The sequence below is a fragment of the Emydura macquarii genome, unplaced genomic scaffold (assembly GCF_026122565.2).
Source record: "Emydura macquarii macquarii isolate MOO-44397 ecotype Brisbane River unplaced genomic scaffold, CSIRO-AGI_Emac_v2 contig_1551, whole genome shotgun sequence".
NCBI classification, from domain to species: domain Eukaryota; kingdom Metazoa; phylum Chordata; order Testudines; family Chelidae; genus Emydura; species Emydura macquarii.
The window spans coordinates 17,338,273-17,462,436 of NW_027131688.1; the positions used below are offsets into that span (position 1 = coordinate 17,338,273).

Consider the following 124,164-nt stretch of genomic DNA (forward strand, 5'->3'; position numbering starts at 1 on the left):
GCACTGCAAGCTGTGATCAGTCAGGCACAATGCAATTCTGGCAGCCTGGAATAATTTGGTTACCATCCAAGAAAGTACATTTACTGGTGGGTTAGGGAGTGTATCAGCATTTAGTGTCAGTCTAGCTGCACTTTTCCTGCACCACAGAATCACAAAGTCTGCGTCTCCTCATCTGGACTGGGACTGATTCGACACTCGCATCCTCTGAAAAGACAGAGTATTCCTCTCTTATTATTGCTGTGCCACCGCAATCTACCAAGATGTGTGACTGCTTTCATCTAGTTCTTCCTAACTGGCAAGGATCTCCAGCCAGTGGTGGGCTCACTTTTTCTATACTTTGCTGTATACTGCTTCTGCTTTACTGTGCTCTGCTAGCTGCAATTCCTCCTTCTTTGAAGCAAAGCCTGCAGCTCCTAGGGTGTGGCTTTCTCTGATGCTGCATGAATCAGATAAGAAGGAATAGAATTAAGAGACGCCTGTAATTATTCAGTCTAAACTTATGCTGAAGTCAAGTTTAAGGAATCCTCCAACATTGCGTATGATTAAGTGAAATTCTTTCTAAATTAGCTGTTTTCAGACTGCATGCCTTAAATTAAATGTTTGCCCTTCATTTCTCATAGCTCTTAGAAAGTAAACAGCAGTATGCAGTGCATGATGCAAACAGGCTGGATTTTATTATAGCTAAAATCCACGTTATATATTGTGAATTTTTAAATTTCAAAATGTCCTGTGCTTCCCATCTGATCTGATGAGTGAACGGTATAGCATTCCAGAAGGTTTTTCTCTCTATTTCTCTACTACAGAGTAGAATGGAAAGCAATCAGAAATGTACACTTTCTTTTGAAAGAAAATATTGTGCAAACTTTAGTGTAAAATATTTCTGAAACAGAACATCAGTGACCGGATGATTTAGTCCAAAGACATTAAAAAACTATATAAAATAACAAGAACCAAATTCTAAGCTGGCAGAAGCATGTTGATATATCAGAATTTTGTCCTCTAGTGTGTAGACAAAGTTAAGTCAATACTATGACAAGCAACTAGTAGTCTTAAAGTTGTGTCTTCATTTCTTCCCGGGATCTGAGAGTCCTGTAGTACCTCCTTTTATCCTAAAGCATAAATAAACTGCATTTACCTATGTGCTGCATTAAATTGCCCTTTATTCATTCGGGGGGGGAAGTCAGAATTTAAAGACCGGGTGTAAAAGTGTTGAACAGATATAAAAGGGAGTTGTTTCTTTAAATTAACGTGCTTGAATATTTCTGCTTTCTGTTTTGTAAATATTTTAAGATTCTGTTTTCCATAGCACAGGCTCTTCAGGAGTAGCTCGTTTTACCCTTTAGAACAAAGTAGTACATTACTCCTTGAGTAGTCCCATTGAAATGAGTGGAGCTGCTCAAGGTGTAAATTATCCCTCAGCACGAGTAAGGGAATGACAGTCTAGTCCTCTATCAATCATTGATGTTTTGATTAGACTGTTGAGTCAATAATTGAAGATTCTCTTTTAGAACTGTGCACAAACACTAATTTCAATTGGTTTACTTAAAATATACCTTACCTATACTGCCAGAACATGGTTTGATGGTGTTTAAGGGAAGATTTTCCTTTATAAATGTGATTCTTTCAAATAATAACATTCTGCTGGTATTTGCTAACATGTTTATCTCCTTTATTTATTTAACAAAGTCACCACCTTTGTGAATATTAATATTTCCCACTGTCCAAAGTGTATTGATTGTGGTCTCTAGGTAATACAACTAAATAGAAAAAAATACAAACACACCGTTCTCACTTCACCATACGGGCACCACCCACTACTGACTCTCCCCAGAGCCATTATCCTGAGAGATTTTTGCTTTAGCAAAACAATCATTCTCTTATGCCAACAGTGTGGTTTCCATAAAACTGCTGTTGATGTTCCTTAAAAATGAATGACCATCCATACCTGTAGCAGAACCTCATATTCTGTCTCAAATTTGTTTATCAGATTTGTATGGATTTCTTAGGCAAACTATGTAAAAAGTCATCTTTCCTGTCTAGCATATGACATGCCAGATACCTTGCCAGATAAGGAAGGGAGGGGAAAGATTAGTTGATTAGGGGCAAGCATATGTTGAACAGAGGGTGGGGAACCACAGAACAAATAAGAGCAAATAACACATGTTCCTTCCTCTGCAAAATTTTAAAAAGTTGTTAACAACAGATAAGGTTCATAGTTCTTCGTCTAGTTCATTGCATTTAGCCTAGTCATATCTCATGATGATCAGGGCTGGATTTAGGGCAAGCAACCCAGGCAACCACCTGGGGGGGCAGGCTCGGGGGACGCCAGGCTCGGGGTGCTGTTTTTGTTGTTAAAAACAGATTGACAGATTCTAATGTGCAAAGTTATCATCTTATATGACATGGAGAATTCATGCATGCAAATCGTGCATCAAAGTCGTGAAATGGGCTACAAATGCAATAAAAAAATAAGGTATTGAAAAGTTTAACAAATGGAGGAGGAGAGGGCATCCTCATCTGGGGTGCCATTTGGTCTGGGGCTGGCCCCTCTAGGTTTGGCCCTAATTATGATGATATGTAACCCAGGTGGCAAAAAGATAAACAATAATTTGCATGTTTCCTGTATCAGAAAGGCAAGGACATGTTTGTGGCCAGAGATCAGATATCTGTGGAAAGTCTGGGACATATCCTTGCTGCACATTTTGGAATTGCTGATGTAAATTGAGGCAATGCTTTACAAGGATTCATTTTTTTTTAAGTTTAAAAAATAAATCAAAGAAGAGAAATGCTGTCTCAGCAAAACAGGGAAATCTACCAAATCCCCAAATAGCAACCATTAGAGGGATTTTCAGCACAATGTTCTTTTAACTTACCTTCTACTGAAACTGAGATGACTTAGGGAATGGCTGATGGGATGGATCACTTGATGATTACCTGTTCTATTCTTTCCCTGTGAAGCATCTGGCATTGACCACTGTCGGAAGACAGGACACTGGGCTAGATGGACCATTGGTCTGACCCAGTATGGCCATTCTTATGTTCTAACTTCTTTTGCGGCCTGATCCAAAGCATTTAGGCACATTCTTAATTTTGAGCATGTGCATTTCAATGTGATTTAACCAAGTGCTTAATGTTATGCACATTCCTAAGTGCTTTGCTTAATTGAGGCTCTGGTCCTCAATGTTGTTGCCTCTCAACCGCCAGCTTCATATTTGTACTCTATGAGAGAAGCACACAACCAGATATGCCAGCACACATGTGGCTGATGTCAACAGCCACTGTGAACGGTGCAAGAGACAGAATTCTAATGCAAGCAGTAGAAAACAAGGAATGACAAATAAAAACAGAATTTCCTTTTCCACTTCAAGCAGATTGCCTCCTCCACTTATATCATTGGCCCACTGAATTCTTGGATGCCCACTATGAGTGAGAAGCTATTGATTATGGGGCATCCATTTTGTGGATCTAAAACAAAGTAATAAATAAAGTTGATTGAATGCCCTTTTTCTCTGAAATGCCCTTTGCTGAGGTTAGTCTATAAGAAGCAATGAATTAACAGCATCTATTTCAGTCTGGTTAGGAGGCAATGATAAGCAAAAATTTTATGCTACTGTAAACTGGCATAACTCCAGTGACTTCAACCAGCAGAGGGTCTGGCTTTCTATGCCATAAGAGTTCCCTTTTCCTTGTTTAATTCATTCCCAGTGAGTAAATGTATGAAAACAACATGGATACTTTACATTTTCAGCAGAAACATTATTGAATCTCAACTCCCCACCTCTCCAGTAAGCCGCCACAAATCCATGCACACTCATATTCATGGTGACACCAAAACAATTGTGGTGTCAGTAGAAACTGCAAGAGACTCTGATTAATTATGGCTTCTGGTATGGTGACGGCTGCCAACTCAGTGGAGCAGCCCATTAAATTATCTCCCGGTGGGTTCTTATCCCCTCCTTCCAGGGTCATCTCAGCAGCTTGTATTTTTTTCTAATGATTTTATGTCTGTGTTCCCATTGGACACCATCAGGTTCTTTTGTACATTATAAATGTATTAAGTACCATGGGGAATAGAAACCTCAACACCACAGAGGCTCATAAGCAGCAGGGCTTTGTTTATCCATCGTCGCTGTGCAGTAAACACTATTACTATTTTGTACTTAATTGGGCAAACAAGGGATGGTATGTACTAGTTAGTGGAATAATAGGTTGCCATTGCCAAGATTTCTGATTCATAAGGGAAATGAGCCTGACTTAGGAAAGATTCCAAGCTGAGTGAAAACTAGGATTCTCCTAAGCATTTTGTTTAGAAACTTCAAGAAAGGGGGACAATTTCTAGAGGATCCACAATCAGTCCTGGCAGCTAATTCTCCCAGGACAACTTGTCATTGAGGTGGCAAATGTTCAGGCTGTCCCACCTGCTCAGGATAGGACACTGCCCTTTTAAGTATTGTTGTTACTGTGCAAGAGGTCTAAGAATGCAGGCCAAGGGCCAGGGTTAGTGTTTGCCAGCTAGAGCCTCTGGGGCTGTTGCTATGGCAACTGGTGATGGTGACTGAGATAACTGGCACCCTTGGTTCCCGTGACTCTTTTCTGCCAATGGAAACAATCACATTTTAAAAATCTTAGGGCCTGCTCTAAAGCCCACTCAAGTGAACAGATGTCTTTCTATTGACTTCAGTGGGTTTTGGATCAGGCCTAAAGTGAATGCTGCAGCATTAGCTAATGCAACAGAAACAGCAGAAATGGTTACATCTTAAGAACATACCTTTATTTTCCTCTTTATCATCGAAGAACTCATGGATCTAAAGGTGGAGGAGGCTTGGAATTGCTTCAAGTCAAAGTTGCAGGAACTATCTGAAACCTGCAACCGAAGGAAGGGGAAAAAACTCATAGGCAAGAGTTCTAGACCAAGCTGAATAAGTAAGCATCTCAGACGGGTGATTAAGAGAAAACAGAAAGCCTACAAGGAGTGGAAGATGGGGGGATCAACAAGGAAAGCTACCTATTGGAATTCAGAACATGTACAGATAAAATGAGAAAGGCCAAAAGCCAAGTAGAGTTGGACCTTGCAAAGGGAATTAAAACCAATAGTAAAAGGTTCTATAACCATATAAATAGGAAGAAAACCAAAAAAGAAGAAGTGGAACCACTAAGCACTGAGGATGTGGTGGAGGTTAAGGATAATCTAGGCATGGCCGAATATCTAAACAAATACTTCGCCTCTGTTTTTAATGAGGCTAATGATGATCTTTGGGACAGTGGTAGGGTGGCTAATGGGAATGAGGCTATGGAGGTAGAAATTACCACATCCGAGAAGTCAGACTCAAACAGCTTAATGGGACTAAATCGAGGGGGCTGGATAATCTCCATCCAAGAATATTAAAGGAACTAGCACATGAAATTGCAAGGCCATTAGCAAGGATTTTTAATGAATCTGTAATCTCAGGGGCCGGATCATATGACTGGAGAATTGCTAACATAATTCCTATTTTTAAGAAAGGGGAAAAAAGTGATCCAGGTAACTACAGGCTTGTTAGTTTGACCTCAGTAGTATGCAAAGTCTTGGAAAAAATTTTGAAAGAGAAAGCTGCTAAGGACATCGAGGTTAATGGTAATTGGGATAAAATACAACATGGCTTTACAAAAAGTAGATCGTGCCAGACCAACCTGATCTCCTTTTTTGAGACGATAACAGATTTTTTAGACAAAGGGAATGCAGCGGATCTAATTTACTTAGATATCAGGAAAGCATTTGATATGATTCCTCATGGGGAATTATTAATTAAATTGGAAAAGATGGGGATTAATATGAAAATTGAAAGGTGGATAAAGAACTGGTTAAAGGGGAGACTACAACGGGTCATCCTGAAAGGTGAACTGTCAGGCTGGAGAGCGGTTACTAATAGGGTTCCTCAGGGATCGGTCTTGGGACCAATCTTATTTCACCTTTTTATTACTGACCTTGGCACAAAAAGTGGGAAAGTTTGTGGATGACACAAAGTTGGGAGATATTGCCAATACAGAGAAGGATCGTGATATCATACAGGAAAATCTGGATGATCTTGTAAACTGGAGTAATAGAAATAGGATGAAATGTAATAGTGGAAAGTGCAATGTCATGCATTTAGATACTAACAACAAGAATTTCTGCTATAAATTGGGGTGTATCCGTTAGAATGACAAAGATGGGGAAGGACCTGGGCGTATTGGTTGATCAGAGGATGACTATAAGCCGCTAATGTGGCCGTGAAAAAAACTAATGTGGTCCTTGGATGCATCAGAAAAGGTATTTCCAGTAGAGATAGGGAGGTGTTAGTACCATTATACAAGGCACTGGTGAGACCTTATCTGGAATACTGTGTGCAGTTCTGGTCTCCCATGTTTAAGAAAGATGAATTCAAACTGGACAAGTGTAGAGAAAGGCTACTAGGATTATCCATGGAATGGAAAACGTCCCTTATGAGAGGAGACTCAAAGAGCTTGGCTTGTTTAGCCTAACCAAAAGAAGGCTGAGGGGAGATATGATTGTGCTCTATAAATACATCAGAGGGATAAATACCAGGGAGAGAGAGGAATTATTTATGTTCATCGACAATGTAGACACAAAAATTAATGGATATAAACTGGCCATCAGGAAGTTTAGATTTGAAAATAGATGCAGGTTTCTAACCATCAGAGGAGTGAAGTTCTGGAACAGCCTTCCGAGTGGAGTAGTGGGGGCAGAAAAACCTTGCTGGCTTCAAGACTGAGCCTGATAAATTTATGGAAGGGATGGTATGATGGGACAGCCTAGTCTGGCACTTGACTGATCTTTGACTACTGGTGGTAGATATGCCAATGGTCTGTGAAGGGATGTTAGATGGGGTGGGTTCTGAGTTATTATAGAGAATTCTTTCTTGGTGTCTGGCTGGTGAGACAAATGCTCAGGGTTTAACTGATCACCATATTTGGGGTTGGGAAGGAATTTTCCCCCAGGGCAGATTGACAAAGGCTCTGGGAGGTTTTCGCCTTCCTCTGTAGCATGGGGCATGGCTCACTTGCTGGTGGATTCTCCGTCCCCTAAAGTCTTTAAACCATGATTTGAGGACTTTAATAACTCAGTCATAGGCTAGAGGTTTATTACATGAGTGGGTGGGTGAGGTTCTATGGCCTGCGTTATGCAGGAGGTCAGACTAGATGATCATATTGGTCCCTTCTGACCTTAGAGTCCATGAGTCTATGAGTAACACAGATGTTTATGTTATTTGATTTGGCTACTAGACATAGGCAGGTTTTGAAATGCCTGATATGTCTTGATTTGGTATACTTACCCATAGAATACCAGGTAACGGAATAAACTGGCTTATGGGTATCCAGTACCAAACTGTGTCTGAGACAGATAGTAACTGATCATATTACTGCGTCTCAGGGCTTTACATATACTGGCAGAAATATACTGATATAGTAATACCAGTATAATTCCCCATTTGGATGCTCTTATTCTGGAGTTATATCGGTACTGCTACAGCAACATAAATAATTATAATGGTATGGTTTTACTGGTACATTTCCTCGGGTAAACAAGCCTGAAGACATGAGCATCTAATGTCTTCACTGCTGGCTGTGTGGTGATCGTTGCAGCGGGATCGATTGAGCGAGTCATGTAGACCTGCTCAGTTGATCCCAGATGGGCTATCTGGTCGATGTCGGTAATCCACCTCCCCGAAAGGAGTTAGGCTATGTTGATGCAGTGCCATGTCGAGGCTGCAATACGGCAACGTAAGTATGTCAATGGGAGATACACAAGCTACGTTATGTAGCTTGCATATCTCCCGTCGATCACTGGTGGTGGTGTAGACCAGGCAGCTGTCCTGTGTTATAGTGGGACTTTCTGTCTCACCTCTAAATGGCTTCCCTCTTAGAACATGCAGCTGGTGTGTCGGGTGCTGTCCTGATGGCTCAGCTGCAGCACACACACATGCAGATATGCTAATCTGGTACATACTCATACCACGCTAAAAGAAAAGGAGAAAACAGTCCAGTCACCTTCATCATCCTCTGAGGTATAAATCAGAGGTGGCAGGTACCCTGAGTAGTCTGGGAAGTTTTCCAGACTCATTTTTTTAAAAGAGAGGTCAACACAAGCAGCCCTAAACAGAGTGCGTAAGTCCACAGCAGCATCCTGAGTAGCACTGGAGATTTGCTCTGAATATAGATGAATATAGAAGGCAGTTTCTCTGAAGTGTACACAGTCAAGATCTCAGTTTCCACTACACAAAGGTCTTCTCTGACACATGGAGACCTTTCTGCATGAAAATATTATTCCACTTAACCCAGGCTTTTTTTATTTCACCTGAGTATTTGTACTCCATGTTGGGATCAGAACAAATCTGTCCCTATGGTCTACAGCATTGTCGTTTACTGTGTCACGGAAGAGACACTAGCAGTTTTGCTGCAGCCATTGTTCCAATGGCTGTTGACGGTGGGAGTCGATGCTGCATTTGGTTGAAACAGGGGACTGGGAGTAATGACTGCTGAATTCCCTTGTTGACTCTGCCACAAACTGTGAGCCTGACCTTGCTCCCAGTAAAACCAATGGGAGTTTGACCAATGACATCAATGAAAGCAGGCCTGGATCCTCAAAGTGTGGCTTTGGCAGTGCTGCCAACTCTTGCGATTTTATCATAACTCTACCAATTTTACTTTTTTTTTTTAACCTGTCTCATTAAAAAAATGATGAAAGGTGCCAACTCACTTCCTTATTCAAAATGGCAGCCATTTCCTGTCTCACCATCTCATTACAGTCCATGGGGCTGAAGCCAGCAAGGGGGCCGCTGTTTCCCTACACTCTATCTGCCTGTGGGTGTTAATAAAGTGGGCTGCAAGTTCCCACTGTTTTGGATGAGATTGAAATCATGCCCACGAGCAAAATGGTTGCCACTCTACAGTTCAAGGGGCTAGATAAGACATGTTCACTGCTATTTTTAGTTGTGCTCGCTACATTAAAGCTGGTGTGGTATGCCTAGTGAGCTGCATTCACACCTTTGATTGCAGTATAGACATACCCGTGGAGAAGAATTTGTCACACAATGAGATTGAGTTAGGCAGAGATGAAGTCAACAACTAGGAAAAAAGACTAAGATTATTAGATTGGTAGCAAGAACTGTGGGTGTAAATTGGTATAAGATGAAGTCACTGAGGCTAGGTTAATTCACCACAGCTGAGGATCTGGTCCAGTTAATTGTAATGGTATCTATACATTCAACAGCTGTTCTCTTATTTAGAGAATAAAGCAGAGAATCTTGGTGAGGTGGGAGAGCAATGGTCTCCAAGTCCAATGCAAGGGAAGAGAAGCAAGAGAAAACTTCAGATTCAGAGATCTCAAACAATGAGCAATGCAAACAAGGGAACGGTGAAAGGAAATAAGAATAAAAAAGTCCTAGAAAAGTTCTGTCATGGTCAGTCATGCATATATATGTCAAACCATCTTAATGATTCTGAGTAAAGAGAGAGATGGCAGCTACACTGACAAAAGCCTAAGAAAACAGCCTTTCTTCGTGTCTCTCTTCCGTCCCATCTGTGTTGTCTCAGCTTTGAATCACATTAGTGTAGCAAAACAAGGATGCTCTAGCACCGCCCAGCCAACTCCCAAGGTGACTAACCTTCCCTGCTGTATTTTTATGTCTCAGCTCTCCTTTACTTTAATGGTGTGTGTCCTTGACACTCTTTTCTGCACCTGATGGGTGACAGCAGTAGATAGTGGGGAAAGGAAGACACTTCAAACTTTCCCCAGCTGAACTGAACAAGAATGGGGCAGGTCCTGCAATGCCTTTGCTTGATTAATGAATTTATTCACTACTCAGAAGGAGGCTGTCATTTGCACATGAATATTTTGTTAATCAGCAAAGATGGAAGAAGAAAAACAGAAAACACCTACCTACCAGTCCATAGTGTTGTAGCAAAATGTTTGCTGGGCTAGCTATATAGATAAGCATCAGGACTGCTTGTGAAGTGGTTATAATTTTCACTCCAAAGAAGGTTTGGTGTAGAAAGCAAGATGGGCAATCCTCAAAAGGTTCAGAGTCAGCCCTGCTCAGGTAAGCCCTTAAAATACTAGATGCTTGAAAATCTTCTGGAATCTCTCTAAATTTTTTAGGTCACCCTCTCCTCCCGTGCCTCTGTGCTATCTGTTATTGCTCTCTCTTTCTCCTCACACATCCTCCTGAGCTTTCTCACATCCTTGATCTCAGAATTCCATCCCCAGGATCTTCACATCTACTCCTTTCACTTCCAAAAATCCCCTTGCCATCAAGAGGCTCTATATCACCTGGAGATGGTCCATCATGATATGTGAGTCAGACGCTGTTGAGTTCCAGTCACCTGTTCTATTCAACTGTGCTCCAGGGTTTCCCAAGTTAAAGATGCCCCAGAATGTGTTGTTTCAGTGTCCAGAAGCATCCTGGAGCTCATTGGCTTTGAAGACAGCACACAATTCCAGCAGGGATCACAAGGGATGCCCGCAAACCTAGGAGGCAGAGAGTTGGCAGAGGGAGTCTTGCCAAAACTGATAGAAAATTCTGTTTTGAGATTTGGGCAGAGCTTCAGGATGGCTCTTCATTTCCTCAGACTGCTTTGCTCATCTCTGGTGCTAAGGAGCAGCTCTGTGGGTGCCAGCGCAGGCTAGGCATTGAGGGTGGGGCCAAAAGCTAGATCCCCTGAATCCACACCTTGCGCTACCATTGACAAACTGAGTGACTTGGACAAGTCACGTGACCCCTCAAGGACTCAGTTTCCTTGCCGTTAGCCTGTGGATTATACCACTTACTTACCTATCCCACAGGGAGGTTAAGAATTAATTAGTTAATATTTGTGCAGTACTTTAAAATGTAGGGTGCTGAGCCTTAATATTAACTAAGTGGAAGCCCTGCAAAAAGAGACAAAGGATTTTTGAAATCAAGGAACAAATGAACAAAAACCCTGGCTTGCTTTCATGGAGAATATAGACACATCTGTGTTCTGTTGTCTTCTTTCACAAGAACAAAAACTCATCAAAGCCAAAATGACTTTAAAAAAAATCCCTGGACAAACTAAAATGGCTTTTGAGAACTCTGTTAAATCACAGCTAGTTCACATGCTGCAGGGTGTGGGTTCTAAGATAAAAGCACCCCACCCCATGTTACCCCTGCAGGGCAACTGCAGATGAATGGCTAAAATGCCTATCTCTTCGGGACAGGAACATTTGGTAGAGAGTGGCTAGAAAGGTACCTATATCTCCCCAGGTAGAAGGTCACTGTTCACCTGGACATGCCCAAACTTTTATGAACTGGTTCAGGCTATGATGCTGTATTCACTCTTGTAGGTAAAAGGGCTAGAGAGACATCAGTAGCTCTTGAGAGATGTTGTTTCATGCCTCTCCGAGTGAACAGCATATTGGGTAAGTCACCAGTGATTCTATCTGAGTGTTAGATAGATTCAATCTGATTCTATCTGTGTTAGAGCTCTTGATGTTTGTAATTCTTAAATGCATTTGCTGGCAGGTTGGCATATTTTGCTGGATATGTGCCAAGATTATGCGTTTTTCTTTTCTTTTTCTTTTCAATGTCACTGCTGCAAGCTGTGGAAAGGATAATGTCCCTGTTCTGATAGATAGATAGACTCTACCCATTGCTGTGCCAGGTACATTTGCTTTCTGAAAGAGGAGAAAGTGGAGAAGAACTTCTTTAATTGATTATGAATCATTGGCATTTAGCCATACCCCAAACTGGGGGAAAGGTAGCTATTTTAAAATATATTTGTACATTCCAGTAAAAATATGAAGTACAAGTTATTACTAGTTGTCTGTTTTTATGGGCCTAATTCAGAGGCAAGTTTAAGAAAGTCAAGGGGGGTCAAAACTGGAGTTGCTCACACTTGCTTCCCCTCAGTGAGTATGTTACATACATTTTTACTCCCTCTGGACTTGCTTAGACAACCTGGGACTTAATTGCTTATTTAGGCCATGTCTACACTGCAGTTAAGGTGACAAATTATGTTGCTGATCATAAGTCACTTTAATAACATCGGTTGAGCACGTCCACACATCGCTTCTTTTGTTGGCTGAGTGCGTCCACAGTCATTGCTTTTGCATCGACAGAGAGAGCGTTGTAACCTACTGTGCAACTTGCCACCCTCTGTCACCTTCTGCTGCTGGGAGCTGTGGGAACGGATCATGGTGCATCCCAAGGACATGCTCGCCATCCTGTAATGCAGTTCTTTCCGTCCCATCATTCCATGGCTTCCAACTTCATTTTGCACAGTTTTTGAACAACCCCTATGAACTGTGCGTCTGCCACCTCTGCCTGACAACATGGATCCTGAGCTGCTGACTACTGTGGTGATGAACGTTATGAACATATCATGGCTGGTCCTGCAGTATTTCAGGAGCTGCAAGACAGAGAGTGAATCGCTGATGCCCGCCTGCTGTCCCCCATAGAGACAAATAATTCAAGATTGCTGCTGGCATTCATGGAGCAGCTTGCACAGTGGACCATGGGTATCGGGTTCAGGACACGAGCACTGAGTGGTGGGATCGCATCGTGATGCATGTATAGGATGACGAGCAGTGGCTGCAGAACTTTCAGATGCACAAATCCACCTTCCTGGACCTGTGTGCGGAGCTCGCCCCAGCACTGCGGCGCAAGAACACCAGAATGAGAGCTGCCCTCACGATGGAAAAGCAGGTGGTGATTGCCGTGAGGAAGCTGGCAACTCCAGGCTGCTACCGTCGGTAGTGAATCAATTTGGAGTTGGAAAGTTCACTGTGGCTGTTGCCGTGATGCAAGTGTAAAGGCCCATTAATCGCCTCCTGGACTGCGATTCTTGGTAATGTGCAGGAAATAATTGATGGCTTTGAGGCAATGGGATTTCCTAACTGCAGCAGGGTGATAAATGGAACACATATCCCAATTCTGGTCCGCGACCACCTTGCAACGGAGTACATCAAGCGAAAGTGCTACCTCCCCATGGTCTTGCAGGTGTTGGTGGATCACTGGGGCTGTTTCACAGACTTCAGTGCAGGGTAGTCAGGGAAGACGCATGATGCATGCATCTTTCGGAATATTGGCCTGTATCGAAAGCTGCATGTTGGGACTTTCTTTCCACACCAGAACATTCCAATGGGGAATCTGGAAATGCCTATAGTGATGCTGGGAGAACCCACCTACCCCTTGCTCCCATGGTTCATAAAACCTTACACCACGAACCTGGACATCAACAAGGAGAGCTTCAACAACAGGCTCAGCAGGTGCTGAATGACTGTTGAATGTGCCTTTGGGCGATTAAAAGGGCGCTAGCGCTGTCTTTTTAGCCTGTTAGACCTCAGTGAAGAAAATATTCTCCTGTTCATTGCGGCCTGCTGCATTCTCCATAATATTTGCAAATCGAAGGGGGAAAAGATTCCCCAGGGGTAGTGATTTTGAGCAGCCAGATACAAGGCATTAGAGGGGCGCAGCAGGGGGCTATTTGAATCATGGAGGCTTTGAAGGAGCATTGTGACAATGATTCCCAGCAATGTGTCTTTGTGTGATCCATTGGTCCAGGCCGTGTTTACTTGCCTTGAATTGCCCCTGTAGTGCTTGTTTCCTGAACGTTAGTTGCAAGGAGCAAATACTCCTAGCTATAGACACCGTGTTTCAATGTTAGCAATGTAGGTATGTATGTATTTCACAAATAAGACTCATTTAATTCAAAGACTCAAGTTTAATAACTGGATCAAACACAAACTTTTGGTCAGCCAGGGGACGTGACAAAGAAGAACACTCTCATGGTTAGGTCTCTCACAGCTGGGTGTAACTCCAGCTTTCGTTGGGAAACAAGTCCCTAGGCGTGGAGTGCACGGGGTACTGTGAGGGACCAGGAACTCGTGAGGAATGAGGTGGAGGAGTTTGGAGAGGACATGGGCCAGAGTCCTGCAGTGGCTGGAGGGGCGGTCTGGAACAGATGTGCTCAGGGAATGTTACTGAGGGGCTTCAGCATCTCTGTCTGGCCCTCCAGGAGCTTTATCATCTGCTTTTGCCCTGGTGTCCTTTCCTGGCTATCCAGGCTGAGACTCTCATTGATTGTCTCCCTCCATGCTCATGTTTCACTATGTGCTGCAACTGTTGACTGCAGCACTTTGTGAAACATATCCTCCTTATGCCTCCTGGATCTGCACCTTATCTGTTGGAGGTGCTCTGCCGGTGTGGAGCCGTGGATCCTCAAGGGCATGTCTGCAGAAGGCAAAGTTAAAACAATGAACAGAGACAGTGTATTGTGAGTGCGCTCACAGCCGAGAATCAGATAAGTTACACACACCTATTTCTCACTGTTGCTTGGCCAGCACACAGGTCAGTGTGAGTCCCAAATATGGAGAGTTTTTTAGGTGGGGAGGAGGGAAGCAGAGGGGAATGGGCATGAAAGGACAAAGGATGGCTTGCGAAGGGGTTATTATAAGTGGCTAGGAAGCCTGTTCTGAATATTGGTACCCTTTTGCTATAGCAATCAAACCCAATATCTCACTCCTAAGGATAACCCAGGATGCAAGGGTGCATCTCCTGTGTGTGGCTTCAGGCTGGCTCTGTATGCCACTCACCTGTGTGCCGCTCTTGTCCCTGCAGAAATAGTTGCTGGGTGACATGGCAAAGTTTCCTACAGTGGGGGAAGAAACCAGGCAGCTCTCCCAAGGAAACTTCAGCAGAGGATTACAGAGTACCTACAGGATAGTTTCCTACAGATCTCTATGGGGGATTCCCGGGACATCCCCATGTACATTATATAACAAACATTTCTGCTGTGGCCCTGCTGCATAGATGGACAGGCTCTGTTCTTAATTTCTGTCCCATATAACAAAGTATATGAGAGCTCAATCTCCTCTCACTGTGCAGTATCAAACAAAAGGAGTACTTACCACTGTGTGATGACAGCTGTGTTCAATTTAATCTCTTCAAACAGTTCGTAGAGCAGGAACACACTTCCCTTGTTTATCAGATCATACCCTTATAATGTGTATCCGCAGCAGCAAGCCACATCTTAGTTCAGCAAGGAAAGCAGATGGGGACACCAGCCTGGCAATTTCTTGCCACAAGATCATTTCAAAAAGCGATCCTCTGCCATTTTAGCAGCTGGCAGTAGCTGAGTTAATAAAAGGAGACTAGTGTAATGAGAACGCCAGTAATTGATGCACAGCAATCAGCTGTGTTAACAGTGTTAGAGGCAAGAAGGTTTTTAGACACCAATGTATCATAAGGAGAACTGAGCACATTCAACAACTGTAAATAATTGCATGGATAATCTTTATTACATCAGAATAAATAAGCACCTGCTCTTGTAGCTTTGTTCTCCTGCACTAGGGGGTTTATCCTGGTTCCACTGACTACTGCATGCACTTCTGTTGATTCTGATGGGGCTACATGCAGCCATGTGCAGGACTAGGTGCTAAGTACTCATGTGTCAAACTGAGTCAGATGACTTTGATGGTAAATGTTGGTAGATTTAGGTACCCTTAATGTGTATTTTGTTGTAACCATAATATGCTTCTCCTGATGCTTGTGTGTAGTCTTAGGAGTTAAAGGTCTGTAGCATCAGATGATTAATTCTTAAACTGACAACACAGACTAATTAAAGTTTTGCATACTTTCAGCAAGCAAGACATGGGATTTTCTTTTCAATCATAAAATGTTCCTCTTTCATATATTTGTTATTGCAGAAAAATGAGTATTAGGAAAAGAAAAATGTCTCCATGAGTTTTATAAGAATATTTCAGGAAATGCAGGAGATTTTATTTAATATCTCAAGATTTTTGCTTCTGGAAACATATGGTCTGATCTTCCAAACCCTTGCAAGAGGTGTTCAACACCTTTTAGAGTAAGGCGATCAATCATACTTATTATAGATGGTGCAAAATGGGAAGCGTTAGTTTTTGAATGTTGATGTGTGTTTATGCCCGGAGTCATTCTAGTTCTCAAAAGCATAAGCTCTGATCCTACATGTTTCTGCACAGGCGGACCCCTTGCATTCATGTCAAACCCTACGGGAATCAACGGGGTTCTGTGTGAGCAGTCAGGGCCTGCCCGGGTGTACCTGATTGCAGGATGGAGGATCTGAGGAGCACATGTACACACTGGCTTTAGTAAATTAATAAGCCATTAGAGCTGACTGAAAAGTGACAAAAAAAACTGAAATTTTTAAAATCATTTTTGTTGTGTTGGTTTATGAACAGGGATGACTTTTCATGTTGTGACATTATTCACAAAATTTGTACTGGTATTTTTTATTTTTAAAAATTGTGAATTTTTCAGTTTTGAAACAGGAAATTTCCAACACTGATTTTTTTTAAAGGAATACCTAAATTTGAAGAAAAAAAAATCCCCCATGTGTCTAAGATGATTATCAAAGACTTACACAGCAGTAAAGCAAAAAAAGTAGGGAGGAAAGTGAATCCCCAACCTCTTTTCACTGTGCTATTGTATAACTTTGGATTGATCAGCTTAGGCACATGGTGGATTTTTTTAATAAATAAACATAATATCTGAAAATTTCCTGGTTTGAAAATAAGTAAAACATTAGAAAAATTTTAAAATGATAAACACTACTAAATTTTTTGAATAATAATTTTTTTTGCAAGAAGTTGATTAAAATATTTGGAAAAAATCATTGATTCCCCTCTTCAAATACTGATATTAAAAAGGTGGTTTTTGACAAAACCCAAACGTTTGAAAAACTTCAACCAGCTCTACAAGCAATAGATTATATATAAAAAAACAGTAGCTATCTGGCACTGTATATCAGAAAGGGTATGTCTCACAGTTATGCTACCTCCCATTTTATGAGACCCTTTCCTTTGAAAGTAAGAACTCCTCTTTGCTTTTGACTTTCAACCCCGTCTGTATGGTCTTTTCATAAAACTCCATGTTCATGAAGTTGGTGTAAGAGACTGATATCAAGCTGTTATACTGGAATACTTCTGAAATGTTCAATCTATCTTCCGGAAACAATATAAAGTCACTCTCTCTTGGTTCATTGATTTCTGTCTATGAACAATGTCAGCCAAGCCAACATGGCAGCATGCATTATATATAATCATTAAACATTAGCTGAGTGTACCACTGCCCTATATCAGCAAATCATGTTCCATTAGTTATTAGCTCAAGAGACTGTTCTAGGGTGGATAACAATGTCCATTCAAAGGTCACTTACAAGCAGTGGCCAATAGACAAACTGAAATACATCATTGCAAAGAATTTTGAAACAAAACAAAGAATTTCTTGGAGGGAGAGAAAGTGTTGAGGAAAGGGGATTTCTCAATATGTCATAATTATGAGCAGTCCCTCTTTTTGGTGCATGCCATCTGACACAGGTTGTGCCACTCATAAGCATCCCACTTTAAACAACATGGATTCAATTCAATCCAACAGACGCTATGATCGTTTTGTGGTTCTGGCAGATAGCCAGTACATTTAACTTATTACACATAATCATGGCTTGTGTGTCCAGTCATAATCAGATCCTGAACCTTCTACTTACAATGTACAAAATGACTCTCATTGCCAGCAGCATCTAAAATAGAATTTCTGGCTATATATGTAGCAACCAGATGTGATTCCATGCTAATCACAATAAGAATATTTTACTCTTCTATAGCATCTTCCTTCCAAGGATCTCAAAGTGCTTTAAAAACACGAATGAGGTAAATAAATATTGTTATCCCTATTGTTCAGATGGAGAAACTGAGGCAGAGAGAGCAGAGGGCTCAACCCTACTCCCATTAAAGTTAAAGACAAAATTCTCATTGACTTCAATGGGAGCAGACATACGACCATAAGGGCCTGGTCCCACAAGGTGCTGAGCACATCCTGAGAGAATCAGTGCCCATCCATTTCATTGGTAACTGAAGATGCCTTAAAACCTCACAGGATCAAGCCAACATCAGCAAATCCATTGCTGAGCAAGCAATCCTATCTTGACTCTGTTAGCACTTGCCCTCCCCATTGCTATGTTTCTTACCCTTGGATGTATATATATACCTCCTATCTGTGATTTCCACTTCATGCTCAGGAAAGCTTATGCCCACAGAAATGTGTTAGTCTTTAAGGTGCTACAGGACTCTCGTTGTTTTTCCTATTTGGACTGCAACTGCTATTTCCTACAGAATGGTCTCTAGCCAGTCCAGTCAAACCAACAAATCAAACTAACACCCAGAAAGCAAGGAAATGTATAGCTCTGAGCTCTCTTGCACAGGGCCCTGTCACCCTGGCTTCTTCCTCCAAAAGTGAGTGCCATGCCATCAGAGGTCTTGGAGGCACCGCAGAGTTTATTTACAGTGTGTGATATTCAGTCCAGGCTGGCCCATGTCAAATCATGTCCTATTTTGAGAGCTTAAGTGGGACATGGGGCTTTGGGGTGCATTTCACCCAATTTGATTATAAATTTCAGCTCTCAGGGAATCAAGACACCTACAATCTTCAAATCTAATTAATTAAAATCATATCCACATCCCATGGGTGTCCTATACACAGAAAATTAACAAAAGCAGTGAATGTCATATGTAAATTTCACAGACACCCGAATCTACCCAGTTCCATGAATAACAGAAGGACACCTGACACTGCTTAGGTGGCTCATTTTATTATGCAGTAAATCCTACGTGAATTGCTGACTTCAGAAAGGGAACAATAAGTCCTATTGTCAACTCTTGAATCTTTCCACCCTATTAGTCCAGTGTTCACACACACCTAAAATGCATGGGATATAAAACTGGCAGCAGCTGATCCTCAGACCCTCTTTTCTGTTCTGTATCTGCTTTTGTGTCTCCCACCAGCTAACAGTCAATCAGTGAAATACCTCATCTAGTGCATGGGCTCTGTGTGTGTCCACGCTATACATTACTGTAAGGAAGACTCAAACTAGGCCCACCCGTCAAGGTCTGTAGGCAGCCCTTTTACAGGGTGAACCTGGACAAGCAAGAAGGAGCTGTGTTAAGCTGTTCTCAATTAGAAGTTGCTCCTTTCATTTCTCTCACTTTCTGGAGCCCCTCTTCACTCAGGGGCTAGTCCCTTTCTGGCCACCGTTGCCAAGTCTGCCAACTCATCACCCCACACCACAGCAAAATGATTACCATTAGTGATCCAGTAATAAGTGAAAGGCCTTGCTAGGCTCTGTGCTAAAGCTGTCTCAGAAAGCAGTCACTTTGGGTGAAATTCAGCCCTGTGCAGAGAACCACCACAAAGGACCCTATTTTGATTGGGCCTTAAGTGGTGCCTAGGCCTGATGTTTGCTTTCCGCATGGGGAATCTAATTCACCCTTGTTGCATTTATAACACCCATTCCACTGCCATGCCATGTCCAGATGAGACTTCCTCTTAGAGTAATCTCATCATTTTCTCTCCCTTTCCCAGTTATTCCTTTGCCTTTCTCATTTCAGGCTGTCCTCTATAGATTTCCTGGAAACCCCACTGTTTAGCTTCTTAGTTGAGCTCTTTTGGTTTAGGGAAAAGAATGAAGGAGGGTTAGTTCTGAATCACTTGGTCTCCTGGTTACAGTCTTTGTCACATGAGCTGATGGTAGCTGCACCATGGTCAGCATCTTTACTTGCACAAGAAGCAAAATATTTAGTGCTTTGTAAAGTCTGCAAAGGCCAGGTGAGTTCAATCCCATAATTTGGTGCTTAACTTATTCCTACACCCCCCTAACAACAGCTTCCATGATTTATAAAAACAAAAAAGGGAAGGAATAATAGATCCATAGCTTATAAGGCCAGAAAGGACCACTGTGCTCATCTAGCCCAAGCTCATGCATAACACAGGTCACAGGAGCTCCCAGAATTCATTCACTTTTGAACTAAAGCAGGGGTTCCCAAACTGCGGTATGCAAGACATCTCTGGGGTTCACATGGGAGAAATTTAGTAATGATGGATTTTATTTATTAATTATTTTGTTTATCACATTTTCATAATAGGCTACTAAGACGAAGCTTTAAAACTCTGTGGGAATTTGTTATATGAAATGCGATAGTTAATTTACTTCAAGATATACCAACAAGAACACAGATAGAGAGAGACTCTGCATACAGAGCCCTCACCTCCAATCACTGTACAGTTCAGTTTCATTTGCCCAGCAACTGTCCAGTCTATCTGAGCTCAGAACTTAGTCAGGGTTTGGGTTGTATATGTTGCACTTATATCTATATGTAACAGTGAAATATGGACAGATGGCTAAAGACAGGTAGTGTTGAGAAGAACATACAACGTATCAGTGATGAAAAGGGTAGGGGCAGTGGGCAGCTGGTAGATCTGGAAGGGGGTACGCAATAAGAAAAGTTTGGGAACCTCTGAACTAGAGTGGTCTTTTGGAAGACCATTTAGTGTTGATATAAGAATCATGGTTAAGCCACCAACATTAAAAAAATGTGTTTGTTTAATTTGATTAATTCATTAAAGAATTATTTTTGTTTTGTTGAATACTCATACCCTGGTCCAGGTGGTTACACAATATTAAACATATTTTCAAATGAAAAGCATCTCAGCCTGTCCTAGATATCTACATTTCGATATGATCAGGGAATGCCAGTGACAAAGTCCCTGGAGCTGTTGATTTGATAGAAAAAAGCCTTTTGGTCAAAAACAGAGCTTGTTGGAAAACATGGAGAAACATTTCATTAACTTTTTTAAAAAATGACTCTTTTCTTGACTATCAAAACATTTCAAGCACCTGTGTAGTTGGTCAAAAAGAACAGAAAAAAAAATTATTTACATTTATTTAAAAATTTCCTTGTTTTTCCCCCTGAAATTTCATCAACCTTTCAAAAATGTTCACTAGCTCTAGTCAGGAGCTTGTAGTAAGGAAAGAGCTAATGCGATAATGATAATGACATTGTGCAAAATAGAGAAATCCCGTGTCTTACACCACTCTGATTTCAGTGGGTTGAGGGCTGCCACTCAGCTCACTCCAGGCAGGGGCACTTGTAGGGAGCCATCCCATTCTGGCCTATCTTTTCTAGGCACGAGAACATTCTTTTTCTTATGATGCCCTCAGTTCCTCATCAATTTTCTCTTCCCAAGTGCGAGTCTGGTTTCATCTTCAGCTTGCCAGGATAGCTTTCAGATATGGGAATGTAATGGGGATGCCAGGCAGCAAATCCTGAACCCACGTTGTCTGAAAAATTAAGACAGAGAGTGGAAACAGTAGGGGAGACAGGAAAAAAATACTATGGAATAAATTATGCCATTTAGTCACAGCCCTTTACTGAAGGCGGTGGAGGATCACATCACCGCTGGGGGAATTCCCTACGCTCCCAGGCAAGTATGGGGATTCCATTTGATACCATCTGTTGGTGTGCATGGCCTGTTCCACATGCAGATGTGGAGAGGTCAGCAGGTCATGGCCCCACTTCCTCCTCTCTCTCCCCTGCCCATTTTGGGACAATGTGCGCTCTATGGATGCACTAAGAAAGGAACCCTGGCAGTTCCATGAGCAAAGGGACTGTGATTTTTTCCCTTGATCCCTGCATTCTGTTTACACTGCTTTAAAATCAGAATGTCTGGGTTTCCATTTTTTTTTTTTTAACTCATTAGTAAGGATAACACCACTAGCACCAAAAATACATTTTTTTGTACTTTTGACTGTCTTATGATACAGGTATGCAGTGTAGTTGTAGCCATGTTGGTCCCAGGATATGACAGAGACAAGGTGCATGGGGGAATATCTTTTGTTGGACCAACTTCTGTGTGGTTTGAAAGTTTGTCTCTGTCACCAACTGAAGTTTTCCCAATAAAAGATATCACTTCACCCACTTTGTCTCTTTCTGATAGAGGTGTATGTATTTTAAGTATTTTATGTATGTATTTGTTTTAGTTAAGCTTTTAATCCTACACAGTTGTGTACTGTGGACACCTGGATGTTAGTTTATATTTCCCAGGGGTCTGAATATCTGTGGCTTTATCTCACTGGCAGATCAATGAGTGATTAGGTGAGACATATCATGAAAGAGCAGATAGAGATTTTAGTCTCATTTGAGAGACACAGAAAAAGATGGAAACGTGAGAAGTTTTAGGACCAGGCTCTGATCTCAGTGACACCACCACTGTCATTGAATTATACTCATTAACTACATTGGAATCACTCTGAATTTATCAGCATCAGAATCAGGCCCTTGATCTCCAATACTAAGACTTCTTGAGGGAGACAGCATTGAAATCTAACCTGCTATACACAACACTTATGGTTTGTGAGATTATATGCCATCTGGTTGATTTTGTACAAGAGTTCTTTAATAGAACAAATGAAATTCATGGCTTGTCAAGCATTCCAAAGGAGACAGGTACAGAGAAAGAGTGGGTAGCTACCTAGTGTGTGCCTATTTACTTTAGTTTAGAACAAAGGGTTTTAATAAAATATAGTTTTCCTTTGTCTATTTCCAAAATGAAGAGAATTGTCCAGGCTGATATGGTGACATTAGCATTGTAGCAATAAGTGCATGTGTTGTTGTATACGTTGTATATTGGTTATTTGTATTAAAATTAATACGTTTTTTTAATGTAAGATGCAAAGTAAACGAGAACCATTCTTGTTCAAGGGCAAAATTTACAAAAGCACCTAGGTGACTTCCTAAGTCCCATTTTCAAAACTGACATGCATTTGGGGGCCTAAATCCCATTGACTTTCAGTGAGACTTAAACAAAGTCCATTTTGAAAATGGGACTTAGGAAGAAAAACCAAAAGCCATTCTGCAGGCTTTGAGGAAATTGAAATTAGTCGCTATATTTAATGTGCATACAACTTTTAAGGCTACCTAAATGATTTCCTATCTATCTGTGGTAGAAGCAGAGTTGCTCTGTAATAATTCATGCACACTCTATGTTGAATCGATTTTTGGAATATTTACTGTATAGGTATATTGATCTAGTTTAATAGGGGTCTGTAAAGAAAAACAAGCAGGAAAAGAATAGCTCAAAATAAGACACTCCTCAGCAAACACTTGAGGGCTGGTAAGGGATAATGGCAGAACCACTGGCTCTGAGGATTCTGGTCAATCTTCTGCTGAGCCTACCAGATTAATTTTGTCTAGAAGAGCCAAAGCCCAGGAACACAGAAGAACAAAGGGATTCTAGCATTTTAAAAAGGGGCTCTCTATCAAGAAAGGGGGAAGTTGTTCAAGGAAACCAGGCTGAGATAGATGCATCGACTGGGGTGTCTGAAGACATTAGGCCTACCTAGGTTGCCATCTGGGGCTGATAAGCCTTTAGGTAAAATAGGCAAGTGTAGACTGTTTTTGAAAATCCTTTTTTCTCTAATTTTTTGTTCCTACTGTTAAAGTGAACAATACACTGATTGTCTAATCACTGTACATATTGGTCACAGACTTCCAAAGGAATAAACCTCAGCCCAGCTGGGTAAGCACGGCTGATACATAGCGCACTGCAGTTCAGGGTTAGTCTAAGAAGTGGGAGAATTGTGAAATTCCACTCCAGACAAGAGGCCTGTCACCTGGGGAGGTGGGGGGGGGGTGCACTCAGAGAGACCAGAAAAGGGACGGAAATGTTGCTAGCCCTGTAAGTGTGACATTCTCTATCTAGTTTTTCAAAGTTTTCTCATCTTTTTCCTCAAAATGTCCAAATGTCCACAATTCGGAAAAGAATGAATCATCAAACATTCACATGCATCACATGAAATGATGTGTACTTACATTTGGGATGTGATGTGTTTTGTTATCATCTCTGCAAACTCTTTGTTTTAATTTTTTTTGCCAATATCTGCAAGGTTATTTTATTATTAATTATTATTTCTATTTATGTATTTATTTACAAAAAGATTATTGGAGAATATATAAATCCATGGACACCAGGGAAGTTGCACTCAACTGACACCTGGTCAGCCCGTTATGGGTCCAGGGAGTGGCATTATAATGAAAGTTACAGACAGAAAGTTCATGTCATTCTTTTGCAGTCACTCCATGGGACCTTAGTGAAGACAACAAATCTGTACTAGCTAGCCAGGAAGGGAAGTGCTGTTGGAGGTGGGGTGGAGAAAGAGGAAAGGAAAGATCAGATCATGTAACAAATCTTACTGGCATGTAAATGCAGGAGCCAGGAACTTTCACCATTCCCTCAGCACACTGCAAAGAGTTTCTCTTTACATTTTCTTGACAGATGTCTCCAAATTAGAGAGACATTTTTAAAGCATTATCTAGACTCCACCCCTAGATTAGAGTAGTTGAACAGAGTAAACCCAGAAGAATAGGCCGCTTCTATAGAATCATTAAGGGGATTAGTTGTGACCAACTTGGTGTAATCATGACTCAGAATGGAAGTTATTGATTACATAAACCTGTGCTGCTCTATCACCTGAAGTCTCTTTTTCTTAATGCTCATACGCTGTATATATATATATATTTGAGACGATATAAAATGGTTCAGTACCAATACAATGCAATATAGATTGGCTACAGGCAGGATTATGCTGTCTACTACCCCCCCTATAACTCTGCAATAAATTAGTTGAAGTATTGGGTTTACACCAGTGTAGCAGCGATGGCTCATCTGTTCAACGCTGAAGTCAAGCTGGAAACAAGAGGGTTGCCACCTGTCTGGATGTTACCCAGACAGTCCGGTTTTTGGCTTCTGCGTCCAAATGCCATTTAAGGTTGCCAGGTGCCTGGTTTTCGACTGGAAAGTCCAGTCGAAAAGGAGACCTGGCGGTGTCTGGTCAGTTGTACTGACCAAAAATCTGGTTACTGCGGGGCGGGGAGAGGCACTGGATCATTAACCCGCACCAACTCCTGCTTGACTGCAGCTACCTCCTACCTGCAGGCAGACTGTCTCCTTGTCAGGCTACAGCAGCTGCCTTCCCAGCACTGGAGCAGAGGGAGCTCAGCTGGGGTGAGGGGTTAGGGAGACGATCCAGGGAGCGACAGGGGGAGGAGGGTAGAGGAGTGAGCAACAGAGGTGGGGCATTGGGGGAAGAGACAAGAAGGGGGTGTGGCCTGGGGAAAAGGCAGAGAAGGTGGCAGGGCCTGGGGAAGAGGTGGCAAAGGGGGCAGAGCTCAAAGGGGGGGTGGGGACGGTCCAGTTGCCAGCAATAGAAAGGAGGGAACCCTATAGAAGATACTAACTGAGGAACGTATAGTCCCACATGCCCGTCCTATAGAACATGCTCATTCCTTCCACGCTCATGTGTGTTTGGAGGAAGCAGCTTGCTTCTGTCAACAGAGCTGTCAGTCTCTTTCCTTGAGTGCAGTAGAAAATCTGCCATCTCCACCGCACCCAAATATTTAGCAAAGGCTGTTTGGACAGACTGCTCAATGGGCAATCAAGCACACAGCTGCTTACACAAAAGCAGTCAGGGCCTTGCTGAAATACTGTGAACATGCGTGAGTGATGAGCTGGGTTAAGCCTTGATGGGGTGGAGTTAAAACCACATTTAAACTCACGTGGGAACACACCCTTCATTTAAGATAGTTGTAAGAGTCTGTTAAGGGGCCACACCTAAAATAAGACTTAATAGAGTCCCCAGAAACCAGCAGCATGAGGGCAGAGGGTTCCACTGGTATGTGTATGTGTGTGTGAGAGAGAGAGAGACAGAGACAGAGAAGCAGCACCTGTCAGCACAGTGTGACCCTGGGAAAAGCTAGAGAAAGAACTTCTGAGCTGGACGTCAGCTAATGAAGCTTGGGGCTGTAAGTGAAGAAGTGGCTCCTTTTGCTCTTGATTCCTCCTGCATTCAGCAAAGCAGGACTTTGTATATTCCTTGTAAATAAACTTGATCGCATCAAAGAACGTTCTAGTCTCCGTCAATTTTTACTCACACCTAGAACAGCCCCAGGGCCCGGAAATGTGACTAGCTACTCAGGTCAAAAAGAGGCAACATGGGATTGCTTGCTCCAGAGATAGGAGTCAAACGGCTGAATCCAGCTGAGCCACCTTTGACGTCTTCAGTGCAGTCAGTGTGCGGTTTTTAGTTTTGTATGTCTGGTGTGAGAAATCTGTCACTTGCTAAACACACTCCTGACAGACTAGTCAGAAAGGCTGCACCACAGCTTATATTTTCATATTTCAAACAGTGAGTGCCACGGAATGCCATGCCCAGTTCAGCCTGCGATACCAACAAGTAACCACACAATTTGATTCACCCACCAATGCGATAAGCCGGATGCGTGGTAGCCAGACAAAAGGACATGTCTGTGACAGTTGGGCTGGGCCCGTGACACCGTACAAATGCTTTTCCTATGGGGTTTGGGTGTGGTGAGGAAAGAAACTTGTTAGCTATTAAAGAGTCCTTGCTCCATGTCTCATCTTCCAGAGTTTGTGCCTGTTACTTGTGCTTACTGCACCTCTCCAAATGTATGTTGTCCAGATTCACAAAGGTATTGAGTGCCTAACTCTCATTGATTTCAATAGGAGTTAGGCGCCTAAATACTGATTCAAATCTGGATCGCTTGGTAAACTGGGTGCAAGCAAAGAACATGTGTTTTAATACAGCTACATGTGAATACATACATCTGGGACGAATGATGTAGGCCACGCTTACATGATGGGGCCTCTATCGTGGGAAGGAGTGACTCTGAAAAAAGATTTGGAGGTGGTGGTAGATTATCAGCTGAATATGACCTTCCAGTGTGACACTGTAGCCAAAAGAGCTAATGTGATCCTGGGCTGCATAAACAGGGGAATCTCGCTCTTGTAGCAGTAAAGAACTTATTTTACCTCTGTATTTGGCACTGGTGCAACTGCTGGTGGAATACTGTGCCCAGTTCTGGGGCCCACAATTCAAGAAGGATGGTGATACATTGGACAGGGTTTAGAGAAGAGCCATGTGAATGATTAAAGGATTAGAAAACATGCCTTATACTGACAAACTCAAGGGGCTCAACCTACTTACCTTAGGAAACAGAAAGTTAAGGGGTGACTTGATTACAGTCTGTAAGTGCTTACATAGGGAACAAATATGTAATAATGGGCTCGCCTGTCTAGCAAAGAAAGGTATAAGAGGATCCAATGGCTGAAAATTGAAGCTAGACAAATTCAGACAGGAAATTCAGTGTAAATTTTTAACAGTGAGAGTAATTAACCATTGGAACAATTTACCAAGGGTGATGGTGGATTCTCCATCACTGACCATTTTTAAATTACAGTTGGATGTTTTTCTAAAAGATCTGCTCTAGGAATTATTCTGGGGAAGTTCTCTAGCCTGTGTTAGACAGGAGGTCAGACTATATGATCACAATGGTCCCTTCTGGCCCTGGAATCTATTAATACATTTGAGGATTTGGGCCCATGCTCTTTTCCCCCTGCTGTCTGAGACCATCTTCATGCCACCTCTGTACTGCGGGTCTCATATAAAAAACATTACTTTAGGGAGGCTTATAAACCATAGTTTCAGCAATGGTGAGGCCTCATTTGGAGTACTGTGTCCAGTTTTGGGCCCCCCACTACAGAAAGGACGTGGACAAATTGGAAAGAGTCCAGTGAAGGGCAACAAAATGATTAGGGGGCTGGAGCACATGACTTATGAGGAGAGGCTGAGGGAACAAGGCTTGTTTAGTCTTCGGATGAAAAGAATGAGGAGAGATTTGATAGCAGCTTTTAACTACCTGAAGGGGGGTTCCAGGGAGGAGGGAGCTAGGCTGTTCTCAGATGACAGAACTAGGAACAATGGTTTCAAATTGTAGTAGGGGAGGTCTAAGTTGGATATTAGAAAAACTTTTTCACTAGGAATGTGGTGAAGCACTGAAATGGAGGTGGTGGAATCTCCATCTTTAGAGGTTTTTAAGGCCCGGCTTGACAAAGCCCTCCTGGGGTGATTTTGTTGGGATTGGTCCTGCTTTGAGCAGGGAGTTGGATTAAATGACTTCCTGAGGTCCCTTCCAACCTAATCTATGATTCTATGATTCATAGTCACATACCCCATGTAATGTCAAGTATAACTGACAGGTGCATTGCTTGCCCAAGCCTCCACATAACCTTACCCTGGTCCTCCCCTCCCTTAAACTCTTCTTGCGTTTGCTTCCTGCACCTTCTGTCTTGGTTTAAATGGTAAATTTGTTAGGACAGGGACTCTGGGTGCAAACATACCTTTAACAATCTGGCCTGCTGACTTTTTTTGATTTGTAAAGTGCCACATACGTTTATGGCGTTATATAAATAACATAATTGGTTTTATCCTGTGCACATTTCACTATTTAGCACCTGATTTTCATAAAGCGTATGTTGTTGCATGCACAAAATGATGCACAATTATGCATCTGATTTTCATGAGCAAATACCTGTTTCCCACATGGAAATGCAGTAATTGTGCATGCAAATTAGACAACCATATGCACCCCTATGTTTGATATTCTTTGGATCTGAATTTATTTAGAATTCAGCATGTTTAAATATCTTTAAAGCTATAAAAATACCCACCTATACAACATCTGCCCTGACATGAAAGTAATTGACCTTGCAAATACAGTCATTTCCCCCCTCACTAGCATATTTTTCACCTGTTCCTGTTCTGCTCTGGTGTGTTGGCAAAGTAGCTGGATACACTGTGGGACACTTCCAACTCTCTTTGTTTCCAGTTTGCATTTTGCAGAACCCCCTGGGCCCCGACATGCTTTAGAGAATGCAAAAATTAGTACAAATCTTTGGATGAAACAAACAAGGACGCATGACATTTCCTGTGCCCTGATTTCTGGAAGTATAATAGTTGCTGTTGTGTTATCAAAGGCTTCTCTTGGTGGGGTTGGGGGGAGAGGGGGGTGTTAGAAAACAGGAGGAGAGAGGAGGAACTCTGATCCTGAGCACACCAGTTTTCGCCAATACTAAGTAACTTTCCTCATTTATGACACATTGCCAAGGCAGCGGAGAGAACACATTGGCACTCCCTAGCTTAAAGTCACACTACCACATAAGTGGGGTAAGCAAATGGTGCAGACAGCTCTGTTAGTTTCAATGTAATAAGCTGTTGACAATAAAAGAAAAACAAAGGAATTTGAAGAAGACACTGAAGCAAGTCTTGAAATGTGTATTTGAATTGTGCTAGTGTGCAAAGCTATATCCAGTGCATATATATATATATTGTTAATGACGCAGTAACGCCTCAAGGCAAGTCTGGGAATGAATCCCAGGAAAAGAGATGTATGGTTTGCTTTCTCTCTCATACCCGATGTGTTTTCAGTCACAAGGAAGTTGCACTGTCTCTCCACCATGTATGCATACAAGTGCTTGCAGTCGTAGGCTCACAGTGGTACAAAGACAGAGCATGTATTGAAACCCACTCTCCTTCTACATCCCAGTGTGAGTTCCTAGCAAGGAACAAGCGCAGAGTCTCTCAGTCTTGCCCTAAATGAAGCATTACAGCTGTTGCTTCAGTACAGCGGGTATTGAATTTCACAGGCTGTGTAATCTGCGACTGCACTCTTTGGCTTGGGATATAGCAACAAGCCTCCCGGGGGCTCAGCCGCTCCCTTTCTGACTGGAGAGAAACGCCCCAGTCTACATAGAAGGAAAATTGTTTTGCTGAATTTCTGCACAGCCCTTATTCCAAAAGCAGTATAGAGAGAGAGAGAGAGGGAGAAAGAGCCAGACATTGAGGGCAGGCTCTGGATTGGTGTTCTGGGCTATTTCAACTTCAGGGCAACTTTTGAGAACTTCAGTTATTTTTGGTAAGTGTGTTTAAACATCCCTCTCCTCTCTTTCTCTCTTTCGATGATGCAGTTTGCACAAGTTTGCAATAAATGAAAGGGATCTTAAGTTAGAATTGTAGCTCTGTGTGTGTTTTGATATAATGACAGTCAGATTATAAAGGTGCCATGCTATCAGCTACTCACTTGATGAGTGAAACATACACAGACATGCACATATACAGAGCATCAGACAATCTGGCGATGCTGAGGAAGGAAAATAGCCAAGACTTAAAATAAGGTGCACCCAAGTATGACACATGAGGCTGCATGCAGACTTAAATGCTTCCACATCTCCTGTACATTTCTGTCTAGTTCTTCCATTTGGAGAAACATTGTTACACATTGTTGCAAGCAGAGTTAAATGCTTCCACATCTCATGTACATCTCACAACAGGATTGAGAATGTTCTGATCTCATTTCTTGATTCCCACAGACTTCGTACTCATGCATATGGATCAAAAAAGCCTTCAGTACACATTCAGTTTTGAGTCCTGCACGCATCTTACCGTCCAACATGTCTATTTCAGTCCCATTTCTTTTCCTCCTCCCCCTCTATATACAGTGAAACCCCCTCATAGTGAACTAGGACATAGTGAAACTGTTTATACTAAATTAAAATCCCTAGTCCCTTGTTGTTTCAATGCATCACAATGTGCAATTTGCTTACAAGTGAAGTTGTCTTATGATGATGATTCTCCTATATGTTTGTTTTCCACTGCATGCATAGTTGTATTTTACAGTACAAAATTTGCTCTCACAAGAGGAATACTGTGTGTGTGTGTACTGTATATCTATAAATACCATTTACAATATATATATAGCATCATAATATAAGTGCATGGCACTAAGAACCCAGTATGTTGGTGTATGTGAGACTAGAATCAACCTCAAAGCTTTTAAAGCTTTTTTAAAGACAGAGATGCACAATCTGGCAGGCACAAATGGGATCTCACATATCTTTCCTATGGGAGATTGCTCCAGCAAACCTGATGATAAAACCTGGCTAAGATCTGTCTGTCTACCTATCTAGGCTCTTATCTAGTTCCATCAACACAATTACTGTGCACCTTAAAGATCTTTGATCAGCTGAACATAATGCTAAATTCAATGCCAGGTGATTTGAAGTGGGGCTCCTGCACTGCATTGGTAGCAACCTGTAGAAAGCATGAGAAATAGATAACAGTTTTTAAGTCTTTGGTAGAAAAGAGATAACATTATTCAAATTAGAAAACACCAAATGCATGGGACTGTACCACAGAAGTAACAGTTCTTCTGGATCATTTGCGAAATAAGAAACTGAAGATTTAATTCTATTAAGTGACTTCTCCAACAGTTATCTGATTATTATTATCCATCGTGCATAGATGGTTGGCATCATAACTGTAATTATTGCTTTTCTTGTACAGGTTGTTATACTAAAGAATAACTGGATATCAATTATTCACAGCCCCAAAGCAATTTTCCCCCCAAAGCTTTATCCTAATATACTTGTTGTATGTATAGTGTTTTAGGAGTTTAATCAGCACCATAAATTGCATCCTGTCTCAGGACTTTTTATTGGGTTGCTGAATTATTTTTTTCTTTTTAAATTAATAAGCGAGTTTGTAACATTTATTTTCAATAATCTTAAAAGTTAAACTATAAAATGGCACTAGTCCTGCTACAGTGTTCACAAATTCTACACCAGCATTAGCTTTTCTGTTGGATAAAGTAGCTTTTAAGCTGAAATAGCATAAACAAACTTTCTTTGATCTCGTCATTTTATTATTTTTGGTGTGGCAGTCTCGTAAAGTGAATTCAACAATTGGGTTACATGGTTTGTGTAAATCTTAAAGTAAAGTTGGTTTGACTGTTTACTCTGTACTTAAAAGTAATTCACTGAAGTTGGCTAAATTCCAATCCACCGTACAGCTGTTTTTAATATGAAAGATGTCAAGGTCTTTCAATTAGAAGGGGTGTTGGTAAGGTTTGCTAGTGTTGATTCTCCAGGGGTTTGGAGACAGTGAATATTTTAGGTTATTAATCATCTTGGGAGATCAATCTGAATCCCCAACAATGAGGCCAACATGCCTTTATTCACTTTTGGCTTTATTCACTTTTCACTTTATTCACCTGGAGCTCATCACTGCAAGGAAATCCACCAGTCTGTCTATAATATATGGTCAGTGCTTCACGAAGTAAGAGGTGCCATTGTTTATAAAGCAGCAAGTGAGAAATAAGATATTACTCAATGTAAATAAGGGCGGCAAAATCTGTCCTTTAATGATGAGAAGTACTCTGCTCTTCCCAAAGGAATAAGAATTTATTCTTCCTGGTTTGAGTCTTTAAAGAATCACCAAAACTTTTGTTCTTGAATTTTTCGGCTTTTGGGGGGGGAGGGGGGGAAGTGTTTCTGTTGTACTGTAGAATCATAAAACACTAAGGAGCTGAAATAAGGAGTTCCTGAGATGTTTCGCATGATAATTACTAAATAATCAGTCAGGGAATAAATTGGAGCATTTTAAAGGTGGGAAACTAACATACAATATATCATATGTCGGTAGCTATTTCTGGGTGCTATCACGCAACCAATCCATGATATATAGTCAGCAAAATGTGCTTTGGAAAAGTCAGGACTGTCACCCTCAGGAAGAACAACCTAGCATGCGGATGGGCCTAAGGCTGCCAAACCAACCTTACCGTACAGGGTCATTTAAACAATGGCTCCATAATGCTGCAACCTTTCACCAAGAAATACTCTCACTACAGCCATGAATAGCTCTGCCTAGGGGACCGGACCTTCCGTACAAGCAGGGGTGGGGTGGCTCCTTAGCACAGACAGGCCCAAGCCTCTGAGGCAGGCAGTAAAATTGGAGCTCCCACGCTTTGCTTCCTTTCTGGGTCCTAGCGCCAGCTTTCCTTTCCTATCGAGGCTGCCCAACAACAGCGGCCCATCCCACTCCCTGCTCCCTCCTACCTGTAGCTCCCAGTGCCTGAAGCACTTCCTCTCTCTCCAGAAAAGGCCTTAAAACGGAGGGACTAACTGGGACCTAGCTCCCTCTGCCTGCTCTGTGGTTTGGTCGGATGGAGATTAGGGCACTCAGCCCGGAGACCCAGCAGGCTGATGCCTTCCTGGGTTGGAAAAAGAAAGGAGGATGCTTCCTCGTGTGACAGCTCCATCGTTGGGATGAGTGAGGAGAGGGATCCCTCATGTGAACGGCAGTGGTGCCTGGCCCCTGCACAGGAAGAGGAAAGGGGTGAATGCGGAGGGGCCCTAAGACCACTCATTAGACAGGCACACTTTGTCCCTCCAGATATTGGAAGGCGGGGCCCTACTACCTTGGGTGGTGGAAACCAAGTGCAAAGGAAAGGACAGGGCCCTCCATGTGCTACATCCTTCTTAATGACCCTCCTATTGCAAAAAAAGGGTATGTCTCGATCTGAGCGGGGAGGTGCGGGTCCCCGCTCACCTAAACGTACCAGTGCCAGCTGTGCACCAGCTAGTGCCTAAAAATAGTGTCTCTGGGGCAGCACAGATAGCTGCTCAGGCAAGCCAGCCTCGACCAGACCCAGAGGGTCAGGTGGGGTTGTATGTGGGGCGGCTAGCCCACGCAGCTGCCTGGACACTGCTATTTTTAGGCGAAGCACCCCTCCCAGGTTGCACCCACGGAAGGCTGTAGGTGGGCAAAGAAAGTCACTGAAGGACAGTGTCTTCTTCTTGCAGTCAAGGGAATCTTACTGGATTGTCAGAGAACAAGCAATAACTGAGGGTCATTCACAAGCTGATTGACAGCAGCGGCCCACTGGGACAGAGAAGGAAAAAAAAATGGCTTTAACAATTACTGAAGCTAATCCAGACTGGTTATTACGCAGAAGCAATAAAGGATGTCACTAGTGCAGGGCCCTATCTTGCTCCTAATGGCAAAACTCCTAGTAACGATTAGCAGAGCAAGTTCAGGCCCACAGTGATAGCGCACGATGGCAAACCAAACTCGAGGGAGCAGAAACACAAACCCATGGCGCAGTAGGGGGCATCAAAGGGATCCGCTTGGTCTGCCAAATAAAGCCGCCTCCTTCTCTGTAGAAGTTACTCTTTTGCCCAGATGCAAATAGAAGTAAATCAGATGAATGTCAGTGCCAAGGCAGCTGAGAAACACTTGACATTAGAAAATGGTCCAAGTGTCTGGTAAATGCTGCTATGATCAGTTACGCAAATATGAAGTCTGCTGGCCGCCCAGCAGAATGACTACGCACGCCGTTTAACTTTGGTAGCGTTAGGCTGTAACTTTAGCATACAGCCCATGTAACTGTAACAGCTGTGTCATCCTTGCAGCTATTTGATTTTAAAGTGCTGTGTTACCGAGCCTCTGCCTTTGTCCTCGCTCCGCATGCTGCGAGCTCAGGACCTCCCCTCTTGTTGAGGAGTAATGCTCTGCGGTGCCTGCTGCTTGCGGTTCTAACTTGGCTTCCCTCCACTCCCAAGTTAGGGATCAACCTGCTAAACGTTCGTGTCTCCTTGTTCAGAGCCTGGAGCCAGGCAATCTGGCCACCACCCCCAGCCTCAATTAGCTGAATGAAGTAATGACAGTTCCCACGGCCACAAGCATTACCTGCTGAACCAGAGCACCTTCCAAGCTGCAGTCACAGTTCCAGAAAGCTGACGTATTCAGCTCGTGCAGTCCAACCACCCATGTTCCCTCCCGCTCCCCACCCCTGTGGGTCTGCCCTAGTCCTAGGAGGGCAGCCTCACAGCTTCTCCTTAAGAATATCCCTGGCGCGCTCCCTTTCCAGCTGTCCCCTGCTCCCAAACCTTTCACCCTCAGCCAGTGGGGATCTAAAGTTCTTTACCATTCCACCAGGGTCCCGCTCATGGGTGGCAGGTATAAGAGGCTTGGGGAGGCTAAGTCTCCCAAAGAGTCACTGCCAGAAGCTCCCGCTCTGCCTCTCTGCCCTGCTCACCCAGGCCCTGCTCCCGCTTGGCCCCCTCCCCTGAGAGATGTGAGCAGTGGGGAGGAGGTGAAGAGGTGCGAGCAGCCGGCGGGAGGGGGCCCTGGAGGAGGGGTCTCGAGGCCCTGTCACCAAAGGAGCCCGGTTTGCGCCCGGCCTTTGCTCTCTCCTGCTGCAGCTGCCAGGGGAGCAGGCTGCGCCCCGTGCTGGGGTCCCACAGGGCTGCCAAGTGAGGAGCGGCTGCTTCACAGCTCCTGGAGTTGCTCGGCCCGGCATCCCCCGGCTCCAGCATGTGGGATGCTCCTCTGGTCCTGCGCAGCCAGCCAGTGCCCTGCGGCCCCTCAGCGCAGCCTCCACAAAGGCCGGAAGCAAAACGGGCTATGGATGCCTTTGGTCAGAGGATCTTGTGACCCCTCCCCTAAGGCCACCTGCCTGCCACTCACGCCTCTCAGGGGAAGGGGCTGAGTGGGGGTGGAGCATGGGGAGGACCTCGGGGGTGGGGGGGAAGCAGGAGGTGCCCCTCCCGCCTCCCCAAAGGCAGGAGTCACGTGCTGCCCATGGTCCAGATGCCTAGTCTTGCCCTGCCCCTGCCCTGTCTGGACCTCCTGCAGTTCCAGCCATCCAGTCTGAACAAAATTATGTGGAGGGCTGTGGTGAAGAATATGAGTCTTAGGCTACAGTGAACACTCAAAGTCCACATGCAAGAACGGAAATCCCGTGGGGACTGTGATATGTACTTGCCTGTGTGAGTACTATTGAATTAATATCTGCACTGCACTCTGAAGATGAAAAGGGAATTATTAGTAGTATTTAATCATTTTTAAGAATTGCTTCTATCCAACAAATGTGGTTAAAACTAGTTTAAAGTCAACCTCAGAAAGGTTTGACATGTCCATTTAGTTCAGATAAGCATCCAAAAATCTGGATATTTTATATGAAATGTACCTAAATTTATCAGAAAGTCCAAGGTCAGGGGAAAAAAAAAATCAGTCCATAAATTTCAAAAGAACCAGCTCTCTCATGAGATGGCTAACGTTTCCTGGTTCTAGCTGAGCCTTTCCTGTACTACTTTTGCTTCTAATATCAGCTGTAGACAGATTAGAGAAGTATACAAAAATGTCATTAAACATTTGCCAACATTTTCAAAACTGAGACAAGGCCAGATTTTGGTGTGGGTTCAAATTTTAGGTGAGAGATTGAGCTGATTATTGTTTTATCTGAACTGTGTCTCCTTTCACTAGTTAAAGTTGACTTCTTGCACATTATGGCCCCGATTTTGGAAAAAAAAAAAAAAGGCATGCAATTGTGCAACAAAATGTGCATACCATTCTGTGCCTAGCTAAAGTAAGCAGTTACTCTCCCCCAGGGTGTTGGCGAACTGAGTAATTACATGACTATTTACTGGATTTGTGTACACAATTATGGTAGCGGTGTGCAAATTGTGTATGCAGTTGTGAGCCTCACTTTTTCTATAATCATATTTCACATTAACAGATATTCATTGCTAGAAAAAATAAGAGTGGTTACTGAATGGTAACATATTACTATTAAACACAACGCTCTATTACATAGGGGCATAATATGATCATTAATTAACTATTATAATATGGTAAGCAGTAGAAAACAAGATGTTTTTTAGAAATATATCATATAAAATATTCATAGAGGAAGATTTCAGTTACCATGGAGATTTGCAGAGAGCTGGATGGAAACAGAAGTTGCATGAAACAATTGTGAAATAAATATATTTAGTGATACCGCTAAGTAGACCAGTGTTAAGATAGATCCATATTTAGATTGTATATCTATAGTGGATTTAACAACTGCTTTAGTCAGTCTGTCAGGAATTTATGAATGAAATGGATTGGATAAAGTCAACTCAGGAATGATAAACCTTCACATTTAAAATTGTCCCTCTTTAAAGTTTTAAGAGAAGCTGATTGGAATAGTTGTATTGGATGATGCAAGGAAATCATACATCTCAAATGTTATGACACCAGTTAAAAATTAACTGGTAAATTGTAGGTTTTATTGGCCAAATATATAAACTCTGTTTACCCAAAAGTAAAACTAAAAATGAAGCCTAGTGTTAAGGATGTGTGTAATTGCCTAAATATACTGACTTGTTTCTAGGAAAGTAAATAGAGACTGTACTGTATGCAGCAAGAAGAGGTTATTGCAGAAAGAGGTTCTGTACTAGCTAGTTGTCTCCAACAAGAATCACTGGGAATGCCAGCCTTTTGTTTAGGCAGTGTTTGCAAAGGAGCTGTCTGCCTTGTTTCTCTCCTCCTCCCCACTTGGGACTACTAATCCAGAGTCAGCAAAATTGCCCACTTCACAGATGCAGAAGTAAATTTTAGTCCACAGGGCTCCTCCTGCAGAAGACCGGAGCAACATTTCCATTCCATTGCCAATGAGATGCACAGTACGGATGAGAGCGTGGGCATAAAGATATTCTTATTAGGAGATCCTGTTATTCAGGGAATGTTAGAATAGAAAATACCATATAATGGACATAAGAGAGGTGAAATGTAAACATAGGAAGGGGAGGCAGGACAGCAGCACAGATGTCTATAGAATAGCAGTGACTTGTAGGTTCCTAAAACTTGAATTTGAAGGAGAAGTACTGACATTGGTTTTGTGTAGTTAACTAATGAAACAACTTACCAAGGGGGTTGTGGTGGTTTCTCCATCACAGCAATCTTTAAATGAAGATTGAACTACAGTATATCTTTTAGAAAAGCATCCAACCAGAGCTGTTGGACTTGAAGCAGGAATTAATTCTGGGAAGTTCTATGGCCTGTGTTATGCAGGTGGTCAGACTAGATGATCACAATTATCCCTTCTGGCCTTAAAATCTATGAGATTTACCATAGCCGCTAATACCAAGTGTGGCTGATGAGAGATGCAGAAGTGAGTAGGTTCCATCATTTACTATAGGTCTGTACAGTGTCTTGCACAATGATGCCCTAACTTAGTTAAAACTCATGGGCACTACTGTAATTTAAATGTTAATGCAGCAATGTACACATCTACCAATTAAAAAATGAAACACTCCTTCCCGCTAAAGGGGAACACACACAGCATGGGAAATAATTTCGTAGCAAAGTATTAAGCAGCAGCAGTGAAGATCTGGATGGCAGATGTATTTTCAGATGTGTTATTAACAGGAGAAGTTCACTATGCATGCAAATGTGTGATGCAGAAATATCATAGATAGTTGGATTAGATGACAAGATTAGATGCATCATAAATAGATTAGATTAGATTAATGATTAGGCGGGTTTGATAGGCAAGGTGCTTTGGGGGGAGAAGTTGTTCAATTTTTTTCAGTTCTTACAGTGCTCTTGAAGGAGATTTCAAATATGCAAATATGCTTATTATGGGCCCAATGCAGCAAATTCTGCACCCAGAACTCCTGAGTCAAAGACAACTAATCCTGGATACAGTGGCATACCAAGCGGGGAAGCCAGGCCCCCGGGCGCCAGCCTGCGGGGGGGAGGGCGCCGGGCCAGCACTTCACTATGTGCAAGGGACTGGGGGTGCTGGCCCCTCCAGCAACCCATGCCCCTGCGCGTCATAAAGAGCCAGCCCGGTGGCTCCCCTCCTAGGACGGGGTGAGGGGCCACCCCATCCAAGCTGGCATCGGGTTGTGGGGCTGGAGCGGTGGGTAAGTGCGGGGTGGGCCGGCGGAGCCAAGCCTGCATTTGTGCCCCCCCAGGCCTCACGCTCCCCTCTCCCACAGGTACAGACCCCCCCCCTCCTGTCCTGTGGGGGGGGCGTGAGATGGAGGGGCCCGCAAATGCAGGGTTGGCCCCCGGGCGCCGGAGACCCACGGTACGCCACTGCCTGGATACAAAAGAGCGTGCCAGGAAACTAGAAGAGAAGTACTGCAGTAAGAATGCCAAATAGTTACGCCCATTGAAAGCTGGAAAGTATGTTCGATTTCAAACAGAGACGCATCTGGCGCCCTGCCAAGGTAGCAGCTATCTCATCCACAGCAAGGTCACATGTCATAACTATTTGTGAGGAGCACTCCTACAAGAAGAAAAAACATCTAAAGGCAGCCAAAGCTAACTCTGTTCTCTCTCTCTGGAAGACAATGAGGAGAATGCTGACAGGAGCAGCACATCCCAGTCAGTGACACTGGAAAAGACTTCAAGCAATCTACGGGCAATGGAGCCATCTCAGCAGCAGCCAGCCAAGCCATTGCAGAAGGAATTGTTTTGAGAGGTGGCCAGGTGATCAGAAAGCCACTGAGGATCCTAGACCATATGTACTGACACAAGAGCAATAAGAGGCAACATAATCCTCTCATCGGTCAGGAGGTTCAGGTCATTTGCCTTGACCTCCATGTTAGACAACTCCGTTTGTGCCCTTGATTAATTGTCCGCGTTTGTTGTGGTTGCTTTACAAATGATTTTTTTTTTTTAAGAACGGCAGCTGTAACAGTTATCACTGGAGCCTGCAGATTCCGACCCCCGCCACATGACGTGCGTGTGGTCCTTTTCTAACGCTGACTGAGCCATATGGCAGGGACGAGGAAACAAAGATCAGTCAGTCTCTTATCAGCAACTCCTGTGTGTGGGGAGAACTGCAGGTAAATTCAGATGCTGGATAAAACACCGACTGACAGCTGTACTGATGCTTTAAAGCACAGCCTCCGAGTAGAGTGGATGCAGAACTGAAAAGCCCCAGAGATACACACAACGGGTCTGAATCTCCACTGCCCTGTGCCTTGCAGAGTTACCCATACAGTGCAATGTGAGTGCAAACCAGGGGTCAAGTGCTGCCAAATCAATCAAAATTTGACTGCCCCACATTTTTCTCTTTTAAAAATGTATAATAGGGAAAAAACCATCACTCCCTCCAACACTGGGCTACAAATGGCCCAGTAACATGCCAACAACAAAGCCGGCTGTGCTTACTCCGTTCTTGTGAGGAGGCAGGAGACTGACAATGATCAGATGTGGTTACTCTGACATGCTTGGAGACATGTATGAGTTTGGTCATTTTCAAGCACACCAGGCTCACAAAGAAGGGAACCTGGACATCCTGAGTTGGTATCAGGTGAGCCTACTTAGATGCTGGACTTTTAATAATACGATCTAGCTCTTACGTAGCGCTTTTCATCAACAGATCTCAAAGCGATTTACAAATTAGGTCAGCATTGTTATCCCTGTTTGACCGTCACCCAGTGCTCTGCCCACTGAGACATGGTTGTAGGCCTATTTTTGAAGGAAGGACTACTAAAATCTCTTTCAAGGGAGAAAAATCTAAGATAGAAAATGTCCCTATGAGGAAGGTGGAGTCAGTTCTGGGGCCTATCATAAAAGCAAGAGTCATTTCAAGAGTTATTCTTATTACTTCTTTCTACTTATTATTTGTGGTATGATGGTATCCAGGGGCTCCAAACAAGGATCAAGGCCTTCATGGAGGTAGGCGCCATACAGACATGTAACAAGATAGTCCCTGCCCCACAGAACTTACAGTCCAAGTGCCTGTGGGGTGGATAAAACAGATAAAACATGGGTGATAGTGGAGTGAGGGGGGTGAGGTATAAATAGTGAACAGAGGTTTTAGCAGAAAAAAAGAAACTTTTTCTGGAGGTGTCGGGTTTGTTCCCAAGAACGCTCAGTGATTTCTAATCATCATTAAGATTTTGTCCCAGCTATGTTTAGTAGATGTCACGGACAGGCCGCAGGCAATAAACAAAAATTCAGAGAAGCCAGTGACCTGCCTGTGATTTTTACTAAAAATAATGGGGGCTGAGGGGTGCTGACAGAGGATGGCTGAAGCCCGAGGGAAGGGATGAGACCCTCCGTGACTATCAATTTCCTGTTTTCTATTATTGCACACGCCAAAAGAAGCCAATTGATCAATAACTGCAGCTAAAACAATTGCGTAATTCTGAATTCCTGTGTACAGAATATCACGAGTGAGTACACACTTCTGTGACAATATTGTATTGTTTATGGTATTTTTAGTGATGTCAGTAAAAGGTTTACTGTGTCAGTAAAAAAAAAAAAAAAAAAACCAACTTCAGATCTTCATGTCGGTAAAAACTAAAATGCAAGGTTAGCAACCCTGACGTGCTGTGGTGCGGGATCCAGCACCCGCTACCCATGATAGCTGGGAGCTGCGAGGTCCCCCACCAGCCAGGGGGCTGAGGCGGAAAATGTCAGGGAGGTCTCTGGAAGTCACAGAATCCATGACCTCCATAACATAATCTTATCCTTAGTCATCATAGAGCCTTGCTGCTTGGGGCAGAGTGACAGCTGCAGTGATTCAGTAAATCCCTTAGTGCAAGTTTCTCCACTCAGAGTCCTGCAGTAGTGGTCAGCGTCAGTGTTCTGGTCCTGCTCCACGTGGGGCTCATGCTCTGCTGCCCTATAGAAGAGCAGAATGTCAGATCAGAAGGCTACACTGAGCTCTCTGTTCAAGAAATGTCATGAGGGCAGGATTTTTGTAAAGGAAACATTTTACGTAATCTGCAGTTGCTGAGCAGCTTTCAGTGTCAAGTGTTTTTGTTTACAACAACAGCATCTAGGTGGGGGGTGAGAAAATGCCTGTTACCGGCATCTGTCCTTTTAACTACTAACCACTTCCTTTGAAATATCATTTAGCCAGAGCTACAGGCAATGACAGTACAGCAGCAGCACCACAAAACCTGCCTGTCCAGCATTTCTTGATTCTTATAGTGATCGGCAGCAAAAATGGAGTGGTCTTTGCCCTGAAAGGAAGAAAAGGAGGCAAGTAGTAGAATACCCCAGCTGATGATCACCCAGATAACCAGGCTGACCCAGACCGGAATATAGTGGGGATCTTGTGCTGAGCTCAAGAAGCAGTAGATACCGACACATCTCAGTAGAAACGAACATCCATAGGTCCTGGAAAGGCTGTGAGTGTGGGCCCTGGACAGATCCATATGCAGTTTTAAAGGGGAGCTCTAGAGGTCTGGAAGATTTGTTCAAAAAATAGCATAAATTATTGCATTCAAAATTAAAACTGATTGGACCATGAGCTTATAAGGAGAACTCCTCACTGAGATAAGTGCCAGTGCCCCACTTCTTGTGCTAGTACAACACAAATGTATTGAAGATTTTTTATTATTGTATACTATATAATGAATCCTATTGCAAAATCTTGGACCAGTAGGATTTGAAAGAAAGGTGCTAAATCAATCAGTTATTATTGTTATTACTACTGTAGCACCTAGGGGTGCCTAGTCATATTCCAGGACTTCCCTTGTCCTAGGTATTGCACAAACACAGTAAATCGCCACAAGACTGTTTTAACAACAACGGAGGCAGTGCGGTCATTTGGACAGAGCACAGTACCTGGACTCAGGATACCCAGCTTCTATGCCTGACTCTGTTGGTAGGTGGCCTTGGTCATGCCCTTGCCCATCTGTAAAATGAGGATAATGACACGGACCTTCTTTGCAAAGCACTTTGAGATCTACTCAGGAAAAGTGGTATATAACAATTAGGTATTAAATAGTATTTTAGTAAATACATTATTTTCAATTATTTATATGTGGGTGATTAGAGGACTCTTGCACTGGAAGGATAGTTGGGAAAGAAATCATTTCCTAGCTCTCTACTTAGGGCTGGATTAAATAAAAATGCTGCCTGACTTCCTTGCCAGTGTTAGAAACAATTGTGTTCTTCAGGTTTGGTTGGTTCAGTTTCTGTTGACAAAGGGAGAGCAGGGAAGACGTGGAAGAGTAGATGCGAAGCATTTCCTTTCACCGGTAAGCTAAGGGAGGAAGCGTGATCTTGTGTCTCTCATCCTGGGATCCAAGACAGCTGGGCTCTGCCACTGACTTCTTGTCAAACATTGTGCTAGTCACTTCCCTGTGCTGCCTCAGTTTCCATCACTGTAAAAACAGGAATAATAATACTTGTTTTCCTTTGTAAAGCCCTCTGAGAGCAATGGATGAGACGCACCATATAAGATCTAAGGAACAACAACAATGATAACAGTGATCTTAGGCTAGCTGCTTTCCTCTTCTCTCCAGAAGGGCAGACCGCCTCTCACCCATTGACAATTAAGTGAACCACCTCCGCCCCCGTTTTTGATTGCACAAACCATCTGCCCTGCTAGCCCTGATCACACGACATCCCTGTGGCAACGACAGTAGTTGTTGATGTGGATAAATAATCAGTGTGAGGATATTTAGCTATTGTTAATGGTTATGCTGGTGGGTTCATACCTGAGATAGTTTCAGATTCTTGTTCACAGCATGGAGGCAGCTAGGCTGGTGCTTTTTCAGATTTTTCATGACAAGCCTGGGCATCTGTAGAAGCCGCTGAAAGCAGAGAAGTGGAGCCAGCATCCTATGACCTACCAGCTCTCCACAGACCACCAATAAGTTCTCCACAGACCAATAGTGAGTGACTATCTGCAAGTCGATAAACCACCACCTTATAGCTATTTGAGTTTGGTCTTTATTTTATACAGGGTTCAGATGCCTCATGTTAGTTGCCCTAGAAATGAATTCCATTAAGAGTTCAGTGACAAAGCACTTGCATTTTTGAGAAAATATTTAAAGTTAGGCTAGCTTTTGAATCTCCTTTAAACAAATTCAATAGTTTACTGGGTACAGGATGGAAATGATCATGTGCCTTCCCCTTAGTATTTAACAGGTCAGAATATCAATTTCACAGGAGTCCAGTGAAGCTTTGTTCGAGTATGGACAGAACAAAATCTGGGTACTTGAGGATTTGGTCCTATGTAATTAAATGATCAGCAGCTGCCATCTAAATCCCATGAAATGTGTGCGTTTCAACTTATAGCAGTACCCTATGTCCTATTTACTGTGTGTTCAGTAATAAAAAACCCTAGACACTTCCAGTGTCTAATGGATGAGTCCCCAGTCAGAATCTCTCTCAAAAGAGCTATACATGGAGCTCAGATAATTTTCCACTGAGGATACACCAAGTGCTGAAAACCTTTGAAAATAGTTTTGATAATGGAAAAATTCTGGCCCAAGAGGCAGCATGCAGGTTGGGGTCAGATATCTAATGTCAATAGAAAATGTAGTTTTTTTCCTATAGACAATAATAGCTCACCCTGATATTTTTATAGCCTAGAAGAAAAGGGTTATTTCAAATAAATACTGAAGCAACAATAACATAGATCTTGTCTGGCAGAATATGGATTAAGTAGTAAATTATCCTAGTTTAGAAATTTCTTAAACTTTACTTTAGATAGAATTTCCTACCTACAGGAAGAAGTGTCCTTTCTTTAAACAAAAAAGTTAGGTTGCCTGGTCTAGTGACTAGGGTGTTGACCTGTGATGCAGGACACCAGGGTTCTGTTCCTGACTACCGCTGACCAGCTGTGTAAAACAAGTCACATCACTCTGTTTCCTTGCGCACCCTGTGTCTTGTCCATTTAGACTGTAAGCTCTTTGGGGCAGGGATTGTCTTTCACTCTGTATTTGTACAGCACCTAGCACAATGGGACTCTGACCTTGGCAGAGATTTCTCAATGCTACCAAAATACAAATAATAAAAATAGAAACTGAGAAAATTGAAACCATTGGCTTGAATCAGACAAAAGGCTTTTGAGTGAGCAGGCTGTGAATGCCTTGGGGTCTGATCCCAAGCAGCCATTGACTTCAAAAGGCCTAGGATCTATCCTGTAATGCCTAGTGAGGGCTGCATCCTACACAAATAAGACAACTTCTATGTTTCATTTCAGAGGGAGGCTCTGTTTTGGATCACTGTAGGTTAAAGCCAATCCAGCCCACAGTTCTCATTTCCTAATGTTTTCCACTCTCAGTATTCTTTTAAAGTTGGTGGATCCTATGCCAAAAAAAAGGTGTTTCCTCCCACAGTCTCCTCAGATTGTTTTTTAATTCCTTTTTGCAGTCCCCAGAGAGCAAAGGTTAGTCATAAGCATACTTTTGGCTACTAGATTTATGTGTGGTTCACTATAGCAACAAACAAAAGCATTAGTCAGAAACTGGCATAGAACTATAAACACATATTTTTAGAGATATTACCCAGAGTTTGCTTAATTTGCGTGGTACTCTGTTGCCACACAACAGCACCCTAGTTGAGCTGTAAAAGCCTTAAAAAACTTTTACAAAAAACATACTACAGTGAAATTAAAGGACTTTTAACTGATGCTGTAATTTAAAGATCACAGGCCAAATTCTGCTTTTATATCAATGTAAATTCAACCCTGCTACACTAAAGTCAATGGAGTTGGTCTGAATTTACACCATTGTAACAGAGCGTAATATGATCCTATATACATTGAACAACAAGAGATGTATACCAAGTGAAATAAATCCTGCGTCTTTTCTGTATTCGCCTCCCTAATTTCAGCACAGCACAGGGATCAGGTATAAGAGAAAATGGTTTGCAATCTGTGGTTTAATCTCACTGCAGACATCCTTGAAAAAGAGTATCTGCAGCCTTACAGTGAGAAGTGATGAGCTGCAGGGGCAACATGGCTTAGTTAGAGAATGTCGCTCTGGTAATGCCGCAGCCCAACCATTTGTCTTCTTTTTAGCACCACCATTTCTGGAATCCAAATCTTTCCCTTCACTTAATAAGAAACACATGCATGTCAAATGTATCTTCCAGCATCCTGGGGCTGGAACTGCTCAGCAGTGAGATTTTCATGTTAACTAGAAGCCAAAGGGGTACATTTTCAGACTGCTCCCTTCATACATGTGGTTGCCAAAGTGTACATGCATGCACATGCAACTACCCGGGGAAAACGTCTCTGCATGGAATTTCAACAATTTAACAGCTTAATTCCCGTGTGTTACAATTTGCACTTATAAAACTCATTGAGTCCATTTGCATCTGCAGTAGACTATTCAAAGTGTATGCACAGGTGTCAGCTTTTTTCAAGTGTGCATTTAGGTGTTTCCGCTTGCAAAGTATGAGCACATATATGCGTACAACAGGCATTGCGCACACACATGAAGGCACATTGGAAAGTTTACTCCTAAGAATCCAGCCCCGGAGAATAGAATCTACCAAGTAACCATGGCCAAAAACCTGTTTCAGAAGTAATTAATTAATTCTTTTCTCAAACTGAACTCATTAAAATATATCACAAGTCTGTGCAGACAGATGAGTATGGTCTGAGCTCAGGAATGAGGGTCAAGAAATCCTGAGTGCTAGCCCTGGCTCTGTTCCTCATTCCTTGCAGAAGTCATTTATTGTACTGAGCACTTGAAAATCTGTCCCTGAGCCCTTTTCAAAATCTACCCCTTTTGATTTGATATTAAGAGGTGCAGAGTACTTGCCCCTTTCACTGAAGGCAGTGGGAGTCCAGCCTCTCTGAATATCAAGCCACTAACATCTCTGTCTCCATTTCCCCATAAATAAAATGTGCATATAACAGTCAGATGATAACTACGCAATGTTTCAAATGTGCTTTAAAGATGAAGGGCCAAATTTTATTCTCAATGATGCTTGCGTAAATCTGGAATGACACTTGAATCTGGCCCAAAGCACACAATATACAATGAACTATTTTAATTATTAGTATAAATGTTACAATACTATTAAAATCAGGGTTGCGGTAGGAATCCTAAAAGCGTAGTGTATAAGAACACAATCAGGATTTAGATTTCAGTGATCTTTAATTGATGTTTTTTTCCCCTTTATGAAAAGCAGATAGGACAATATCAAGCCAAGCAATGCCATCATCCTTTTTTTTTTTTGGTTTTTGTTGTTGTTGTTTTATTGACCGGGAACCCAGTCTTGCAAACACTTGCTACTGGGCCTAGTGCTTAATATTGGATATAGTCCCAGTGAAATCAGTGGGATTTCTCACTGTAACGCGCATTATGCTTAGCAGTAAATGTTTATGGGATCAGGCCCTAATACTTCACCAAGCATTTTTTAACCTGTTTCTTCCCTTGAAGTTATTATTTCTGTAAAATCTAATGACTCAAGATTTTTAAAAAAATGGAACTGAGAAGAGATGCATTGATTCTTATTTGCTGATCTTGGGCAGGAAGCCTGGGACATTTAGCTCACCAGAGTTTAGCTCTAGTTGTGTCATCCGAAGGCAGGATAGTAATTGCTTTAGGATAATGTACAGCCTGCCTTTGCAGTCATAAGAACATAGGACTAGATGGGATGCCTTCAGTCGCTAAATCCAATCCCCTGCTATCTCAGGCAACCATTTCATATAACACCTTTCATAAGCTTATCAGGCTCCACATTAAAACCAGCTAGGTTTCTTGCTCCCACTAGTCCTATTAGATGACTGTTTCAGAATCATACTCCTCAGATGATTAGAAACCTTCTTCTAATTTTCATCTTAAATTTACTCCTGGCCAGTTTATCTTCATTTGTTCTTGTGCCAACATTGTTCATGAGCTTAAATAGTTCTTCTCCCTCTCTGGTGTGAGAGCAATCAGATCTCCTCTCAGCCTTTGTTTTGCTAGGCTGAACAAGCCAAACTTTTTTCCCCACATCATAAGATAGGCCCTTCATCCTCCTGATTGTCCTAGCAACCTGGCTCTGCACCAGGTTGAATTAATCTGTCTTGAATATGAGGAACTGGAATCCTACCTCGTATTCCCATTGAGGTTTTACAAATGCTTTGTAAAATGGAATTTGTGCTTCCCTATTTCTACTGGAAATACCTCACTATCCTTTTCTTCCTCATCCCCCACTGAGACTGCTCCACAGCCACTTCCTTAAGGGAACAGCTCAACATTGACTTCTGGATGGACGGTTGTTCCCCTCCATTGGTGCCGTTGTGCATGTGCCTCTCTCCAGAAATGCACTGTTAACTGCAGTTAACCAACAGGAAGCTGGGAGCATGGCTCTGCTCACATGCTTGCTGATCACGCCTCCCTGAAACCATGGAGTAAGACACGGCGTAAGGAGGCATAAGGTAAAGTAGGCCACCATCTCCTTTAATTTACACTTGACAGTTCATTGGTGAGTATATTACGCAAGCTTACACTCAAAGCACCTGATTTTCCTCTGCAAGCCATGAAGTGTAGTCATTACAACTGTGCAAAGTGGGTGTAAACCACAAGCAGTCTGATCTGAGCAGGTGTAAATGACTGCATAAGGTGCAGCAGAGTGGGAACTCCAGCCTGCAGGCTGTTAACTAGCTCTAAGGGTCTGAGTCTAAGTGAGTCAGATTCTCCTTTCACTTACATTGGTTTTACGCTCGTGTGACTCCATTGACTTCAGTGGAGTTACTCCTGATCAGAGTCAGGACAAGGGGTCTCATTTACGCTCCTGGCTGAGCTCCGGCACTGCTTACCAGGAGGTTCTGTTTGGGTCTCAGCACACCAGGCCCCCTGTGCTTTAAGCTTCCTGAAGACTTGTCTACACTTGAAACACTACAGCAGCACAGCTGTAGCACTTCAGTGTAGACATTACCGATGCCAACTGGAGGGGTTCTCTCATCAATGTAGGTAACCTACCTCACTGAGAGGCAGTAGCTAGGTCAATGGACACAGCTGGGTTGACCTAATTTTTTTAGTGTAGACCAAGTCTGCAGCTGGGTAGACTCCAGCACTGTTTCTTTCTTTGGCCTTTCTGGCAAACTCCCTGGCACAGGCTCTCTGTCTGTGACCCCTTCAAGGAAATGGGACCTCACAGTCCGGCTACCCTAGGCTTGCAGGATGAGTGCAGCCCAGAAAACACCGCAGTGGCTCTCACACACACCCTCTCCCAGAGAGCCAACCTTGTGGACACTCTAGTTCACCATTTAACTCGTCAGGGACATGCGATAATTGAAGCACATAACCCAAAGGGTTTGCAAAAAGGGAATATAAAAGAATTACTCTTTACATTAGACAGCACAAAAAAAGATGCAGATTTAGACAAACTGAGGCAGGGAACTGTGTGTAGGCATGTATCAGTTTCCTCATCACTTTGGAGAGTTCACTGGGATTAAGGCAGAGTTCTCTAGGGTGTCCAGAATCCTACTCCTGGAGCTCATGGCTTCTCTGAATCATGGAGTCTCCCTCTCTCTCTTTTTCTAGGTCCGCTTCCTTTTGTCTTGTCCTTTTCTGAAACAATCCCTCAGTCAGAAAAGTCCCTCTGCTATAAAAAAAAAGTACCCATGTTCCTCTCTTGTCCCAAGCTTCCTTTTACTGATTCTGCGAGACTCTCCATTGTCCTTAGGACATGCTACAGCCCTGATAGCAGGTGGTGGATTCCACATACATTGTGTCATTCAGTGATGTAGTAATTTAAAAAAATCAACCAGAATTCATAAATTGCACATAGACACATTTTACAAATCATCACAGCTCCTGTATGTATCACCTGTGAACACAGCCCTACTTTTCTTTGTGAAGAAGATGTTGACCATGTAGCTCCAGGAAGAATACATTCTGACTTTATTTTAATTCACAAAATAAATTTAACCTTTAGGTGTGATCCATACCACGCTATGTGATAAAAAGACAGTTATGCATTTTGATAAAGATGCCATCATTTTCTACTTAATAGAACCGCTTTGTACATTTGGAACTATTTTGCATCAGTGTTAGGATTTGTAACGCAAGGCAAGAAATGATATTTTTTAGATTTTTGCAAGAACTCCACCCTTCTCAATTCATTCACCATCTGCTGGATCTAGAAATTACAGGGCAATTATTTTCTCTACTATCTGAGACTTAAAAGGAAACCCAAGACGCTATCAAGGAGATATTTTTTATAGTTTTTAAAACAATGATTTTCTTACTATTGTTTATAATACCCCTTGTGAAACATAAAACTGAAATCTGTTTCCTTAACTCAACTGTATTTTTCTCTGTTGTGTGTGAACGTTGGTTTGTTATTTTTGGGTGCCCTAGCCATGCTGGATTGATGGCCCTGATACTGCTTTCTGCGGGGGAGGGAGAGGGAGAAGGAAGGCAGATGAGGTTTAAATAATTTAAAATCCACAAACTATGGTTCACATGGACTTTGCAAAAAATACAATAAACTAATCAGTTACATTTGTGATCTTCAGGATCCAGCATTGTCTGTCCCTCTGTATCAGCCATGATCTTATGATCCTAAATGTACTTTCTAATCACTTGAAGATTATCTAATTTCCAACAATGTAATTGCAAGTTCAGAAAACAGATTGTGATTATTTTTAGTAAATAAAGAGTAATTTTTCAAACCAAATCACCACATGGTTAGAACATACTGGGCCAAATGTACCCCTCTGTGTAACTCCATTAAGCCATATTTTCCAAAGAGATCAGCTCCCATTTAGAAATCAAAATAAATGGTCAAGATTTTTCAGAAGAGCTTGGTGTGTTGGATGCTCTGCCTTTTTTTTTTTTTTTTTTGGGGGGGGGGGGGGAAGGGAGGGGAAGGGGAGACAATGTGGTTCTTATTTAGGAGCCTAAATATTAACTGAGGGTTTTTTTGGAAGATGATAGGGTGCAAATTGGGGATTCTGAGTATTTGCAAATCTGTTCCCCTTCAAGTCAACCCAACCAAATTTCAATTTTGTTGACATCAACGGAAGTGCACCAGGGATTAATCTGGATCTTTATCCATAAATCTGGCTTCTCTTTTGTGAGCCCAGAGTTTACAATTTCCAGAGACTGTCTCTGAGTTTTAAAGGGCTTCCCCCCATTGAAGTGCAGATAAAGTAAGGTGTGCTGTGCCCAATATTATGTTGCTCCTGCCCCCGTCTCTTGACAGAAAAGATGTTTATCTAACTACATTTACAAAACTAGTAATTTTGTCTGTGATATAAAATATTTTCCCATAGAAAATTTCTGTTGTGTTTTTCCCCCTCTACTCAGACTGTCTCTTTATTGTTCAAATCCAGAGTTATGGGTGGCAGCAAGGTAAAGTCCAAATGTGCTGCATTTGATTTTATATGTAGTATGAATTGATACTGTCACTATTATTCCTACTGAACAAATGTCCATACCACAATAAACCATCAGAACAAGTATTAACTGGCATTTTTTTTTTTTTTGGCCATAGAGAGGACAAGAATTAGTTGAATTACTTTGTCAACTCCCCAGGTCCCTGCTGAATCACATTAGGAGGCTAGTGGAAGCTTATGGCAGTATTCATGCTGCATCTGCTCTGTGGTTAGACAGAGAACTTCAACCTCCAGGGCTGCTAATCCAGTACGCCTCCATCAGTACATTCATTTTTTATTTGATCAGTATTTAAATCAGAACCGGGCTGAGCTTTGACAGTGGAACAGGAAATCTACTATGGAGAAAGCTTGGTTCTTTGGCTCAATGAGTTAGAGATGCAAAAGAATGCTGTATAGGTAACATACTTAAACTTGAGGGATCTTATTAAATCTCACCTTAGATGTCCACCTGCCTGCCTTTCTAGAGGAATAATGGGTTTACTGCTATCTAGAAGGGAGTATCTCAGTATAATTATTCCACTACATTGTGAAGGAAAGGCAAAGGCTCAGTTTTACATAGATAGATTGGTTTGTGATATAGATCAAGGATTAGCTTAATGAGGATTAGTTTATTATGGAAAAAAGACTGCAACTTAATTACCCAAAACAACTAGACAGTCAGTTGTTGTGAAACTCACTTGCTATTCCAAAATTCCCAAGCCTGGTGAGACACTAAGATCATACACAGGGTACATGGCCTGAGGGTCTTCTTAAAATACAAAAAACTCAATAGGCATCATGACGGGATCCCACCGCACTGCTGGGGTGCCTTCTTGTGGCCACACCTGGTGATTAGCTCCACTCAGGTCCCACTCCTTTTTCCTTGCCCCATTGTGTGTGTGTGTGTCGTGTCGTGTCGTGTCGTGTCCTCTCTCTCTCTCTCTCTCTCGGGATACTCCTTCTTTGTGACTCAGCCCTCCAGCCAGATCACAATATTCCTCCCTTTCAGGTTATCAAAGTCCCATTGGACAACTGTCCCAGGCAGTCTTTGGTTCCATTGCCCAGTCTGTGCCAGTTCCCCAGCAACTGATAGGACTGGAACCTGGAGTGGAGGGTAGGCCCGGGTTCCCCTATGTCCAGCAACTGCAGTCTGTTTGCACCCAGACCTCTTGCTGTTTCCCCAGACTCCTTCCTGCTTCTCTGCTCTTATCTTTTGGCCTCCCCCCTCTCTGGGAATATCAGCCCAAATGCCCTTCTCCCAGGGAGTGACGGCAGACTACTTCCCTGTCACCCTTTTCTGCTTTTAATTTGTGGCTTTATACCAGCCCCCGCCTTCTCAGCTGAGTTTCATCCTCCATCAGTCTTTCAATCCCTGGTTCTCCCTCCATTGTAGACAATCACATTAACCTCATTTAACCTACTCTGTCTTGTGTGGGGTGGATGCCTCATAACAGACAGATTCCAGGGCCAGAAGGGTCATTGTGATCATCTAGTCTGACCTCCTGCATAGCACAGGCCACAGAACTTCTCCAAAATAATTCCTAGATCAGATCTTTTAGAAAAACATCCAATCTTGATTCTAAGAAGTTCAGTGATGGAGAATCTGCCACGACCCTTGGTAAATTGTTCCAATGATTAATTACTCTCCCCATTAAAAATGTATGCCTTATTTCCATTCTGAGTTTGTCTAGCTTCAACTTCCAGCCACTGGATCCTGTTCTGCCTTTCTCTGATAGACTGATGAGCCCTTTCTTAAATATTTGTTCCCCATGTATGTACTTATAGACTATAATCAAGTCACCCCTTAACCTTCTTTTTGTTGAGCTAAACAGACTGAGTCCTTGAGTCGCTCATTATAAGGCATGTTTTCTAATCCTTTAGTCATTATTGTTGCTCTTCTCTAAACCCTCTCCAATTTAACAACATCCTTCTTGAATTGTAAGCACCAGAACTGGACACAGCATTCCAGCAGAGGGCACACCAATGCCAATTACAGTGGTAGAATACATTCTTCACTCCTACTCAAGATTCCCCTGTTTATCCATCCCAGAATTGCATTAGATCTTTTGGCCACACTGGAAGCTCATGTTCAGGTGGTTATCCACCACAACTACATCTTTTTCAGAATCACTGCTTCCCAGGATAGAGTCCCTCATCCTGCAAGTATGGGGTACATTCTTCATTCCCAAATATATACGTTTATATTTAGCCGCATATTGTTTGTTTGTGCCCAGTTTACTAAACAATCTAGATTGTTTTGAATCAGTGACCTGTCCTTTTTATTATTCACCACTCCCCCAAATTTGTGTGTCATCTGCAAACATAAAATCATCTATGTTTTCTTCCGGGTCATTGATAAAAGTGTTAAATAGCATAGGGCCAAGAACCAATTCTTGTGGGATCCCACTGGAAACAGATCTGCTCAGTCACAATTCCCCATTTACAATTACATTTTGAGACCCATCAGTTAGCCAGCTTTTAATCCATTTAATGTGTGACATGTCCATTTTATATTATTCTACTTCATACAGGCTTGATTTCCTGCAAGAAACGAGCCTTCTCCCAGGTGAGCTGACTCTTGAGACTCACCTATGGTCAGACTGATTCTGAACATTTTGGCCATGTGCCCTGTTTGAGAAGTAGACCGTAATCCATTTCTGCCCTTCCAAATTTTGGCAAAGAATTTTGGACCAGTCCTAAGTGACATATAATTTGAAATTTGAAACAAATATAAAAGTGCTTTCATGCTGGCAATGAAGTTGTGAGAATGCTGACATCATAACTTTAAAAAAAGTTACCATAACTGATGGTAACTTGAGTCATTAGAAGATCATCCTGACATCTTTATGGTTATCCCCATTGTTAGGGTTCTCCCGCCCTGTCCCCTCTCAGTTCCCAGATGGAGTTCACTGGAAAGTAACAGTTGAGAGTCCAAACTGCAGGCACTCTGCAAAGGGTTTATTGAGGGTTACACTGACAATCTTAAAACTAAAGATGTATTCAAGCCCTTTACACTAGTTGGGCTTATTTTTTTATATGCCAATAGAGTTTCTTCCCCTCCAATTTTAGTTCTATACGTCTACAGAACTCCCTCTTTTCCTGACCATGGTTTCATACATTGATGAAACCCTCTTTCCCCCTCCTTCTTGATAGCTTTAATTATACTTGTAGGCTTTCCCCCGGTACCACTCTTTTCAGTAGATGGGTATCTTTTGATTTGGGGGGTCTGGGCGTGGGAGCTTTAGTACAACTTTTTTTGTACCTTATGGGTGGGGCAGGGAGTGGTGTTACATCTCGGCCATGGTCAGTTTATGGCCCTATCTTTGTTTTTTTTTAAAATATTATTATATTTTTTAGCTGGTTGCTTGGCCTTGCTCTGACATCTTGAAGAGGAGTCAGAGTTTTCCCTTATTTCTGCATTTATATATTACATCTTTTCTATGCCTTGAAACATTTTAACTACATTTTACGTTTTTTTAAAGCAATAAAGAAAAACCCATCTAATTGCAGACAGGCAGAAGGAGCACACTATGTCTTTGTCCTTTGCTAAAAGTGTATCTTAGAGACAGAGGCCCAGAATCCCATCTCAGGCAGACACACAGGCCTAAACCCTTATACAAACTTACATTATAGTAACATTATTAGTGTGTTACACTAACACACATAATTATGGCATGCTGTAAAATACCAAGACATATATCAGCATCCCATCCTATCACATGAAAAGCCTGAATAGTGTCAGCAAAAATTCCTGTATGTCCAAGCCAAGAAAACACAAGGGCACAGGATGACCGTTTATCCAGGAAAATTATTCCTACCTCTCCAGGACAAAGCAAGACCTCGCATGAGAACAAGACCTAGTATTAATGAGATATGACCACTTAAGACATAGAAACTTTGGTTAGATTGACCCAGGATAAGATTTCTTGAATCTGAGGCCAGTGCCTTAACCATAAGGGTATCCTTCCTTTTTCATCCTGCCACTCACAACTCCATTCAAACCCATGGAGAAGGGAAAGCACTTGAAGGGATATAGTCAAAGACTCACCATTGCTGGGTGCTCTTTATGTTTCTTGGGATGCCACTTCTCACTCTTGGTTATATCCTCCTGAGAGTCCTACAAATGTGGGGATATTCCCTGGATACATTTTTGCTGAAGGACTTGTTGACAAAGGCTACATTACCTCTGGAAAAACAATTTTCTTTTTGGGTGTTAGCCTGACAATGTTCTATTAATAACACAGATTTTATCCTGGCAAGCACAAGGATTTTATGGACCCCACCAAACTGCATTTCCTGCAGAGAGAAAGAGAGAAAGTGTAATCCTGTTACAGTATTCCTCGGCCACGTGATGAGGAATGGACGTTCTAGAGATAGTTTGATGTACCGCACCTGGGAAACTTCATTTTGACAATGAAGAAAAAAAGGGGTTGGAAAAAAAAAACACACACTAGCATACTGTCTTTGTTTAAAATATGACTCAAGCTCAGAAAGCCTATGTATAGCCCAGCCTGAGAACATTAATTCTCGTGCTCTGAAATGTCTTCTCAGTCTGTTAAGTTTATCTTTAAAAGTACAGAATAGATGTGCCACTGTGCCAGGAAACAGCTCGTTCCCGAGTAACCTGGTTAAATTCCTGGTTCCCATTGCAAATGAGGATTTGTTTCATGAGCAATATGCTTTGTCTGTGGGCTTTATCTGTAAACAGGTCATAGCAATTAAAACACAATCGCCCCTCCCCCTTTCCACCTGTGGTTCGTTAGCTCATGTACTTAGAGTCGTGTGAATATCCATCCAGCTTCAACTTCAGTGTTTCTGTGCTTCACCTTTCATTGATAGATGATTAAGCCCAAAGAAAATGTTTTATAAGACTTAAATTCTTTGGATCAGGGACTGTCTTTTTGTTCTGTTAAAAGTAGCTATACAAAGGGGTCCTGACTGGGTGTCCTAGGTGAATTGGTAACTAACTAACTAATTAAAAGATCCTCCAGAGGTCAGTCTAATCTGCAGGAAACCCTAATTCTGTAAATATTTCTGTGCCTATCTTGACACAGTGTTCAGGAGTGCAGCACTTTACAGTTGTTTAGTACATGATTCAGAGAAAACAAAGTGACTTGAAGAGTTTACAATATAAAGACCTATTTCTTCCCCTGCTGAAGTCAATGGTAAAATTCACGTTGATTTCAGTGAGTGCAGGATTGGACCCTAACTCCACAAACAGCTACATTGCAGTAATACAAAAGGCAAACAGAAGCGATGTGTATGATTGTTAGCAGGCAGAGGTTCTGACAGGTGGATTTTTAGGTTAGGAGTCAGTGACTAGAGGCTTATCTACACTTAAAACTCGATAGCGGCACAGCTGCCACGCTGCACCTCTTCAGTGTGGACACTAGCTATGCTGATGGGAGATGGTTTTCCCATCAACATAGATAATCCACCTCCCTGAGAGGTGGTAGCTAGGTTAACAGAAGATCTAGCAGTGTATACATGGGGACTTAGATTGGCTTAACAAGGCCGTTTGGAGGGTGTGGATTTTTCGCACCCAGGACCGATATAATTAAACCCACTTAATTCTCTAGTGTAGACCAGGCCTAAGATTCTTATATATATTTCAGTACACTGGCTGTGAACGGAATTCCAGTTTGCATCTGGCTGGCTGAGTGGTGGGTTAGGCTTGGTTAGGAGGTGCCTAGTGTGTACGGGCACCACTGTCTTCTGTTGACTGAAATGTACCTGCTCACATACTGGTTAATCCGGTGGAGCTGCTTCTTTAGATCACTGTTCTAGAGGCCCATGCCTTGGGATCCAAAGACTGTGAGTTTTAGTCACCGTAGTACAAACTAAACATTAACTGACACAGATCATCACAGCGCTGTGATCAACAAAGCTGATACTGTAGGTGCAATGTAGCCCTAACCAGTTTTGCTAGAGTCCCACAGACAGTAAAACATATAATCCCCTTAACAGCAAACTACAGACCAGCGCTATGCCTCTCCTTAGTCACTGCATAAATCTTGGCCCCGCTATTTCCTCCCCACAGGAACTGCTGGGGCTACTGGGGGCAGGGATTTGGGGGCTCAGTGTGAGGCCACCCAAAACAGTGCTTCTAAGTGGGATGGGGGAGTGGGGGAGAGGTGTAAGGGAGTCTATCGCTCCCTCCATTTCATTTTCCCTGGAAATAGGGGTATCTTCATTCCCACCTGTATGTTTTGTTTCAGCGCTACAAGCTGGGGCTTCAGGCTGGAGTTACTTGGCTCCCTTGCTGTGTCTGTCTGTCTGTCTGTCCCTCAACTGACGTAACCCTACCATCCCATTCCGGGACCTTGGGAAAGGCATCGTCCCCCTCCACATTGCCATATATCCCATTAGGGGCGAGAATTACATGACAGAGATAGAGCAGAACCGTGAATCTGGTCCTTCCAGCTTGGAGCATCACTCCATGCGGCACAGAGCCCAGCTGTTCCACAAAGCTCTGCCAATGCTCCAGCTGCAGCCTTGGAGAAGCTGGGTCAGGATTTGGTCCAATAAACTATGCAGGAAAATTTAGACTCAGACTTTAAGGCCAGAAGGTACCATCGTGATCATCTGCACAGTGCAGGCCACAGAACATCACCCACTCACCCCTGGAACAGACCCATTATCTTTGGCTGCCCTTAGAAGGCTGTTACAGAACTTCATGCCTCAGCTGGTTAGAAACTTTTATCTAATTTTAAGCCTAAACTTGTTGATGGCCAGTCTATATCCATTTGCTCTTGTGTCAATATTGATGCTTAACTTAAATAATTCCTCCCCCTCCCTAGTATGTATTTCTCTGATGTATTTATAGAAAGCAATCATATCTCTACTGGAAACACTTCGCCTGATGTATCCTAAGATTGCATTAGCCTTTTTCACGGCCACATCACATTAGTGGCTCATAGTCAAATCCACAGCTAATAGCAAAAATTTTTGCTGTTATTCCCTAAGTGCATGACCTTGCACTTTGCACTATTACATTTGATCCCATTTCTATTACTTCAATTTTCAAGGTCATCCAAATCTTCTTGTATGATATTCTGGTCCTCTTCCATATTGGCAATACCTCCCAATTTTGTTTCATCTGCAAATTTTATTAACACACTCCCACTTTTTGTGCCAAGGTCATTAATAAAAATGTTAAATAAGATCGGTCATAAGACCAATCCCTGGGGAATTCCACTAGCCTGACAGTTCACCTTTCAGTATGACCCGTTGTAGTCTTTAACCACTTCCTTGCCCACCTTTCAATTCTCATATTAAACCCCATCTTCTCCAATTTAATTAATAATTTCCCATGTGAAACTGTATCAAATGCTTTACTGGAATCCAGGTGGATTGCATCAAGTGCATTTCCTTTGACTAAAAAAAAAAAAAAAAATCAGCTGTCTTTTCAAAGACGGAAATCAGATTGGTCTGGCATGATATACCTTTTGTAAAACCATGTTGTATTTTATCACAGTTACCATTTACTTCTATGTCCTTAAATAATTCCTCTTTCAAAATTTGTTGCAAGACCTTGCATGCAGGTCAAACAGGCCTTTAGTTTCCCAGATGACTTTTTCTCCCTTTCTTAAAAATAGATACTATCTTAGCAGTTCTCCAGCCATAGGGTACGTGGGATGTTCTAGGAAATCTCTACTGAAAATGAGCCTCACGGTTCTTGGCAGACATTTCCAGAGCTTTCCTAGAGATGCATATTGCAGCATTCCATTAACCTATGGGCATTGGGTTTCAGGCATACAAATCCTACATGAAAGCTAGGCAAGCATGTGTGCCTTGCAGCTCATTGCAGTTTCATCAGGAAAGTAGTTTTTGGGTCATTTTCACAAATACATTTGACTTTCAGCAAGTGAACCTAGAAAGATATTTCCCTAACAGTCGAGATTGCTGACTGTCTCAGGGGGAGGAACTGACCAACCAAGATACCCCTTCTTCCCTCTCCCAAACCTGTATTCAAAGAGCCTAGAACTCCAGGGAAGTTCATACTGGAATTTCATAGGCTTATGTCCGTGCATAGCCATTAGCACAGCTAATGAAATTGGGAATGACGCCCAGGGTAAGCAGGAAGTTTTCCAGGTTTCTCTTTCAAGCAAATTATCCCACTGGGAAGAGGAAAAACTAACAGGCAGGAGCTGAATCACCCTACTTTCCTCTTGTGGTTATAGATTTTATTGTTCGTGTTCCTGTGTTCAACAGCATCGTCCTTTAAATTAAGAAAAACCCTGTCATCTGAATCGTAGCTAATATGTTTTAACATCAGTGAATCAGATGCACTAATTACTTGTGTCATGTCACTGCACTTTCAGAAAGCAAATCTACTGTGGTTTTCTTTTATAAAATTAGACCTTGAAGCTTATGAAAGTGTTGGCTTTTTTTACTCTTTAGTGTAGCAATGGGTCATCATTTCCATTTGTAACTTGAGCTGAAAAAAAGAGAACTCTGGGGGAAACAGGAGGAATGTTGGAATATTTTAGGCTGCTGATTACAATGAGTACAATAACTATTTTTGTGTCGTTCATACCATTTGCACAGTGCATTTAGCAGAGGGACTGGCAAATGCTGACTAGTCAAGCCACATGATGCAATTAGGAAAAAGAAAGTGGTTCTGCTTATTGATTCATTAATCTTTACCACAGTAGACTTTGGAAAGTGCAGAAAGTAGTTTAAATTCTGCAGATTCACGCTTTTGCTCAGAAAATGGTAAGTAGGAGAGATGACGGGGTTGGTCTGTTTCTCTGTTTTTTTTTGTTTGTTTTTTTTTAATCTTTGGGCTATTTTGTTTGTGATGCTTTTTAAGCAAATTAAAAGTTCCAATTTGGGAAACTTCTGATTGTGAGAACTTTAGGCAAACCAAACCCAACGATTTAGTAGTTTAGTGGAGTATGGTGCTTAGGCTGACCAGGCGTCCCAATATTATCAGGACCGTTGTGATATTAGGGGCTTTGTCTTATATAGGCAACTATACTCCTCCCCCCTCCCCCTCCCTCCCCCCCGAAAAAAAAAAGGTCCAAATTTTTCACACATGCTACCTGGTCACACTAATGGCCATTGACTGACTGACCAAAGCTATGTTGTGATTGGCCATAGAATCTTTTGGAGGCTGTCTCAGCTATTCACCAACTCCCACAAGTGCATTCTTCAGGGATCTCACCCTTGAAACACAAACAATCCCTAAGCCCATTAAGTTAATGGGGAGGCTAATGGGGGACATAGATAATAAGGGCAGCCAATGGGAATGCTGGAGAAATGCATGGAAAGATGCAGTTAATGGGCTGGAGTAGTGAAAATCTGAAAGAGAAAAAGTAGCAAGTTTGAACTGCCCCTATCATCACCCTCACCACAAAGTGCAACGCAGCCATTTCAGGAGCCACGTGTGGGCCTTTCAGCGACTGTTAATTCACTTACTATAGTACAAACAAAAGCCCAGATTCAGCCCAGCCTGCCTATTAAAGAAGGGCTCTTAAGCATGTGTTTAAATCCCATTGACTGTAATGAAACTCAAGCACATGCTTAAAGTTCAGCATGGGCTCAAGTGTTTTCCTGACCAAACCTAGGAACTGTTTCATATTCTAAATTTAGCTTTTGTAAGAGAAAGTGAATTGAAAGTGGCTAGCAGCTGGGCTTCCAAGAGCTAGAAGGAAAAAGGAAGAGTCCAAAAAGGAAGGGATACATTAAAGGAAGAGAAAATGGGCTAGGAAAAAATAACAAACAACTCATATATTTAAAATAGCGGAGAAAAGGTGTTAGAAACATTTTCATTGTCCTCACTTGTGCTTTTAATAGACACTGCTCCTCATAGTGAAGTAATACATTGCACCGAGTGTTACAACATTGTATTTTGAAAAATATAAATATGTATAAATAAAAATATGTAGAATTATGGAGCTGTTCTCTGACAGCAATCAGCCACTCAAGTGTGTGAGTTAATAGGCACATGTCTCAGGTGACTAAAGACAGGTAGCTTTAAATGCATATGAGCTAAATCCTAATGCACGCCTTGGAATGGCTTACTGTTGTAAGGGTGAGTTTAAAACCTTCTAAGATGCTATTATACAGGTCACAGAGTCCACTTACCGCTAGTGCTGCCTCCTGTTGGTCATTCTCTGTGGTCAGGCATTGCACCCTGGTGGTGTCTTTCCCATCGTCCTCTCACCCTGCGGACCCTTCTCACGCCCAGAGCCGGAGTCTCTTCTTCATGACTCAGCCCTCTGGTGGGGTCACTGTGTGTGTTCCCCTTCTTCCGGGGCGTAAGAGTCCTTCTTGGCAAATGAGCTCAGACAGTGTTCCTGCTCACTACCCTGCCAGTGCCGCTTTGTCAATGGCTGGTAGAGGGACCCAAGTCTGCCCTCGACTCCATGTCCTGGCTCAGGGGCCGTCTCATCGTTGCTTTTTCCCCTGAGCCTTGCCTACCTCTCTAGCCCTTGCCTGGGTTTGCCAGTCCAAACTCTCCCCTCCCACAGAGTAACCGTAGGCTACTTACTTCTAGCCCCATACACACCTTCCCAGGGAGAGACTACAGACTCCTTCTCTGCAGCCCCCTTCTGTTGCCAGTTCTCTGGCTTTATACAGGCCCCTCCTATTCCTGTCCAGCTGAGCCTTGTGGCAGATTAATCAATCCCTGTTCCCTGGCTACTCCTCCAGGTGCAGTCTGGACATTTCATTGGGCCTATGTGGCCACCTTAACTCCTTCCAGCCCTGTGTGGATTGGACACCCCATCACCTCCTCCTTATACTGTGAAATTATTTATGTGCGCTGATTTACACCAGCTGAAGATAAATACAATTTATGGCTCCAATCCTGCAAAGGCTTATACAAATGCTTAAATTTAAGCATGAGAGACAAGGTGGGTGAGGTAATATCTGAGATGGGTTAGGTAACAGAAGTTGGTCGAGTAAAAGATATTAACTCGCTTGCCTTGTCTCTCTAACATTCTGGGAGTAACGTGGCTACAACAACATTGCCTACATAAATTTAAGCATGTGAGTGGATCCAGTGAAGTTACTTGACATTTATTTATATTGTACATGATTTGCAAAATTGTTGTGAAAATCTACTGACCTAGGCTCAAAAATCTGCTTACCATTATAATTTTCATTAGTGTGTTGTTATATGCTCCAAATGTGTTAGGCCCTGTACAGACATGTAGCATAGGAAGACACAATCTCAGCCCAAGAGCTTGCAATTTACGACTGCAGCCTGTAAACACAATTCACTCAAAGTTACTCACATGTGTAAGGCAGCATCCACATCAGGAAAAAAGATGTGTTCTTACCATGTGTTAGCTAGCGTGTGGTAATGAACATGTGATAAAATCATAGTGAAGAAAAAGGAGTTTGTAGTTTTCACAGGTTAACAGACTGAGGTAAATGTGAGAGGGGAGTGTAGCCTTTTTCTGCTCATATGCATTAAAACTACAACAGCCTTGACTTCAGTAGGGTTTTACCTTATGTTAGTTACCATATGCTAGCTACCACGTGGTAAGAACACACTTTTTTTCCAGGTAAAGACAAGGCTTGAGTGTTTGCATGATTCAGGCTAAGGCCTTGACAACCAACCCTTATTAAAATCCTAGTGAAGACAAGAGAGTGGAAGTTTTAAATCATGTTAGTGAGGGTTTTTACCCTGAGTAGCCATGGGCTGTTTTCACTGCTCAATAAAAGTGTGTATTTACTGTGCGATAATTACCACACAGTAGCTATACCACTGTAAAATCATAGTAGTAACAAGGCACTGTTAAACTACGGGAGGTCAGCTACACGCAGAGAGTGTAGTGTTGACCTCGCCTACCTCATTGTAAAAACTACACATGCCTTGTCTCCATTAGGATTTAATAGTGAGATAATTATCACACATTCGTTATCTTGTGGTAAAAACAGACTTCGTCAGACCAAGAGGCTGATCGTACTAACTTTTATGCACATGTGTAAATGTGTAATTGGAACTACTTAAATGAGAAAAATTACTCACATACATTAAGTGTTTTCAGGATCAGGCCCCAAAAAGGCAAGACAACAGTCCAGGGTGAGGAGAAGAGATACAACACGCAAGCAAAACAGAGAGGATGATGATTGGAACACACACAGTTCATTCAAGTTTTAAAATATACTTTTAATGACATTTTTTATGAATTTTCCTGTTTTTCTTATTTTCTTTAAAAAGTTATACAGATTATTGTAAATTAGTTTCCCAGTCTCCAAATTAAATCTAGATTTTAATTAAATGTAAATGACAAATTAAAGCGTGACTGATTTATTAGAATTAAATGACACTGTCACACTTTAATTTGTAAATTAAATGTCTCAAATGTTGCTTTTGTAGCAATTGTTATATCACTAGATCTGAACATTGAAATAATTACCCAGTTTTAAATTTTTGCATGTGTTTTTCCAAAACAGGCAAATTGAGTTGGCCACATTCGAGAGAAATCATCTGCAAAATTTATTTTAAAAAGCTAACATGATTTTGAGTCATATGATATGAATTGTTCTGTTCTATATAACTCCTACTGCCTTCTTACAAAAAATTCCCTTGTTCTGAAATCAGTCCAGTGGCTATTGGAAGTGGTTAACAGACATGAATTCCATTTTGTTTATGAAAACATTTTGGACAAAGCATTGATTGTCAAGGATTTATGAAAAGAATTAAAACCTATGAAATGTTAGCATCACTGCTATTTGGAGCATGAAAATGACATACACATGAATCACAGTTTCTTGGCAGAGTTATTTATATGCAGAAAAAAGCTTTGCTTAAGACAGAATTAATCAAAGTAGTTCTCATTTTTATAGGTTTGTTTTTAGTGTCTTGTGAAATAAGCAAAGTTCGGGCCAAATCTTGGGCCTAGTTTTACAGTGGCAGAAAGGAGCTTATTAGCCCCAGATGGCTGCATAAGGAGGCTGCACACAAGACTAACTGATCTGGAGGGCAATTGGCTTGTGATTAGGCAAAGGGAAGCAAGGACCGATTCACATTCACTCAGTGGCAGAACATGCGAAATTTCTTGAGAGGTAGGAAATTTGGGTAGGAGACCTCCCCTTACCACCACCCAAGTCATTTCTATATGGGTCAGATGGGGCTGGGTTTCCTAATTTTTTCATGAAATAAGTGTAACTAATTTTAGCGGTACTTCAAGAAGTAATTTAGTAAGAGACGCATTGGGGTGCTCACTCCCTCACTAACCAAAACTGAGGGAAAACCATACACTTGGGGATGGATTTGCGCCTTAAAACACAACTGCATTTTGGTGTATCTTTTGGTGAATCTCTAAACACCTCTGTGTTCAGAGCTAAATGAGGGTTTTGCCTGTCAGATGTATAATATCCCTGACTGAATCAGAATGATGAGTGAGATCTAGTCTGTAGGCTAGTCAGGTATTTGAAAAATACCTGTGGTTATCAGGTCCTCCCGCTCGGTTTGACCTATCCCTGGCAAAAGCAGGGACCTCCCTTTGTTTTGTCCCTGCTATAATCCATCTGATGTTTCACTCAGAGCAGCTCTACCTGCCTCTGCTTGCCCTGGAGAAGACATGAACTGAGAATTCAGTCACAGATAGTTAAAATCAGAATTAAAAATAGCAGTCGAGGTTGGGATCTTCACAGGGGCCTGCAGGAGATACATGCCCAACTCTCACTGAAACTCAGTAGGAGTGAGGTACCTAACTCCCTTCGGCCTCTTGAAAATCCCAAACTTAGTGCCTAGTAGTCATAGGGATTAGACTAGAACCGCAGGTGATTAGAAACATATAGTAGGTATACGTTTCCTTTGTTTAAAGCATTTGGTTTAATAATGTTTTGTATAGTTTCGCTGTACCTGAGTCAGAACTTCTATTGTAACTGAATGCAGTCAACTCATAGGACAAAAAAAGAAAAAAACAGGGCATGACCACCTGCACAGCTAACCAAGCCAGTCACGTACTGTTGATAGGACAATTCTGGTTTTGAAAACAGAGGGCTTGATTCCCCACTGCATTGCTCCTGTTTTATGAAGGGGTAATTTCCCTGAAATCACTGATGCTGCATTGGGGTAAAACAGGAGGAATACCAGGGTGAATCAGCCCTGCAAACTGAACAGAGATTTTTTTTCCTTTCTGTCTTCAAGTAGCAAATGACATACCTTATTGCCAACTACCCACACTCAACACTATAATTAGCCCAGCCATGGCAGGACGTCAAGTGCTACATTTTGTATGTCTGAGGAGCAAGTGAGCTAACAGACTGGAATGACATTCTATTAAGTCACTTTGCTGGCCAGCAGTGTTAGCGGGTGGGATTTTGGTTTTTGGTTTTTTTCCAGTGAAAACACAATAATACAAAAACTCCAAGAAAATAGTAAAGACTTGGGCTTATGGTAACATCCATACAACTAGACATCTGCTTTTGGATCTTTAGAACAATGAACCCAACTAAACTCTCTAGGCTCAGGCCTGAAGACATGATGTCCACAAAACTGCCATTGAATTATATGTGGGTACGAGTTGCTCTCCCCAAGGCCAACATTTTCAAATTTCACTGCCCAAATTTAGGCTCCTAAACAAACATTTAGGTATCTCAATAGAACTGTATTGATTTTCAAAGATGCTGAGCCTTTGCGATCATGGACTTCAGTGAGATTCACAATGGCTCAGCGATTTTGAAAATCAGGCCAATATAAATGATGTAGGTTCTTAAATATGCATTCCCCTGTGTTTGAAAACTTTGTCACAACTCTCTTTTGGACATTTACATTTGAAGAACTCTGTTCTGTTCATTTAAGTGAAGGTTTTAATCCTTGATCAAATTGTTTCACCGTTTCTCAGTATTATTATTTCATACTAATATTATTATCTAAATAATTTCACATGCAAAGAAAAATCAGATTAGGATAAACTAAATAAAAGAGTGCAGAGCCCCATGAAGACAGGTTAACAACATCAATAAAAAAGTCACCTTAGAAAAGGATTAGCAGTTTAGATGGTCAAACCTACACAAGTTGGGCTGGCTTATCCACACACGCTGTTTGCATTCATCAACCCATACATGGAAGATCTGAACTGGAGGTTCTTCACTCAGAGTGGTCAATAGGTTGGACCATTCTGCTTGTGGGTCTCTTTGCCATTGTCTGAACTGCTCATAATTTTCTTTGAGATTAACAGGAGAACTACTCACATGAATGACAATTACAAGATGGGTGCGAAATGTGATATAGAAAACACAAAGTAAAAAGAGAACAGGATGGGATTTGGAGAGGGGTAAGAGGAGTGACTAGACAGTATAAGAAGAAAAGGAATACTTGCTCAGAGGGGAGTATTAGTGGAACAGAGAATGTGCAGATCTATCACACTAGCATTTATAGACTTACATTTTCAAAAGTGACTAGTGATTTTGGGTGCCTCCATTTTTGGGTGTCCAACTTGAGACACCTTTTAAAGGGGCTTGATTTTCAGAAAGTGGCGACAACCCATCCTATGAAAATCAAGCTTTTTAATGATGTTTCAAGTTGAGCGCCCAAAACTGAGTCATTCAAATTCACCGGTCACTTCTGAAAATCCGGTGTCCCTGGACAAGTGATGGAAGGCCTTCAAACTTTTGAAAATTTGGTTCCATTAGACAAAGATTTTGTTTACTTTTTATTTTGTCTAAATAGGTTCAGCTATCCCTGCCATGGCTATCTTATACTGTCCAATAAAAGCTGAGTCTTTTTGGTTATCATGGCCCTACGCACTCTGCAACAAGCTGGACCTACATTCCACAGCTTGATGCTTCAGCTAAAATGATTGGTGTAAAATAGTTAACAATGCTGATATTTTAAATGTCACCATTAAGCTTCAGCATTAACACCCACTACATAAGGCAGTTCCCGCATTTCAGGAACTATTATTTCCGGCTACCCGATTGCAGGCTCAAAGAGACAGGAAAGCATACATCATACAGCAAGTCAATTGAAGCGCTTGGAACAGAACCCAGAGGTCTTGATGCTTAGCTCTTAGCTTTAGCCATTAAGCCACAACACCTCCCATTCCTTTAAAAGATTCTTGCCAGCTTTTAAATATATTTTTCCAGGTTTGGAACTTTTTTCTTCTTTTCCCTTTACAACATTTGCATCAATGGAGGCGTGACTATTTTTTGTACCTTTGGGAAGACGAGCAGGATGAAATTTGAGAAATCCTGACATAAAGATTGGATCTGAAGGGTGTCAGGTCATTCTGTGACTTTCCACAGCCATACTGCTCTGTAAACTTTATATTTGTAAACATCACTGTCTTGTGCACTGAGTTGGTGAAGCAGCACATAGGTTAATGGCTCATATGTTGTTTCAAGGTTCTGACATACAGCTGAGACCAGGGGAGCCGGAGGCTGATGCTGATGCAGAAGAAGATGATTCTGTGAGTAATGTTATCATTTACTTCTGAAACCTTGATAATTAATATTGTATTTACAATTTTGTTTTACAAAGATGTATCTATTATTATTTCTGTTTAGGAGACATCCTGACAGCTGGATCTGCCTTCTGATAAACTGATCTTCAGATATACAGAATTTGGGTGCAATGTGACTGCATTAGAGTGGGGCTCTTTGCATTAAAGGGAGGGCTTTTCCCTCTCAGAGATTTGTAACTTGCCAGTAAAAGTTACATTCCCAGGTATAGCAAATTCTTGTTTTCACAGTGGTTGAATTTTTGTTTCAAGAATGGCTTAACTTGCCCATTGCCTTGAGCTGCCTGAGAGACCGCAAAAGGAATTTTGCTGAGTCAGCCAGGATTCCTCCTAGGAACTCCTACTACCATGTGGCTCCACTGCACATCTGAGGTTACTGGGGGCATAATTTAGCTCTAAAGCAAGGGGGGAGTCGTCATAACCTCTTTTACTACTATTACTATAGTATAGTATATACATAACCACTATTACTATCTACTCTGTCTGGATTTCAAATGTATCCATAGTTAAGACAGACATTGTGAAAGCATTATTTCTGTTCCCAAGAACTATATCCTCTGTTGTCTAGATCACATTCTTAAATGGTAATTAGGTTTGATGTTTGCCCCAGAAAAGAAATAACGAATGGCTATTCTGCAGCCACTGTTACAGATGTTGGACTTGCACCAAGAAAGGAATTTTACATTGTATTTGTTGCCTAAGTAGAAAAGTCATTCCAAGCAATAGGGATTACTGTGGTTTAATGATGACCAATATTTCCCATCATTTCTTTCCTTCAGGTCAATGAAGTGACGATAGAAAACATACGACCGAGGCCACAAGGCTCCTCTCCAGTTTATGACTACTCCATAGAAGAAGAATATTTAAAAAAAAAGGCAAGACATACATAAGGTTTTTATGTTACCCCTGATTCATTTTTGGCCAAATTCTCATTTCTTTGGGGTTATTAGCAAAAATTCCATTGATTTCTGTAGGACAAGAATTTGGATACGTATGGAAAAGTACTTTGAAATCTACATCCTCACCTTTTCAATCCTTTCATAGCCATTTTAGTTTACGAAATAGTGCGTATTACTTGTATTTATGGGCAGGAGTGTTTCAGGATTAATCTAACATTTCACTGTGAAGAAAAAGCACGATCAGTAATATACACATTCAATTTAAAAAAAATCTTTCCTGATTGGAGGTGGGGTGGAGAATATCAGGAAACAACTTTCCGGAATATATAACCTGTACAAAAAAAATGTCTAAGAAGATCAAGTTTACATAATACAGTCTTTGAAATGATCTATAGTTAATTAAAGGGTAAAGATTTAACTAGTTCAATGCTGTAAGAGTGTAACTTTCCACTGAAGAAACCCCTCATGGCCTCCCTCTCTTACCTCGGACAAATGGCTGTTTAGATGCTCCATCTCTTCTTGTAACTCAGCCCTCTGGCTGGAGAATACGTAGTCCCACCCTTTTTGGGGTAATCCAAGAGTCCAACAAACAACAGTTCACCAACCTCATGTTGGGTTTTCAACCCAACTCCAGACTCACTGAGGTCCGGGCGATTTCCACACACCTTCATCGACCTTCCCTCACTTCTGGCTTCCAGTCCATGGACCCTTTAATAAACAGCAAAGGCCTGTCTACACAGACCCCTTGGTGCCTCCCTGGACCACTTTCTACCTCCACCTGTCTTCAGCCTTTCCCACAGCATTGTCCCAGCCTTGTCTATCAGCATCTTTCTCCCTCTTGACCCCTTTCACAGCTTCGCTGCAGAGCTTTAGCACTTTCTGCCACCCAAGTGGCTTTGCTGGAGGAGAGTTTCTCTACTCCCCTGGCACAGCAATCCCTGATCCTGTGGGAGTTTTCCTGCCCCTCCACTAGCAAACAGAATCCTGGGCAACTTACTTCCTCCATCTTTCCTTCACAAGTGCCTTGCAATCCCAGTTGCAGGCCAGCCTACCTTCCTTCAGGGAGGCTCTGTCTGCCAGCAAGCCAACACAGCTATCTGGATGCAGCCAGCCTTCTATCCCTGAATCAGAGCCAGAGAGATCTGCTCTCATTCCTGGTCAGTAGTACCCAGCTGAGCTTTTAGCTCCTCCCTGTAAGCTTGACAGCTACTGCAGGTATAGTGGAGCGGAGGTGATTGAGCCCACAGGCTCTCATTAAACCCTTCTTTCTCCATGTGGGGTTTGTACACCCAGTCAGTGGGTTGCTCTCTGTCCAGGGTTTCCTAGGACTGCCCCTTTTTTGAGTTAGCTAGTCCAGACAAAATGGTTCAGCTAGCCCATTTTTTTGTACCTCAAGATATGCATGTTCAGATGAGCACGAGCAATCCACAACGTGACTGACATACAGTTTATTCTGGGGAAAATGTGCCATTGGCAAATTCTTTTCAGTTTCACCTAAATGTTTCGGTCGGAAAAAAAATTCTGTAAAATGATTTTTCATTTTGAAATGCCTTTTAATTTTATTTACATTATTTTAAAATGTTAAAAAATACTAAAAATCCAAATAAAACATCATGTGTCAAATGAAACATTTTAATTGAGCTGAATTTTTTTTTTTTTAACTTTTTGAGTGACCAAAAATTCAAAAGATTTTGTTTCCACTTCAAACTGCAACTATTTTTTTTTAATCGCCAGCAAATCGAACAATCTCTGCAGCTCTTATCATGTGGTTAAATCCACACACACCAAACTGAAAATTAACTCTTACAGTGTGAATTACAGTGTGAATTATGAATTTTAGCTCTCGCCAAAACAAGGCAAAGACCATATAATCTGTGTTAACTTTACAATTCTACCTGAGCCAAACATTAAATAATTGCAATTGCTTTTCCAGCTACAAGAAGATACAGAGAAGGAAAAATATTCTACAGACAAACACAAAATGAGTTACTCACAGGTGAGTTTAAAAGGAACCAAAATTTTGCAAGTGTGCTTTACACATAAAGCAAATTTTGTTAGAAAGTGCAAATTTGGCCGGAGTGAATAAAGGCCAATGGATTCAGCTGAGTTTCAGCAATGTACTTGATAAATAAGATATATTTCATATTACTATTTAATTAATATGTAAACGTTATGTTTAAAAATAAGATTATTGTATACGTTTGTGTACTGTGTGAGCCACAAGAAATTGCTGCATCATGTGAATGTATGCACCATTCATTTTTTCCCCTTCCCGATGGAAACCTTATAATAAGGTAAAGCTCCTACCTTAACGGGGTGGGGGTAGAGCGAGAAGCCGCACTTGCATGGTACATCTCTGCAGACACCCAAGAATTTTTCTAGTTAGGCTCATTGTTTTCTACAGTATAAAAGCTTCACAAGCGAGCGTGACAGCAGGGCACAATCCAGACTAATGAGTAGCGGCGTCACCCGTGCCCTGCAACCTTGGGTGCCTTACAATGCCTTGCTAATGTAGCTCCCACCAGGGCTGGTCCCAAACAGTCTTCCAGCATGCAAGCCACACCCTGAGTGTCTGCCTGTAACTGCAGCCTGCCAACCACATGTGTGTTACATTCTGGCTCTGACCAGCCTTGGTTATACTGCAAGGTGACCCCAAGACACCTCCAGTCTTAGATTTCCCCCCCACAAATGTATGTCCTTTACCCAGCCTATGCCCAGTGCTCTTCTGGACCATAGAAATTATATTAAGTCCATTATTCCTTTCTGAGAATTATATGCACATAACTTGTTACCCCAAATGGAGTTACGCAGACACTTATATTTAAACACACTGGATTAGATAAAACAATTAAATAAGTTTATTAACCACTAAGGGATAGATTTATAGTACACCTAATGAGTCAGAAATGGTTACAAGAAAAATAAAGATAAGGCATTTACTAATAGCTCAGCAAAGTATATCAGAGTCCAGCAAATCACCACATGATTTCAGCAGTGTTACTAACCAAACCCTCCCAGAGTCCAACTAATGCTTTCTTGTCACTTCAGGTGCAGTGAATGCAATGGGTAGGGAGAGGGTGGGTGCCTTGGGGTGTTTGGCCCTCCTTTTTATATGGCCCTCCTCTCCTGAAAAACAATTCCAGCTGGGCTCTAGGACACAAAGAATCTAATGAGGTTCAACAAAGAAAAGTGCAAGTCCTGCACTTAGGACGGAAGAATCCCATGCACAGCTATAGACTGGGGACCGACGAGCTGGGCAGCAGCTCTGCAAAAAAGGACCTGGGGGTAACAGTGGATAAAAAGCTGGATATGAGTCAGTAGTGTGCCCTGGTTGTCAAGAAGGCTAATAGCATATTGGGCTGCATTAGGAGGGGCATTGCCAGCAGGTCGCGAGAAGTGATTATTCCCCTCTATTCGGCATTGGTGAGGCCGCATTTAGAATATTGTGTCCAGTTTTGGGCCCCCCACTACAAAAAGGATGTGGACAAGTTGGAGAGAGTCCAGCGGAGGGCAACAAAAATGATTAGGGGGCTGGAGCACAGGACTTATGAGGAGAGGCTGAGGGAACTGGGCTTGTTTAGTCTGCAAAAGAGAAGAATGAGGGGGGATTTGATAGCAGCCTTTAATTACCTGAAAGGGGGTTCCAGGGAGGATGGGGCTAGGCTGTTCTCAGTGGTGGCAGATGACAGAACAAGGAGCAACGGTCTCAAGTTGCAGGGCAGGAGGTCTAGGTTGGACATTAGGAAAAAGTTTTTTACTAGGAGGGTGGTGAAGCACTGGAATGGGTTACCTAGGGAGGTGGTGGAATCTCCATCCTTAGAGGTTTTTAAGCTGAGGCTTGACAAAGCCCTGGCTGGGATGATACAGCTGAGGTTAGTCCTGCTTTGAGCAGGGGGTTGGACTACATGACCTCCTGAGGTCCCTTCCAACTCTAATATTCTATGATTCTATGATTCTATGTGAAAGGATGTTCCCTGCTGGTTTTTTCACTTGTTTGAACTTCCTTCGTCTTTCCTTCCTGCTTGATGACTCTGTTTACTGCTTACATACAAATTAAGCAGAGCACACATTCCTTCGTTTAGGACAGACCTGTTTTCCTGTCTCTATTTGGGCAGGGCTTGGGGGTTTGGAACATGTGTTGATAACACCGTACAGGGAAAGCTTACAAACGTCATATACAGTGTTGCCACATATATTTTATCAAGATAATACTGGTCAGCAAATTATGAGTTTTCAAATGATACCTTACAAGGCATACTGTGGACAAAGGTTATTACAGTAGTGTGTAGGGTGCGACTACCAGTGAGTCTGTGTGGTGATGAACAAACAGAACAAAGATGAGAAAACGAGACTACAACAACACTGAAAATGACTTTATATTTTGAAAAGCATCTAATCCCATCTCTGCCATGTGACAGCTGACACCTGCTTTCTGATGTGTTCTCTAATCCTTGCTGGGAATAGAGGTGCACACTCTTCTGCATTACTACTGTCTTTTATTTGCTCCACTGAGCTCAGGATTGCCATGTTCTGAGAACAGTGAGTGGTCTCCAATATTTCTGATAGGTTGCTGCCATACAGAGCCATAAAAAGGTCAGTTTTCTTGGTATGGCTGTTGTCAGACCCTACCATTATTTTATCTATTTTGTGGGAGTTTAATATACTGCCTTTGTAGGGTAAGAGTCTACATTTTTATACACTCAAAACTCACGCTGGTGCAACTCATCAGCTGACATAAATCATTTACACTAGTCAAGGATCTGGCACATTCAAGGACATTCAAGGGCCAAAAACTGACAATGGAAGAGCGGCATGTGCAATAAAAGAAGGATTAGTTTATTAATTAATATAATTTTTATCCATTGCTCACTTCTGACTAATTATAGTGAGTAGCCAACACAATCTGATGTCAGCTACATTCCTGAAACATTCCTATACATTTATTATTTATAGTATCATTTTACCTAGGAGCCCTAGTCATGAACCAGGACCCCACTGCGCTAGGTGCTGTACAGATACAGAACAAAAAACTATTTCCTTAGTCACAAAGACGCCAAGAGCAAAAAAACTGTGGAGAAGGCCAGAAGTCCTGCCAAGAGGTGCAAGGAAAGCAGGAAGATAGACCCTCAGGGGGCTGGGCCCAATTTGGGACTGAGGCGAATTAAATTAACTTTAAAGAGAGGCCCCAGCCCTTTCTTCCTAAGGCTCTGTCTTCCTGCTCCCCAGCACCCTTTGCCTGAAGTTTGGCCTTCTACAAAGGCCTTTCCAGCTGGTGTCTTCCCCTGTCAACTCAGGCACCTTCTTAATCCCTGCAACATCTGCAGGCATCTTCCAATAGCCACCTGCAGTTGTCTCTCCTTTTATAAGGACCAGGTGCCTGCCCTTAATCCCTACTGGGCAGCAGGCAATGAGTCCAGGGTACCTGGACTCACTCTCTCTTAAAGGGGCCAGTCACGTTGTGTCAGGGTGTTTTAAGAAGGAATGTGAAGAAAAGCAGTGAAGTGGCTTTGCAGATGTTTATGGGGAGTTCCTCACAAGCACAAGGGACAGCATGGGAGAAAGCACATAGGAGCTTGTTTGAAAATTTGACAAATGAGCAATGGAAGCTGCCATTACATGTCTCCATGTAAACTTGCTTTTTTTCCCTTTAAGTAGTTTTGATTGTTTGTCACTGCCTCTGATGTTTTCTCATTCACAGTCATATTATTGCGCAAGGCTACACAATTGAGCCTTGCATTGCATCACCGGCCAAACAGCCAGTTGTGACAATTCCCCTTTGCCTGAATGGGAAGTCACTGAGACCCATTATTTCCTGGTGACTAATTTCTACTCCAAGGCCAGAAAGCAGCCTTTCAATATAAATATATTATTCCTTAAATATTACCTGTATATACAACTCACGATGATTATGAACCTCGATAAGTTATGAGCTTTCTGTAAATACCTTCCATGTTACTCTTTATGGATAAATATCCTGTAAAACATGCTTAGTGTAGTGAGTTTGTCAACTCTGAGGTGAGAGTTGTTTGCAAAGAACAGGGGACTCTTTACCAAGAGGTTTCTATGTCACGCAGGCCTTTTGGTTAGTAGATGCCTGAGGGAATTATAACCCATGTGGCACTACAGCTTCTAAGTGAAAATGTGGTTATCAAAACTAGATTAATCAAATAACATTAGCAGGAACTAGCATGTGTACCATAGTTCTCTGCAGAGTGTATAGATAGGACTTGATCCTGCCAGGTGCTGAGCAACCTGGCCCCAATCCAGCACAACATTTAAGCATGTGCTTAACTTTAAGTATTTGCACCATCCCATTGGAATGGAGTCAAAGTGTTCAGCACTTTGCCCATACTGCCCATATAAATTCACATTTTTAAGCAATCTTTCTTGAGTGAGCTATGGTAAGTATGTCTGAAGATGCTCATTTTGTGTGAGAGAGGAAGCTTTTAGTATAGTCTCAAGTGGTCTGTATGAATTAACAATGAATTTTAACATGACATCTTTCTGGGCATCTAGGAGTCTATGGAGGTGACCTTGAAAACAGAAGTGGAATCTGGTGCTAGCGGTTTTAGTGTGACTGGTGGAGGAAATGAAGGAATATTTGTAAAACAAGTGCTCAAAGGATCCCCTGCTTCAAAACTATTCAATTTGAGAGAAGGTACAGTCTGATATTCTGGATTTTTAAAAACACAACTGTCTAGAAATTTGATGTAAAATAATATCCCAAAGTTTTTACACACACACACACAAAATCATATTTTCAGATACTAGCAAAAATAGTCCCTAGCCCTGCAAACACGAAGACACATGTTTAATTTTACTTCCATGAGCAGTTTGCAGGATCAGTGCCTTAAGTAATAATGAAATATGGATTCCCCAGAAATCATGGAGTACACTAATCTTCACTAGAACTAGTCAGTACATTTTTTTAAAATAGAAATATAATAAAAAAGGATATTAATTCATTAAATTTCAAAGGTAAAAGTAACTACCTATTATATCTGTGAAGAATCTAGCCCAGTATGCGGTAAACCTTTTATGAACTGTTATGTATGTGAATACACAATAATAAAGTACATAATAGTATTTAAATGAATAAAACTTCAAAGCATAAATATTAAAACAAATCATGATATGCTTTATATAATCATCTTATGTTTATGACCGTTTATGTTTATATGATCATCAAGAACAATGTGATTTGAAAAACCACATCATAGAGCAAACTGATATCTTAAAATAAAATGTATGGTACCATTTGCAGGTGATCAGCTATTAAGTGCCACAATATTTTTTGATAATATCAAATATGAAGATGCACTCAAGATTCTACAATATTCCGAGCCATACAAAGTACAATTCAGCCTCAAAAGAAAACTTGCTGTGAAAGAAGAGGTAGAAAAAACACATTCTACAGCACAACACAAGAAGGAGAAATTAAGTCAGGTAAAGTTATTTCTTTATCATGGTAGAAATAATGGGAAAATACTACAAACGTACATTATATAGTAACATTGAAGATGGGAAAATACAGGCCCTCGTCCTGCAAACACACACGTGCTTCACTTTACTACCTATATGGTACTTTTGGACAAAATCTGCAGTTCTCACTCAGGGTGAAATCCAGTCCCATGCAGAGAGCCAGTACAAAAACTATGCACCTCTTCAGTCCAAACTGAGCCCTGTGTACAAGGGTGTATTTCAGTTTAGTCCTTAATCAAGCTAAACTGCATTGAATATGATGGTAGTTTTCTTGAAGGGAGGACCCACAGCTTGACCCAGCTTCCATTGCATTGAATGGGAACAGGAACAGGTCCAGAGTGAAAAAGGATTTATTGCTTCAGCTATAAACTAGTGATAGAAAAAACACAAAATCATCAAATGTAAGGACACATTTTTAGAATATAAGTTTAATCACAATGTTTCCTAGTTCAATAAGGCACCCTAGCGGTCTGAGCCTGCTTCAGATGAAGTCAATATTAGCACTGGTTGGAATTTTTCAACATACAAAATGTTAACGAAAAGTTAGCTGTTCTTTTGACCACCTGTAGTCAATATTGGTTTAGTCGTTAACATCTATAGCAACAAAATCTAATCATGGGTCTCTATCTGACTAAAATATATCTTATTTCTCAAATTGTAAATTGAATAATCTCTGAATAATATATATTTAGGAGCTGCCATTGATTGCAAGCCAGCATATTATATATAGAATCTAGACTTTGATAGTTATACCTAATAAATTAGAATAATAATTTTATTTCATGTCCGTTTTGACTGTACTGCATCCTCAATTTTTAGTGTGTTTATATGTCCAAAAGTAGCTGATTTTAAACAAAACCAGATGAACATTATACATATTTCTATCAATATTTACAAAAACCAACCTCTTCTTCAGGAAAAAGAGCTTAATGAAAAAATGCCTGGAACAACACTGGAAATGTCAGAACAGATTATTTCAGAAGACAAAGAAAAGGAAATTGTAAAACAAAGGGTGGGAAGAACAAAACGACCCAAAAAAGAGAGATTGTCATGGCCCAAATTGCAGTCAATTAAAAATAAAAAGATTTTGGGGCACAGAAGATCTCATAGTACATCAGATGCATCTGAGCATACAATACAAGATATTTCCCCAACAGACACTGACACTGAGTCTCAATTACAACAAGAAGAATTCTATACTATAGAGAAAAAAGGAAGTCAAAAGAAACTGAAGTTCCCTAATATTGGATTCAAGATGCATAGAACAAAACCAGAAACAGAAGAGAAGCAGAAATCAGAAATAAAAACCGCTTTACCAACAAAAAGGGATGACATACCAAAAGAAGATATCAGCATGGAAACTCCAGATATACTAACTGTAGAATATTCCAGATCTACAGCTTATGAAACAAAAGCAGGTGAAATGCAACACGGTGTCAAAAAAGATTTAAAAGAGATGAAAAATGGCTTACCAATACAAACAAAAAGTTACCCTGAAGTTGAAATTAGCACTAAAAAACAAAAAGAACAGCTACCAAAATTTCAACCTGCTACCACAAAACCAGAAGAACCACTTGTAACAAAACCTACATCAGAAATACACACGCCTGGTCTCAAAGACACACAAACCAAAAAAATACAACAGGTTCTGCCCAGGACCCGAAAAAAGAAACAAAAAGGTTCATCAGAACAAAAATCCACTAAAATTGCCCTGCAACATCCAGGAGAAGACCTAACAAATATAGAAATAAGGGATCAACTGGAACACAGTTATGTCCAAATAAAGGGTCTAGAAATAAGAACAACAAACGAAGAAATCAAAAAACAAAAACAGGAAACAAAAACAAAAGAAGAACATGAACAGAATCAGACTCAAATAGATATAAAAAGAGAGAAGTTTGGAATTTCAATCACTAAGTTAAAGGGGCAAGAAAGTGAAATAACTTTCAACGAACTGGAAAAAGATATACCCAAAACGACAAAGAGAACAGAAGGAACTGAAATTGATATGGAGACTACAAAAGTACCACTGAAAACTGATATTCCTAATGCCAAGAAACAAATCTCGGACTGGAAAATGCAAACAACATCAGTCAAAATGACCGAAATGCCTAAAGCTGACGTTCAAGCACCAAAGGTGGACATCAGCCTCCCGTCAGTGGACGTCACCCTGCCAAAGGGCCAGGTGGAGATTCAAGGCCCAGAAACAACAGCTCAAGTGGTCAAGATAGAAGGTGAAATAAAAGCCACAGGGAAAGAGGCGAAAGAAAAAGAAAGTAAGTTCAAAATGCCAAAATTCAGTTTCCCTTCATTTGGATGGTCCACCACAAAAGAGACCAGTGGTGGAGTAGCAGAGGTTGAAGCAAGCCTCAAAGAGCCCCAAGTGTCTATGCCATCAGTTAGGGCAGAAGGAGGCATAACAGTGTCAGGACCTGAAATCCAGGCTCCAAGTGTTGAACTTGAAATTGGGACTTCTGCAGGAAAAGATGGCGAGAAGGGGAAAATTAAAATGCCTGACGTTAAGCTGCCAAGTGTGAAGCTTCCCAAAGTCAAAGCTCCCCAGGTACAGGTCAGCCTTCCAAAGGTGGAGGGAGAGATTGCCCTTCCCAAACCAGCAGCTGAAATAAAGGAGGGTGGATTGGAAGTAAAAGGTCCCGACATGGAAAGCGGTATTGAAGTTGAGACAGGCAAAGCAGAGGCAACAGGGATGAAAATACACATGCCAAAAGTCAAGATGCCTAGCATGAGATTTTCTAAACCAGAAATCAAAGCTCCCAAAATAGACGCGGATGTTAGTTTACCCAAAGTCGATGTCACGCTTCCCACGTGTGATGTCAGTCTTCAAGAAGCTGACCTGAAAGCACCCGCTGTGGTGGGAGGGGTCAGCATCTCAGCACCCGGCGTCAAGATTCCCACAACAGAAGGCTCCATTCAGCTGAAGAGTCCAGGGATAGAAGCTATGGCACCATCAGCTGAAATTGCGGTGGAAGGGCTTGAGCTGAAAGCTGCCGGAGTGGAAGGGAAAATTAAGATGCCAAAATTTGAAAAGCCAAAATTTGGAGTTACACTTCCAAAAGGCAAAGTGCCAGAAGGCGAGATCAGCTTACCCAAAATGGAAGCTGATATTCCCAAGACACAAGTCGAGGCCCAAGTAGCTGGAATAGGTTTGAAAACTCCCAAACTAGAAGTGGAAGTTGATGTTCCTGAAGCAGAGACTCAGGTTTCCGGGTGGAAAATGCAAATGCCATCAGTCAAAATGCCCAAAATGCCTAAAGCTGACGTTCAAGCACCAAAGGTGGACATCAGCCTCCCGTCAGTGGACGTCACCCTGCCAAAGGGCCAGATGGAGATCCAAGGCCCAGAAACAACAGCTCAAGTGGTCAAGATGGAAGGTGAAATAAAAGCCACAGGAAAAGAGGCGAAAGAAAAAGAAAGTAAGTTCAGTATGCCAAAGTTCGGTTTCCCTTCATTTGGATGGTCCACCACAAAAGAGACCAGTGGTGGAGTAGCAGAGGTTGAAGCAAGCCTCAAAGAGCCCCAAGTGACTATGCCATCAGTTAGGGCAGAAGGAGGCATAACAGTGTCAGGACCTGAAATCCAGGCTCCAAGTGTTGAACTTGAAATTGGGACTTCTGCAGGAAAAGATGGCGAGAAGGGGAAAATTAAAATGCCTGACGTTAAGCTGCCAAGTGTGAAGCTTCCCAAAGTCAAGGCTCCCCAGGTACAGGTCAGCCTTCCAAAGGTGGAGGGAGAGATTGCCCTTCCCAAACCAGCAGCTGAAATAAAGGAGGGTGGATTGGAAGTAAAAGGTCCCGACATGGAAAGCAGTATTGAAGTTGAGACAGGCAAAGCAGAGGCAACAGGGATGAAAATACACATGCCAAAAGTCAAGATGCCTAGCATGAGATTTTCTAAACCAGAAATCAAAGCTCCCAAAATAGACGCGGATGTTAGTTTACCCAAAGTCGATGTCACGCTTCCCACGTGTGATGTCAGTCTTCAAGAAGCTGACCTGAAAGCACCCGCTGTGGTGGGAGGGGTCAGCATCTCAGCACCCGGCGTCAAGATTCCCACAACAGAAGGCTCCATTCAGCTGAAGAGTCCAGGGATAGAAGCTATGGCACCATCAGCTGAAATTGCGGTGGAAGGGCTTGAGCTGAAAGCTGCCGGAGTGGAAGGGAAAATTAAGATGCCAAAATTTGAAAAGCCAAAATTTGGAGTTACACTTCCAAAAGGCAAAGTGCCAGAAGGCGAGATCAGCTTACCCAAAATGGAAGCTGATATTCCCAAGACACAAGTCGAGGCCCAAGTAGCTGGAATAGGTTTGAAAACTCCCAAACTAGAAGTGGAAGTTGATGTTCCTGAAGCAGAGACTCAGGTTTCCGGGTGGAAAATGCAAATGCCATCAGTCAAAATGCCCAAAATGCCTAAAGCTGACGTTCAAGCACCAAAGGTGGACATCAGCCTCCCGTCAGTGGACGTCACCCTGCCAAAGGGCCAGATGGAGATCCAAGGCCCAGAAACAACAGCTCAAGTGGTCAAGATGGAAGGTGAAATAAAAGCCACAGGAAAAGAGGCGAAAGAAAAAGAAAGTAAGTTCAGTATGCCAAAGTTCGGTTTCCCTTCATTTGGATGGTCCACCACAAAAGAGACCAGTGGTGGAGTAGCAGAGGTTGAAGCAAGCCTCAAAGAGCCCCAAGTGACTATGCCATCAGTTAGGGCAGAAGGAGGCATAACAGTGTCAGGACCTGAAATCCAGGCTCCAAGTGTTGAACTTGAAATTGGGACTTCTGCAGGAAAAGATGGCGAGAAGGGGAAAATTAAAATGCCTGACGTTAAGCTGCCAAGTGTGAAGCTTCCCAAAGTCAAGGCTCCCCAGGTACAGGTCAGCCTTCCAAAGGTGGAGGGAGAGATTGCCCTTCCCAAACCAGCAGCTGAAATAAAGGAGGGTGGATTGGAAGTAAAAGGTCCCGACATGGAAAGCGGTATTGAAGTTGAGACAGGCAAAGCAGAGGCAACAGGGATGAAAATACACATGCCAAAAGTCAAGATGCCTAGCATGAGATTTTCTAAACCAGAAATCAAAGCTCCCAAAATAGACGCGGATGTTAGTTTACCCAAAGTCGATGTCACGCTTCCCACGTGTGATGTCAGTCTTCAAGAAGCTGACCTGAAAGCACCCGCTGTGGTGGGAGGGGTCAGCATCTCAGCACCCGGCGTCAAGATTCCCACAACAGAAGGCTCCATTCAGCTGAAGAGTCCAGGGATAGAAGCTATGGCACCATCAGCTGAAATTGGTGGAAGGGCTTGAGCTGAAAGCTGCCGGTGTGGAAGGGAAAATTAAGATGCCAAAATTTGAAAAGCCAAAATTTGGAGTTACACTTCCAAAAGGCAAAGTGCCAGAAGGCGAGATCAGCTTACCCAAAATGGAAGCTGATATTCCCAAGACACAAGTCGAGGCCCAAGTAGCTGGAATAGGTTTGAAAACTCCCAAACTAGAAGTGGAAGTTGATGTTCCTGAAGCAGAGACTCAGGTTTCCGGGTGGAAAATGCAAATGCCATCAGTCAAAATGCCCAAAATGCCTAAAGCTGACGTTCAAGCACCAAAGGTGGACATCAGCCTCCCGTCAGTGGACGTCACCCTGCCAAAGGGCCAGGTGGAGATCCAAGGCCCAGAAACAACAGCTCAAGTGGTCAAGATGGAAGGTGAAATAAAAGCCACAGGAAAAGAGGCGAAAGAAAAAGAAAGTAAGTTCAGTATGCCAAAGTTCGGTTTCCCTTCATTTGGATGGTCCACCACAAAAGAGACCAGTGGTGGAGTAGCAGAGGTTGAAGCAAGCCTCAAAGAGCCCCAAGTGACTATGCCATCAGTTAGGGCAGAAGGAGGCATAACAGTGTCAGGACCTGAAATCCAGGCTCCAAGTGTTGAACTTGAAATTGGGACTTCTGCAGGAAAAGATGGCGAGAAGGGGAAAATTAAAATGCCTGACGTTAAGCTGCCAAGTGTGAAGCTTCCCAAAGTCAAGGCTCCCCAGGTACAGGTCAGCCTTCCAAAGGTGGAGGGAGAGATTGCCCTTCCCAAACCAGCAGCTGAAATAAAGGAGGGTGGATTGGAAGTAAAAGGTCCCGACATGGAAAGCGGTATTGAAGTTGAGACAGGCAAAGCAGAGGCAACAGGGATGAAAATACACATGCCAAAAGTCAAGATGCCTAGCATGAGATTTTCTAAACCAGAAATCAAAGCTCCCAAAATAGACGCGGATGTTAGTTTACCCAAAGTCGATGTCACGCTTCCCACGTGTGATGTCAGTCTTCAAGAAGCTGACCTGAAAGCACCCGCTGTGGTGGGAGGGGTCAGCATCTCAGCACCCGGCGTCAAGATTCCCACAACAGAAGGCTCCATTCAGCTGAAGAGTCCAGGGATAGAAGCTATGGCACCATCAGCTGAAATTGCGGTGGAAGGGCTTGAGCTGAAAGCTGCCGGTGTGGAAGGGAAAATTAAGATGCCAAAATTTGAAAAGCCAAAATTTGGAGTTACACTTCCAAAAGGCAAAGTGCCAGAAGGCGAGATCAGCTTACCCAAAATGGAAGCTGATATTCCCAAGACACAAGTCGAGGCCCAAGTAGCTGGAATAGGTTTGAAAACTCCCAAACTAGAAGTGGAAGTTGATGTTCCTGAAGCAGAGACTCAGGTTTCCGGGTGGAAAATGCAAATGCCATCAGTCAAAATGCCCAAAATGCCTAAAGCTGACGTTCAAGCACCAAAGGTGGACATCAGCCTCCCGTCAGTGGACGTCACCCTGCCAAAGGGCCAGATGGAGATCCAAGGCCCAGAAACAACAGCTCAAGTGGTCAAGATGGAAGGTGAAATAAAAGCCACAGGAAAAGAGGCGAAAGAAAAAGAAAGTAAGTTCAGTATGCCAAAGTTCGGTTTCCCTTCATTTGGATGGTCCACCACAAAAGAGACCAGTGGTGGAGTAGCAGAGGTTGAAGCAAGCCTCAAAGAGCCCCAAGTGACTATGCCATCAGTTAGGGCAGAAGGAGGCATAACAGTGTCAGGACCTGAAATCCAGGCTCCAAGTGTTGAACTTGAAATTGGGACTTCTGCAGGAAAAGATGGCGAGAAGGGGAAAATTAAAATGCCTGACGTTAAGCTGCCAAGTGTGAAGCTTCCCAAAGTCAAGGCTCCCCAGGTACAGGTCAGCCTTCCAAAGGTGGAGGGAGAGATTGCCCTTCCCAAACCAGCAGCTGAAATAAAGGAGGGTGGATTGGAAGTAAAAGGTCCCGACATGGAAAGCAGTATTGAAGTTGAGACAGGCAAAGCAGAGGCAACAGGGATGAAAATACACATGCCAAAAGTCAAGATGCCTAGCATGAGATTTTCTAAACCAGAAATCAAAGCTCCCAAAATAGACGCGGATGTTAGTTTACCCAAAGTCGATGTCACGCTTCCCACGTGTGATGTCAGTCTTCAAGAAGCTGACCTGAAAGCACCCGCTGTGGTGGGAGGGGTCAGCATCTCAGCACCCGGCGTCAAGATTCCCACAACAGAAGGCTCCATTCAGCTGAAGAGTCCAGGGATAGAAGCTATGGCACCATCAGCTGAAATTGCGGTGGAAGGGCTTGAGCTGAAAGCTGCCGGAGTGGAAGGGAAAATTAAGATGCCAAAATTTGAAAAGCCAAAATTTGGAGTTACACTTCCAAAAGGCAAAGTGCCAGAAGGCGAGATCAGCTTACCCAAAATGGAAGCTGATATTCCCAAGACACAAGTCGAGGCCCAAGTAGCTGGAATAGGTTTGAAAACTCCCAAACTAGAAGTGGAAGTTGATGTTCCTGAAGCAGAGACTCAGGTTTCCGGGTGGAAAATGCAAATGCCATCAGTCAAAATGCCCAAAATGCCTAAAGCTGACGTTCAAGCACCAAAGGTGGACATCAGCCTCCCGTCAGTGGACGTCACCCTGCCAAAGGGCCAGATGGAGATCCAAGGCCCAGAAACAACAGCTCAAGTGGTCAAGATGGAAGGTGAAATAAAAGCCACAGGAAAAGAGGCGAAAGAAAAAGAAAGTAAGTTCAGTATGCCAAAGTTCGGTTTCCCTTCATTTGGATGGTCCACCACAAAAGAGACCAGTGGTGGAGTAGCAGAGGTTGAAGCAAGCCTCAAAGAGCCCCAAGTGACTATGCCATCAGTTAGGGCAGAAGGAGGCATAACAGTGTCAGGACCTGAAATCCAGGCTCCAAGTGTTGAACTTGAAATTGGGACTTCTGCAGGAAAAGATGGCGAGAAGGGGAAAATTAAAATGCCTGACGTTAAGCTGCCAAGTGTGAAGCTTCCCAAAGTCAAGGCTCCCCAGGTACAGGTCAGCCTTCCAAAGGTGGAGGGAGAGATTGCCCTTCCCAAACCAGCAGCTGAAATAAAGGAGGGTGGATTGGAAGTAAAAGGTCCCGACATGGAAAGCAGTATTGAAGTTGAGACAGGCAAAGCAGAGGCAACAGGGATGAAAATACACATGCCAAAAGTCAAGATGCCTAGCATGAGATTTTCTAAACCAGAAATCAAAGCTCCCAAAATAGACGCGGATGTTAGTTTACCCAAAGTCGATGTCACGCTTCCCACGTGTGATGTCAGTCTTCAAGAAGCTGACCTGAAAGCACCCGCTGTGGTGGGAGGGGTCAGCATCTCAGCACCCGGCGTCAAGATTCCCACAACAGAAGGCTCCATTCAGCTGAAGAGTCCAGGGATAGAAGCTATGGCACCATCAGCTGAAATTGCGGTGGAAGGGCTTGAGCTGAAAGCTGCCGGAGTGGAAGGGAAAATTAAGATGCCAAAATTTGAAAAGCCAAAATTTGGAGTTACACTTCCAAAAGGCAAAGTGCCAGAAGGCGAGATCAGCTTACCCAAAATGGAAGCTGATATTCCCAAGACACAAGTCGAGGCCCAAGTAGCTGGAATAGGTTTGAAAACTCCCAAACTAGAAGTGGAAGTTGATGTTCCTGAAGCAGAGACTCAGGTTTCCGGGTGGAAAATGCAAATGCCATCAGTCAAAATGCCCAAAATGCCTAAAGCTGACGTTCAAGCACCAAAGGTGGACATCAGCCTCCCGTCAGTGGACGTCACCCTGCCAAAGGGCCAGATGGAGATCCAAGGCCCAGAAACAACAGCTCAAGTGGTCAAGATGGAAGGTGAAATAAAAGCCACAGGAAAAGAGGCGAAAGAAAAAGAAAGTAAGTTCAGTATGCCAAAGTTCGGTTTCCCTTCATTTGGATGGTCCACCACAAAAGAGACCAGTGGTGGAGTAGCAGAGGTTGAAGCAAGCCTCAAAGAGCCCCAAGTGACTATGCCATCAGTTAGGGCAGAAGGAGGCATAACAGTGTCAGGACCTGAAATCCAGGCTCCAAGTGTTGAACTTGAAATTGGGACTTCTGCAGGAAAAGATGGCGAGAAGGGGAAAATTAAAATGCCTGACGTTAAGCTGCCAAGTGTGAAGCTTCCCAAAGTCAAGGCTCCCCAGGTACAGGTCAGCCTTCCAAAGGTGGAGGGAGAGATTGCCCTTCCCAAACCAGCAGCTGAAATAAAGGAGGGTGGATTGGAAGTAAAAGGTCCCGACATGGAAAGCAGTATTGAAGTTGAGACAGGCAAAGCAGAGGCAACAGGGATGAAAATACACATGCCAAAAGTCAAGATGCCTAGCATGAGATTTTCTAAACCAGAAATCAAAGCTCCCAAAATAGACGCGGATGTTAGTTTACCCAAAGTCGATGTCACGCTTCCCACGTGTGATGTCAGTCTTCAAGAAGCTGACCTGAAAGCACCCGCTGTGGTGGGAGGGGTCAGCATCTCAGCACCCGGCGTCAAGATTCCCACAACAGAAGGCTCCATTCAGCTGAAGAGTCCAGGGATAGAAGCTATGGCACCATCAGCTGAAATTGCGGTGGAAGGGCTTGAGCTGAAAGCTGCCGGTGTGGAAGGGAAAATTAAGATGCCAAAATTTGAAAAGCCAAAATTTGGAGTTACACTTCCAAAAGGCAAAGTGCCAGAAGGCGAGATCAGCTTACCCAAAATGGAAGCTGATATTCCCAAGACACAAGTCGAGGCCCAAGTAGCTGGAATAGGTTTGAAAACTCCCAAACTAGAAGTGGAAGTTGATGTTCCTGAAGCAGAGACTCAGGTTTCCGGGTGGAAAATGCAAATGCCATCAGTCAAAATGCCCAAAATGCCTAAAGCTGACGTTCAAGCACCAAAGGTGGACATCAGCCTCCCGTCAGTGGACGTCACCCTGCCAAAGGGCCAGATGGAGATCCAAGGCCCAGAAACAACAGCTCAAGTGGTCAAGATGGAAGGTGAAATAAAAGCCACAGGAAAAGAGGCGAAAGAAAAAGAAAGTAAGTTCAGTATGCCAAAGTTCGGTTTCCCTTCATTTGGATGGTCCACCACAAAAGAGACCAGTGGTGGAGTAGCAGAGGTTGAAGCAAGCCTCAAAGAGCCCCAAGTGACTATGCCATCAGTTAGGGCAGAAGGAGGCATAACAGTGTCAGGACCTGAAATCCAGGCTCCAAGTGTTGAACTTGAAATTGGGACTTCTGCAGGAAAAGATGGCGAGAAGGGGAAAATTAAAATGCCTGACGTTAAGCTGCCAAGTGTGAAGCTTCCCAAAGTCAAGGCTCCCCAGGTACAGGTCAGCCTTCCAAAGGTGGAGGGAGAGATTGCCCTTCCCAAACCAGCAGCTGAAATAAAGGAGGGTGGATTGGAAGTAAAAGGTCCCGACATGGAAAGCGGTATTGAAGTTGAGACAGGCAAAGCAGAGGCAACAGGGATGAAAATACACATGCCAAAAGTCAAGATGCCTAGCATGAGATTTTCTAAACCAGAAATCAAAGCTCCCAAAATAGACGCGGATGTTAGTTTACCCAAAGTCGATGTCACGCTTCCCACGTGTGATGTCAGTCTTCAAGAAGCTGACCTGAAAGCACCCGCTGTGGTGGGAGGGGTCAGCATCTCAGCACCCGGCGTCAAGATTCCCACAACAGAAGGCTCCATTCAGCTGAAGAGTCCAGGGATAGAAGCTATGGCACCATCAGCTGAAATTGCGGTGGAAGGGCTTGAGCTGAAAGCTGCCGGTGTGGAAGGGAAAATTAAGATGCCAAAATTTGAAAAGCCAAAATTTGGAGTTACACTTCCAAAAGGCAAAGTGCCAGAAGGCGAGATCAGCTTACCCAAAATGGAAGCTGATATTCCCAAGACACAAGTCGAGGCCCAAGTAGCTGGAATAGGTTTGAAAACTCCCAAACTAGAAGTGGAAGTTGATGTTCCTGAAGCAGAGACTCAGGTTTCCGGGTGGAAAATGCAAATGCCATCAGTCAAAATGCCCAAAATGCCTAAAGCTGACGTTCAAGCACCAAAGGTGGACATCAGCCTCCCATCAGTGGACGTCACCCTGCCAAAGGGCCAGGTGGAGATCCAAGGCCCAGAAACAACAGCTCAAGTGGTCAAGATGGAAGGTGAAATAAAAGCCACAGGAAAGGAGGCGAAAGAAAAAGAAAGTAAATTCAAAATGCCAAAGTTCGGTTTCCCTTCATTTGGATGGTCCACCACAAAAGAGACCAGTGGTGGAGTAGCAGAGGTTGAAGCAAGCCTCAAAGAGCCCCAAGTGACTATGCCATCAGTTAGGGCAGAAGGAGGCATAACAGTGTCAGGACCTGAAATCCAGGCTCCAAGTGTTGAACTTGAAATTGGGACTTCTGCAGGAAAAGATGGCGAGAAGGGGAAAATTAAAATGCCTGACGTTAAGCTGCCAAGTGTGAAGCTTCCCAAAGTCAAGGCTCCCCAGGTACAGGTCAGCCTTCCAAAGGTGGAGGGAGAGATTGCCCTTCCCAAACCAGCAGCTGAAATAAAGGAGGGTGGATTGGAAGTAAAAGGTCCCGACATGGAAAGCGGTATTGAAGTTGAGACAGGCAAAGCAGAGGCAACAGGGATGAAAATACACATGCCAAAAGTCAAGATGCCTAGCATGAGATTTTCTAAACCAGAAATCAAAGCTCCCAAAATAGACGCGGATGTTAGTTTACCCAAAGTCGATGTCACGCTTCCCACGTGTGATGTCAGTCTTCAAGAAGCTGACCTGAAAGCACCCGCTGTGGTGGGAGGGGTCAGCATCTCAGCACCCGGCGTCAAGATTCCCACAACAGAAGGCTCCATTCAGCTGAAGAGTCCAGGGATAGAAGCTATGGCACCATCAGCTGAAATTGCGGTGGAGGGGCTTGAGCTGAAAGCTGCCGGTGTGGAAGGGAAAATTAAGATGCCAAAATTTGAAAAGCCAAAATTTGGAGTTACACTTCCAAAAGGCAAAGTGCCAGAAGGCGAGATCAGCTTACCCAAAATGGAAGCTGATATTCCCAAGACACAAGTCGAGGCCCAAGTAGCTGGAATAGGTTTGAAAACTCCCAAACTAGAAGTGGAAGTTGATGTTCCTGAAGCAGAGACTCAGGTTTCCGGGTGGAAAATGCAAATGCCATCAGTCAAAATGCCCACAATGCCTAAAGCTGACGTTCAAGCACCAAAGGTGGACATCAGCCTCCTACCAGTTGATTTTACCATCGAAACAGCAAAGGTGGACTTTCAAGGGCTAGATTTAGAAAGTAAAGTAAGTACTGAGAGGGAAATAAAATTTGGAGGAAAAGGCACTGAAACGAAAGAGGGTAAGTTCAAAATGCCAAAATTCATACTGCCATCTTTTAGTTGGTCATCAAAGAAAGAAACTCTTATTACATGTGATTCTGAAAAAACCCTTGAGGAACCTAATTTTGCCGCTTCATTAGGAGAAACAGAATCTGAACTCACATTAACTGTGGCTGAGATTCAATGCCCAAGTGTGGAACTGGATAATGATATACCTTTAGGAAAAGATGGTGAGAAGGGTAAAATTAAAAAGCCTCAATTTAGCATGCCAAAGATATCTCTTCCTAAAATGAAAGGTCACAAAGCACAGGTATCTCTGCCAAAATTGGAAAGTGATGTTAGTGGTTTTAAATCAGAAAATGATGATGTTTCAGTGAAGATATCAGGTAAAGGAAGCATTGGAGATGTAGAAGGAATTGCCATAAAAATGCCAAAAGATAAGATCTCTACTTTGGAATTCTCAAAACCAGAAATCAAAATTCCAAAAATGGATGTGGATGTTAGTTTACCTAAGGTTGATGTCACGCTTCCTACGTATGATATGAATATTCAACAAGCTGACCTAAAACTGAGATCCGCTGGTGCTGAGGTCAGCCTGTCAGCCCCAGATATTAAGTTTCCAAGATCAGTAGGATCCACGGAGTTGAAGAGTCCAGAAATAGGAGTTGAAGTACCACCAGCTGGAATTACTGTGGATGGAATAGAGGTGAAAGTTGAAGATCTTGAAGGGAAGATTAAAATGCCCAAATTCCAAAAGCCAAAGTTTGGAATTTCACTTCCTAAAGGGAAAGTGCCAGAGAGTGAGGTCAGTTTACCCAAAATGGAAGCTGATTTTCCCCAGCTAAAAATGATGACAGATATTGCCGACATTGCTGTGGAAGCACGAACAACAGAAGATGAATCTGGCATCTCTAGTGAAGAAACGGAATCAACAGGCTGGAAAATAAAAATGCCCAAAATACCTGAAGCAAATATTAAGGCACCAAAGGTTGACATTAACCTCTCATCTGTTCACGTTTCTGTGCCAGTGGCAGAGATTGTCATTCAAGATTCAAATATGGCATCTAACACAGAAAAGGCTGAGGGAGAAATAAAATGTGTAGATACAGATGCAGAAAGGAAAGAAGGACATTTCAAGCTGCCAAAATTCAAATTGCCATCATTTAGTCGGTCACCAAAAAAAGAAGCAAGCATTAAAGCTGATTTTGAAGCATCTCTGGAAGAACCTAAAATTACTGTATCATCAGGGAAAATAGACACAAAAGTAGCAGAAGTTGTAACTGAGGATCCGGGTCCCAGCATGGATCTTGATATTGAAATATCTACAGGAAAAGAAGAACAAAAAAGCCAAATTAAAAAGCCTCAATTTATCATGCCTAAAATTTCATTCTCCAAAATTAAGGCTCCTAAATCTCAGGTTAATCTGCCAAAAGTAGAAGCTGATATTACTGTTCCTAAAACAGAAAGAGATGGAGAAGACTTAGTGCAGATACCTGATATAGAAAGCAGTCATACCAAAAACATAGAAGAGGGAGCACAAATAAGTATAAAAATGCCAAAAGTTAAGATCCCTACTTTGGAATTTTCCAAACCAGAAATCAAAGTTCCCCAAGCAGGCATGGACATTACCCTACCTAAGGTCGATTCCACCCTTCCTACATGTGATGTGAGTCTTCAACAAGCTGACCTGAAGTCAGGGTCAACTGGTGACGATGTCATCTTGTCCACAGGTATTAAATTCCCCACAGAAGAAGCTTCCATTGAACTGAAGAGTCCAGAAACAGGAGTTGAAGGACCATTGGCGGTGAATGAAATAGAGGTGAAAGTTGAAGGTCTTGAAGGGAAGATTAAAATGCCTAAACTCCAAAAGCCAAAGTTTGGAATTTCACTTCCAAAAGGGAAAAGGCCAGAAAATGAGATCAGCTTACCCAAAATGGAAGTTGGAGCTCCCCATCTTACGACATCAGATATTGCGGACACTGTTGTGGAATCTCCAATGCTAGAAGTTAAATCTGACGTTTCTGATGTAGGAATAGAGGTTTCAGCTGGTAAAATGAAAATGCCTCAAGTTTCTATCACAGACATTAAAGCTCCAGAGATGGATGTTAGTCTCCCATCAGTTTCTGTTTCAATCGCAGAGCTGGCTATTCAAAGCCCTGAGGTGGAGGATATGAAAGTGCAAGGAGAACATGAAATGAAGTCTGGAGAAATTCAGTCTGAAGAACATCAGAGCTGGTTTAAAATGCCAAAATTCAGAATGCCAACATTTGGTCGGTCATCTTCAAAGGAAAAAAGAGGTGACAGTGATAGTGAAGGGAGCCTGGAAAAGCCTCAAGTAAGAGCTCCTTCTGTCGAAATACAAACTGTAAAAGATGCTCCTGAATATGCAACATCATTGCCAGGTGTGGACACTGAACCTGCCGCTGGAAAGGATGTTTTGAAAGGTAAAATCAAATCTGCTAAAGCAGAGATTCCAAAAGTGGGAGTTTCTTTCCACAAAGGGAAGAGTTCTGATGTTTCCTTGTCAAAGTTTGGAGCAGATGTTTCACTACCTCCAGAAACAGCAGTCATTAAAGTGAGCATTCCAGAAACTGAAACTTATGCTGATGTAGTTAAACGCAGTGTTGAAGGACAAAAATTGCAAACACATATTCCAAAAGCCGTGATGCCTAAGGTAGAACTCTCTGCATCAGAAACCAGTGCTTCAAAAACTAGTGTGGACATCAACTTCCCAAGAGTTGATATTACACTCCCTAAGTGTGATCTGGCCCTTCAAGAACAAAAAGCCAAATCAGAGTGTGCAGAGGTCCCAATAGCAGAACATTCCATTGAACTGAAGAGTCCAGAAATAGGAGCCAAAACATCGTCTGTTGAAATTGCTTTGGATGGAACACAGAAGAAATTAGACATCCTCCTTCCAAAAGTAGAGCTGGACATTCAACACCCAGATGCAGAAGTTAAAACTGAAAAGCTAGGGGGGGTGATAAAATCTACAGGAAAGGATGTTCAAGGAACAGAAAGTAAATTAAAAATGCCAAAATTCAGTGTACCGTCATTTGGATGGCCTGCGACAAAAGGAACAGGAGATGTTGCTGATGTTAAAACCAATCTTGAAGAGCCCAAGTTAGGTGCTTCAGGAATTAAAATGGATGCTGAAATAAGTGCTGCAGACCATGAAATGGAGTTTCGAGCTGAAAGTGTTGAAAAAGATATTTCTGCAGGTGTCGGGGTGAAAGTGGAAGATGGAGATGAAGCAAGCAAAATGAAAGCATCTAAATTTAAGATGCCAAAGTTTGGAATGTTACATTCAAAAGCAAAGGGTTCTGAAGTTGATGTATTTCTCCCAAAGTTAGAGGCTGATGTTTCACTGCCTAAAACTGAACTAGGCATAGTGGAAATCCACTTTCAAAAAGCAGATGGATCCATTGACCTGAAAAGTCCAAATTCAGACCTTATGGAATCATTGATGAGGATTTCAAAGGACAAGCCAGAAAAACGTAATGAAAATATAGAGGTAAATATTAAAATTCCCAAGTTAAAAATACCAGCTTTCACTTACAATGCACCCACTGTTGAAACTGATGTTTCAACATCAAAAGTGGCAACAGACGTGAAAGCTGCTGGTACTGACACTGAAGCATCAAAACTGGAAGTAAGCACTAAGATCCAAAAAGAAAAACCAGAGTCTGCAGGTGACAATATACAAATGCCAACAGCCAAAATTCCAACATTGGCTGAACCTGACATTAAAATGCTGAAAGTAGACATTAAGCTTCCGTCCACAGACTCTTCTGTTTCAAAAGCAGCACTACAGACTCAGGGATCGCTTGCAGAGGGTAAAGAAATAAAGACACAAGGTGAAGTAGAATTTGGACATGTTGATATCGAAAGGCCTGAGACTTATTCCTCTCAGATAGTGAAAGAATCTGAGATTCCTTCATCAGAAATTAAAACTCCTACTTTTGGATTTTCACTTCTCAAAGTGAAGATACCTGAATCACATGTTAAACTAGACATGCCAGTCCAGCTACAGTCTTATACAGAATATAAAAATGGGGTGCCTGAGAGGGAAGTTCACCAACCTAAACTTTCTGATGAAAGTATAGGGGTGTCAATGCAAAAGACCGACACTGCTGAGTTTAAATTCTCTGGCAAATCACAAAGGGAGACTGATGAATCTGATGAGGTAGTATCTTCCAGTGTGAGTTTGCCAAAACTGAAAACCCTAACAGTTGAAATGCAGCCTTCCAGTAAACTTGGAGACAGTCAATCTGATAAGCAACCAGAGGCAATAACTGTATCTCCTCTCTCTAAAGATGATGAAATAGCTAAAATACCAGAAGATGAAAAAGATATGAAGGATCAAAAAGAAAAACCTGACAGTAAAAGACCTTCTGGCAGATTCAAATTTTGGCTTCCAAGTATTGGGTTTTCTTCCTCCGTTGATGACACAGGCTCAGATTCCAAACCTGAAGTCCAAAAATCAATTCCAGAAGAAACCCAACCTGTTGACTCCTCTGAATCAGATATTGATTCTTCTAAACAAACTGAAAAAACTGGATGGTTTAGATTTCCCAGACTAGGCTTCTCATCTCCATCAAAAAAGGCTAAAAATGTTGACAAAGAAGAACAGACAATTCTAAAAGAAACAAAAACGTCAGATGAGGAAAGTCCATCAGAGAAACCTGAAACATTTTTTGATGCAGAAGAAACCTTATCACCTAAAGAAGAAACAATGAAAGGTGAAGAAAATGAAACTAGAGGGACTTCATCTAATGTTCAAGTTTCTGGTGCGATAGTTACATCTTCAGCAAGAACTGAATTAATTTTGTTGGAGAGAGAAAGAGCTAGTCAGCAAAGTATTCCTGAAGATACAAACAAATGAGTATTTTTTTCTGATCTAATCATATATGGGAAATTGAAAGTAGAACAAACTAAGAGAAAAACACATGCAGAAAAATGTTGTCTTCCCAAAGAGTTTTCCAAGAAATGAAAATGGAACAGACCTTAAAACTGACATTTATGAAAACGGTCTACGAAACATCCTTTACTACACTGGCATTTCAAGCATATGAACATACTGTAGCTTCTAATGAAAAATTTGTTTCATAAGATGTATACAAGAAGAAACAAACAACTACTGAGGAAAAGGAGGCATTCATGTTTTAACAAAGTCTGATAAAAATTCTCCTAACCATGCAAAATGGAGCAAAGACAGTGAAAAGATTTTGTTAAATATAATTCTCTAAAACATGCCAGTTGTGTTTAGGTTATACTTTATTTGCAGAAAGGAGTATGAAGCTACTGCTATGAGGACTAGAAACATATGTAACTGTTTAGATCTTATTTTATTAAATATATTTCTGCCTTGGTGTTGCTTTCTTATGAAAAATATATTTTCTTTATATTAGATAGAGCAATATTTGTATTCCATGATCATTTTAAAATGTAGAACAAATAGAAATAATACTGTATATATGGCAATGCTTTTTTATTTAGTAGGGTGAGCAATATTTAATCCTTAAACAAATAAAAACTTCAGAAAATGCTCAAGATTCCTGAAAAATATATCCTGCTGATTCAGATTTTCAAAATACCAAAATAAAATAGGGCAACTGAGAAGAAGAATAAAAACAACGAGATAAGAAAGTTCATTGTGTATATACTTATCGGAATAGTTAATGCATAGACTGAGACATATGTGAGTGGAGCTGCTGGAAAGCTTTTCCAGAGAAATAAGATGTAAATAGTTATTTACCTTTTGTTTATATCAATGCTTCTCTTACTTACAAAACCAAAAAGGTGGTATCGTACGTTAGCCTTTATTGTACATGCATTACTAAAATGTTGAATGTATTTCTCAATTCACAGTGCAGTCACCATATGGATAATAAACACAGTAACATTATTATTGTGATCATTTTTTTTATTATGAAAACTGCAATACAAAGTAGCATGAACATTGCTTAAAAGGCTGGGGAAACTTTGGATTAAGCCTAACTCTCTGATGAAGCTGGTGTAGCTGCGACTTCAGTTAGATGGGAGAACATTTTTTTAAGCGATGTTGGTACTGGCTACTACCTAACCAGTGGCTATTCACCGTTGTAATTCTGCCTATGGTATTTTCACATATACACTCACACTTCTTTATCCCAGTTTCCACATCTTATTCCCCTCTCCCCCTCCACCTATTCAGTTTAGTAGGGGCTAAACAAATATAGCAGAAAAAAAAACAACTGGAATGTACTCGGGTGTATTTGGTGAGTCCCAAGTCATAGCTTGCTAAATTAATGTATTCTTCACCCCCCCCCCTTCCTCGACTTACCAACTGTCCCAAAGGAGAATTCCCCCAAACTGCAGTCACCAATAAAAATTTCTCAACAGTTTCCACATAGCGGTACTGGACAACCTATACCACTTCAGGCCAAGCTAGACTCCACTTGGGGTTGCTCTAAGTTGTGCCTGGCTGCTCACACAGCCCCCACTGGCCATTGAAGCTGCTTTCTCCAGTGATCTCTGGTGGCTGGAATGTCTGTAGGCGGGTGGGCACAGTTTTGAACAGAGCAAAGGAAGAATAGCATGGCCAGACCAGAGAATCATTAACGATGACCACTGTGGTGCTAGAAAAAAAGGAAATCTTGTTTACAGCATTTCAAATAGAAGCAGACAATGGTCTCAAGGCTTATTTCAAGCTCACAGAGCATTATAGTTAATAATAAATACATGAAAAACACTCCCAGTGTTGGGTGCCCTCCATTAGCAACCCAAAATTGAATCCTCTAAGCATCCCCTATGGGAATTGGATAACTTTGCATAAGTGAGACTGTTAGAAAACAGAAAGAAAGGGGCGGGGGGAGAGGAGACCTTGAAAATGAAGCATGAGGTCATACTGGTTGCACAGTAAAAATGAATATGGTGGACTGGAGAAGAACGAGGTGAAGATGAAAGAAAAGAAAAGCCAATAGAGAGTCTCTCCAAAAAGGTCTACGATTGATAATGGAAAAATGGAGGATTTGAGAAAAAGCAGCTAGATTCATGTGAAGGTCTAAAGGAGACTGAAAATGGGACTGTCCAGCAGAAGAGTTCATTAGGTGGTGTGCAGAGGAGGAGCGTAAACCAAAAGAACATAAGGATACTGTCTAAACAATAAAGAGGAGCAAGAGATTGTCCATCAAGAGGGTTAGGGAAGGCTCTTACAGCTCCAAGGCAATGTGCATACTGATTCCAACTCAACAATGGCTATTAAAAAATGTGTTCAGTTATTATCTGAAAGACACAAAAATGTGTGCTAGGCACCGCACAAAAGAAGAGGAAAATGCAGTTTGCCCAGAAGAGCCCACAAGCTGGATTTGACACAACACAGCAAACCAGAGTCATACACACACAGAAAAGAGAAGAGGGAGGAAACAAGTGTTTTTCCCAAATGATCACACAGTCACTCAGTAAGACATGCACACCTCTGTATGGTTACATTATTTGGGCCATTTCAATGGTTTAATCTTTACCCCCGACTTCTCAAAGGCAAGAGAGCAGAAATGAGTATTTAAGCGGGGTTTGAATGAGGCCATGAACAGGTCTGGAAAGATTACCCCAGGCTTCAGGTGCTGCCTGCAAGAAGACATGCAGATATTTAGAACAGAAGCTGAATGGATTGTCGAGGCTGGGGTTATTGACAGGTGGGAAGATTTCTCAAGGCCTGTGTGAAACCAACACGTGCATGAATTATTATTTGTAGTCGAGGCCTTCAAGACCCCAGCTGCAATAATGGCAATGAGCCCCACAGTTCCAAGCACTGTACATTGAATTATAGAATCATAGAAGATTAGGGTTGGCAGAGACTTCAGGAAGTCATTTAGTTCAACCCTCTGCTCGAAGCAGGACTAATCCCAACTAAATCATCCCAGCCAGGGCTTTGTCAAGCCAGGCCTGAAAAACCTCTAAAGCTGGAGATTCTACCACCTCCCTAGGTAACCCATTTCAGTGCTTCACCACCCTCCTAGTGAAAAACTTTTTCCTAATAGCCAACCTAGACCTCCCCAACTTCAACTTGAGACCATTGCTCCTAGTTCTGTCATCTGCCACCACTGAGAACAGCCTAGCTCCAGCCTCCTTGGAATCTCCTTTCAGGTAGTTAAAGGCTGCTATCAAATCCCCCCTCATTCTTCTCTTCTGCAGACTAAACAAGCCTGATTACCTCAGCCTCTCCTCATAATTCATGTGCTCCAGCCCCCTAGTCATTTTTGTTACCCTCCACTGGACTTTCTCCAACTTCTCCACATCCTTTTGTAGTGGGGGGCCCCAAACTGGCACAATACTCCAAATGTGGCCTCACCAATGCCAAATAGAGGGGAATAATCATTTCCCTCGATCTGCTGGCAATGCTCCTACTAATGTAGCCCAATATGCTATTAGCCTTCTTGGCAACCAGGGCACACTGCTGACTCATATCCAGCTTCTTCTCCAATGTAATCCCCAGGTCCTTTTCTGCAGCCCGTCGGTCCCCAGTCTGTAGCTGTGCATGGAATTCTTCCGTCGTAAGTCCAGGACTCTGCACTTGTCCTTGTTGAACCTCATCAGATTTCTACTGGCCCAATCCTCCAATTTGTCTAGGTCACTTTGTTTCCTATCCCTACCCTTCAGAATATCTACCAATCTCTCCAGTTTAACGTCAGTCGCAAAACGCTGAGTGTTCAATCTACCCCATCCTCCGGATCATTAATGAAGATGGTGAACAAAACCGGCCCCAGGACCGACCCCAGGGGCACTCTGCTTGTTACCAACTGCCAGCTAGACATTGAGCCATTGATCACTACCCATTTAGCCTGATGACCCAGCCAGCTCTCTATCCATTTTATAGTCCATTCATCCAACCCATACTTCTTTAACTTGCTGATAAGAATAATGTGGATACGGTATAAAAAACTTTGCTAACGTCAAGGTAAACCATGTCCACCGCTTTCCCCACATCCACAGAGCCAGTCATCTCATCATAGAAGGCAATCATGTTGGCCAGGCATGGCTTGCACTTGGTGAATCCATGATGACTGTTCCTGATCACCTTCATCTCTTCCAAATGCCTCAAATGGATTCCTTGAGGACCTGCTCCATGATTTTTCAGAGGTCTGAGGTGAGGCTGACTGGTCTGTAGTTCCCCGGAGCCTCCTCCTTCCCTCTTTTGAACATGGACACTGTATTTGCCTTTTTCCAATTGTCTGGGATCTCCCCCAATCACCACAAGTTTTCAAAGATAGTGGTCAATGGCTCTGCAATCACATCAGCCAACTCCCTCAGCACCCTCAGATGCATTGCAGCCGGCCCCATGGACTTGTGCATGTCCAGCTTTTCTAAATAGTCCTGAACCTGTTCTTTCAGCACTGAGGGCTGCTCACCTCCTCCCCATACTGTGCTGACCAGTGCAATAGACTGGGAGCTGACCTTGTCTGTGAAGACAGAGGCCAAAAGAGCATTGAGTATTTCAGCTTTTTCCACATCATCTATCACTTCCCCCATTCAGTAAGGGGCCCACACTTTTCCTGACCATCTTCTTGTTGCTAACATACCTGTAGAAACCCTCCTTGTTACCCTTCACCTCTCTTGCTAGCTGCAACGCCAATTGTGCTTTGGCCTTCCTGATTTCACTCCTGCATTCTCAAGCAGTATTTTTATACTTCTCCCTAGTCATCTGATCAAGCTTCCACTTCTTGTAAGATTACATACACATAGTGAGCGACGCTTCCTGAGGAAATTACAGTCTAAATGGAGAAGACAAGCAAAGAGTGGCAGAAAGGAAGGATTATTATCACCATCTCCATCTCACCAGTGGGGGATTGAGGACTCAGGCAGAGATTAAGAGCCCGATTGTCTTTTACACCAAGGTCCCTCTACCCTGCTCTGGCATTGTAAAGGAGTCTTAGTGTAAATGAGACCCAGATCCAAAGTCATTTGTCAAAGGTCACACAGGGAGTGTATGACAGAGCTGAAAACCACACCCAGATCCCCTGAGACCCAGGGCCATTTTAAGACCTTCGTAGGCCCTAGGCACACTTACTTTCATAGGCCCCCTGACCGAAATAACTAATTTGATTTTAAGCTATTAATAAATAGTTTTTAAAATAAAAATAAAACATTATATATAAACAAAATTTTCATAGGCCCTGAAAGTTTCGTAGGCACTGTGCCTATTGTGCCTAATGGATGATACGGCCCTGCTGAGACCCAAGCCACTGCCTTAATCACAAAACCATCTTTCCTCTTGGCTAAAAAGCAGCAGACAAAAACTAATCCCTGGTAAGACACTAGCGATGCTGGCAGAGAAAAGGGTAGCGCAGTGCTTCCGAAACTTCTCTCCTCTATAGCTCCCCCCATTATAATGATCATTTCCATCATTAAATGAATCTGTGGCCTGAGGGTCCTTTTCGACTCCTCGCCGCTAAATAGCCACATTGGCCAAAAAATTCTCACTTCTCTCTGTGAGATGCTGAAAGATTGTGCCCCATCCCCCTAGACAGCGTTCTGGCAAGAGTGAGATATGCATTCATGACCTTCAAGCTTGAGTAGTACAACTACTTCTACATAGGAATGAAGTAACACCCTTAAAAAGCTCCAATTGATATAATGCGCAGCAGCTTTTCTGCTTAGCAACGCAGGTGGCTGTGAATACATCACCCTGGCAGCTCTGCGGTTTCTGCACTGGCTCTCCAGTGAAGAGAGTCCAGTTCAGGTCTCTGCCCTGATATGTCAAATCATCCACAGGTTGATCCAAGAGATCTCTTTTTCTGTGATCATGACTTCCTACAACAGCTCTATTCGACTGGAACAATAAAACAACCAATGGGGCAAATTCACAAGTAAAGGAGACAATTTTCTTGTTCTGATTTCTGCTAATACAACAAAAATAATGTCTTTCAAGTAATGAAAATATAGCTTTGGGTGCCATCTAGTGGGGCAAATACAGGGATAAAATACCGTTGTCCTTTAAACTATGGGCCCAGATCTTCAAAAGAGCTTTTGTCCTATTTAGGCAACTTCAGTAAATAAAGAGGCCAGCATCCAGAAGCTCCCATTCAGAAAGCTGGGGGCACAGCACTTCTGAAAACCTGGCCAATAGAGAATTCAGCATAGTTGCTCCTGAATGCACCAGACCTCAGTCTGACCTATAGTCAAATGCAGCGGTTGGCTAGGGAAAACAAAACACATCTGCAACATGACAGCATTTGAGAGTTAGAGCTGAGGGGAGCGAATGACGTCTGGTGTCTGCTTTACAAGAAACTTACAACCCGGTGATAAATGAAAGGCAGTTTCAGGGGTTAAGACAAACAACCAAACAGAAAACAATAGTGTATGATTCAGCAAAAGTTAAAAGCAGATAGAGGAGTGATAGCCCAAATAGGAAATACATTAAATAAAAAACAGGGCAGGTGCATCTTCAACAGCAACTCTGCACTTCCACAAACTGTTAATTCCAGAAGAAACCACATCCTTTCTGTATTTTAACATTAGTGTGTTCAAATAAAGTTGTGTAGCTCAATAGATAAATAGACAGACAATGCCTTGGAAATATTTTAAAATATAGTAAGAAACAGCAGTTAGAGGTGATGTAAAAGTCAGTTCAACAGTGATCATGCCAGCAAGTGGGAAAGAAAAGCATCTTTTCAGTATAGCGAAGATTTTCCCATAATTAAGGTGACTGTTCTAAATATGCTCATATATACCTGCAGTAGCAGCAAAAGTTGGAGTGAAACACGGTTGAAGTCGCTTTTCTGTTTGGCTCTTATGTTCTAAGGAATCTACATCAATTTTTATATGACACTAAAGCGTCTTTACATTTATTAAATACAACTTGTATTTCAAAATAAAGTTGTATATAAAAATGCCTGCCTCTGAGGTTACCTGATGACTCAGCAGGTTGGGTAATGAGTTATGGAGCTGTTTACCTTTAAGCAGCTGTTTGGAAGTGACTGAAAAATGTACCATGCAATGCTGTTTGGTGGCTTATCTGAAACAAATTAGGAGGCTCATTCTTGTGCAAGTAGAGCTACACAAAAACCACCATCATAGCTGGTCCTTTTGTTGGCATTCTCAGCAGACAACAAGGACTGAAGAGCAATGGAAAATTAACTAACGCGCTCCAGAGTGGTCAGACACGCTCATTGTTTCTGTCCAGGCAGTACCGTGTCTGTGGGTAGAGGCTGCAATTTCCTAGGCTGTCAATTGGCACAAACACTAAAGAACATGAGCGTTTTTCACTGGTGCCCTTTCAGCCTGGCTGAAAAGTGGACTCACATGACAATGACAGTTCTGTCGTCTAGCAGCCCCTCCTCATTTCATAATCGGAAAAGGCTGGCTGCAGTTTAGCAAGGAAAGTGAATTTTTATTGACGCACTGCACAGTTACCTACAGGCATATGTGAAGCGGCTATATAGTGGGGGGAGGAGGGGCAGACATGCTGGAAATTTGCCATGGTTGAGGATAAATGAAACTGGAGGTTCTGACAGGTGCATTCCAAGGCTGAGGACAATCCCAAAAGCTAGAGATGAGTTAAATTCTTGATTCAACACACACTTATTTGAACAACTAACCTTTCATCACATCTTCAGTCTCTATGCACTGCCCTCGTATCACCATTAAACTCACCATAATCCCTTATGAACACAACGTGGACAGCATAAACATGCAGCTTTCTGAGGGCAGAAGTATTATTCTCAAACACTGTCATCTTGTGGCCTCTTGGAGCTACAACAAACTCCAAAAAAGCACAGCTGCAGAATTGGCTTTGGGATGTAGCCATACAAGGCAAAATTCTGCAGTCATACCTGTGCACCGCCTTACAAATGTAATGAAGGGCAGAACTTGGCCCACAGATTACACTGCAAAAATGGAACCCCCATTGAAATTAATTCCCTTGTTTCCGTCTCTGAAATCACCTATCATACCCCTATATTAGACAGTACAGCGAATTTATGCCACAGCATTGACCTTGCTGAAAACCGCTCTTATACAAGATGTTCTGGGACAACATCAATTTGGCCCTAAAAGAACCATTGTTCATGTGGTGGGATGGTCCAGTCACAGAGGTGCTGAGTTTTGTGCTGCTCCACGTGTGGCATTACCAAACTGTGGGGAAAAGCCACTGGTGATGACCCCGTCAGGGTCCCCTGAAAGGTGGCAGGTGGGGAGGTAGGGGCCTATTCCCAGAATGCCCCAGATGCAAGGAGGGCTTGGCGGCGCTTGGAGCACAAGGAGCACTGTGGTGCCATGTTATAGTGGAGAATCAGAAGCCACGAGGGAGCTTGGCATTGGAGGGAATCAGGGGCCAACAGGAGAGTGTGTGAGAGGGGGAGTCGGGGTGGAGGTGATGTGGAAGAAAGTCTGGTGGAGGGATTGTTGACGAGGAGAGTGCCAGGTGGGCTGGGGTTGGAGGAGGGAGAGCCTGAAGACAACTGTTGTGGTAAACTGGGCACAAGCAAACAATATGCATTTTAATGTGGTTAAATGACCATGTATATATCTAGGCACTAATAGACCTAAGAACATGAGCCATACTTACTCCATCATAGAATATTAGGCTTGGAAGGGACATCAGGAGGTCATCTAGTCCAACCTCCTGCTCAAAGCAGGACCAACCCCAACTAAATCATCCCAGCCAGGGCTTTGTCAAGCCAGGCCTGAAAAACCTCTAAGAATGGAGATTCCACCACCTCCCTAGGTAACCCATTCCAGTGCTTCACCATCCTCCTAGTGAAAAACGTTTTCCTAATGTCCAACCTAGACCTCCCCCACTGCCACTTGAGACCACTGCTCCTAGTTCTGTCATCTGCCACCACTGAGAACAACCTATCTCCATCCTCCCTGGAACCCCCTTCAGGTTGTTGAAGGACACTATCAAATCCCCCCTCACTCTTCTCTTCTTCAGACTAAATAAGCCCAGTTCCCTCAGCCTTTCTTCATAAGTCACATGCCCCAGCCTCCTAATCATTTTCATTGCCCTCCGCTGGACTCTCTCCAATTTGTCCACATCCTTTCTGTAGTGGTGGGCCCAAAACTGGACACAGTTCTCCAGATGTGGCCTCACCAATGCTGAATAGAGGGGAATAATCATTTCCCTCGATCTGCTGGCAATGCTCCTACTAATGCAGCCCAATATGCAGTTAGCCTTCTTAGCAACAAGGGCACACTGCTGACTCATATCCAGCTTCTTGTCCACTGTAACTCTCAGGTTCTTTTCTGCTGCCCAGCCAGTCGGTCCAATAGAGCACTCTACCTTGGGAAGCAGTGACTGTGAAAAAGCTTTGGGGTTGTGGTGGCTAATCAGTTGAACATGAGCTCCCAGTGTGACACGGAACCCTAAAGAGGTAATGCGAGCCTGGGATGCATAAACAGGAGATTCTAAGGTAGGAGTAGAGGTTATTTTACCTGTATGTGTGGCACTGGTGTGACCACTGCTGGATTACTGTGTTCAGTTCTGGTGCCCACAATTGAAGATAAATTGATAAAGGTTCACAAAAGAGCCGTGAGAATGATTAAAGGATTAGAAAACACGCCTTAGAGTGAGAGAGACTGAAAGAGCTCAATCTCTTTAGTTTAACAAAGAGAAGGCTAAGGGGTGATTTGATTACATCCTGTAAGTATTTGGGAATAAATAATTAATAATGGGCTCTTCAAACCAGCAGAGAAAGGTAAAACATGATCCAATGGCTGGACGTTGAAGCTAGACCAATTCAGATGGGAGATAAGGTGTAGATTTTTAACAGTGAGAGTAATTAACCACTGGAATAATTTACTAAAGGTTGTGGTAGATTCTCCATCACTGACAACTTTAAAATCAAGATTTTTATTTCTTATCTAAAAGAAATGTTCCAGGAATCATTCTGGGGAAGCTTTATGGCCTGTGTGATACAGGAGGCCAGACTAGATGATCACGATGGTCCCTTCTGGCATTGAAGTCTGGGAATCTGCATCTTTGGGTGCTTAACTACCTTTACAAACCTGGTCCTCAATGTGCCCTGGGCAGCTGCTTATGTGGCCTATGTCTAATGTTGTCTTGGACTTTAATACAAATATTTAAACACATACAAGCAAATGGAATAATGCGTAAAACCGCCACCAGTCAGGCAACTCAGAGTTAAAGACCCCATGGAAATGGAACCATCTCCTTTTGCATCTCTACAAGGTTATTCCTCTCACGAGCACTCAAATACTGGACATTCTGACTTACAACTGGGAAAATATTTATTTTAGAAAGGTGGGCTAACCATGTGGAGCGTTCAAATAGTTCACACATTTAAGTGCCAAAAATTATTTGATTATACAGGTACATTGAACTACATTCACAGAACATTAAGTAACAGGATATACCAGTAGAAAATGATTTCTTTGACAAAGAATCAAAAAGAAACTATATATTTCATGTATATTAAATTTCAAACAGAAACAAAAATGTTGAACTTTATAAGTAACTTAATCCCTCTTCCCAGGCACAGTCTTTCTGCCCATGCAGATCTTCCATATTTACTGAATATTTGGAATTCCAGTCTCGTTCAAAAAGATTTTTTAATTGTTCCTGTATAATGGGCTTATTTCTTTGTAGATCCATTGACGTCTGGTTGATTATCAGCCCAACTCCAGCTGTATTAGTAAAATAATCTTCTGACCAATTGGAAGTCCCTACAGGATAGAAAAATTGATGGTTAATAAGGAAGTACAATTTATTTCAAATATTTTGTTGGGCAGAGAGGCAAATGGGAGAAGTGACGTCGGATGAAATTTCCAAGCCTGGGGCCTAATGTTAGGCTCCTCAGTACATATTTAAGGCACCCAAATATAAGTGGACTGATTTTCAGAAATGTGATACAACCTCAAATGCCATTAAAGTCAAAGGGAGCTGCAAGTCATTAGCATCTTTGAAAATCAGGCCACCTGTTTCTCATTTGACGACTCCAATATAGAAAAGCAACTTTAAGTGTCAATTAGAGGCTCCGTAGGAGTCTCATACACTGGAGGTTGTGGCACAGATGCACTGAATGTACCTGTTATAGAAATAGGAGCAAGCCACAAAGCAGGGGATGTCAGGTTTGATATTTTGGTTCAAGCCCATATCTAATAAATGTATTTCACTCTGCACTCTCTCTCTGTTTTCTGTGGGGCAGTGCCTTAGTTGCCCAGTGACAATGCAATCCCTGCAAAACTTTTAAACCATCAGAAGACAAAAAAAAAAAAAAAAGTTTTGCAGCTGAACATTACTTGTTACAAGAAAGCAGGGTCTAGATGAATACAACACCCACAAGCACTATGTGCTACACCTGTAAGTGTCAATGCTATTAACCAGATGTCCCAGATCAAGGAAGAGATCTAGCTGAATGTGATTTCTGATGCTCTGTCAACAGTTATCATAACACAAAGCACTGTGAATAAATTCAAATGTTAGCATGCAGGGTTTCTGTGGCTGGTGGGCTCACTCAGACAGATTTCCCATTGATTCGAAGAAGTGCTTTGGGCGGAAAATAAATTCTCTTTGTAACTAACTGCACTTCTATTTTCTAAATATAATTCAGTATGTCACAATCCCACACTGACAGGCTGGTGAACTTGGTGACCTTTTCTATCACTTACTCTCATCTAAGAGTCTAATATGAGCATGAGACATCAACACCAACATGTGGTTAATAATTCAGCAAGCCGGAGGCCCCTGTATCCTCCACTCTGCTCCTGGAATACTGCTTAATAAACAACTGGTCAATGGATTCCGCGCACTGAGCTTTTGTTAAAGCAAAATAATGTTTTCTTTCCTGGAATACTAAGTGTCATTGCATGAACCTAAACACACAATGTATGAGATCACTACGAGTGCTTGACAATAATACTAATGTCTGCTCATCCAGGGCCATGGTCTCCTGTACTACATTCTTAATGGTTCACAAACAAATGAAATAATCTCTGGCTGAATTTGCCTTACGTTATTTTCCCCCATCATGTCTTTATTCTTCTATCCAGTGCAGATATTTTGCTAAAGCTATCCACTCTATGTTTTCTGTACTCTTCAAGGTACATTTAGCTAACATTTGACACAACACCCACTCCCATTTCAGCTCTGTCCCAACCCTGTAGTCCTGATCATGTCTTACACTATGCGTTTTCAAATAGGACACTTACCAATGTACGCCACTTTATCAGTGACCATATATTTGTTGTGGTTCACTCTACCAAAAGGAATATTTGTGTGATTCAGAACTGGAACAATGAAGATTTTCTGGATGGAAAGTAATCATAAAACATACATAGAATTACTAGACTGAAGCATAGATTATATTATTGGACGCTGTAAACTTTCCAAGTTTTCAAATGAAAATCTATATAGAATAGAATAGAATAAAATAGAATAGAATAGAATAAACCAATATTTTCAAAAACTCTGGCTTTAGATCATTTATAAGAGAGATTTTGCTATTATCCAAGAAAAGTAACTTGGACAAACTAATGACTCCACTAGTCAGCAAAACTGGATAAATCAGCAAGATCAGATAAGGATAATGTGTACTTCACAACGTTCCATCCGTGAAAGAGCTATCATATTACACTAAAGACAACTAAATACAGTTTTAGATAGCTATTTAATAGCCTTACTATTCTGCATTCATCACTGATTGTTGCAGCAATCCTGTACAGTTGAATGGGCTGATCCCAGACAGGGAGCGGTACTGCAAAAAAGCAACAGCGCCTTACAATTGCTTTTTTACTTTAATTAAAAATTACATTTCAAGCCATTGTTTGTCACCTTCCCTGCTAAAACTCCATCCATCTTGATTCTGTTATTCTCTACTATCCATTTACCTGCACCAAGCTGGGAGCCCCCCACAATGAGAGATTTCACTCTAGTGTCCATAACCACCTCTGTGTATTGTTTAGTGTAACTTGCAGAGAGGTAACTAACATTCATAAAAGTGTGAGTGATGCTACTAATTAGACAAAGTGTAATTTCTTACACATGCCACACCAGAAAAGATACTGCTGTGAAAGTTGGCAGAGGGTGTGAAGTAGAGCTTGTCATTTAATTGTAATGAATCAGCTACACTCTTTGTAGATTTCCTTGCACACTTACTAGTATTGCAAACTGGCTTGCAATAAATACAGCCATTGCTTCCTAGAAGAATATCACCATCACGACAAATCCCATCGGGATATACATTCCTTATAGATCAAGTGCCACCCAGCTCAGTCTTTAGCGAGGTCCTTAAGGCGGTCTGACTGTATATTCAGTTTACATCTATGAGTGGCAATCAGATTGCACCACCAAAGCTTTTGGCAACCATGTAATCACTAGCCATATAATGGCATTCCTTGGTAAACATGCTTCATAATTCACTGGTATTCCATGCTAATAACATGTCCATATCAAGACAGCTGCTGAAATCAAACCAGAGCGGATGGAAGTGATGGTTGCTGGGTTCAGTTAAGAATAATGTTGAACATCATCATCTAGGCCCAGTTATGCATTTATACACACAAACACTTGCGGTGCCTGCTTGAAAGCTGCCTTTTTTTAAAGCATGGCCCATTATGTCAAAAGAGTTTTCTTCTCTTACCACATCTATGGTGATGTTGGCATGTGGATCACTGAGCGCACGAAGGGACTGCAAGTAATGGAACATGGATGGGTCAGTGTGGATCCAGCAGCTGATCAAAAGCCTGATTTGTATATTGTGGTTGAATGCCGCGCGTCTCAGAGCATTGTCAATGTCTGGCCAGTATCTATGGGAGTGAAAGTAAACAAACAGAAAAGGTCCTTTTAAAAGACATGCAGAGACAATTGAGACAATAAATATCTAACACCACACTGATGATAAAATAACAATAGCAGGAATAATGTAGGGCTGGATCAGACCTTTGAAGGTACTACCCAGAGTAAGAGGCAATGTGGAGCCCGAGGGGAAAACCAGGAGGCATGCCTGAAGAATGCCTCCTGAATGTGTCAGGTGAACAGAGGCTGTTCCCACTCTATACCCTGGTCCCACTCCATCAGCCAGTGCAGATGGAGGAAAGGGCATGGCCCCACCTTTCCCCCCACCCCTGCCTGCCCCCTTTAGTATGCTGTTAGACACAAAGGAGGAGAGACTCTGCATTTCTCCCTGGCACTTGGTTGAGATACACTGTGGAGGAAGACTGATGACACCTTCCATGGAGGGCAGAATACGGCCCATAATGACTAACTCTTAACTCTTGTGTAGCACTTTCATTCTATGGATTTTAAAGCACTTCACAGAGGAGGGAAAGCATTATTATTCCTGTTACACCAATGGGGAAACTGACACACAGAGTGGTTCAGTGGCTTGCCCTAGGTCTTCCTGCATGGCTGTGGTGAGTTAATTTACTTAATCTATTCCCCTACCACTGCAAGATGTCTGAGTGCTTGCAAAAGGAATTATTAACCAATAAAACAAAGAAGTAGGGCTTTGTTTCCTCAAACCCTCACTCCCACATGTCATCCCATTGAAGGCAACAGAACTACTCGTGTTTTCAGAATCAGGCCCATGCGCTATAATATACTTGGAAGTCTTTGAAAAACATTCTGTTCAGGGATTATTCTGCTAACACTGTTTCCAGTGTTTAATTAATTAACACATGGATATGAAAACAGAAGCTTTGTTTCTTCCGAGTTCATCTGCCTCAGCTGCTTCTACCTAACCTGAACTAATCAGCCTCCGTTTGTAACATTTCAGCTGGTTGCTGTGGAGATTTCCAGGGACTCAATCCTGCATTTCCTAGGCCCTCAAACTTCCATTTGCATCAGATCAGGACCCAGATAACATAAACTGGGGATTAAGGCTTCAAATGGAGAATGCACAACATTAACAAGTGGACTCCTGAAAGGAAAAAGAGCCTATTTTCATGCAAATATTCTGGGCCAAAAAGAATGGGAAAAGAGAAATACAGAAAATCATATATACAATATATGACAGAAAATCAAATATACGCTATTTCCCCTTCACTGTCTGATTTGAAAATTATCCATCAGGTGGCAGCCACTCTTTGAGTGTTTTGGTAATAACAAAGTATTAGAAAAATCTTTCCAACTAAAAGGATACTTTAAATACTGGAATAGGTTTCCAAGGGAGGTTGTGGATGGTCCATCATTAATTGTTTTAAGAATAGGTTAGACAAAACACCTCTCAGGGAGGGTCTAGATTTACTTGGTCCTGCCTCAGTGCAGGGGGCTGGACTAGATGATGACCTCTCAAGGTCTCAAGACCTTCCAGCCCTACATTTCTATGATTCTATAACCCATCTATCTCTACATACTGGCAATATAGGGCCCAATCTGTTCCTCACAGGAGACTTTAAGCAACACACACATACATAATTATCATAGAATCATAGACTAGGGTTGGATGGGACCTCAGGAGTTCATCTAGTCCAACCCCCACAGTTATACATGATCTGTATCAGGTTTTTTTTGTTTGTTTTTGTTTTTTTTGGGGGGGAGGGGATGATTCAATAATCCAGAAATGTTAGAAGCAGATATAATTTGAAATACCAAGAGAGGGTGGCTGCAAATAAACATCCTAATTCAAGTGCAGCTCTGGGTTTAGGGGGCTTTTTATAAACACCTAGTGACTCGACAGGTTTCTGTATTGCTCAGTGCTAAGTTTATGAGCAGAGACTATAATTCTAAGGCTGGAGAGAATTTGCTAGCTACCCACAGAGACTAGCCGATCATACAGTGCTGGCAATTTCCCCTTTCATAGCTCCTTCTGCAGACATTCACAGCCTCAGTGAAAAGTCTGGACAGTCATGGAAGTACTTTAAATAGGAGGAAAAAGCAGAGAAGCTTCATTTAAGGATACTGCAACCATAAAGGGAGGAAGTAGAGGAGACCAGAGACAATTGAGAGATGCTAGGAGGAGCAGCGTTTTCTTTTAAAATGTTTACCTCAGATTTTTTTTCTGCTAATCTACTCTCATGAGGTTCTTGTAACTGCTATGCTTTTGGCCTGAGTAAAGTTTGGAGGGAAAGGGCCTGATTCTCCACTGCCCTGCAGTCTGTGTAGCTATTTATTCTAGTAAACTTTCTAACTTTAGCTGTAGTTAAACAGTGGAACAGGCTCCCAAGGGAGGTTGTGGAATCCCCATCACTGAAACTTTTCAAGAACAGGTTGAACAAACATCGGTCAGGGAGGGTCCAGGTTTACTTGGCCCTGACTAAGCTCAGGGGGCTGGACTCGATGATTTCTTGAGCTCCCTTCCAGCCTTACATTTCTATGATTCTATGAAGTGAGAGCAAAGCCAGTGTAAAGCGCTCCCAAAAAACAGAAGGGTTGTGTTTTACACACGCTTTGCAATGGCATAATCACTACAGAGTGTCCAAATCTCAGTTCTCTTCATGGCTGAAAAATTAATACTTATATTTCTGAAGGGGGGGGGGGGGGGGAATGCTGCATTTTTGGTAAGAACAAATTACGGCAAAAGCAAAGGACATTTAGTTCTTAATACAATTGACCAATTTATCCAGGTTTAACCTCCTACTTTGCTGGGTGTCTGAAGCGGCTTGTTGGAAAATACTCCATAACTGAGACATACGCATATTCTTCTGCATCATTTATAACACCGACAATAGACATGAGGTCGTGAGTACGACCCTTTGGACAAAACGCAGGAGGAGAGGCCTGTAAAGGAGTGAAATAAGATCTGATGATTATTATACATTTCTCTGTTCATGTCCTACTACTTAAATTATCTTTCAACAAACTTTAAATTGATTGATTTATATTCACCTCCACTCAGTTTTGATTACACATACAGAACTTCCTGAGTTGTATTCATTTACAGGTTCAGGAACTGTATTAACAATTTTTAGGTTCTGAAACTGGACCCCAAAAATCACAGATTATAATTAATGTGTCCTTCATATAGGTAATATAATAAGGAAGAAACCTTATAGAATATGACAGTAATTCTGTATTTCCAATCTACTAGTCATTACATGGTAGTAAAAGAAAGATTAAAAGCCACCATGGCCTAGATTTGCAACACACTATTTACTACAGGCCAGATTTTGCCACTCTTATTCACACAGAGTAATAGATTGATCCTGCAGTAGTCTCATTCAAATGAATGGGAACACCTGAGCAGTAAGTTACTACATAATGGGAGTAACTGATGGCAGGGACTGTCCCTTTATTGTCATCTGAAGATACAGAGCCTGGCTCTATATTCCTTACTCCTGATGCATAGGACCTTATTCCATGATAGTCCCACTGAAACTTGTTGAAATAAGGTACTACACTCACTCTGAGTAGGGCATAACTGAGCCTATGCAAAGAGAGAAATACAGAATCTGACATTACCAGCAAATAGTTTGGCATTGTTTACAAACAATATTTTAATTTTAAATCTGCTTACAGAAAAATAGGCTGTGGTTAAAGTTCCATTAAACTGCACTTCCAGAGGCCTATGCTTGTTAATTTTGGTGGAATAATTGCTCGGCCACGAGGAGGGAACGGTGGCATTAGCATGCCCGAGATCCCAATATGTTCTAAACGTTTTCCAGAGATCGTTGGCTAAGCAGCTGCAGTTGTATATCACGGCACCAACTTCTTTCACCTGCAGAGAGAGTAAATAGATGCCAGAACTCACTCTCTTATACCTCAAAGGCTGCCTTCACCCCACATTGTTTTCCTGGTAATATTTGATATTACTATCATGTGTTACCCTGGAGAACTATGATAAAATATGTGCATGATAAATACATTCCTCACAGGGCTCTGAAATGTGTCCCATGGATATCATCTCCAACATATGTATCAGTGTGAGTTTAAGTTTAGCAAAATAAAAAACATCTGACCTGAGAAAATGACCTCCAGTCCATATTTGCACTGCCAATATAAATGTGTTTCATGTCTACAATCCAGAATTTGGAATGCAGCACACCCTTGGTCAAATGTCCAAAATTGACCCTTCTTACATGAGCCCCTAAGGATAGATATTGAGTAAGGAAAAATTTTAAAAAACCATGCGTTAGCTAAAGTAATTCCTAACACAGTCTTAAACTTTAATATTAACACGAAAATGGAGTGTAATCTGTATCATTCTTGTGGTGACCAGAACATGTATGGATTTCTAGTAGTTGTATGATATGAATTTCTAGTAATTGTATAATATATGTATATTTCCTAAAGCTTAACTTTCAGAAAAGTACCTTAAATGTATATCAATATACACAGAGGATCCAATCCAGCAAAGCACTTAAACTCATGTTTAATTTTAAGCATATGAGTAGTCTCATTGATGTAAACTAAGCATGAGCCAGAGTGGGTCCTAAGTGCCCAGTTTTACTTGGGTCCTTATTTACAACACTGCAGAACTGAAGATATCATGTGAATTACATAGTTACCTTTTTTCTCCAATACTTTAAGATCAGTTGAATTTCCAGCTAAAGTTGGCAGGCTTGTTGCAATATATACTGAGACATTCTTCCCAAGTAAACTTCCAAACTTCTTCAGAATATCTTCACCCTGCATATAAATGCAACATTTGTTATGCTGCAACAAGATGAGCTGGCCTTTTAAGAGGGTTGGGGCTCAGCTGCAGCTGGGCCAAACTTGGGTCTTCTCTCAGCTGGAGGAAATGAGCACACTCATGTGACAGGCAGGTCATGGGTGGGGGGAGGGATAAGAGAAGCCGGGGGGCGGGGGCCAGAGAGAGAGAAGTCCTGGAATGGCAGATAGTATAGGAAGAGGACATGAGAAGGCGTGGCAGGGCAGCTGAGATAGGGGAAAGCCTCACTGTGTAGGCTTCTGAAGGCTGGAAACCCATGGAAGAGGGTAAACAAGGGTTTCTCCTATACTGCCACCTAATGAAGTGAGGCAGCGATCCCTACAAACAAAGGGAAGGCACAGAAAGACTGAATAGAGGCCAAGAGGGGACAAAGATGAACCCAGAGAAGGGCAGTGTTGGAAGGGAAGACAGACCATTGGAAAAGCCGGGCTGTGCTCAGCTTAAGACCAGGGTGGAAGACTCTCTTGGTTTTGTATTTGTTTGGACTTCGATACCCCAGAAGGAGTGGACTTCTTGTGATTTGGCTGGAGAGCTGAGTTGCCTCAGCGACCTCAAGCTCCAAAGGCCAAGAGAATGGGATGAGAATTGGGTAAACTGTGGCAATGGAGAAACATGGAGCCAGACTGGGAGGTGCACTGCTCCGGGGATCATACATGAGCTTATTCTTGTTTTTCTCTTACCTGTTCCGAAGATGAGTCATTTACATTTATATCTTTTCCTGTGAGAGACCAGTAGTAAGAAGCCACGTGAATCCTTTCCTGTGCCATGTTGAGGAGACCCATCCAAGCTTGGTATAAGGGTTTTACGGTGGTGCTATTTGTCTTATAAGGCATGTCGTAAGGGATACTTTCCACAAGTTCAAAACTGCAATGGCAATCACATATCATGAGGCAAACATTCATGAACTGAGAGTCCTTCATGCAGAAGACTGAAGAATACTCCTCTCTATATACCGTAATAGACCATTCTAAAGTAGAACCATAAGGGCTGGGCAAGATGACCAAAGAGTGTTTTCTGTCTCTAGTTTCTGTAATCCCATGAGATGTGTAATCAGAAGGATAAATTATCTTCCCAAATCAGCGATGCTTTATAAACTAATAAAGTACGTTGCTGTGCTATCTTCCTCCTTTTGAATTTGTGAACATTATGGCTATTTCTCCATCAGTTAATTAACTCCCTCTCTACAAACCTTCAGATCTGGCTTACCTGCATGAATCATTACATCTATTGACATTGTCCTCATTAGTCATCTTGTCTTCCAAGATATCTCCAAAGACTCCTTGTTCCTCCATCTGCTGGTAAATGCCAATAATGGTTTCTTTGTCCTCTGGAAAATCTATGGTGACTGCTTTTATGATGTAAATAGCTATCAGGACAATAAACCCAGCTATTGAAATCACCGCTACGAACTGGAACTAGAAGAGAGTTCATGTTAGATATGGTTTGTCATAGCTAAAAAAAGCCTTCCAAGAGCCATTAATACAGAAACAGGTACCTCCCAGTTTACAAACAAGTATTGAATGTTACTTCTTTTTTCAGCTGCTAGCAAATAGTTCATTTGCTCCAGATACCCCAATCAAACTGAGGACCTTGAGCCAGCAGCTGATTTTACTTTTTAAATTTTATTTTATACCAATACACCAAAAAAATTTTCTTTACCCAAACATTATTTGACATATTTAGTTTTGCTTTAATTAACACAAGAATAGCAGATATTCATCGGTAACGCTGCCTAAAATATGGAGTCCTGACCATAATATGTATATATAACAAAGCTGCAAATAAAAACGGGCAGTTTTGCAGCTATATAAATACAAGTCAGAAACATAAAGCCATTTTGTGGTTTCAGGCCATTGTTTGTTTTTAAACTTCTATAACTCAAATGACACTTTTGAAAGTGGAACTTAGCTAACCATCAGTCCATGAGAATGCCCGTGTTTCCTCTTTACACTTTCAATTCGGTTTAAGAGATTGGTGTTTCCCTTTTTCTGTGTGTCTTTTCAGAAGCAGAATGTATGGCAAACTTGCTTATTAAACACAGATACAGTCCATGCACTCCCTCTGAACCTTACAATGTAATACTGACCTCTATACAACTTCCTTGTGTTAAGGAAATAGAGCAATGCAGCAATAATTGTAAATGTTAGGATCATTTTTTTACCTAGTCAGGTCTAGATCCCCAAAGGTATTTAGGTGCCTAACTGCCATTGATTTCAACCCTAGATGAGAGTACCTCTTGCAACTCTTAGGAGCTGGGAGTGTGTGGCATCTTGCAGAAGGCACTCAACACCTCATAGGATCTGGGCTCTAAAACCTCCAGGGCGTGGACCTTGCTTTCTAATTCATTTAAAAATGCCTGCTAAGCCCTAGGTATAAATGTGAATAAACAAAAATAATAAAAATTAGCACAGTTATCAATCTTCCATTTTAGAGTTTACAAACACAAAGAAAACAGCTGAAATACCACTTGTAGTGTAAATATCTGTTTGGTTTTAATTAGTTTAATTTTTGTGTAAAATCTCTAATGTTTGCTATATTACCATCAGTTGAAAGGTGAACCTCTGTACAAAACAAACCCATGTAAAATGAGCGTTTTGGCCTGTAACAAGCTAACAGATTACAGACTGATCATCTAATTAAGGAAGGGTGTGACAGTCCAGTCCTACTCTCATTGAAGTCAGTTGCAAAATTCCCATTGATTTCAACAGGGTCAGGATTTCACCCTATGAATGTGAATGGCATGGGTTATATTGTAATATGGGGTTGCGAGAGACTGTCAAAGGGAAGAAATCCACTTAAAGACATCCATGTCAGTGACCATATACTTAGCACCCTTATGCCACATTGCTGGGAGTACGGCTAGATGGATAAAATAATTCTAATGGATTATTACCCGGTGACTAAGTCAGAGGGGCATTCACCCTAGTACAAGACACAAGGCCCTATGAATCACTTAAGCCCTTAAACTAGTGTCCAAGTGGTACATCGTGCCTTGCGGAGGAATTTCATCCTCTGTATTGCATGAATCATTTTAAAGGGTAAATCCCCAGTGACTTCACTGAGGTCAGTGGCCCAGATCCTCAGCTGGTGAGTAAATTGGCAGAGCTCCATTGATTTCAGTGACTCTATGCTGATATATACCAGATGGCGATCTGGCCCACTAAATTTGTCTGTTTACTGATTTGGCTACTGTCACCCTCAGATCTGAGCACCAATGAAGTAAATAGGACTGCTTGCACGAACAAGGGTTACTCTCACAAGCAAAGGCTGCAGGATTGGTCTCTACATTATCACGCACTGCGAGGCCAATCAAGGCCCCAGTTAGTCCATGAGGATTTTGGCCACGGACTTTGCAGCAAAGAAGCTCAAAGCCAGCTTGTAATTCTAGACCATATAATAAAAATATTATTATTAAATTCCTATTTTTTCCCAGTGATCTGGATACAATGCTATGTATTCTCCATTCTCATTCACTACAATGCAGTGTATTCCAATACCTACCGCTCTGCTGACTTTTTGATCATTTGAGTTTAATTTCCCATAGGAATACCCATTTAATGGCAGGGATTTTTTGGAAGCAATTTTCCCAATCTGAAAAACAGAAACGTACATACGGAGGGAAAAAAATAAGAAACTGCATTAAATACTATGGCGACATTTGTATAAAGCCTGTTATGCACAGAAAACCAGGTTACTGCAGTTGTATTTTATGGCGTTCTGAAATGACACGCATACGGAACAGTCATTGTATTATGGAACCTTGGTGACTTTAATGGATGCCCAAATGACACAGCCCAGTCTTGCACATGGAATGCATTCCCTCTCATTCTTCAACTCTCTCAAGACCCACTTCCACCATGGTGCCTACTAATAAATTAGCCAACTAATAATGCCAAACTACAGAAGCTAGAGAGGATAGTGAATTTTTTTCAAGTATACAAGGTCTAAGTAGACTTACATTTTGGCTGTATATTTTGTCCTTCCCTAGCCTGTGCGCTGGATTATAAGATCTTCAAGGCAGGGACTGTGTTAATGGGACATGGACCAAATAGGGCTGCTGAAATCTGCAAGTCGCATCTCTCCACTGCAGCCATGCTCCAGGAAATGAGCTAACCTCAGCGCTCAGGCTGTGCTGTCCCCACAGGCAAGCATCATCTAGGTCCCCATCCACAGAGTGCCCCAGCTGTAGTGCTGGGCCCAGCCGAGCAGCGGCAACCCCCAGGAGTTACAGAAAGGCGTGAATGAGTATGTGATGCTTTGTAACAACAACATATCCCCTAGGCACTCTGAAGCTCAAACCAAAGGGCAGGGTACGAACAGTTAGCGGCTACCCTTGATACTGGACACTTACTGCTCAGTGTGAACACCAGTGAGACACGGTACGCCCGATTGGCAGATCAATAAGGTTTAATGCGCCAGGTTTTCTATAGATATACTAGCTGAATACAAAACCTAAAACTAACTACAATGTATCATACTCACTAAGCCTGGAGAGCTAAGCAGTCTCTCAGGAGGCTGTATACAGGAACGGCTTTCTTCAGGGGCCCCGCCAGGGTGTCAGTGGCCTCTGGTCCGACCGGCAGCACCTCCCGCAGAGTCAGGTGTTGATGGAGCACCCCCTTTGTTTAACTAGTGACTTTTTATATCCTTCCATAAACAATTTTTACCTAATTACCTCTCTACTCATTATCATATATGCTAATTACCTACATTGGGTTTTCACCCTTAACTACATTCCATTCTCACCATAATAATTGGGGTCATCAAAACAACATCTGGTGATAGGAAGGGGCGGTGTAAAAATATGCCCTTTGGCAATGAAACAGTGTACCCCCAGACGTTCAAGGATAACTTCTTGTTCCCATCACCGTTAGCTACGTGCAGCTGCAAGCATACATGCTGTGTATTTTGTCTCATGTGCCGTGGCATGCAGAACGTGAGACATCTGCAAGGTGACGCAGTAGTTCTATTCATCTCTGCCAAGTGGAAGATGTCATGCCACAGGGGTCAGAATAGCCAAGCAAACAACTGAAGCTATGCTAGGTCTGTAGGACAGTGGTCAAGCAACTCAAATTGTACTGGGCCTCCAACAGCGACGCTGAAGTTTGCCTTTCCACATAGATGGCTTTAGCGTAGGCTCATGGGTTCAGCTACAACCACAGAACATGCAGCGCCGCTCAGGTTTGACCCGGCAGTGGGTGACGTGCAACCTGGTTCAGCGGGTCACAGCGCCGCTCAGGTGTGGCATCCACTCTCAGCAGTGTGGAGAGTGACTCGCCCGCCCTGGGGATAGAGCGTGACCAATCTGATGGTGGCGAACATCATCTTAGTTCCACAACGTAGTTTGGGATGGGGGTGTAGTTAGGAGGCGATCACCTACATGGGAAGGAAAGGGAAGGGTGGTGTGGGGGACTGCCCTTGTGAAAAGATGGCAAGCGGGCAGGTGTGGGGTGAGGCAGAAGTGAAGAGACTGTGAGGCATAGGCTGCAGAGCAAGGGGACCGGCACTGCCTAGGCTATGGCCTTCCCATTTTTAAGCAGGTACACGGAGAATAAGGTTGCACCTGGCTGGTTTTCTCTTCTCTTGCCAGTTGCCAGCGAGAGCTGTAGTCTGCTGGGGTTTTGGCTGCAGAAATGTGCAGCCGTGTGCATGAGAGTCTCGGAATGAGTGGCTGCGCATGTCACAGCTGGGATCTGTGCACCCCATGTCTGGCCTTCCCCAGCAGCTGCTGAAACCACACAGGTCTTCTTAATGCTGGGTGCTGGATTAGAAGAGGGAGGGACCCGTCACCCGAGGGTCGCCAGCAGGGAGGGGTAAGGTAAGGAGTGGGGTGGGGGTGGCAGGGTTTCTTGGGAGGAGACAGTAGAGAGAGAGACTCAAGGGCAGAGGCTCCTGGGAGGAGGTAGGAGCTCATTGAACAGGGGGGAGGGGCGGGTGATCAGGCTGCTGGTGAGGGAGGAGAGGTGCCTGAAAGGGGAAGAAAAGGTTCAGGCAGGGAAGGGCAAATGTGTTCCCCTCCACACTTTAAATGGCACTATGTAGCCCCTGCTGGGTCAGAGGGGGAAAACTGCAGCAAGCAGCCAGTCAGCACAGGGCAGAGAAAGTCCAGTCAGACTTGTAGAAAGTTCTCTGAATATCCAGAGATCCCTGCTTTGTCGGATTCTGCAGCTGCACATGGGAAAGGCTCAACCTGGGTCTTAATCCCTATAAAATGTGGGGGGTCTCCCCTGCACAGTTCTGGATCTAGGAAGTGGTACTGGGACGAGGGGCCTTGGCTAAGCCCCATTTTACCTCTTCCGCCTAGTGCAGCAGTCCCAGCAGCTGCTGCTTCTGGCTAGATCCCTTGGTGGCAAACCCACCATTCTGAAGTGAGCTTGGTGGAACCAGAGAACAGAGAGGTGGGATAGCCCTGTGAGAGGTGCCACCTAGCACATCGCACTCCCTGTGCTAAATCCTTCTTTACAGCATGTTTTCTGGTGCCATAAGGATCTGTTGGAAGAAATGCATCCTTAAGGACATAAGAATGGCCATATTGGGTCAGACCAATGGTCCATCTAGCCTAGTATCCTGTCTTCCAACAGTGACTAATGCCAGGTGCTTGAGAAGAATAAATTATCCTATGACCACTTACTTTGCTTAAGAGTCTTTGGTGAGGGACCTTGTCAAAGGCTTTCTGAAAATCTAAGTACACTATATCCACTGGATCACTCTTGTCCACATGCTTGTTGACCCCCCTCAAAAAATTCTAGTAAATTGGTGAGGCATGATTTCCCTTTACAAAAACCATGTTGACTCTTCCCCCAACAAATTGTATTCATCTAGGTGTCTGATTATTGTGTTCTTTACTATAGTTTCAACCAATGTGCCGGGTATTGGCTTACCAGCTTGTAATTGCTGGGATTGCCTCTGGAACTTTTAAAAAAAATTGGCATGACATTAGCTATCTTCCAGTCATCTGGTACAGAAGATGATTTAAATGATAGGTTACATACCCCAGTTAGTAGTTCTGTAATTTCACATTTGAGTTCCTTCAGAACTCTTGGGCGGATACCATCTGGTCCTGGTGACTAATTACTGTTTAATTTATCAATTTGTTCCAAAGCCTCCACTAATGACACCTCAATCTGGGACAGTTCCTCAGATTTGTCACCTAAAAAGAATGGCTCAGGTTTGGGAATCTCCCTCACATCCTCAGCCATGAAGACTGAGGCAAAGAATTAATTTAGTTTCTCTGCAATAGCCTTATCTTCCTTGCGTCTTTGGTATCTCAAACATCCAGTGGCCCCAATGGTTGTTCAGCAGGCTTCCTGCTTCTGATGTACTTAATTTTTTTGCTGTTACTTTTTGAGTCTTTGGCTAACTGTTCTTCAAATTCTTTTTTGGCCTTTCTAATTATATTTTTACACTTCACTTGCCAGAGTTTATGCTTCTTTCTTTTTTCCTCAATAGGATTTAACTTCCACTTTTTAAAGGATGCCTTTTTGCCTCCAACTGCTTCTTTTACATTGTTGTTTAGCCACTGTGGCACTTTTCTTGTCCTCTTACTATGTGTGTCCTCTTACTATAATTTGGGGTGTACATTTAAATTGAGCCTCTATTATGGTGTCTTTAAAAAGTTTCCATGCAGGTTACAGGGATTTCACTTTTGGCACTGTACCTTTTAATTTCTGTTTAACTAACTTCCTCATTTTTGTGTAGTTCCCCTTTCTAAAATTAAATGCTACCGTGATGGGCTGCTTTGGTGTTTTCCTCCCACAGGGATGTTAAATTTTATTATATTATGGTCACTATTACCAAATTATTCAGCTATATTCACCTCTTGGACCAGATCCTGTGCTCCACTTAGGACTAAATCAAGAATTGCCTCCTCTCTTGTAGGTTCCAGGACTAGCTGCTCCAAGAGGCAATCATTTAAGGTGTCAAGAAACTTTATCTCTGCATCCCTTCCTGATGTGATATGTACCCAACCAATATGGGGCTAGTTGAAATCCCTCATTATTATTGAGGGTTTTTTGTTGTTGTTTTGTTTTTTTGGGGGGGTGGGAGGTGTTGTATAGCCTCTCTAACTTCCTATAGCATTTCACAGTCACTATCACCATCCTGGTCAGGTGGTCGGTAGTATATCCCTACTGCTATATTCTTATTATTCAAGCATGGAATCACTATCCATAGATATTCTATGGCACAGTTTGGTTCATTTAAGATTTTTTATGTCATTTGACTCTATTCTTTCTTTCACATATAGTGCCACTCCCTCACCAGTACAACCTATTCCGTCTTCTGATATATTTTGTACCATGGTATTACTGTTTCCCATTGATTATCCTCATTCCACTAAGTTTCTGTGACGTCTATTATATCAATATTCTCATTTAATACGAGGCACTCAAGTTCATGCATCCTAGTATTTAGCGATCTAGCATTTCTATATAGCACTTTAAAAATGGTCACTTTTTAGTTGTCTGCCATCGTGATGTAATTGAATGGGATCTTTTTTCATTTGACTGTTTCTCATCAGATCCTACCCATATTTTATCCTCTTCCATCCTCTCCTCCTTACTAGAATATAGAGACTTTCCTTTAATAGATCCTCCCCTGAAGGATGTCTCTGTCCCAACCACGTGCTCCTCCGAACCTGTTAGCTTTCCCCCAGTCCTTAATTTAAAAACTGCTCTGTGACCTTTATAATTTTATGTGCCAGCAATCCCCAGTTCCATTTTGGTTTAGGTGGAAGCCCAACCTTCCTGTATAGGCCCCCCTTCCCCAAACAGTTCCCCAGTTCCTAATAAATCTAATTCCTTTCTCTCTACACCATTATCTCATCCACGCATTGAGACCCTGCAGTTCTGCCTGTCTAACCGGCTTTGCACATGGAACTGGAAGCATTTCAGAGAATGCTACCATGGAGGTCCTGGACTTAAATCTCTTACCTAACAGCCTAAATTCTTCCTCCACGACTTCGCTCCTATCCTTCCCTGTCATTGGTACCTACATGTGCCACGACCACCGGCTCCTCCCCAGCACTACACAAAATCTGTCCAGATGTCGCGCAAGTTCCGCAACTTTTGCACCCTGGCAGACAAGTCAGCATACGGTTCTCCCGGTCATCACAAACCCAGCTATCTATGTTTTTAATTATCAAGTTCCCCATTACTATTTCCTGTCTTTTCCTAATAACTGGAGTTCCCTCCCCCCAGAGAGGTATCCTCAGTGCGAGAGGATACCATAACATCATCTGGAACGAGGGTCCCAACTCTGGGATCATTTCCCTCCACTCCAGTTTGATGTTCTCCTTCCCTCAGACTTTCATCCTCCTCAACAGTACAGAAGCTGTCTTATGGGGGCGTGGGACCGTTCTACGGTGTCCCAGAAAGTCTAATCTAGGTACCTCTCTGTTTCCCTTAGCTCCTCCAGTTCAGCCACCCGGGTCTCCAAAACCTGTATGTGGTCTCTGTGGGACAGGGACTCCTTGCACCAAATGCACACATATGCCACCCGCCCATAGGGCAGGTAATCATACACGTTGCATTCAGTGCCCTGTTATATGCACTTACAGATACATTATGCCTTAGCATCTAGAACTGCAAAAGTAATAAATACTATGTTTCACTTCTCTTTTCCAGTAACCATTACCAAATGGGTTTGAACGGCAACATTTCTCCTTTACATATTCTCATGAACAGCCTTCCACTTGCCATAACAAAAACATGGAATAAAAACCCCATTCAGTTCTAATTAAGGAATTCTGTGTACCACTGACTATGATGTATTGAGGTGGATGTGGCCCTAAAGTTTAAAGTGGATGTGGCCCCAAAGTTTCTTTCAAAAAAAGAAAATACTCTGGAATCAAATAGAACGCTTAAAAGAAAAGCAGCAGTGGTAGCTAAATAAGGAACCACAACTTATTAATGGCTTTGTTTGACTTTGGTGGACTTTAGTCACTGAAAACAACTGGCAAAGTGCAAAGAATAAAGCTCTTATTTAATTTTGCTTCTCGGATTTCAACAGGTAGGCTAATACTAGACTACATGGATATACACAGGTTGGGGCATTTAATCATCATATAGCAGTGGGTTGGTGATTTCTCCACAAAAATCCCTTTTTATGTTGTCGTATTAAGGGACTATTAAGTAGTAACAGCAACAAAAGACCCTCAATTTGGGCTTCTTATGAGTCTTTTTCTCCACACGAAATTAACTGTTTCACATTCAAAATTTCAGCCATTTACAAAGATGAGTCTCTAGAATAAAACACCCTCCCCAGAAGCTGTTTTGTGTGTCTCAAATGAGCAAGGTGCATTCATTTCCCTGTTTCAAAAAATGTACACGAGGCCGGCATAATAATTCAATGTACTTACCATTTTGGGAGACTGCCTGCTGTGAAAATGCTCTGTCTTCTTTTGATAAGGCTCACAGCTGCAGTTATGGCAGCCAGCAGACACAATCTCCTGCAATAGATGCCCTCCCCCCCACCTTCCACATTTGCTTTCTGCTGTAGATAGCTTCCCCTTCAGGGCTGGAGTTTCACAATACTCATAATTAGAGACCCCATGTCTTTCTCTGGCTCTGCCTGAGTGACACCTTGGATTCTGGGGCTCAATCCTCAACTGGTGTAAATCAGCATAGCTTCCAGTGACATTGCTTTCCAAACAGCCCCTAGGGCTCTGCTTCTGTTGAACTAAATGGCAAAACTTCCACGGGCTTTAGTGGTGCGGGATCAAACCCTAGATCAGCATCAAAAGTCGACGGAGAAAGGCTGTGTTGGAAGGAGTAAAAGATCTTCAAGGCAGTGTCCGCATGAGATGGTCCAGCAGGGTTGCTTCATTAATGTCACTTCTTACTGCACTTAGCACAAGCTCTGAGGGCCCAATCCTGCCAGGCCAGAGTTAATAATAGATAAGGATGTTGCAGTTATTTTAGATTATTACCAAAAAAAAAAGTCAACTTGGTCTCATGGGAGGTACCTGAAAGATTCCATGAGGATTATGGGTGAGAAGGGAAGACAAAAGGTCTTGGTTAAAGCCCTCTACTGTTCCACTCCCATCAGTGCAGTGACCCACAATTTATCAAGGGTCAGGATACGCAGGAAGCTCACTAGATGCTTTCTGTACGTTCTTTCCCACTTTAAGAGTCGCTGTTTTTAGTGGGGCTCTGCTACAGTCCTGCCTCCATCCAGCCATGAATACAATATTTCACTCAAGCTTGTTTAAAATAAAAACAGATGAGTCTATGCATTGGCTCCCCTACATCCTCCCCATCTTTATTGGCAAGGTCCAATGTAAGTCATTAGGCCCATGTCCAGCGGAGGGCAATGAAAATGATTAGTCGGCTGGAGCACACGAGGTCTGAGGAGAGGCTGAGGGAACTAGGCTTATTTAGACTGTAGAAGAGAAGAGTGTGTGTGTGTGGGGAGGGGAGAATTTGATAGCAGCATTTAACTACCTGAAAGTGGGTTCCAGGGAGGATGGAGCTAGGCTGTTCTCAGTGGTAGCAGATGACAGAACTAGGAGCAATGATCTCAAGTTGCAGTGGGGGGGTCTAGGTTGGATATTAGGAAAAACATTTTTACTATGAGGGTGGTGAAGCACTGGAGTGGACTACCTAGGGAGGTGGTAGAATCTCCATCCTTAGACTTTGTTTTTAAGGCCCGTCTTGACAAAGCCCTGGCTGGGATGGTTTAGCTGGGTTGGTCCTGCTTTGAGCAGGGGGTTGGACTAGATGACCTCCTGAGGTCTCTTCCAACCATAATATTCTATGATTCTATGATGGATCAATTGCATTTCTGTAAGAGACCAAACAGTTCAGAGTCTGAAATCAATGATGAGTTTAGGAAATTTCTTTTTTATGGACTGATCCTGCAAACCCTTAAAGATGGGAGTAATACCCAATCCCATTGGGCTACTCCTATAAGATCATGGGGGGAATCAGGCCATATATTTGTCTCACACAGGCCAGGAAAGGCTGAAAGAGCAATGCAGCATTTCAGCTGACTGCTGTACTCAGTGGTAAGCAGTAATGATCACTGCTTCTGCCTTTCATCTGGTAAGATAGAAAACTGAATGATAATGGCTTTCATCACTGAACGAATAGTTTTGGCAGGAGTTTCAGCACATCCTATTTTTACTCAGTCAAAAGACTTCCTCAAAATGAATTAAATGGCTGCCCCTTTGATTTCAAACATTTAGAACACTCAGAAATATTGCTCAGGTGTGGAGAGCGTAGGTGGTCAAGATACAAATGGTGCAGTATTTTAGGGGATGTAAGGGTCTTTCTCTCTCTGTAAAAGAGTGTGTAATACAAAATACACTAGCAGCACTAGAAGAAGTTTTTAAAGAGGCAGGAACACTTGACAAAACCCATTGCTGGTGAAAAAAAAGCCAAATCTAGTTTGTTAAAAGTAAAATTTCCAGTTTTCAGAAGCCTGATCCAAAGACTGTTGGGGTCAGTGGACAGACTCCCATTGATTTCAGCTGGGCTTTGCATCAGGCTCTAAATAGATGGAAAAAATGGGATTAATTTTTGTAATACTTTGATTCAGGGACAATGTAAGATCAATAGTTTAATTTTCCAAATATTTTCCCATATCATAAAATTAACTCTCAAAAATACCCCAGAATCATATTTGTCACATGATAAAAGAATGATTTATTAGATAAATTTTATGATAAAATTATATAAAATAACAATTTATCTTTAAAGACGTCCACAATATCACCTTGGAA

General features: G+C 42.3%; 2 protein-coding genes and 1 long non-coding RNA gene across 3 annotated transcripts; 1 reads left to right on the forward strand and 2 right to left on the reverse strand.

Annotated features, from left to right (window-relative positions):
* Positions 1-13,771: 13,771 nt before the first annotated feature.
* Positions 13,772-15,023, reverse strand: LOC137157724 (uncharacterized). Its single transcript, XR_010921213.1, has 2 exons — positions 14,906-15,023; positions 13,772-14,228 (listed from the first exon to the last, which is right to left on the reverse strand). It is a non-coding gene; the product is annotated as an uncharacterized lncRNA (long non-coding RNA).
* Positions 15,024-29,533: 14,510 nt separating this feature from the next.
* AHNAK2 (AHNAK nucleoprotein 2) lies at positions 29,534-93,805 on the forward strand. Its single transcript, XM_067554954.1, is given in 8 exon segments — positions 29,534-29,635; positions 66,728-66,792; positions 67,623-67,718; positions 69,676-69,738; positions 74,259-74,400; positions 75,007-75,188; positions 76,141-80,519; positions 80,521-93,805. Coding segments are annotated over 5 exon segments (16,980 nt in total). The 5' UTR covers positions 29,534-29,635; positions 66,728-66,792; positions 67,623-67,718; positions 69,676-69,723; the 3' UTR covers positions 92,783-93,805.
* A 9,306-nt stretch (positions 93,806-103,111) lies between these two features.
* On the reverse strand, positions 103,112-115,302 carry PLD4 (phospholipase D family member 4). The gene is made up of 11 exons (XM_067555185.1): positions 115,294-115,302; positions 114,945-115,034; positions 112,650-112,858; positions 112,124-112,307; positions 111,280-111,400; positions 110,731-110,858; positions 110,289-110,489; positions 109,413-109,552; positions 106,476-106,641; positions 105,046-105,142; positions 103,112-103,560 (listed from the first exon to the last, which is right to left on the reverse strand). The coding sequence occupies exons 1-11, from the start codon at positions 115,300-115,302 to the stop codon at positions 103,343-103,345; spliced, it is 1,563 nt and encodes a 520-aa protein (XP_067411286.1). The 3' UTR covers positions 103,112-103,342.
* Between the last annotated feature and the right edge of the window lie 8,862 nt (positions 115,303-124,164).

Excerpts from the sequence above, each read along its gene's own strand:
- PLD4 (XM_067555185.1), bottom strand. Across the intron at positions 112,308-112,649 it reads AGATGTAATGATTCATGCAG|TTTTGAACTTGTGGAAAGTA; the intron begins GTAAGCCAGATC and ends TTGCCATTGCAG. Across the intron at positions 111,401-112,123 it reads ATGACTCATCTTCGGAACAG|GGTGAAGATATTCTGAAGAA; the intron begins GTAAGAGAAAAA and ends ATTTATATGCAG.